Source organism: Paroedura picta, chromosome 1, assembly GCF_049243985.1.
Source record: "Paroedura picta isolate Pp20150507F chromosome 1, Ppicta_v3.0, whole genome shotgun sequence".
Taxonomy (NCBI): domain Eukaryota; kingdom Metazoa; phylum Chordata; class Lepidosauria; order Squamata; family Gekkonidae; genus Paroedura; species Paroedura picta.
Genome location: NC_135369.1, coordinates 37,852,787 through 37,994,212, shown reverse-complemented (window position 1 = coordinate 37,994,212; position 141,426 = coordinate 37,852,787). Strand labels below are relative to the sequence as shown.

Sequence of the window (141,426 nt, the reverse complement as noted above, 5' to 3'; positions counted from 1 at the left end):
TCTAACATTTGAAAGTCATTATGATACATTTGAGTTTGAAAACCTAGAGAGACATCCCTTCTCTCCCTTTTTCTCTCCCTGCCACACACACTTGAACATACCCTACAAATAATTATTTGCAGGTAGCACAGGCCTCTAGGAAAGCACAAGCTGTAAACACACTCACCCCAACTCCAGAGCTCTTGGAGCCACCCGTCTTTCACACTTTATTTTCACACAGATATCCCCTGCTGAGAACAAGGGGTGTGCTGTAACAGCAGCTGAAAAAAAAAAGAAATAAACATGCCATTTCTTGCAAACAAAGAAGGGAACACATTCATTAATAGCAGCACCTCCACACTTTGCTTCTCCTGTCTAGCTTGGATGGCAGAGCAAATTTTTGTTTTTAAAAGCCATCCACCCCAACCCCCTTCGCGGTTCAATGTTTCCTAATTGCTTCTATTCTCTGGCATGACGTGTTAACCCCCTCCACTGAGGCACAGAATATTACAGAACTATTTCGGTATCTATTTAGTGCACTGCCTGACAGTTACATGACCTAAGCAACACTTTTGTTTTCTCAAGAGCAAAAGGGAGCTGTCAGGGGCACAGTGCTTTTGTTCCATAGTTTCAGATGACGCCAGATAGATTTTATTTGTTTTTTTTGGGCTTCCGTTGCATTGGACTTTTCCATATTTCTTGATGCGTGCTGAGAAGCAGCATTCAGGGCAGTGTCAGACTGAAATTGCAACTGCGTCAAAAGTGTGAGTCCACTTGAAGTGTTGAATCATGGCAAGATTAAATAAACAATAAAAATGTTAATTTAATTGTGTATTAACATTAAATGGGTAATCTCTAGTCCAGGCTCCTTCCTTCCTTCCTTCCTTCCTTCCTTCCTTCCTTCCTTCCTTCCTTCCTTCCTTTTTGCCTGCCAACTCAGAGACAATCTATGGGGCCCCGTGAGGTTTTCAAGAAGAGAGATGTCCAGAGGTGGTTTACCATTGCCCCCTTGGACTTCCTTGGCAGCACAATCACAAACAGCTCCCTTGAGAAGAAAAAATGGGAGGAGCTAAAGAAGCTAGAGTGGCTCCATAAAAGATTTGAGTAATAAAATACTTAATAAAATCTTTCAAAAGATTTGAGTAATAAAAAAGACTCATTTAGGAAAGGGAAGCTAAAGCTCAGTATGAGCTTAGGCTAGTGAGAACACAATTAAAAAGGGCTCTTTAGTTATGTTCCACGTAAGAAAAAGAGTAAGGGCATGGTAAGACTGTTGCAGGGACAAGAAAGTAAAATTTTAGCAGATGATGAAGAGCGGGTTCTCTTTCTCTGGAAGTTTTTAAGCAGAGGCTAGTTAGTTATCTGACAGAAATGCTCATTCTATGAACTTAGGCAGATTGTGAGTAGGTGGGCAAAAGAGATTGTGATGATGCTTGCACATTTCTTGCATGCTCAGGAAAATGTCAATCAACACTTTGAGGTCCAGAGGCAAATTTCTTCCAGGCCAGATTGGTCAGGAATTCTCTTTTTTTTTTTGGAGGGGGGGGGGCTTCTGGGCATGGAATTAGAGTCACTGTAGAAGGCCAATTAATTGTGACTTTCCTGTATTCTGCAGGGGGTTGGACTGATGACCCTGGAGGTCCCTTCCAACTCTATGATTCTATGATACTTGACACAAGAGAGCTGCGATTAGGATCTCTCATATTTTAGGATCATATTTTAGGATCTCTCATATTTTCTTGAATTAGCACTCCTATGTGGTAATTCCCCAAATCAGAAAATCCTTGCTGGGCCAGAGAACATTTCACCCTTCCCTCTTTCTGTGAATAACATGCACCTCCACCTCCTCATGCCGCAATGTAATTCCATGGAAAGACAAAGTCTGATGCAGAGTTCCTGCATTTTTCCTCCTATCAAGCTAAGTGCAGTTTCCAGGGATGATTTAAATTGTTGAGGTATAGATTAAATACACAGATACCTCCAGAAAGCTTTCCCCAATCTGTAGACCATCACTTGGGGCTGCTGTTTAATTTTTTATGGATTGCTTGCTGGGTTTTACCCTGAAAGTGATTGGTCACCCAATAAATTTTGCTGTATGGGTTGCCCCCCATACACACATCTACAAGCTCTAGAGTGGCCTGTGGCAGGACCAACTACTGCCTTAGAGAAGAACATATCAATAGCTGGGATCTTTCCATTCTTTATCTCTCAGACAGTTGATCTTCTTTCCTCTTCTTCCTGACAAGCTGAGATAGCAAGGGAAGAAGGAGCGACCTAAGTCCTTGCTGATCAATAGGTATAGAAAGGTATAACTCAGCTTAGGATGGCGCTGCTAGTGTCCGGTGGCAACAGCAAAAAGGCAGCCCTTTGCGGGTCTTTCCTTGGTCCAGGCACATGCCAGCTGAGGAAGGAGGCTGGGGGCTGCGGGGGGGGCGCAGGGGGCAGGGGGCCCACCGCGGCGCATCCCGCCTTTCAGTTTGGTGATTCTGGTCACTTTACCACAGGGTGATGGCACTCCCTGACTGAGAGCCAATCAGAGGCTCTTCCTCCTCCTCCATTCTACCTCTCAGCACTTAACATGAAGAGAACGAGCCAGCAGGAGGTATACCAGGGATCTGGAGACAGCTGCCCAGCCACTCTGCTGTGGCTGCACCACACTTTGCCATGGCCATGTCATGCTCTGCAGCCTTTTGGCTACCCAAAGGGCAGGAAAGTCTGTCTAGCTGTGCTCTGTGGAGACCATGCTGTGTGCCCAAGCCTCCTGGCCACGGGGAGAGCTCGGGGGGTGTCTGGGCCAGCTTGCCACTTGGCCCTCTCTGTTCTGCAGGAGCAAGGGCAGAAGGGTGAAAGGTGAAAGGTGAAGAACATTAGGGCTCCTGCAAAGCATGGCACCCCAGCCGGCAAGCTTAACTGCCCTGTTCTGTGGGGCCCTCCCACCCTTCTATGGCTCATATTGAAAATGTGATTTGCTACTAATTCATAAACCTGTGCAAATAATATAATTGCTACTCTGATTCAATACAATGCAGCCTCATGTGTTCACATGAATGTATTCTGACCTGTGGGATATTTTTAACATCATTCTATTACAGTACAAGTAGAAATAGACAGTGCTGCCTTTGGCAATGGTCACCCTAGTCACCAGTTTTAGAGGACTTAATTGGACCATCATTCATTAAATTCCTCAGATTATTCCTTTTAATCCTCTCCATCTTCCAAGGAACTTGGGAAAACCTCTCCCAATTTTAACTTCTCAACAATCCTGTGATGAAGGCTAAGATAGGGTGAGTGGTTCAAAAATGTCCTGTAAGCTTCATGGCAACATGGGAATTTGTGGCTGTGTCCATCCATCACTCTAACCAATTTACTACACTAGCCCTCACTTCCCCTACCCTCAGTCTGAGCACAGGGCATGGGTCTAAGTAGACAGGTCACCAGTCCTACTATGAACCAGTGAGGGCTCTCAAAGGACAACAAGCTACCCAGGATCAGGATCTGTGGTGGCTTTAGCAACTTCTGCAAGGATAGCATTTTAGTTCTTCTCTATAGAAGTAAATTACAGAAGTTGATTGGAATGGGAGAAAGTAAAAATGTATTCTGAGACACTAAGGATAGGGTAAAGCAATCCCTTGCCTCCTGCCCAATCACACCAGGGTTTGGTGGAGGGAAATTCTGGCCATTGGCTGAGTCAGCCCATTCTTCTTGCTTTTTGAAATTTAATAAAATCTGCTTTATATCCAGTCAGCACCACCTCAGCCTGAGAGCCTGTCTGCTAAAGAACCCAGTAACTGGCTTTTATAAATATGAATTCTGAAAGCATCAGGTTGTTATATTTTGTCTATTTTTTTAAGTAATCCATTCATTGCTCTGTAGGCCAGTGGTTATGTTATGAATTCTTTTCTTCCAGGAGTATATTTAAGCACAGCTGGTTCTTTCAACAATAACCACAGACAGCTTACAAGAGGCTGCACAAGCTGGTATTTTCCAGAGCAGGGGGTCATAGCATCATGAACTAGTCTGTCTGGCCTGCATTGTAAATTCACTGGATAGTCTTAAATGCTAGAATTAAAAATATTTAAGAAGCAATTACATCAGAAGGACAAGCAACAGGACTGTCGGCGACACCTAATTATTTAGATTTGATCTAGAAACACATTTTAACAGAGCCTTTTACAGTGATTAGATGCATTCACACAAGTCCCAACCACATGCTCCTTGTAGCTAGACTTGTATCTGTGGTGGAAAGTTACACAGGGCGTATAGTTAAGAAAGAAGTAACTGTTGGAAAAGAGGCCATCTGCCTGTGGTGGTTACCTGGAAGAAGAAGCTGAGGTGTGGTTGTTAAGATGGCTGCTGCCATTGTTGCCCTTCGGATCTTTAGGCCTCAGTTGTATCACATATAAAAAAGCCTGTTCAGTTGAGAAGTTCTTTGTCGAACCTTAGAATCTTCCTAAATTCCCATCCATTGTAACAATACTGGCTCTTCTTGCCTTCAGGAGGTCTGCTTAGCATCTGCTTCACTGCCACTATGACCCATGATGGAACTGACATCCCTTTTCTTGATGCTCTGGGATGGAGAAAAAGCAGAGAAAGAGCAGAGGAGGATTGGGTCAAATTTCATGTGGGAATAGGACTGCCAGGAGACTTTAGGCTGTGGAGCATGGGGGGGGGGAGGACGTAGATAAAATTGAAGGGGAACAGAGGAGAGTGGCAAGGATGACCTGGGGCCAAGGGACCAAGCCCTATGTAGATAGGTTGAGGGGAATGTTCAGCCTGGAGAAAAGGAGGTTGAGAGGGGACATGATAAGTATTTGAAAGGTTGTCATTTGGAGGAGGGCAGGATGCTGTTCCCATTGGCTGCAGAGGAAAGGAGACGCAGTAATGGGTTTAAACTACAAGTACAACGATATAGGCTAGATATCAGGGGGAAAAATTTCACAGTCAGAGTAGTTCAGCAGTGGAATAGGCTGCCTAAGGAGGTGGTGAGCTCCCCGTCACTGGCAGTCTTCAAACAAAGGTTGGATACACACTTTTCTTGGATGCTTTAGGATGCTTTGGGCTGATCCTGCGTTGAGCAGGGGGTTGGACAAGATGGCCTGTATGGCCCCTTCCAACTCTGTGATTCTATGATTCTATGATTATCAACACCTCAACATCACTTCTGTATGAAATCTAGGATTTTGCTGAATTCGATGATATAATCATACAGATCTACAAACTCTTACTGTGATGTTACTGTGACAGTGACATCATTTCCAGAATATATCTTTCCCCTCATTCCTCCCACACACATTCATTTGAGCAGAGGTGGTGGCTCGGAAGCAGTGGTGAGAGACACCAGTTAAGTTGTCAGCTCGACTTGACAGGGAGTCCCAGAGACTGGGGAGTAACACATGTAGAAGAATGAGGTGGGGATGAGAGATGTTAAGTGGAAATGTGAACCATGCCATTTCAGCCAGTCCCAGTAGCCTGGCCTCCATAGTCATCACGATCATTTGGTCTCATTTATGTTTTTAGGCTAGTTCTACATAGAATCTCTCCCACCTTGGCTTTCAAATCATAGCGAGGCCTTTTTGGAGTACCCACATGACATAGTCCACTTTCCTAACTTATCCCTTTGTACCCACATCTTTTCTCAAATCTGGTTTGGCATGATCTTTACAGAAAGAACACCATGTAAGCATGTTGGCAAACCATCTGGATTGGAAGGTGCATATATTCGAAGGTCCTCCCCGCCACGTCAGCCCTATTTGCCTTCTGCAGTCCCTCATGGCTACCATTTTCTATGCCATGCCACCAGACAACTTTTAGAATGCTTTCAGAGGACTTTTTAATTAGAAGAATCAGTAATTGCTATCATACTATAGAAGTATGACATAACAATCAGATATGCAAACTGAGGATTCAGAGGAATTAGCTGATCACAATAGATTATTATAACTTTATCATGTTATGTCTCGATAACCATTACTTTATGTTATGTCGGTTGTGGGGGGAGGAAGGGAAGGTGATTGTAAACTGCTTTGAGATTCCTTTGGGTAGTGAAAAGGGGGATATAAAGACAAACTCTTCTTCTTCTCTGTTCTGCCATTTTATTTATCCAGTTGTGGGCAATTTCATTGGGCTTCTTCTGTTTGGGATTTGGCCAGCTTGAATAATTGAGTGTTATCTGCACCAGTAAACCCCACAATGGCTTAGCCTTGGTGCACTCCAATAGGGTCTATGGCTCCTTAATGACCATTTCAGTGCTATTCAAAAAGGCTGCCAGAGAGCTCCACCTAGTGCACACAAGTTTAAAAAAACCCTCCAGATATTGTTTATCAAACATAGTATTTCCTATGTTAACATTGCCACAGAAACAAAGATGCACACATGTGCATCTTGCTTGAAGTGTAAAATGCCCAAAGGTAGGAAACTAAAGGAAGTTAGATTTTCATATATTTTAGGAATAGCTGATAGATTATCTGGCTCCAAGAATTCCACAGTTCACCTAGATTTAGTATAGCGTAAGCCATAATTCCTGCCTTAAGTTCCCAAATTTTAGTTGAGATAGAGAACATCTCTTTTAGAAAATGGAATCCAGTATGGAATTGTTAAAAATTCCCAACAATGAAGACTGTGCTGTATTATCAGATAAATTGGCTAATGGTGACATGTTCCAGAGTTCAGCACTTGCCTTTAAGAACTGCCACCCAAGGTCAAACTAATCCTCAGTCAATAGGGAATGGGTTCATACTCCCTTATTGAAGGCAAAGTGGTCCAGAACTGAGGACTGAAATAACTAGTTTCTCTGTAGTAAGAAATTACTTTGTAGTAAGAAATTGCTTTTCCAAATCTATAGCCATTGGTCAATGGCAGGAGCAGCTTTGAGGCTTCCCATTTATTGGCTCTCCCATGCTACTGGCCTCCCAGGACATCTGCAAAGCCAGGCAAGAAATCTCATACTGTCCCAATGCATTTTCAGGAAAGCACATGTTTTTTGGTGCTCTCTTTAAGATGATGAAAGAGAGCGGATGGAATGGAGATCTTGACAAGCTCAAAGGAAAATGGAGAGTCCAGAGAAAATCTGAGGTCCAGAAGATCTCCAATGAGACAGATGGACCTTCAGCTGGACACCTCAGTGTGAACAAAACACCAGCAGTGGCTTGTTATAAAGAATCCTCATTAGCTGGACAGGCAACAAAACTGAACAATTTACTGATTTATCATATTTTATTGACTTCACTTATAGTCTGCCTTTCTCACTGAGATTCAAAGCAAATCACAAAAGATAAAAACTCAGATTAAACCAAAAGCAAGAGTCCTCCCCCCCCCACAAAAAAACCCCCAATGCAGTAGGATTACAGAACTGAGAAATAATGTCCCCAAAAACCCATCTAAGGCAATAAAAACTGTAGAAAGTGGGTTACAAAAGCAAGAGATGTTGTGGTAAAAGAAAGGTGAGACATACAATAGACACTGTAATAGTAGCCAACCTGGGTTATTTCTTTTCTTGGAGGCTTACTATGTCAGCAGGATCACATACTTTTAAGCCCAATGGTTTTCAATGGCTTATAAAAATGTAGTTATGCTTAAAACACCACTGTCAACGTCTGGCCTGCCTGGGACTAGAGCTCTGCTGTCTAAAATACATGGGAACATGTGGGGGGGGGGGGGAGGCTGTGATTGTATGAAAAACAGTTGTGATGCTATGGGCAGCTATTCTTCAGTGAACCAGTCTGGTGGCCTCTTGAAGTTTGAATCTTCATTCAGACCATGAAACTCTCCTCAAGCTCATTGCTCTCTGTCATACTAACCTGCCTTACCAGATAGATCTGAAGCATCAGAAACTACAATGTGGACAAGGGGAGTTACTGCAGATTAAATATATCCATACTGGCATCCCCAGCAGTTCTCATTTTAGATCTTCCTGTGGTTTCAGTCACAGCAGGATTTACCGTCAAAAGCCAACCCCAGGTCAGCCCAGAGTTGCAATCCCATTCATATTCCACAAGAAGTCTCCTGCTAACCTCTTTTGGAAGCATAAAGGTAAAGGTAAAGGTATCCCCTGTGCAAGCACCGAGTCATGTGTGACCCTTGGGGTGACGCCCTCTAGCGTTTTCATGGCAGACTCAATACGGGGTGGTTTGCCAGTGCCTTCCTCAGTCATTACCGTTTACCCCCCAGCAAGCTGGGTACTCATTTTACCGACCTCGGAAGGATGGAAGGCTGAGTCAACCTTGAGCCGGCTGCTGGGATTGAACTCCCAACCTTATGGGCAGAAAGCTTCAGACAGCATATCGCTGCCTTACCACTCTGCGCCACAAGAGACTCCTTTTTGGAAGCATAGCCCATTCTTTTCATATTTGAACCTGATGCCTGCTTATGTGAAGTCTCAGTACTTCACAGGTGACATGTAATGCCATGTAACATAACAATATTGGATAACTGGAATGTCACCTATATTTGCCCATTTTAATACATTGTGCTGTGTTCTGCCTGCTTCTTTCTCCTCCTCTAAGAAGATTGGAGCAGCATATATCAAGTTCTCTCACAAATCCTCACACCAAATCTGTGAGGGAGGTTAGGGTGAAAAAGAAGGTGAAAGGAAGCGAGGAAAAGCCCCAGCAGGGCAAGTCTTTGAATTCCAGTCTGCCTCATTGCTATGCCACAGAATTTAGCACTTGCCAGGTTGACATACAGATATGTTGTGGCAGCTTATGGCTGAAATCAAAGACCACAAGTTACTATGGCTTTCAAATGCGGAGATCAAATTTCACAGTCAAAATGTGACTTTCACCTTTCAGTTAAAAATCTCAGCTTTAACATTGGGATGAGTCAATTGGAAATGTGTTTGGAGATTTGCTTCAGCTCCCACTCTAACCACTGTTTCTTCAGCCTGCTGGCAATGAGGGAAAGTGCCCCAGAAAATATCTTTCTTTCTGGGCCTCTGGCAGCATCTCAACTCAGGAACTTTGAAGCTGAGCAGATAACAGAAATGCAGAAATGTAGGTTGCGGAATCCAGTGTCCTGGGGTCAATGGACACCAGAGATAAAGATAAAGATACCCTTTTGTTTTACAGCACAAAGTTTACAAGTACCAAGTAGGAAATGGTCTACTGGCCAGGAAAGGCCATTTGACATCTCAAGGGCAAAAAGACATCAGCACAGCCCGTTAGCAAATTAAATTTTTTTTTAACCTTTCATTTCTTACTCACAAATACAATTCCAGACAGAGCAATCTTCTGCCTGAAAGGGCCTTTCCCCCATCTCCAGGGCACCATCAAGCCATTAAGCTAAAGCATAACATAGTGGGCTACCTCAGGGCTCGGTGCTCGGCCCGGTACTTTTTAACATATTTATTAATGATCTAGATGAGGGGGTGGAGGGACTACTCATCAAGTTTGCAGATGACACCAAATTGGGAGGACTGCAAATACTCCGGAAGATAGAGACAGAGTTCAACGAGATCTGAACACAAAGGAAAAAAGGGCAAATGAGAACAAGATGCAATTTAATAAAGATAAGTGTAAAGTTCTGCATCTGGGTCAGAAAAATGAAAAGCATGCCTACTGGATGGGGGATACGTTTCTAGGTAGCACTGTGTGTGAACGAGACCTTGGGGTACTTGTGGATTGTAAACTAAACATGAGCAGGCAGTGTGATGCAGCGGTAAAAAAGGCAAATGCCATTTTGGGCTGTATCAACAGGGGCATCACATCAAAATCACAAGATGTCATAGTCCCATTGTATACGGCACTGGTCAGACCACATCTGGAGTACTGTGTGCAGTTCTGGAGGCCTCACTTCAAGAAGGACGTAGATAAAATTGAAAGGGTACAGAGGAGAGCGCCGAGGATGATCTGGGGCCAAGGGACCAAGCCCTATGAAGATAGGTTGAGGGACTTGGGTTATGTTCAGCCTAGAGAAAAGGAGGTTGAGAGGGGACATGATAGCCCTCTTGTCACTTGGAGGAGGGCAGGATGCTGTTCCCGTTGGCTGCAGAGGAAAGGACACGCAGTAATGGGTTTAAACTACAAGTACAACCATATAGGCTAGATATCAGGAAAAAAATTCACAGTCAGAGTAGTTCAGCAGTGGAATAGGCTGCCTAAAGAGGTTGTGAGCTCCCCCTCACTGGCAGTCTTCAAGCAAAGGTTGGATACACACTTTTCTTGGATGCTTTAGGATGCTTAGGGCTGATCCTGCGTTGAGCAGGGGGTTGGACTAGATGGCCTGTATGGCCCCTTCCAACTCTATGATTCTATGATTCTATAACACCTGCCTCATCAATATTCAGGTATCCCTGCCCTCCTTCATAGATCTGCATAATTAGCCACAATCTGGATTGTGACCCCCATACCATTAGGGTCTCAGATCATCCTTTGCACCACTTAGAGTGCAGCACTGAATCCACTAATGGGCATCCCAGTTTTATACCCTTGGACCTATGGGATTGCAACAGCTAATTTTGCCCCAATTTGACCAATAGCTAGGCTTCACCATTCAAGACCAGGGAAATGTACGTCCATAAGGAGAACACACCATGCCCCTTGAACTTTGTAAAAGGTTTCATTTTTTCATTTTTTTTTCTTTTTTTGCTACTACAACACTGCAACCATGGGTTGTCACATCTTCAGGACAGGCAGAGTATACCTTACTCTCTCCCATTTTGCTTCCATTCCCTATTTTAACCTATTGTGTATTATTGTTATTGTTGTTGTTGTTGTTATTATTATTATTATATTTAATTTATATCCCACCACTCCCACAAATTTCTTATGGCAGGTAACAAAGAGTATTCACTCAGGATGCTCTTAGCTTTTCCTTCCCCAGTTTGTGATTGATCTGGTTTCCAGCCATCCAGTCTTTCCCCATGCCTACCTGGTCAGGAAATCCCACAGCTCCATCCCATTTTCTCCTCCACACTATTTGGTCCCATCTTGGGCAACCTTTCTTCTCCCTCCTTTGCCTGAGCTGGACTTTCTGGACCAGCACAGGAGGAACTCAGTTTATTCACTAACACTGTGTGTTTTTTCTTGCATAAAAGATTTGCGGCGTGAATCTGAAAATTGTCCGGATGCTAGACTGGACAATTCCAAACTTTTGGCCTCAGTGTTTTGTGCTCTGATGTTACAAATGTAAGGGGATGCTCTAATGTGCAAAGCTTGGCTTAAAGACTGACTTGGTCAACATTATTACCAAAGGGGAAGACCTATGGCTGAGGTTAGGACTGCTTAATAGCATGTGGGCCTCCTGCCTCTCCTCTCCAGCAGGTTCCCACCAGGTTCCCCCCCCCCTTTTCTTCTGGGCAGGGCATATGTCCCCAGCCAACAGTCAACCTGTAGGCTAGACTGAAGGATGTCTTCAATTCCAATTATGAATGCCTTAATTATGTTTTAAGCCACCTTGAGTCCATTTGCAGCAAGGAGAAGTCTATAAATATATAAATATAAATGATGATGAAGAGCAGAGGAGAGGGGGGAGGAAAGGCAAGGAGAGAGAGCATTTGGCATATTCTGTCTCCTGACTCCCCTCTAAAAGATTCAAGGCCATCCTCTCATCACAGCAATTGGGGAGGATCTATCTCCACACATCTGTACACAGCCCGTGGCGCCACGGGTGCCACGGACTGAATAAAAGAGTAAGGGGTAGTGGGGAGGAGTTAGGGCGGGACCGGTCCGGGATAAAAACTCGGAGGGGCCAATCAGGAGCCGCGAAGCGGCTCCTGATTGGCCCCTCCAAGTGTCAATCCCGCCCCAAGCAGACAATGGGGAGCCGCGCTTCGCGCGGCTCCCCATTGCCTGCTTCACTCGCTCGGAAAATGGCGGGGCGGCTGGTGAGAGCCTCGGCTGGGGGGGGACGGGAAGCCTTCTGCCGGCCGGCGGAGCGGCCTCGCAGCGTCGTAGACCCTGCGAGGCCGCTCCGCCCGCCGGCAGAAGGCTCCAGAGAGCCTCGGGTGGGTGGGGGGGGGGGACGGGAAGCCTTCTGCCGGCGGGTGGAGCGGCCTCGCTGCGTCTACGACCGCCAGCAGAAGGCTCCAGAGAGCCTCGGGTGGGGGGGGGGACGGGAAGCCTTCTGTCGGCCGCCGGAGTATTTGAAAGGTTGTCACTTGGAGGAGGGCAGGATGCTGTTTCTGTTAGCTGCAGAGGAGAGAACACACAGTAACGGGTTTAAACTTCAAGAAGCTTTTTCCGAGATGGGGGGGCTTTCCAAACGGCGGCTTGGAGCGGAGGAAAATCCAGGCAATGGAGCGGGGCTGCCTGCTGGCTGCTGGCCGAGCTGGGATCTTCGTGCTCCGAGAGAGAGAGGAGGAGGAGGAGCAAGGGCCTGGCTGCTCCGCAGACTTTTGTTTTGTTGCTAATTTGCCGTGGGCCCTTTAAATCAGGGACCGAGGTGGGTTTTCCTCCCCCCTCCCGAGGTGAAAAAGGAGAAGGGAAGAAAGTCTGCAATTCCCTCCAGCTGGTCAGAGAGTCCTCGCTAATATTGTTGGTTGAAATCAAAGGTGGAAATCAAGCCTTTTTGCCCAGCGTGATCTGGAATTCAACCAATCCCAGCTGCCCTTTCCGCCCACAGGAGTTTAGCTGAACAGCCAGCCAAGCCACCGAGCGCTGCAATGCCCTTGCACAATGAATGGGAGCCACAGCAGCCAGCCGAGCAGCGCAGCGTGAGCTTGTGTGATCCAGCGGGCTGGTCCCGCACTTTTATTTCCTCAGCTCCTTTCCGCCACCCCCTTTTCCAAAAAGGCTCTTACGAGCTATCCCCTTCCTGAAGCTGACATGTAGATATGATAATTAACTCCACATTTTTCCCCAGAGAAAAGAAACAGGGAGAGAGAGAGAGAGAGAGAGAGAGAGAGAGAGGTTTCATGAAAAGCAAGCAAAAGAGCCCCCAGCGTTCAACCCTTCTCCCCGAGGGCACAGGCGCGTCCACACTCTGGTAAACCCCCACCTCCCCTCTCAATCTCCATTGGGGATTCAAATTTGCCTTTATTTCTGTTTTCTGCTCTCATTTAGGGATGGCCTGAATAGAGATCGGTTGCTTTTGATACAGAACAAAGTGTGAGTCCAGGGGTTCCCTTTAAAAGCTTGTGGCTTGAATAAAACTTTGTTGGTCCTAAAGGTGCCACTGGACTCTAATTTTGTTCTGCATAAAAACCTGCTTCAAACCAACAAGGCTACCCACTTGAATCTAGCATTTTATATAGCTTGCCCTCCATATGCAAGCAAAAGACCAGGACTCCAGCCAAAAGGCCAGGACTCCAGCCGAAACACCAGGACTCGCCAGCCGCTCGCCAGCCGCAAAGGTAGTCCCCCCCCCCCATACCCACTCTCACTCCTGGGGGCTGCTAGCACCCATTGCATTTTTGCGTGCAATGGGCTTTTTGGCCTCCCTTAGCTTCCTTCTTCCCTCCTTCCTCTCTTCCTTCACCCGCCTTCATCGCTCCCGTCCTTCTCCCTCCTTCTTCCCTTCCCTTCTTTCCATAGACCACTCCAGCCTCGCATCTTGCCATCCTCTGATACAAGCACCCCCCCCCCAAAACAAAACCCTTCTTTGCTTTTGCTATCTTTCTACTGGGTTGCTTTTCTGCTTCCCCCCTTCCGCTTCCCGAAAATCTTTGGAGGGACAGAGCCCTGAAAAGGAGGAGGCAGGGAGTGTGAAAGGGTCATCCAGCAACTATGCTCACCCCCCCCCTCCAAAAACAAAGTCTCCCCACATTTTTAATGACAAAACACCCCTCCAATATTGGAATGTTGTGCCAACTTTAAGAGCACGGCTCAGTTCTTTCTCTGCCCAAGAAAAACAAGAAAAAAGCTAACACCCCTATCTAATCAAAGCGGAGGTTCTCTAACTGCATTAAAAGTTTTGCTCCTCTTTAAGATCACTGCCACATTCCATTGTGCGAAGGATTTGCAAAATGCAATGCGACTCTTCTTGGTTGTCTCACAGTCTCTCTCTCTCACTTTGACTACAAAATAAATGACTACAGTCCCCCCCCCCCCCAGTGTGTGCGTGTGTGTTTTGCTTCGGCTACTGCCTCGGACAGAGAAAAAACACAGACTTTGACTGGCTGGGGCGACATTTTGATATTTTCCCTCCTGGGTTGCGAATGAAATCTGCCCTCACCCCCCCCCACCCCACCGGTTAGTTCTGCTCACACCTGGAAGGCTTCTCCAGTCCTTTATTTCTTTATCTCTCTCCAGTATGGAAATGAAGCGAACACCATGCCTAATCTTGGCCTCGCCATACTTGGCCAGGAGATGAAGAGGGCACCTTAATCCACTATTTTCCCTCCCTACTCCTACTTTTGGGGGATGGGAAGACACCCCCCTCCCCCCTGAACATCTTGCCTCCACCTGGATGGGATATTCTTATCCAGAGAGGAAATTTCTGTGTCACCCAACTTCCTGTGCCTTGGCTGTCTTCTTTCCTGAGGCACATCTGACAACTGTTTCAGCCGACAGGGAGAAGCACACCTTGCAGAGGGACAGAGGAGAGACGGTGGGACAAACAGAGCTCCCTGGGCTCTGCAAAGCCTCGCCTGCACAGGGGAGCTTTATATGTTGTGGACTTTCACCGAATTTGGGGGCTTTATGCCAGTGGGGGTTTTATGCCAGGGGTCCCTCCAGTATTCTGGCCACTGCATCTTTCTCCTCCCGCCCTTCAAGCCCAAGATGTCAACGCATTACACTCCACCCTCACACCATTCTAGCGCCCGTTGTATTTCTGCCTACAACGGGCTTAAGCTACTAGTTCAGTATAAATCGGAAGTGAAGTTTTCATCCTAGCCCATGAGATTACCTATTTCAGGAACCACCTTTGACCAGCACCAAATCTTGAACTGCAGACTTGTTACTCGCATCGTTGCCTAGCTGTCAGTGCAATATAAAGGCAGAGACCTATTCCAAGAATCTTGGTTCACAGCAGACTGTTTCAATTGGCTTTCGGGGATTTGGGGGGTGGAGGGGTGTAGATGCCAAAGCTCAAAGGTTGGTACATTTGCCAAGTTTTGGAACTGTGAGCTGGGTCAATATGTGTATTTGCTGCTGTTGAAAAATAAAATCAATGACAAGCCCCAAAAGCATTTTGCTTCCACTAATGAATTATCAGTGCAAAGCTCAGCAAACTCATCATCAGGACAATCAGCATCTCAAAAGTAGGATATTGCTTGCTGATTCCCAAGCAGTTCCCAAAGACTTGATATCAGTCTGAAAGTGCACACCTGATAATGCAACTATATTCAAGTCCAGTAGCACGTTAGCACAAGATTTCCAGGGGATGAGCTTTCAGGAATCAAAGTTCCCTTTGTCAGACACGAATTGGAAGGTTGATCTCCAAGTCCTTCTATCCAGGCCAAAAAGTGAGAGGGCTACTGCAGAACTACAATGCCCACAGCCATTGGCTTGATTAGAGCAGAGCGGAAATGCTTGGGGGCAGAAAATTAGCATCTATAGTGAGATAAGTCTCTTATGTCCCAGTTCAGCCATGGGAGGGTCCATTGTTCTAAATTTGTGTTGTGAGATTGCAGACCTTAACTTCATGTACAATTTGCATTTGACAAAAGGAGCTGTTCAAAAGCTTACACCCTGAAAATCTGGTTGGTCTCTAAGGTGCTGCTGGACTCATATCTGACTGTTCTGCAGACCCACAAGATGACCCCACTGAAGCTCTCTAAACCTGGCAGCAGTACAGGAAGAGCTTGGTTTAGGAAAGCACCACAGCCAAGCTCCATTTTGTTACGAAATGCATCTGCCACCATCATAGTGCATCCTGGGTTTGGCAACAGACTTCACTGCAATTGGCATGCACATGAACGAAAAGAGCCACAGCATATTTTGCATTAAAGAAAGGGAACTGATGAGTGCAAAAGACAGCAGTCGGGATTTGCAGAAGAAATGCAAATCATGTGAGTTGGAGCAGAGAGGCTGCATTGGGATCTAACATGGCAAATCAATGATGAGAATTTCATATCAGTCTCCTGCTTTGGAAGTGCAGGTCCAGTTTGCAGCTGGGAATGCAGGGTCGGCTCTATGACAAGGCAAGGTGAGGTAGCAGCCTCTGCCTCAACTTGTGAGGAGCATGAGCAGCTATAGATCTTATTCTCCTCTCTCCCCTACGTTTCTTTACATGTAGAATTGCAAGTGTTGTTAGAGTTTAAATAATCAAGAGAGCAGAGCACCAAGTTGCTTAAAAGAATAAAATAGTTTTATTTAGAAGAGAAACAAGCTTTGTATAGAAGAGGAGAGGGATGCATAATGCAAGTCTTAACTCTGTTGATCTGTCTTTATGCAATCTGGAGAGAGGACATGTACTCAACGGAGAAGGAAGTCTCCCACTGAGCCAACCAAACAAAATAGTGAAGTTCCTAAGCCAACTATGTTAAATACACATCTCCCATGCCCCCTGTAGAATATTCTCCTTTTACTGTTGTTTCCTGCACACTACAGATCTTGCATATTCCAACATGAAGTTGGTGACCCTAGACAGAAGCGTTGAGAAGTGGAGTGCCCAGCGCCCCTTGTTGGGCTGCCACTGTGACAATGCGGAAGGCAATCTGTTCAGTAATATCCTGCCCCAACCTGGCCAGACTGAATGTTAAAACTTTCAGTGCATTTGTTCAAGCCTCGCCTGTAACCAATGAGGTCCGGAGCAGGGTTCTCACTCATATTTGAAAGATGCTCAAACCCAGCAAGGGCCAAGGAAACCTGTGACATTTCAATTTGGCAGAAATTCAGAATATTTCTTCATTCAGCCCCGAGGAATGCAAGTCATTTTCCCAGAAGCCAGAGAAAATTACCAAAGGTTTTAAAGAAGAATGCCAGTCTTTGGTCTATTACTTAGATTATTACCTTGGGCAAGGCATTTTCACAGCCTGCAATTTCAAAGGTTGCTGGGCAGCTAAAGAAAGAAGATAAGTCTTCATAAAGCTGATTGGCATGCCAAACCCGATGCCTGAAAGCGAAGTGGTACAATGGATTTCATAATAGAAAGCAGACCGTTGTACCCTAAAATCAGAGCTCACCTCTTCACATGGGCTTTTCCTTTTGCAATAAAAATCTTTAAAAGCTGACACTTCAGTAGCTTTCAAGGCAAGAGAAAAGAATACGTATTGGCAAAGGAATCTCATGTTGGTAAAACTCCACAAGCATCGTCTTGGTGTCAAAAGGACGGAGTGGCAGCTCTTAGTAACTGCTTTTTTCCTCTCTTGCTCCAAATCATGTGTGTGCATTCTATGTTAAGGAAAAATCTAGAATCTTTCCCAGGAAACATACTCGAGAAACAGAATGCATGATTCAAGTGAAATTGTTCTTCACATTATACTGAATATTCCATCATTTGTAGCGATGGACAACAACCAGTCCCCAGAGGCTTTTCATCCTTCTCCCAAATTCTCTGAAATCCTGGGTGACTTCCCACATCTCCCTTCCAATTGCACCAGAATTCTGCAGCAACACTAAAGAAGGACTGAGACATCCCGAGCTCCAGAGCTGTGGCTTGTTGGCCTGCAAGGGTGACCTTCTTAGTTTAAGATGTTTCCACAGAGTCTTTGAAAATAAATAGTAAAGTAGACAAGAGGGCGAGAGATGAAAGGTCCATTTTAAAAAGCAGTGGGCAAATTAGGGTTTCAAATCCCAGATAAAATTATACAACAGGGATTTTTTCTACAGGCTATTTGGTCCCTAATACAGTTTTTGCAGCTCTCTCTCTCAGCTATGGAAACTGAATGGGAAGAGTTGGGTTTTGGGAAAGATGGAGTTGATCAACTTCAATATCCAGCTGGGATAGGGTATTTCTATTAAAACAGCCTTTTGAGACCCTCTTCCCTCTCCTCCACATTACACTGTTTCCTCCTCAGTCTTGACTTATTTGAAGTATTTATTTTGCATCGTTCTGACCGATTATGCACGGGCTGGAACACCCGCATTGGCAGTGGCAGGGAATCGGGGAAAATCCCTGATTATGCCTGCCACCGCCGCCAAACAGGGCCTGGCCTGGCCCAGGCCCTTGGAAGACCTGTGTTAATGGAACGCGGGTTCTTCTGGAGTCCTGGGACTCCTGAGGGCGCAGGCGAGGGCCAGTCCAACCAAGCCCCGTGCATAATCAGAGGAGCCGGGCTTTAGGCCTTGCTCCTGCTGACCTACGGCATCCCTGCAGGGATGCCTCTTGCTCCTGCTGGCTCCACGGAGCCAACAGGGGTGACCCCTCCACCCCTGCCATGGTGGGAAAGCAGCATGCTGCTCCCCACCATCCTGCATCGGGGGGCCCTGCCCCCCACCCCCCCACCCCCGAGCCACTGCCTCAGCTTACCTACACTCCCGGCCCTGTATTTTGTGTGCACGGGGCCGTTGTGCCACGGGAACCAGAGTGCGCCCGGGATGCCCTGCCCCCGTGCGTACTCGGGGAACGGCAGGGCTTTTTACCCCAGCGCACTGGAACAGTGGCAGCCCGGCACAGCTGCTGCCGTGCATAATCAGTCTCTGATAGTTATAGGATTACAATTCAGAGGGAGCTGAGCACACATCCTTTGTTTTATGTATGTATGTATGTATGTATGTATGTTTTATTTATTTATTTATTATTTATTTATTTGTTTGTTTGTTTATTTATTTATTTATTAAGTTATAACCTCCACTTCCAAACCTGGCTCGTGGTGGGTAACAACAGAAGTGACTCAAAAATAAAAAGCACATAAAACAAAAGCGACTCAGAACACTAAAAATTGACAAGCAATTAAAAACCCCATCCCATCCCCACTCACACTTCAGGGACTTGATAGGGAGCAGCAAGATCTTATTTGTTCAGGAGGGGGGGCCACCTTAAAAGTGTGACCTCAACTAAAGACCTGGTGGAAGAGCTCTGTCTTACAGGCCCTGCAATACTGCATAAGCTCCATCAAGGCACTCAGCTCTCATGGGAGCTCATTCCACCACGCAAGGGCATCCTCTCTCTCTAGCCACCATGGGGTCAGTGGTTCTAAAGGCAGCACTCAAGGGTCAAGCTCTGCTCTTTTCAGTCCCCCTCCTTCCCAGAAATAAGAGACTGTCCCTCTATGACTGTTTATGCACTGGAGGTTTCATGCCAGGATGTAGACTAGAGTTTTAGTCATGGCATGTTGGCCTACCTCTTCCTGCACCCACACAGAGGAGTATTTGGCCTGGTGCACCTCATCTGCCCCCAATTTATACTCCTGCATGGGAGCTGGGGCAGTGAAGTTCCCAGTGCATAAACGGTCTAGATCCATTCTCTCTCTCTCTCTCTCTCTCTCTCTCTCTCTCTCTCTCTCTCTCTCTCTCTCTCTCTCTCTCTCTCTCTCTCTCTCTCTCTCTCTCTTTCTCCCTCTCTTGTATAGGAGTACCTTTTCCCCTGTACCACATGGTCTAAGTCTCTTCTTTTCCAAAGGGAACCAACCTAGGAAATGCTTCTCCTGGAACTTCTTGACACATGGAGAAGTGGGAAGCACATAACGTGATCATATTTGGAGCAGCCAGAACACTTAAAATTTTACATCCAGTGCTATGAACATTCATAAACATGAGTATCTTCACTCATCTGGAATATTTGCATACACACAAAAAAATAGACTTGCTTTAAATGCTTACAGGATACAGCCTCTATGAATAAGGAGGGTGAGATGTCAGTGCTGAGAAAACTATTTGAATAATATGCAAACTTAAACCAGACATGGAGTATAGGTATTCAATAATAAAAATAGTTCCATAAGCAAAGCCTTATGAAAGTTTAATCTCTCTCTTTTTAAAAAAAAACTCAACTTTTTTTTAAATATAGGAAACAATAAATATTCATAGGACATAAAATTTTGATGACACAGTAACTTAATAGCTTCAGATGCAGACTTGAGGAAAGGTATAAACACATTTTAAAAGACTGAATAATTTGATTGCCACAAATATAGCTCATGTCCATAAATACATTTCAGTTTGGCTTACCATTTCCTAACAACTGCAAAACGAAGACACAGGAATGGCAAAATAGAGACTTCCTCTGAAGAGGAAGGATTATGTACCCAGAAATTTCCAGACGAAAAATACACCCAAATACCTTGGTGTTTTTCATATATATTCTGATCAGTCAAAATTTGCACTTAGGATTCCAGAATAATATTGACTCCTGGAAAATCCAGGAAATATTCAGTCCTTTCCTGGCTGATACAGATAGCATCAATGACACATACCTTGCCAGAAAAGAATCATTGACTTGAGGACAAAGGAAATGATGCAACATGAATTCAAGTTGAAGAGTCTTGGGGTATTCTGCCATTCCTTGGTACAAGCATCTGGCAAAGCAGAATATAGGAAATCAGATTCTGTTTGCTGATACATCCCTTTGTGAGTCAGTGCTATCTAAACAAAATGCTGAAATCCATTGGATGTCAAAGATGACAAGCATGTGGCCATGTCAAACACCACACCACGATTTCAAGTTCTTATTCAAGCCCAAACAACCTTCTCATTTACTTCAGGGCAGAACTAAAGTTTAACTTTGTTTTATTTGCACAATTTGGATGTGTTTCATTGTTTCCAGAAAATGTCTATTAATTAGGATTAATTGTATGCAGACTGTTGTATATGCATTTTTATGTGTTTACATACATTTTTCTGGGGAGAGGGTCTATAACTTTCATCAGATTCTCACCGGAATCACCCAAAGCTGGAAGAGACCACAAAGGATTATCTAGTCCGGCCCCCAACCTTCTCAAGGACTTAAAACACACTCCTGACAGGTGCTCATCCAAACTCCTGCTAAAGGAATGAAGGATCAGGCACTCAAAAAAGGTTTGAGAGAGCCTTACACTATCTGCCCAATCATGATGACTGTCACATTCCTCCATGAGGGCCAACTAGACCTTTGGGTTTTTAACAAGACAGCTATTAGGTTCCCTACCAGAAGTGGTTTAAGGATTCTCGGGGCCCTAGCAGAGTACAATTGTAGTGGAAACAGCCAGACTGGGAGAGGAAGGATCCCCCCATAGTGGAAAGGGGCATTACTCCAAGTCTCCTTAAAGATGGAAAAGGGAGAGGAGAGAGGCTACAGCCCTGATCCCAGGGGGGAAGACATTATGTGGGGCCCCTGGAAGCACAGGGCCGTAGCACATCCTGCATGTGCTACACAGATAAACCAGCCCTGGTTCCTGTCTTTGCACAGGAGCTGTGAGGAATGGCTTTTTGAAAATAAAGGAGAGCCCGGTTGGGTTCAGAACACCACTGCAGAGGAGGGGATATGGGAATACCAGAGCATCTTATCTGTCTCTTGAGAAGCCTATATACAGGTCAAGAAGCAACAGTGAGAACCAGGCATGGAATCACTGATTGGTTCAAAACTGGGAAAGGAGTTCAGCGAGTCTGTATACTGTCACCTTGCCTATTTAACTTGTATGCGGAGCACATCATGAGAAAAGCGGGGTTAGATGAGTCACAAATTGGGATCAAGATTGCAGAGAAAATTTCAACAGCATCAGATATGCAGATGATACTACTCTAATGGCAGAAAGCGAAGAGGAACTAAAGAGCCTGTTGATGCGGGTGAAGGAGGAAAGTGCAAAAGTTGGCTTGAAACGCAACATCAAGAAAACTAAGATCATGGCATCCTGGCAAATAGATGGGGAAGAAATGGAGGTAGTGACAGATTTTATTTTCCTGGGCTCCAAAGATCACTGCAGATGGGGTCTGCAGCAAAGAAATTAAAAGACGCTTGCTCCTGAGGAGGAAAGCTATGGCAAATCTAGACAGCATCCTAAAAATCAGAGGCATCACCCTGCCAATGAAAGTGCATCTAGTCAAGGCTATGATCTTCCCAGTTGCAATGTATGGCTGTGAAAGTTGGACCATAAGGAAGGCCAAGCGTCAAAGAATTGAGGATTTTGGTGCTGGAGAAGACTCCTGTGAGTCCCTTGGACTGCAAGGCAAACAAACTGTCAGTGCTAGAGGAGATCAGCCCTGACTGCTCTTTAGAAGGCCAGATCCTGAAGATGAAACTCAAATACTTTGGCCACCTCATGAGAAGAAAGAGGATTGAGGGCAAAAGAAGAATTGGACGACAGAGAATGAGGTGGCTGGATGGAGTCACTGAAGCAGTCGGTGCAAACTTAAATGTACTCTGGGGAATGGTAGAGGACAGGAAGGCCTGGGGGATCATTGTCCATGGGGTCGCGATGGGTCAGACATGACTTTGCAACTACCAACAACAAGCAACCAAACAACCCTAAACAGTTGTGTTTGGTTTGATTTTGCAGATTCAATGGAAATCAAGTAAAGGACATGTATTACTGATTTCATCACCATCTCATAGGTTTTCATAAATATCCTATAAGATGTTCTTGATGCTTCGTCGCGAGTTTTCATCCAAAGTCCTTCTAGTTGTCTCAGCTCACGTAGCTCCTCTATATACTAGGGCCCCTTTTTGGGACGGGGATAGAAAGGGCATTGGGGAGTGATCTCTTCAATTGCAGTCAGCATCCAATCATGCCAGTCACTGACCAGCTTATTTTGAGAAGCGCCGGGAGTCATTGTTTCCCACAGAGCATTCAGGAATCTATTGGGATCCATACATTTACTTGGACAAGCCAAAACTTGCTCAGGACCCAACTGAGGTGAGAGTGGCAACCAAAGTGTGCAGTGGTCCGACCATGATATGGCATTTCTCACTATCAGCTTTACTTCTGAAAATAAGATCCACGGTGTGACCTGCCTGATGAGTGGGGCCAGTAGCAAATTGTTAAGAGTTCTAAGGTCACCATGGCTGACATCGGGTCCAGCCAATTTCCAGAGAACAGCAGCTCAGCATGGACATTAAAATCTACCAGGATCAGTAATCTGGTGAACTGCAATGTCTAGGCCGCCACCCCCTCCAGAGCTTACCTTTAATAATTTTTTTAAATCATTGAATATTTAGGAATCTATTTTCTCCCATGTTCCATTCTGAGAGCTGATGTCACACTGTCACATAGCAGATGAACATACCATCTGCCTAACCTAATTAATTCTAGAACAGAAATGTGACAATCAAAGAAGCAGCAAGGTGACCTTTTCGATGCATTTGAAGGTGTCACCAAACAGCTCAGAACTGTACTGGGACTTTTGGGCCATATCCAAGATTACCTGCCAGGAAATGTTACAGGAAACATGAAAACAAATACAGAAGCCCATTCCCAATTTTCTGTCACATTCTAGTGTGAATGATAAACAGAATCCAGGGGAAGCCTATGCAGATGATCTGCAGGCAGAGACTGGCTCTTTAACTTACTGAGAAATATAAAAGAGTCCAGTAGCACCTTGAAGACTAACAAAATTTGTCACTGTTCACTTCTTCAGATACAGCTAGACTGGATGTCCATCTGTCCTATATAGTGGAAAGTGGAGTGATTTCAAATGTATTGTAGCTGTATATGAAAACATGAGCAGGATTCAGGATTCAAGAAAGTTCATACCATGCCACAAATGATATTTTAAGTGTATTGAGGGGTTTTGGGTTTGAAAGGTCATCTAAAAACCTGCTAAATAAATAAATAGACATGGGCTGAGATCAAGAGGGGTAGGGAACAGTTTTACCCTAGTAGTGTCTCTGGTTCATATTTTCACTGTTTTCTGTCCACAAATGGCTGTCAATCACTCCTGCAGAGAAAAGTGAATGCTGCCCTCTGGGACAAAGTTACAGGGAGGGCAAATCAAATTGTGACACTGAGCAGCCTGCCCTTCCTTGAAGAGAATCCCATGGCCTACATGTCCTCCATCTTCAAGGAAGCCTAGCATCCCAGAGATTGGTTCCATCTAATGTCACTTCCTCCTCTCCCCTTTCACCTCTTGTCCTTGGGGGTTTTTCTCCCTGTTCCTCATTTCTGGGCTTCATGCTTGACATGGGCTAGTTCTGCATTTACATTTTTTTCCATTGTCAATCCTGCTGAAATCAGATCGATCTGAACCCGGGTCTTCCACTTTCATTTTTCCCTGAATTAAAACAGACGTTGACTTCTACATTTAATTGTGTGGCTGCTCTCTCCCTCCTGTTTGATTGGCGAAGCTAAAAGGAGGGAGTGGAGCAGTGGTTGTAAGGCCAGTATTGAAGGAGCAAAAGGCTGGAGATGGGTTTATTTCCTGCTGTTTGTCTCCTCTACAGCCAAAGCAAGCGAGGGTGGGGGAGAATGGAGCACGAGGCTGCTTGTTTATTTTTCTTTTATGAATGAGCAGGGGGGAGGGAACAAGAGGGGAAAGACAATCTAAAAGGCAAATCTCGGCACATAGAAGTATGGGCTTGGAGCACAGTCACTTTAGAAATGAGAAGAAAATAAGTCATGAGAGGGAATGGCAATTGGGAACCACAATTTTCCTGCAGTCTTTGTACTGACACCCTGACCAATCAGTGACAGACTGCTTCACTACGTCAGCATTGGAGGTGGAGAGGAAGTTAATCCAGCAACACAGAGGCATCTATACTTGAAATACTGGGAGCAGATTTCTCAAATGTAGCAAGTTATATCCACTCCTAGATACCGCGGGGGAAAGGTAGTGTCGCCATGGATCAATCACAGATGTTGCAGAGGGAAAATTTAAAGTGCTAAATACCAAAATGGAGATCAAATGAGGTGAAGATGAGTTTTTTTTTACTTGAGGTCACAGGGAATAGAAAGCCTAGTGCTGATAATAAATTATAGTTTAGCATTTATTTTAAGCTCTAAATGTTGCAGACCTCTATAGTTAAGGATTTAATAAGCAACACACAAGTAAATGAAGAACTGCACAGGCAAATTGGGAGCTATGTGCCTACAGTGCCATTTTCCTGACCTAACAAGAAAACAACAACAGTCTTTATGTCTGTAGAGGTAAGGAAGAAACTACCTGTTGATAGAATAGGTAGGGTTCGAGGTGAGTTAGGAAGGAGGGGGAGAGAGTTTGTTCACAGAATGAGTGCTCGGCAAGTTCCCTCTTCAGCACAGCTGGTAAGTACATTTCAGAGAGTGTGATTTAAAAAGAAAACCCTGAGAAATACAGCATTTGTAAACAGCCTTAAAGGAAACAAATCTGCAAATGTCAGATGTTTGCTTCCTTTCCCTAAAGATCCCTGTCGTTCAGATCTTTCTCAGCTGCTATAAATGCAAACTTTTCCCAAATGTACGCAAAAGCAGATGGTGGAAAGTGAGTCATAGGTAATATGATAAACAGCTTCTCACCTTGCCATCTTCAAAGTTCCTCCTTCTCTTCTGGGGCTTCACCGGAGGCCACAACAAAAGCAGCAGTCCAAATAGTTCTCTGGTTAACAAGGAACTGGAGCATTTCCTGTGGTTTCCTCTGACTCACCCAGTCTAGTGCATTTTAATTTGAGTTTACATGTTTGGTTGTTTAACAGAATAAACTGGGCATAGTAACACACTTCACACTATGAAACCATAAGCCCTTGATGTACTTCATCCACCAAATAGGTTTTAATTCAAGATCCTGTATGAATAAAACCAAAGTAATGTGGCAGGGAGGGTTTTCACACACACACACACACACACACTTCCTTTCTCTAACACACAATCTTATTTGGAAAGAAGCTTAAGTGGAGGTAATGGGAGAAAGAAGCTGAAGCCAAACAAGATTGGTTTGGGGTTTTTTTTTGGGGGGGGGGATTAAAGTGCATTTGAAATTCATTTTCTATGTTTGTAGAAAGCCAGCCCTTTTACAATTAGCCTTGATTGCAATCTAATTTTGAATGCAAATCACTTTTAAATTTTTGTTTTGAGTTTCTTTGGGACTTTTATAAGAGGACTAAATGGGAAATTTAAAACAAAAATAGTTAAAGGCACAAAGCTGTCTCTGTAACCATACAACTTCAGTTATACAGACACATTGTTTTGGAATAAAAAGCAACTTACTCCTTCAGTCTCCACCTGGTTCCTAGGAATCTAGGTCTGCATATAGAACTAATTTTTTTTTGGAGGGGGGGCATTTCTGCCCCTCCAATACTTCAGCACCAATTATTGGTGCACCAGTATAATCTCTTATGCCCACAAGGGCTTATCCATTTACTTCAAACAAGGAATGAAATTGATTGACCCAGAAGCTGCTTTGGTTCTGGCCTAGTCAATTTCAACATTCTACTGACCTGCACAGTTTTAAAGAGCTACTCCTCGACATCTTTAAGAACTCATATTTCATCTCGACTGGAAACACAAGACCAATTTAAAATTATTTACTATATATGCCTTTCTTTCTCATTTTCACTCCAAGGGCCGAACTAGATTTTATGGCCATCTCGGGTCCAGCCCGTGGCTAACACTGCAGTGATCTTGTTTCCCTCATATGCACCTTTTCAAGAGGTGAATCAGCCACAGAGAGGCAGCTTTGGCATGTGGGGGGGGGGAGAAGACCATGGTCTTCCTGAACTATGGTACAGCATTTCTCAAAGACCGAAACCTTCTCTAAAAGAGAACCAGTCTCCACAAATCAAGCCCATAACATGTAGTCTGGCTTTAGGTTAGTTAGATTCAAAAGCATGCAGGGCTCTTGCAGTGTTAACAGCTGAGCTGAAGAGAGAATGTGGAGTGGTGCCTTTGCCATGCAGGGGTGAATCACCTCTCCCACCACTTCTGATGGACAACTCTTAGACCGTTTATGCACTGGAGGTTTCATGCTCGGTTGCAGGCTGGAGTTTTAGTTGTGGCAGGTTGCCCCACCTCTTCCTGCATCCACGCAAGGGAGCATTTGGCCTGGTGCTCCTCATCCACCCCCGATTTGTGCTCCTGCACGGGAGTTGGGGCAGTGAAGTTCCCAGTGCGTAAACGGTCTTAGAGGCACAGGTTTTATCTTCCTTCACATTTGGTAATTCACTAAGAGAATGGATGCAGTGCTGCTGGTGTTGCCCAGCTAAGTTTGGAAGTGGCTCATCGGTGTGTCCTAGCTCAGCAATTGAGGACCAGTGTTTGAGGGAGGAAATGGCCTGCGATTACAATTATCTCAAACAGAAACGATTTGTGACCCTGATCAAACATACCTTTTCCAATGGTCAAACAATGCTGAATATCTTTAAATACTTTTTAAGGTAAACAACTGAATTATTATTCAACCTTAGGTCACTGATATTGATTGGAAGTAATTCTTCTTGTCATATTCATAACAATATAATAATTTTAATAATGAATATTTCTTTCATTTTTTTCTCTTTCTCCTCCAGAAAAAAATTAAGGAAATAATTATATTATTATTGTAATGTCTGGAGCCATGGCATAACAACATTGTTTTCACTCTAACCCCATACACTAACCTTTCATTTAGATGGCTCTTATCAGAATATCACGATGCCAACGTCTGCTTTATTGACTACAAGAAAGCTTTTGATTGTGTAGATCACAACAAATTGTGGGAAGCCAGTGCATTTGATCAAAGTGATAGTCACTCTATGCAAACCAAGAAGCCAATGTACATACACCATTTGGTGGCACTAACCAGTTAAAAATAGAGAAAGGAGTGCACCAAGATTGTGGGCCATTTCGCACGGCTTCAAAATAGCACAATGGTTGCTATTTGGAAACGCTACTAATTTGCCATAACCCACGACGTCGTAGACAATCTGCAACAATCCTGAAACCGACCCGCAAAAAGCGCTTCGTTGTAGCGCTTTCAGGGGAATCCAGAAAAGTGGATTCACCCTCCGGATAGCGATACACTCCTGCAACCAGTAGCGCTAAAGACCTGTGCGTTACCATTGTTGCTGGTTCTTCAAAGTCCCTCCCCCTGGCTCTCTCCTCCAAACTTCCGGCGAAGCGATCGCCATTTTTTTTTCTCCGAGCGAGCGGGGATAAACGCACCAGCGAGCCTCTTTCTGTTTGGAGGCTTCCCTGGCTTCAGTCCTTCACCTTTAGTCACTAAGCACAAACCACATAAAAGCCCGTTTGCTGAAATAAAGTCCCTTTATTTTTTACACATAAATTCAGCCGAAAATCGGGCCCGTGAGAGGGGGGGGGGGATTTTTTTTTTATCACTCGAGGCAGCGTGCAAACGATCATACAATCAAACGACAGCTCACATTAGGCAGCTGGATGGGTCTCTCCGTAGCAACGAATCTACCTAGATTCGTTGCTATGGGTCGTTTTTTTTTTTTTTTAAACCTTTCTTAAAGGGAAAGGGGCTGTTTGGGAGCATGCTAACGGCTGCCCATTGGCTGCTTGACGGCCAGGGGCGGGACGAGCTTGGCAATAGCACTTCCTTTCTAGCGATTTCTGCCGAGACCGGAAGCCTGTGGGAAACGCTAAAAAACGCAACTGATTCCACTACAAAGGCAGGTATGCATAACGACGAATTCCACTATTTTAAATGGCGATTTTTCATTCCGCAAACAATTTGCAACAAAGATCCCTGTGCGAAAAGGCCCTGTATTTTCCCCCTTCCTGTATGCTGAGATCATTATGAGAGAGACTGAACTAAAAAAATCAAACATTGGAATTAAGATTGGAGGAAGGAATATAAATAATCTTTGGTATGCTGCTGACACTACCCTTCTATCAGAAACTAAGGAAGATTTACAACAGTTGATAACAAAGGTCAACACTGTTTCATGTTAAGATGATCTCACAGATGCTCTATGGGTTCTTGCTGGGCCCACCCTCTTTGTGTTTTCAGCCACTAGAATGGGTTCAGTCTAAATTTCTTAGAATGGTACTCCAGCCACCAAAATGTATCTCCAGTTCATGAATCTGATAAAAAAAATGGTTCAATGAAGATAGAGGCTAGAGTTGCCCTTGCATCAATCAACCTTTGGCTAGAAGTGCATTGGGTTATTGATGGGTTATTGCCCCTACTCCTGTGTGACAATTTTAAATCTAAATGGTTACTTGCCACAGGGAAAAAAATGGCAAGCCTTGGCTTTTCCCCTTCATCCCTACTTCATTCCAGCATAGCCCAAGCAAGATCTACCATCAAGCAAAAATTGGAGGACACAGAGTGTCAGTTAGACTACTCGAGTTCTTCAAACTTTCACCACCCCGCCCCCCAGTTCTAGATTTATTTAAGATCCTGAAGAATATTTATTTATAAAGTGATGGAATCAGTAGGTATTATGAAGCAATGGACTTGCAAGCCCTTCTCTATTTCTTCAGACTGACCCTAAGAGGTAAAAAGAAACATTTGACCACCTTAATATGACTATTCCCCTTGATTCCCAATTACAAGCTGGGTAACCACCACCAGTGACTCTTACAAGTATCTCCTGCCGGGCAGAGTCGATCATCTAACCTTCTGAACCTACATTGCCATTTAGAGAACCTGTCTAGTTGTTGCTCCTCCCACTATGCTTCTATAAGCATATGTAGGGGAACTCTATTGCGACTTCACAATTTTGAGCTATCATGCTTCAGGGATAGTGAGCTTCTCTGCTGCCCTTCCCCATTATGACATTTCAGACAGCAAAACTGAAAAGGTGTGCTGAGCATCCACAGACCAGAGGGTTCAAAATATAAGAAAGTTCAATAAATTCATAGGAGAATTCACTCAGTCTGTTCATGCTTTCAGGTTTAGCAAGGGAACAAAGAAAAGGTGAAGGCACAAAGTCCTTTCCTTCCTTACTAGATGCTTCCTAAAAGATGTTTAATTTATAACAGGATAGATTTACTTGAAGGTGCAGAAGCTTAGAGTTCATCTTTACCTTAGATCATCAGGTTGCGATTTCGCTTCATTATCTCCTGCTTTGTGGACAAGATGGAGTTCCCAAGTGAAAGCTTAGTCCATCATGGCTTGTGCCTATCCAAAGAGTTGCCCAACACAGAAGAGAGCTCGTTCCTCGTGTACTGAAGTCTGTCTGAGCTGGGAGTCATTTGGATCTTTCTGCCCCCCAAAGAGTTTACTTCCTAGTCCTTGCCCCTTGGAGTGTAACCAGCAGGCTGAAGGGTATAAAGGAGTAGCCACTGCCCTACTTTGGCTGGTGTCATTAGCATAACTAGGTAATGGATCCTTCCTCCACTGCCACCTTCTTTCTACCAGCTAGAAGTTTAGTTTTGACCTCATGTTCTTAGACAGAGTGTAGTCACAATGAATGCAATATTGGGGTGAAGGGCATGTCTCCACACCCAGCAATGTTAATGGAATTTCCTGATAAAAAGAGATTGATACCAGAAAATAATACTCCTAACCTTCTCTTACTGACCTTCGGTTAATGAAAATCTACCTTTTTGAGTCCAGAAATGGACATCTGTGTTCTCGTGATCAAGCAGTAAAATATAAATTCACAAGACCTATGTTGAGAGCAATCATCTCTTTTTTATGTTTTTATATTTCTTGATAGCGTAAGATGCCGGTTCAAAGAGTCACACTTTTTAAAGTCTTTTCCAGGTCTGGGAATATATTTCCATCCTCCTTTCCCTTGCTTGAGAGGCAATGATTGGTCTAAATTAAGTTGAAAAGCTACATGGCAGAAGAAGGATTTGAACCCAGGACTTTTTAGTGACCAGGGCCAACTTAAGACATGCTGAGGCCTTACACTATGTCAAGTTCAAGGGGCCCCATAGCATTATCCCCCAAAATGGTAATTTAGAAGTTCTTAACTGTATAGATATAGATACATATACACACACACCAGCCCCTTGTAATCCGAGACCCAAAATTGTAGCTAGCTTAGCTTGTGCATGAATTCAGCTCTGACACTCTGTTGTATGACAGTGGCCTTTGATCAGTGATGGTTACTCTCAGTGGACTGTGTCATACCCATCTGCTGGGAGGGGATAGGTAGAAACAAGTTTGCAAGTCCAACTAGGTCAGAGAGATATCCCTGTATCTTTATATCCACATCAGAAGGTGGGAAGGGTATTGTAAGGAAGGAACTTGGGATGCAAAGGTACGATGCACATCGTAATCAGCTTGATGAGACCAAAAGGGAAATTCTTGGGAGAAGACGATTAGCATCTATAGTGAGATAAGAAACTTATGTCCCTATTCAGCCCTGGAGTGTTTATTGTTCAGAACTGTGAATGAACTCCAGTTCAGCACACTCCATTTGAGGACTGCCACACTCGGGTCAGCAATGTAACAACTTGGAAGATTTAAAATGTTCCCCTATAGGTTTTAGAGTTGTGACTAAATGTCTGTCTTGTTTTACCAGTCTTGCCTCCACTCTCAGAGACTGAAGACGAACCTGTGACCTAGTGGAGAGCGGGAGCCTCACCATGGGCAGTCAAAAAGTTTGAGGCAGCAAGTGGCTACAAGGGGAAAGGCTACAAGAGAAATGAATACGTCATAATTTAGAAGTGCTGGTATTAGCTGGAGCATGAGACAGATGAAAGAAAATTCCTAGAGGCTTCAACATTTATGCACCAGTCTTATTACCAGATAAATGAGGTGGAAGGGCCATTGCTAGAAGCAAAAATAACAGCGAGTGCTGCCAAATTATAACATAGTAAATACGTTTGCTGTAGCCAAGCGTTCCCAGCTGCTGACAGGTTCAAGAGGCCAGTCAACCCCTATTAATTCAGAACTTTGCAGGTTCATTCCCTGAGGTTAGTATACAAGCACAGTTAAGGATGTGGGGGGGGGGGAGGGAGGGAAGGATGACTGTGAAAAACAATTACATGTCTACAAGTTGTTAGGAATGAGTGAAAAATTGCCAGCAATGCAACAGAGCCTGATCTGCAGCCCTCAGTAGTTCCAGAAGGCCATCCAAGTACCCACCTCCTTGTAGAGCCAACTTTAAGGTGGAGTAGGACTTCCAGGCTTTTCACAGCCGTGGAGCAGCAGAAACCTCCAGGAAATGTTGAGCCGGAAGGACTATTCATAGGATAACAAACCACTGAGGAAGAGAACATCCTTGAAAACGGGCCATTGAAAAATTTTAAAAATGTTGTGTTTCTCCGGAACCCGTCTTGGTTCATGTTTGCACATTAAATATCTACAAAATAAATTGGAATAAGTATAACCAAAAAGATTACATTTTTGTACCAGCCAATTTGTTTGAATTTTTTCAGTTTGGAGGCCTCCTGACATGGTAGAAAGCTCCTGCTGGCAGCCCTTGGTGCCCACCAGCAGCAGAAGAAAAAATTAAAAGCAGCGACTTGTACACCACAATGTCATTTTCAGAGAACACCTCACCTTTTTTCATCAATTCCTGGAGCTATCTGATTCCACATCTGCCTTTTTCTGGAAGTCATGTCATGGAGCATACACCGCAGTACACCCGCTCTCAAGTCACCCCCCCCCAAACTCTTGCTGTTTGCCATGGAGGAAGTTCTTCCAATCTCCTTGAGGCAGCCTTCCTTCAACATAGGGATACTCCTTAGGCTGGAAGAAGTGTTCAAACTCTTCTCAGAAGAGAGAAAGGATCCTTGTCAAGATTTTGGAACACTGCTCTCACTGCTTAACTCCTATTTCTCCTTGGTCTTCTCCTGTGAGGGAAATAGTGATCAATGTGGCAAAAACGTAACACAAGATGGGGGACGGGAATGGTGGCCTAGGATCACTGTTGGCACACCTAGTTTCTTTAAATGAAACAAAGTCTTCTGGGCCAGATGAACTGTATCCAAGGGTACTAAAAGGACTTGCAGATGTCATCTCTGAAACTCTGTCCATTATTTTTGACACATCTTGGAGAACAGGTGAGGTGCCAGACGATTGGAGGCGGGCAAATGTTGTCCCCATCTTCAAGAAAGGGAAAAAGGAGGATCCAGGTAATTATCGACCCGTCAGCTTGACATCTGTAGCTGGCAAAACTTTGAAACAAATAATCAAACACTCGCTCCTTGAGCAGCTGGAACTGAGAGCTGTGATTTCTAAGACTCAGCATGGGTTTCGCAAGAACAAGTCATGTCAGACCAACCTTATCTCTTTTTTGGATCAGGGGAATGCCGTGGACATAGTTTATCTGGATTTCAGTAAAGCTTTTGATAAGGTTACACATGATATTCTTGTTCACAAGTTAGTAAAATGCGGTATGGATCCAAATTCTGTCAGGTGGATCAATAACTGGTTGACCAATCGTACCCAGAGGGTACTTGTTAATGGTTCAACATCTTCTTGGAAAAGAGTGACAAGTGGAGTACCCAAAGTATCTCTCCTGGGGCCAAGCCGGCTGTGTGGCCAGTGGGAAAGGAGCAGGGCCGCCACATCTTTCCCCAGTGCAAAGGGACCCCAGCCGGCAGACTTACCTGCAGGGAAGCCTCTTTCCTTGGTGCGGCGACTCCCCGGCCAGGCCAGCCAAGGATGGGCTTCGCACGACTCCCAATTGGCCGCTTTGCCCTGGAGTGACACTCAGAGGGGTCAATCAGGAGCCGCTTTGCGGCTCCTGATTGGCCCCTCCTAGTTTTTATAATGGACTCAACCCGCCCCTTCTCCTTCACTTTACCCCTTAGCTTTTTATTTATACCTCTCCGCAAGAGCGGTTTAAAGATTCTATGATTCTATGATTCTGTGATTAATTTGTGTGGCCTGCTCTTGTAAGCATTTCACTGAATTTGATGGGGGGGCAGTTTCTCTCCTCTCAATTGACAGGTATCTTGAATTCTTCTTTGTTCCTTGCTTTTCATACTTTTCTTCCCCATTCTGTTTAATTTTTTACCATTTGAATGCAACTGATTTTCATTTTTTTACTATCATTTTACTATCATTTCTCTGCAGATAACAGAGAAGGACAATATAAACTTATTTTAAAAACAAAAATTATTGTCTTCACTGTCGGAGGGGAGGGCAGGGGATGTCAGGCACCTTAGGCACCAAATCTGGTAAAGAAAGTGGGATATAGATGCTTTTAAGCACATTGGTAGCTCAAGGCAATTTGCTACAACATAAATATGTTGCCATATGCCAATTTTGATAAGCAAAGCATCAATGTGGGGATATGGAACTGAAAAGAAATACCCCCCCACACACACACACCATCATGCTATCCAAACTGAGCTACAATGCAGCAAAACAGTGGGTTGGGGCTGCAGGTGGAGGAGGAAGGGTTGTTACATGTACATCAAAGACCCCCGAGATGTTACATATGTTTATGCTTTGTGCCTGCCTTCACAGCGATGTTATCAGGATCTCTTGATGTTCTTATCGTCTTTCTTGCTCTCCCTATGTGAAGCTTCTTTCTTGGTTTCCTTAGTGGCTAAGATACTGTGAAACTGAATATATTTCCACATATAAATGTTTCATGTCATATATAATGCACTCAACCTCAAAGTGAAGCCAGAGAGAGAGAAGAAGAAGAAATGTTTTGAGGTATGGAGGTTTCCCGGTATCATGGGGGGGGGGGCTCTTAAATCAGACTACATATTGTTTGATCTCAAAGGATATGTGTACACAAGGTCAAAGGGGAACATGATGGCTAGTACTAGCAGTAACAACACAGATCACATAATTTCTATGCATCTTTCATAAAGATTAAAAGATAACTTCCACAGCTCAAGGTGGGAGATATACTCACTTCCTCTGTCAACTAGAATCTCCACTTAGATGTACCTTCCTTGTCACAAGCTGAGCATGACACAGCAAAGGTCTTTCATCTCCATCTCTGTCCCTTGTGTCTGTGTTACTATTGATCCTTGGAGAGGCGATCATCTATCCCTTTCAAAGGTAAGGAGCCCTGAAGCAAAAATGGGTTGCCACTTTTCCGACTAAAATGCTGAACACCTTTATGGTCAATCCAGACTAAAGAGTTAGTTGGCATTTTTGGTACACAAACTCTAGGGAGTATGGAGTCTAAAATGAATGCACCAGAAAAGGTACCCCAATCCAGAAAAAAACATTCTGGATAATAAAGAGTTCATCATCTTCAAATCCTTTTCCTCCTTCAATTCTCCAGGTGGTCTCAATTACTATTGTGAAAGGGATTGTGGCAAATCTTGGGAGGGCCCACATCCAGCTTGTGCTGAGACAACTGCATTGGTTGCCAGTTGCAGTCTGGATCCGGTTCAAGGTTTTGGTTTTGACCTTTAAGGCCTTTCACAGTCTGGGACCCACATATCTGCGGGAACACTTGTTGCTCTATGCCCCCCGCAGGAGGCAATGGAGCTGCAGACAAACCAGGGCTTAGATTCCAAAGTACTGCAGGAGCTCCTCATTCCTCTGCCCAGCCTCCAGCTGCTCAGCCTCTGCCTTGTAAGTGCACCTGGCTCACCTGAGCCAATTAAGCAATACCAGCTATGTGCTATGTGCATTCTGCTTTTGAAATACTGATTCTCTCTTCCTTCCTGGCAGCTTTTCTGTGTTTCCTTCCAGCAAAGAGTGGAAACTGAAACCAACACAGGAGGCAAAAGAAGAAGCTGACTTCCCGTCCCTTCCCTGGGGGCAATGGAGGATGGGAAGAGGGTAAGGATGGGGCAACGTACCAGCAGCAGTGCCTTTCAGAGACCAGCATCTCTTCCACCCAGCAAGCAAGCAGGAAGAAGAGGATGAATAAGCCCCACAATTAGCCCTAATTGTAAGAGTGGTCTCTTCCTATTGGCAGCATGCTCTCAGGGAGGGCCAATCAGGTTGGAGTGAATTGTCTGCATGCAATTTGAACTGTTTGGGCCTCATTGGTAGAATGAAAGTTGAACTGATTGGTCTCATTGGCAGAGTGCTCTCTCCTTCTTGGTGGCATACCCCCATGGAGGGCCAATCAGGCAGGGAGTAAGTTGTCTGCATGCAATTTAAACAGATTGCCCTCATTGGCAGAGTGCTGTCTTCCTATTGACGACACAACCCAAGAGAGGGCCAATCAGGTAGGTAGTGAGATGTCTGCACGCAATGTGAACAGATTGGCCCTTATAGGCAGAGTGCTCTCTCCATATTGATGGCACACACCCCAGGTAGGGCCAATCAGGTAGGTAGTGAGTTAACTGCATACAACTTCAACTTTATAATGTTTGGTGATTATATTATAAAGATAAATGGTAGCCTGAACTAGGACATAAGAAATCACTGGGAGCAAAATCCAGAGACAACGTGTTGGGATTGTGAATTGAGACAGAAACTCAAGGGAGAGCCATCTTGGTGTAGTGGTTAGGAGTGCGGACCTCTGATCTGGCCAGTTGGGTTTGATTCCCCACTCCTCCTCTACATGCAGCCAGCTGGGTGACCTTGGGCTCCCCACAGCACTGATAAAGCTGTTCTGACTGGGCAGTGATATCAGGGCGCTCTCAGCCTCACCTACCTCACAGGGTGTCTGTTGTGGGGAGAGGAAAGGGAAGGCGACTGTAAGCCACTTTGAGACTCCTTTGGGTAGAGAAAAGCCTGAACTGGGAACCAACTCTTCTTCTTCTTCTTCTTACCCCCTGGTCAATTTCCTATATGTCTATTGTGTCCACATAAGAAACTGCATATAACTGCCATGTACAGCAACACATATGATGAATGCATGTGGCTATTTTTCCACATCTTGGAGCCCAGGTGGCATGACCCAATCAATCACAAAAAATGACAAAAAATTCTTTTACAGATAGAACTTACTCTTGGGGGGGGGGGATCTTTGCATATCCTTTTGCATGTGATGAATATATGTGTGGGTAGCATAGTGCTATGTGGGAACCCCTACCTGGAGGAAGAGAAATAGCTATGTCAATATCACACCCATATTCTAGTGTAATTAGACTTGACCCACAGGCTCTTAGCTGAAGATGCGGGAATTACACTGTAGATATTGTTTTAAAAAACCACTTCAAAAATCTAGAATTACAAGGAGAATCTGCAACTCCAGCTGAAAACTTTGTCCAGCATGCAGTTTTTCCTACTTTCCAACTGAGAAAGTAATCAGATTAATCCAGCTATCTAATTTGCTCTTTGCACTTTAATTGTGCAGCAACAGTTAAGCTTCATCTGTGCCTCTTAGAAGTATGTGCTCTTTCTATGCCAGAGACATCTTAGCTCTACAACAAGAGACTGTGAAAGAATGGAGGGGGGGAGAAGAAGAAGAGGAGTTGGTTTTTATAACCTGTTTTTCACTACCCAAAGGAGTCTTTAAGTGGCTTGCACTCGCCTTCCCTTCCTCTTCCCACAATAGACACCCTGTGAGGCAGGTGAAGCTGAGAGAGCTCTGACAAAACTGCTTCATGAGAGCAGCGCTAACAGAACTGTGACTAGACCAAAGTCACCAGTGGGTTGTATGTGGAGAAGGAGTGGGGAATCAAACCTAGCTCTCCAGGTTAGAAGCCACCGCTTTTAACCACTACACCATGGTGCTCATTCATTGGAACAATAAGAATATAATAGCCATGGTGGAGATAATCATGGCAGCCACTAACAAACCATAGGCACCCATAGGCTCATATGACATTTGGATTTTGATACAATTACTAGAGAAAGGGGATCAAGTGTTCCTATGATCAGGATGTAGCTGATAGCTTTCACCTTGGTGTTTATTTTTACAGTCTATCTGCAGTTCTCAGAAGGCAAGAGTTACTGGAAAAGACAGCAATGCTAGGAAAAGTTGAAGGCAGCAGGAAAAGAGGAAGACCCAAAATTAGATGGACAGTCTCATGCAAGGAAGCCTTGGCCTTCAGTTTGCAAGACCTGTGGATGACAATTAACGACAGGATGTTTTGGAGATCCTTAATTCATAAGGTCAGCCTCAGTTAGAAGTGACTTGACAGCACTTAATGCACTACCTGCAGCATACTTTGGATGAAGGCTGGCTCCTACATGACACTTAACAGGACACTGAAAGGACACCTTGACCAGGGGCTGCCTTTGAAACATTAGAGGCCTCACATAGTTTTATCCGGCCTTCAGGAATACAGAATTGACTAAAGGACTATGGACTAAGGTCCATAGTGTCCTGTGTATAGAATATCATGTTATCTAAACGAGCTAACTGTATGTAACATTTCTTGTGTTATTTTTATTTTATGTAAGCTATTTTAATTTTATATCTGACTATTGATAAAGGCAATAACAACTAAACACATCTGGTCAGTGGAGGCCATGGTAGGCATGTATGTAGTGATTTTATTGAGGCTATGCTATACGCCTTGGGTTTTTAACTTCAATAAATATCAGTACTAAATTTTTTAATTGTGTTCTACCCCACAGAGGCTTTAGCGCATTTCCCTTATTTTGACCTTTTTAGGTTCTTGGCAATTGTTGGTATGCCAATGCTTTGAGGAAGGATCGTATTTTTTCCTATTTTGTTTATAATCTCCTGTTAATAGCTGGCACAATGTGACGAGATGCTTGCCTGAGGTAAGGCCTCACCCTTTCTTCCAAGCATTTGGTTAATGTTATTCAAGGTGCAGCTTGGAAGGAGGGAGCTTTTTATTTGTCGTGTGTCCTGCTGTTCTGCCTTTGTTGCAGAAAAAGGTAACAGAGCACTTGCACATATCCAAAGCAGGAAATGTGGATTCTTGACAGATCAAAGGATTCTGCCAATTGTTTATCATAACCCAGGAGTGCTACTAGAATACAAAAGATAATTTACTCCAGGAAAATACATTCTGCATGGTGGACAAGAAGCATGTTAGGGAAAGTTTGGAAGTCCCTACACTCTCTGCTCCTGCTGAGCCATTGCCAATTGGACAGCTGCTCCCTCCTTCTAGAGTTTAACTCTGTGGTCTCAGGACAAGATAGTTGCCAGCACAGCTTGTCACTTGCAGGGAAGTTTCCATGCTTGGATGGAGATGGATGGGGCCAGCAAGAACTGGGAAAGTGTCTACCATTAATTACTAGTGTGGACAGTTTTATTTCTACAATGTTTTTGTGAACTACAACTGAACTCTAAAGGACTGATTAGCTGTTTTAGCAAATAATTATCACATGGCATCATATGGCTTAATTTGGATATTATGACACAGTTTATTAATTTACCACAATTTGCTTTTTGCCTTACATCTCCACAGTTATGATGGTTGTTCATGTAGCCTGAGGAAGATTGCATGCACCCAAAAGCTCACGCCTTAAATAAATCTTTGATCTTAAGGGTGCCATTGGACTCTGTATTAGTTGTGCTGCTTCAGACCAACACGGCTACCCACTTGAATCTAGAATTCCTCTTGGTCTTAGCTCTCCTTCACAGTGATCAAACTCTACACAAACCAGCCATGCTGACTCCAAGACTCAACCCCATCCCAGAAAGCTTTGTGATCAGACTGAGTTTCCACTCTTCTCCACAAGCCACCAAGTGAAGGCAGCTCTTCCAACAGAATGACATGGCCTTGCCAAAGTTCACTGTGCCAAGATAAAGATCTTTGCAGCAAGACCTAGCCAGGCCCACTATAAAAGTAGTTATGATATAACCTGATGCAAATGGAGCAGAAGTATAGGTGGGACACTATGGGGCAGTGATGCCCTGTGTTTTTGGTGCTTGGGGGGCAACAGTGGAAGAGCTTCTGGAGTACTGACCCTGCTGGTGGACCTCCAGATGGTACCTGAGTTTTGGCCAGTATGTGACACAGAGTATTGGCCTGATCTACCATGGCTTCCCCTATGTTCTTAAATGCTTGGGAATTATTCTCACTCCAGAAGAAAAAGCATGCAATGCCTTTTATGAAGACCAACCTAATGCCAGATTGTGTGCAGACTTTTAAGTTCTTTGGAATTCTTCATCAGGCTAGATGTTCAATAACAAAAGGAAAGTGGGGGGGGGAGGTGGAATCTGCCAGATCATGAACTTAAGGATCACATAAGAGCGATCCTAAGCAGTGAAACAATGACATCCTAAAACCACTTTCCTGGGAGTAAACCACGCTGAACAGTGGTGTTCTAAGCAGATCTACACAGAATGCTACTGAGGTCTATTTACTCCCCAAAAAGTGTTCTTAGGATGGCATTGTTGTATGCATCTTGGGTGGAATGCTCAGCTGACTCCAGGCACAACTGGAGACAAAATAAACTGTTGAATTTCCGAGATGTCTAGTTTTCCCCCCACAAGTTCATAGTAACAGGAAATGAAAAGCTATTTATTTGCCATTATAAATAATTATCACAGCCTTGATCTAGCAAGAGAGATCTGCATGAATAAGCAAAGAAAATTCCATGGGCACAGACATTCAGACACATTTACAAACTGCATTGTGCATGCTCTCTTTATATAAAAAGATGTATGTGTGTATGTATATATACATACACACGCACATATTATATATATATAATGGATCAAGTTAAAAGGGTTGCTGGTACCTGTAATAGTTGTTCATCCATGTCTTCGATGCAGATGCACATTGGCACTGTGCTTGCGCAAGTCAGCCATAGAGAATTATTTTACTAGTTCAAAAGCTCCAAAAGATCCCTGGGGCTGCACAGCAAGACAGAAGATGATCATAGGATTCCCAAGCAATCTTTAAAGCCAGTGTGATACAGTGATTTGTTAGACTAGGACTGGAGAGACAAGGTTTTAAAGCCTCACTCAGCCATGAAGGGCACCTGGTGCCTGTAAGCCATCCATTCACTCAACCTAACCTGCCTTGCAAGGCTGTTGTGAGGCTAAAATGGTCACAAGGAAAGCCATAGATTGTATCCAGTTTTAACCCAGCAAGAGCCTAGATTGTTAGACTGGCACTATGTCCTCCTGCATCGAGCTGCAACACATACCCACATTAGTTGAGGCAAGGAAAGCCAGACCACCATAACAAGACACTCTGGGAGTACCAGTAGCCATGTTTGGACCAAATGACTCAGCTCCTGAAATTTGCTTTCAGATGAAAAACTGGGTGTCACTCACACATCTTCATCAAGACAGAGAGCATCTGCCCTCCCTAACGTTTTCCCCCATTTTATTGCTAAATAGTGGCCAGCAGACTTCTTTCTCAATCTCTTCCTGAGGCTAAAACCCTTTGAGCCAGTTTGGTGTAGCGGTTAGGAGTGCGGACTTCTAATCTGGCATGCCGGGTTCGATTCTGCACTCCCCCACATGCAGCCAGCTGGGTGACCTTGGGCTCGCCACGGCACTGATAAAACTGTTCTGACCGGGCAGTGATATCAGGGCTCTCTCAGCCACATCCACCTCACAGGGTGTCTGTTGTGGGGAGAGGAAAGGGAAGGCGACTGTAAGCCGCTTTGAGCCTCCTTCGGGAAGGAGGGGAAAGCGGCATATAAGAACCAACTCTTCTTCTTCTTTGTTTACTTCCCCAAAGCCCACCCAGCCTAGGTGCATTCCTACTACATTCATGGTTGGAAAAGGGACCCCAAAGTGCCTCTGTGGTGACCAGCTTTCCTGGTACAGATCCTGCCAGACACCCAGTTTGAGTGCAGGTTCATTCACATTACTCTGCTTCTTTCCAACAAACCACACATCCAGACTGTTAATTATCATTCTTGCTGGCCCTTATTTCCCCAGATCTAGTTTCTTTCCTTCTTTGTTGTTCCTGGTGTGAGTATCTTGGCCTAATTAACAGCATATGTGTCTGCTAGTCTAATTTCTTGTTCATCTCGTGTATGTGTCCCAATAAAAATTATTTTATTTTAATATCTGTTTTCTGCCTTGGATACCTAAAGGAGATAATCACCTTGTAAACATTGGCAACAGATCTTGCTAGTTACCACTCCCCTCTTGCTCAGTTAATTCCCACTGCCATGTGTTTATTAACACACATTTCAGATAACATCAGCCAGTGTTTAAACTCAATAACAAATAAAGCTTCTTTATACTGCATCAGACCATTGGTCAACCAAGATGAATCTTGTCTACTCAGAGTGGCAGCAGCTCTCCAGGGTCTTGGATGGAGATCTTTCATGCCACCTGGTCCTTTCAACTAAAGATGCCAGGGATTGAACCTAAGACCTTCTGAATTCAAAGCAGATGCTCCACCACAGAGCCACAGCCCCTCCCCAGAATGCTCAGTTCCCCTCCTTACTACAGCCCATGTCTCACAACCTTTGCCCACCCAGCACCTGTGCTCTGCAGCACAGCCCTTTTGCGTAGTCACAATGGAGACCATCTTCCTTTTTCACCAGTAGAAAACCAGTTTAGACCCAGTTCCCTGTCCCCTGAATCCTGTGGACGGATGATGGAATAAAGCTGAGAAAGCATCTCTTTGTCTGGGCATTGACCTCCTCCAGATCTGCCACCGCATCCCAATCTTTGAGGATTTTCCTCAGTCTAGAGCATTATTCCATCTGATTGCTCTTTTCCTTCTCACCCTGATTTTATCTTTTACTCTCTCTCTCTCTCTTTCTAGGAACCTCCCTTTTCTTTCCATTTAATCTCCTTCTTTGATTTTATCTTCCACTATTCTTTTTCTGCCTGTTATTTTTTCCCCCGGCTGAAAGTTAATCAGGCCATTAAAAGTCTCTTTCCCTTTCCTTTCACACACACAGAGTATATTGTTTTATTAAATCAATATTGCAAAAGGGTGGTATTTCCATTACATTAAGAAACATTAGGCTGCACGTAAAGATATATGTACACATCCCAAACCTCGCTGCCCTGTACTGCTGTAGCCTAGGCAACCTGCCTTTATGTGAGTGTGTGTGAGTGAATATCACACACCGATGCCAGCTTGTGTTTTGGAAAAGGGACTGTCTGCGCATTCTTTAAAAAAAAAAGTAACCTTTGAGCATCACTTGAGAATCTCACAAAGCACGAAACCTGCTTATGCCTAAAGTAGATGAATTATTCATTGAGCTTCAAGTGAGAGAGATCAGATTTAATTACATTCCAAGGGGCAACTCCTATAGAATTAAAAAACAGTAAAAAAAATTCCTCCTTGGTCTAATACGGTTGTTTTAAGAAGTGGTGTACAGGGAACCTGAAACATATCCATACATATGCATGGCAGAATAGAAAATAAGTGTTAGTTCACAAGCCAAACAGAGGGACATAATTAAGAACATGTCAATGCCTTGGTGGGATACCCATCTATTTAGAGGATGCTTTGATGTGAAATCTGAGGAAAAGGTTGCCTGGTGAGCAGAAATGGGGGAAACCTCATGCAACAGCCTTAGCAAAAGGTGGTCGGGGGAAGGAGTGTTGGATAGCTATAAAATGCATTTACTTTGTTATCTTAAATTCACAATTGCCCGAAGCGACATACACTTGAAATGTTGCAGGAGAAATCACTGCACAACAGCAATACAATGGCTGAAGATCTCAGGTTAGGCCCTGGCACTAAAGCGTCTCAGATATCTGAGGGACCGCCTGTTGCACTATGCCCCTCGCAGGGCCCTGTGCTCTGTGGACACTAACTTGTTTACTTATTTGTTTATTATATTTCTGTACCGTCCTCCCATAAGGCTCAGGGCGGTTTACCCAAAACAAAGTAAAGTCGCTGTATAAACATCTTTAATCCAAAGCTGTCACTGTATAAACATAAAAGGCTAAGGCCTAAGTGGGCGGAGAATGGCGGGGCGGGGCCGGCATCAGTCCTGTGAGTCTGGAAAGTGCAGGAAGATCTAAATAAATATTTAAACTGTGTCACCCATCCAAATACAGCCATATGATAATTTTTTGCTAAAACAGCCAATCAGTCCCAGTTTACTAATTTAACAGAATTAATTTTTGCTATATATTCCCACTGTCATTAAGGGAGTTCATAGTCTGAGGAAGAGTGCTTGCACTCAAAAGCTCACGCCTTGAATAAATCTTTGTTGGTCTTAAAAGTGCCACTGGACTCTGATTTTGTTGGACATAGATGCTTGTAACACTGGAGATCCTATATATGTGATGGACAGAGACCACAAGGAATTTTGGTTTCAAAAAGGACAGTAGTCCTTGGTTTTGGAGCCTATACTGAGGGAAGGACATTAATGTGGTTTGAGATTAGCTTTCCATAATCTATAGAAAATATAGAGCGTTTATAAGGCTATATATGTAGTTTTTTGCCATCGAATCACAGCTGATTGTGGTGACTCTGTAGGGTTACCCGAACTGGGCATGTCAGGAGACATGTGCCAAGTGTGGAGAATGACTTATAAGAGGCCAGGTAATTTTAAAAGATCAAAAAGCCTATGTATTCCAGTTAATTGCACCATAGGAACTTGAAGCAGACAACAGATATATGATAGAATATCATATAAATATAGATAGATAGATAAAGCAGTCTTTATTTAATAGAAAATAAACAGATGTAGCCAAGCATATAACAAGCACACTGTCCATCTAGCAGATGGGGAAATAAATGAATGAAAGGAAAAGAGTCCAGGAAATCAGGTCAAAGGAAGGATAATTACCGGTTCCTGAAGAGGCGGAGACAGAGATGGCACAGAGTCCACTTAACATGTCGGGCTCTCTGGATGGATCCAAGGTTCCAGAGTTGGCAAAGTGGCTTGCCAGAACAGGAACTCTCGTTGGTGTGTTCTAGAGAGTTCAGGGTTGAGACAATGGGTAAAATGTGTGCTAATGGCTTAGGAGATGGGTGCAGGTGGGGCTTGATGGCTCTGAAGAAAGGAAACCATCGTAGTACAATGGGAAGGTTCCAGGGGTCCCCAGGGACTAGCTATCTGGGTGAAAAGAATTCCCTCCTGGCAGAGTGACTTAGGTTGAGCCACAGGTGTGAAGAGAAAGAGGTTGGGCAAGAGCCCTCAGGTGCAACGGACTCTGATGGAATGAGCAAAACAATGGAATTGGGGAGGAATGAATGCAGAGCAGGAGGGTTGCAGCTGTCAGGTCAGACGGTGGTTTTGGTCAAGCTGAAAATGGAGCCTGGCCAGGCCTGAGTCCTGGCTGACTAGAGAACCTGGACTCTGGCTTTGGCATAAGCCTAGACTGGTAGAGGATGCCATGGGTCGTTGGGCATTGTGTACCAGTCCAGCGATGAGGGGTTCCATCATACATAACACAAGAGACATTAAAAGGTGGGTTTTGTCATTGCCTGCCTCCATGTCATCATGACCTTCATATTCTTTGGTTGTTTCCCATCCAAATTCTAACCAAGGTTGACTCTGCTTAGCTTCTAAGATCTGACAGAATCAGGCTAGCGTGGGCTATCCAGCTAAGGGCTAAGGTTAAATTATACACTGCAAATTCCCTAGCCAGCTTTAAATATGAGGAGGACAGATTTTAAGGGGAAGATAGATATATAATGTACATAAAGGCTGAGGTAGGGTGTACCTGGTGCTACTAGCTGCAAGTTGGAAAACTCCTGGAGATTTTGGGATAGAGCAAGGAGAAGGTGGAGTTTGGGATGGGGACGAAGCTCAGGGTCTTAGAGTCTACCCTCCAAAGAAAACTTGATTTTTATGGTAATTGAGCTCTTTAATCTGGAGATCTGTTGTAATTTGGAGGCTGGCAAGCCTAGATATATCACTGTGCATCTTCTGAGCAGTATACTTAAGGAGCATTTTCCTACCCTTTGTCAGAGTTTAGGGATGAAGTGATAATTCTAAACTGAATGAATGGCTGGAAATACAAGAAGTAGAACATGAGGCATATTCTGGATTAGTTAATAGACTGGGGTGGGGAGCCTCTTATGAAGATAAAATTTCCCAAGCTTGAAAAGTCTAAAATAGTTCCTTGTACTCTCTCAGAATTCAGAACATCATAATTACATAAAATATATGGGCAATTTAATCATCCATGTCCTACTGGCAAAGGTATCTTTCTTTGTTACAAGAGGATGGAGGGGGGAGAGAGAAATGTTGTTACCACACAGACTTGCAATATCCTTCCTAAATTAATTACTCTTCATTTAAAATAATCAACTTTCAGTGCATTTCAAACAGCTATCGCTTGTAGGGGGGGGGAGGAAGGATTATTGCTCAATCCTTTTACTGTGATGTATTTATTAACAATAGCGTATCAACTGGCTCCCTCTAGTGGCTGTTTAGTGCATTTCCTCACCCTGTACCAGTTTGAATTCATGATTTATTATTTATTATTATTTATTGAATTTATATACCGCCCTCCCCAAAGGCTCAGGTTTACATGAAACAAGAAATGATACAAGTAACTCCATCTGTAGTAATAATAAGGTGATAACAACAATAACATTAGCATAATAACAACAGTAACATTAAAGAACGGTGGAAACTGCAAAGAGCATCCGTTCAACTCATACCGAGGCCCAGTGGGTTGGGTGAATTTGTAGTGGTCATCGTAGGAGGGAGGCTTGGGGGCCAATGGGAATAAAGGATGTCCATTTATTTGGACTTCATTGATCCACGTAGTGCTAAATAATATTCTTGAATGGCTGCATATTCAGTAATTAAATGGCGGTAGTACCTTACAATTCTCACTTCATGTTTAAAAACCAAACCAGAGATGATCACCCTTCCAAAATCCAGTCCAAACCAATCTCTGTTCCAATCTGACAGCTATAAATGAAGGGCCAGTCATGATAAATCAGGGTTTTAAGCTTAATAAAAGCTTCTGCACTCTGGAAAAGCATTATTCTCTGGACCAGTTCAGGTAAATAGTACCTCACCAATTACTAGTTGTATATATGTGTGCGTGAGACACTGCAGATGGAATTTCTAGAACATCTCCAACAGAGTTCTGTTAAGGGACTCTGTTCACACATTCACGGGCAAGGCACTGGGCATGATCCAGGAACTTCAAGCATAAACCAGCCCTTAAGACACCTGGAAATATAAGGCATTGCTGGTACAGTGGTTGGAATTCTAGATCAGAATCTAGACCCAGGTAGGGCTGCCAATCTCCAGGTGTAATCTGGAGTTCTCCTGGGATTACAAATTATCTCCAAACTACAGGAATCAATTCCTGTACAGGAAAATGCAGATTTGGGAGGTGGACTCTGGCATCACATCCCTGCTGCGTTCCCAACCTCCTTAAGCTCCGTCTCCAAAGCTTCATGAATTTCACAACCTGGAGCTGGGAACCCTACCCAGGTTTAAAGCCCCACTCTGCAATAAAAGCTTGCAGCGTGACTATTGGGCTAGTCACTCTCTCTCAGAGCAAGTGACCTCACAGGGTGGTTTGTGAAGATAAAATAGAGGAGAGTGTCAGCTGCTTTGGCTTCCTACTGGGGGAAAGAGTGGAGTAAAAAGCTCATGAAGTTTTTACAGAGAAGCTTCACTAACAACCTATATTTAAACATCAGCATCGTTCATTTCCATACTAAAAAAAATTCTGTACATAATCAAGCAGAAATAGGGCCGATTTCTAAAAGGATACAATATAACCTTTCAAAGAATGAGGGGATGTTTGACTGCAAGCACTAGAATCAGTGGCAGGAGATATCTAGTAGGGATGTGAGTCCCCAGGTGGGGTTCTATGAGTCCCCAGATTTACAGCTCTTCTTCAGGGTAGAGTCTGCACTTACTTTGTTTATTCCATTGTCAATCCTGTTGAATTCAGATCGCTTTGAACTCAGATCTTCCTCTTCCCCCCCCCCTTCCCCATTGAAACAGGAAAGTCTTCTGCATGTGGTTAGGGAGGTTCAGAAGGTGGGGGGGAGCCAAGCCTCTTTCTTTCTTTTCTTGAAGGGGGGGGGGGAGAGGAGCCAGGCAGGGAGCCTCTTTCTTTTCTTGGAGGGGAGGGGGAGAGGATCAAAAAAGGCAGAGGAGGGAGGAAAAATCCAGGACCGACAGAAGTTGAGAGAAATTAAGGGCTTTTCCTTTTAGGCAAGTTTGTCACATGACCACCTGTGGCCAATCACTTGTCATCTACCACACCCAGTTTCAAAACAGCCTTTAAATATTGAGTGTTAAAAGTACTCTAAAATATCGCACAATAAAGGTAGGGTCACTCCAGATCAATCCTTCTTGCTGCAGAAGGAAATTTTAAATCGCCCCAAATCCAAATGGAAATCGCATTCTGTGTAGAGGGCAGGGACTGAATTGATCTGGGGTTGGAATAAAAGCTCCATGCAGTTTACACCCAGGTGATGGAGATCAGTTCCCCTGGAGAAAATGGCTGCTTCGGGGGTGGACTCCAGAATATTATGCTCCACTACCCCAAAGTCTCCAACCTAGAAGTGGCAACCCTAGAAATCTAGGGCTACTGGGCCTCCTGCTATGGAAAGCAATGGCTGGGGGAGGGATGAGGAAGAAAGCACATGGTGTTCTGATGCCATATTGTCACTTCTGACCTGGCATCCAGAAATCACATCATCACATCAGCATGACACTCTAGGACTCTGGAGACCTGAGAGTTTCACACTAATCTGTTAACATAATTTCTGGAGTCGTGTTGAAAGAGATGTAGCTGTACAAAACAGGGGAAACCACTGTATACTGACAACACTTCTTAGTAAGAATTTACACAGGACAGAGAATGTTTATCCAATACTTTAAAAGAACCAACATAACATTACAATTCTACAGTATGGTTGTACCATGGTAGGAATGCCACTGGAAATCCAAAATACAAACAAGGAACCAGTATAATCTGTGTTTTGCTCACAATTACTTCCTCAGTGGACCCCAGCCAAAACTTTTGTACTGCACAAGTCCCTAGAGGCTGCTAGATAACAGTCCTGTCCTAATAGTAATCTTCATGGTTTTATTACAGAGTAACATCTCCTAAAACCTGTAAAGGACTGTGAAGTAGGTGATGTAGCACAACTGAACTACGAGGTATATACATTCAAACGAGTAGCCGTGTTGGTCTGAAGTAGCACAATAAAATCAGAGTCCAGTAGCACCTTTAAGACCAACAAAGATTTATTCAAGGCATGAGACGCTTAGTCTGAGGAAGAGTGCTTGCACTCGAACACTCATGCCTTGAATAAATCTGTGTTGGTCTTAAAAGTGCTACTGGACTCTGATTTTATTAGATATATACATGTCCCCAGCCCCATTCATCTCTTGCCGGTTGCCACCTTCTGCAATTTTGCCATTCACATTTGGAACAATGCAACACAGTTCACGTGTACAAGGGCCTTTGATAGACTGGAAAGTGCACTTAAAGAAAGAATTATACATAGAGCTAGGGCTAAGGCAGAGACCCCTGACAGACAGGAATTGTTGCACAATAAAATCAGAGTCCAGTAGCACCTTTAAGACCAACAAAGGTTTATTCAAGGCACAAGCTTTTGAGTGCAAGCACTCTTCAGATTAAAACAACTGAGGAGACTTGTTCATTTGAATATTCTTATTTTGCTCATTCTATACAACAAATTCTATTCAAGCATTGGCATTTGGTTCAACACCTACAAGATTGTCCCAATGGTTTGGGAGTGGCATGGAGAAGGAGCCACAATATAGGAGAACTAACTAGGAGGGGTCGTTTCATGGAGGATGTTTCTTTAAGATCCTTGCCTAAGGGGAATCACAGGTGTGGTGTGTGCTGTGTTTGTGCTAATTTGTTGACTGTGAAGGAATTCATACACCCTGTCAGTGGTTTCCATATCACAGTGAAGAGGTATATAAACTGTTCTACAAAAAAAAACCTGTGTATATTGTCTTGTATGTCCTTGTGGGAAATATTGCATTGGCATCAGTGCTAGGTCCATTAGGGTTAGATTTCAAGAGTGCATGTCCAGAGTCAGACTCTCTAACCCAGGGGTAGTCAGTAATTACGGTCCTCCAGATGTCCATGGACTACAATTCCCATGAGCCCCTGCCAGCACTGGACATCCATGGACATCTGGAGGACCGCAGTTTGACTACCCCTGCTCTAACCTGAATGCTCTGATGGTTAGCCACTGCCTAGAGTTACAGCACAGGGTGGATGATCTGCATTTCTTCGGCACTGAACACATCATGTCAACAAGTATTCAAAGAATGGACAGACAGAAAAAACTACTTCAAAGAGAAGCCTTTTACATCTACGCTATGGATACTCTACAACCATGGGGGGGGGGGCTCAACACATTGGGAACTATCCTGTTTTTTATGACATGTATAAGAATTTAAGACATTATTGTTACATCCTGCTAAGTGTTTGGGAGGATCAGTCATGAAATGTAACAGGGTCTTAATGTTTCACACCTGGGTATCTGTTTGATTGTATAAATTGCAATAGCTAACTGAGTGGGTTGGGAACGTAGTAATTTACATGTTCTGCCACACTGTCAAGAGCTGTTGGCCATTTGTATACGATTACTAAGAAGGTATAGTATGATTAGGATTTTTTAGTTCAACATAGAAGTTTCTCTGTTGACATTTATTGATAGTCTATGTTGCTCCTTTTTAAGAGCCTCTTGTGGCGCAGAGTGGTAAGGCAGCGATATGCTGTCTGAATCTGTCTGCCCATGAGGTTGGGAGTTCAATCCCAGCAGCCGGCTCGAGGTTGACTCTGCCTTCCATCCTTCCGAGGTCGGTAAAATGAGTACCCAGCTTGCTGGGGGGTAAACGGTAATGACTGGGGAAGGCACTGGCAAACCACCCCGTATTGAGTCTGCCAAGAAAACGCTAGAGGGCGTCACCCCAAGGGTCAGACATGACTCGGTGCTTGCACAGGGGATACCTTTACCTTTACCTTTATGTTGCTCCTTTAGGTTATAAAAAAGATGTTGGATAGTGATCCTTAAGACAATTGGAGGTACTGTGCTTTAATTTTATATTCAATACCACATTTCTGTAAGCATTTAAGCAATATATTATGAGATTTATTTTGTATTCATGTCTAGGACTTCCCACTGAGGAAAGTTGTTTTCCATTGAAGAACAAGTAAAGAAAGCAAAGAAAGAATACACAAGAAGAGACTGCTCTCATTTTTTATTTCATAAGGTTTATTGTTTGCCTCAGGATAGTATTCACTTTGAAACTGTCCTGTTTTGCTCTTGTTATATATTCAAATAAACTAAGGCAAAAATGCCAGTCCAATCAGATAGGGCTCATTAGGCTAGGGATCCCTAGCATGGCACCCGCTGATGTGCTTCCAGGCTTTTCTGCACTTCACTGGCACAGGAGGGGCTTCTAAATGCAGTAGACATCATCTTCATGGTTGGAGGGAGCACCTATTTGGAAACAGCTGCCTCTAACATAGGAAGATTCCTGGATGTGGAACATTTTGTGGAAATTCCCATTGTTTGGTGACAGGACCCGCCCTGCATGGCAGCCATTTTGTTGTGCAACCACTTCCTTTCCTCAACATCCCAAAACTGCCCACAGTTTCAACAAGACTGAGGATCATTACGTAGTGGACTGCTACAATCTTTGCCTGTGATTTTTCTTCTTCCATGATGTTGTATATTCTGCCAGGTTGAGTGCAGAATCTGTGCTTCAAAAACAGCAGATCATCTGAAGAATTTACTTAGTTCAAAATGAATCTTGACTGGGCAGCGTACACTCTAAACTGTGACCTTTGCAAGACTTCGACTGCCAACTGATATGTGAATACTTAAGGTGGGAGGGGTGTTGTGACTGTGGACATTCAGACTAAGAGCTTGAAAGCTGAGCCTGATACCCAAAACTGTTGTTAGACATTAGCCAGTTCCTGGGGCACAACCAATTGGTGCAGAGACTTAAGGACAAACCACTGGTCTCTGTTATAGGACAATCACATGTATGGGCTGGAGCCACAAATGTGTGTATAAATTCAACAATTCTGATTGCTGGTGTTCAGTACTTCTGCTTCCAGTAAAATTGTTGATTGCTGGAGCTGATGCCTGTGTCTTACTGAACCCACGGATTTAATAGTTCTACTCATGGTATGAATACCATGGCCTTTTCAGAGGTCCCAGAACCCCCTGCAGAAATTTTCAACATTAATCTATTGACATTGGATTATTTCCAGATTGGATTGGGGTGTGCTCATCATATTCCTACCCTACATCCAAGACAGTGGATGTTGTAGAGTGGCTAGAATGTTGGGCTTGAATAGGGAGCTAAGGTTGCCAACTCCAGGCCAGGAAATTCCTGAAGATTGGGGTGGGGGGAGCTCAGCTGGTGACAAAGCCTCAGAGACCCCCAAGTGCCATTTTCTCCAGGGAAACTGTCTCCATCATCTGCCCCAGGAGGTTTCCAGTCACGTATCTGGAGGCTGGCAACCCTAGAGAAGACCCACATTTACCCTTGAACATGTAAAGGTAAAGGTAAAGGTATCCCCTGTGCAAGCACCGAGTCATGTCTGACCCTTGGGGTGACGCCCTCCTGCGTTTTCATGGCAGACTCAATACGGGGTGATTTGCCAATGCCTTCCCCTGTCATTACCGTTTACCCCCCAGCAAGCTGGGTACTCATTTTACCGACCTCGGAAGGATGGAAGGCTGAGTCAACCTTGAGCCGGCTGCTGGGATTGAACTCCCAACCTCATGGGCAAAGCTTTCAGACGGCTGCCTTACCACTCTGCGCCACAAGAGGCTCTTGAATATGTACAGATGCCTTAATTTAAATCAAACCTTTGGTCTATCAAAGGAAATATTACCTGTTCAGTCTGGCAGCATCTCTCAAGGGTTGCAAGCCGAGATAAAGTTGGGGTGAGATTTCTCTTGAAATTAAAATAATGACAATAATAATAATATTATTTTGTTTTTATAGCCCTCTCTTCCCAGTTGGCTTAGGGTGGGTAAATAGCTCTCCAGGCTACAGGGATCCATTCCCCTGGAGGAAAATGGCCACTTGGGAGGGTGGACTCTGCAGCATCATGTTCTTGCTGAGCTCCCTCTGCAAGCTCTGCCCTCCACTGGCTCCTCCCCTAGATCTCCAGGAATTTCCCAATTTGAGGTTTGTAATTGTAAGTCAAGGTCTTTTATGTCCCCAAATTCCTGATCACATTTTAGCAGGAAACATCAGGAACGGAAAGCTTATACACACAAGGTTGATCACCCTACCCCTAAACTACAGCCTCCTCAACAACTTCTTTAAATTCCTATCCATCCATAAATTCTGCAATAACTTTGGACCAGTCATTTCGGTCTCAGCATACCCTACCTCACAAGGGTATTGTGATAATACAGAAGTGGGAGTGGAAGGATCGCAAAATAACCTCCCACCTTCTTTGGAAGGAAAAGCAAATCAAGAATGTAATATAAAGGAACATATAAACAAATACCCATCTGCTTATATTTAAATGTAGCATGTGTGCCCCTCTGCTTCTGTGACAAAAATAAGACCCTGAAAGCATGTGACAATAACAAATAGCTTGAAAAGTTACCCTGTTGGTAAGCAACAGTGATTTTAAGGCTAATTATGTCATTAATTTTCAGTCATTTCCCAACTGGCTTTCAATGATATTACCGCATCTGATAGCCGGTGTCAGCTAGCTTCAGTCTCTCTCCTTCCCATGATAAAACAACGCCATGCTGTAAATCTTCCACTGGAGTACAGAATTAATATGAGGAATGGAGAGAGAAGCAGAGAAGTTTATTGACTCAAAATAAATAGCTTGTAAGGTTTATTCCCTAGCCAAATGTTGAACATTTCTCTGCTGCAAGAACGCAGTTTAACTGTCCTGCACTCCAGCATGTGAAACGGATTTATCACCAGTCAATAAGAAGCTCGAGTTCTGCCATGAGGTATTTTTTCAAAGTCACTAGGCCATTAAACAATTTCTCCAAATGCAAAAGATATGTGTTTGGGGAAGGAAGGAAGCCAATAGGAAAACACTCCTTCCATCCTTTAAAGCTCAAACTCCTTCAAAGCCCTCCTCAGCTTTACCTCACACTATTTTTCTGTCTCCATTTCCCAATACACCCCTAACCTATAACTGTTATTCATCCAGCTGCCTAAAGACCTCCTCCTCTGTTAAATGACTCCACCCTTCCTTCACTGCTTTCATACAGACCTGCTACTCCCTCTCAGAACACATGCATGGTATCCCCTCGCTCTCTCCCATCCTTCTCCGAGAGCCATTGTTATCAGCTGGAGTGGAACCCATGGCTGTGAGTGTGTTTGCTTGCATGAATCCCTACAAAGGGCCACCGCTCATTTGGATGACAGCCACTGAGCCATGGTCCTTTAAAAGGCCACCTAAACAGCTGGTTGTGGTGTCCCAGGATGGCTCAGCAAAACATAAGGCCAGGGCTCAACTCAAGAAGAAGAAGAGTTGGTTCTTATATGCCGCTTTTCCCTACCCGAAGGAGGCTCAAAGCGGCTTACAGTCGCCTTCCCTTTCCTCTCCCCACAACAGACACCCTGTGGGGTGGGTGAGGCTGAGAGAGTGCTGATATCACTGCTCGATCAGAGCAGCCCAAGGCCACCCAGCTGGCAGCATGTGGGGGAGTGCAGAATCGAACCTGGCATGCCAGATTAGAAGTCCGTACTCCTAACCACTACACCAAACTGGCTCTCTAGAGTCAGTTTGGTGTAGAGTGGTTAAGAGCAGTGGCCTGTAATCTGGACAACTGGGCTTGATTTCCCACTTCTCCTCCACATGCCGCCAGCTGGGTGACCTTGGACCATTCAGCTCTATCAGAACTGTCTCAGCCTCACCTTCCTCACAGGGTGCCTGTTGTGGGGAGGGGAGGGGAAAGTGTTTGCAAGCTGCTTTGAGACTCCTTTGGGTAGTGAAAAGTGGAATACAAAAAAACTAGCTCTTCTTCAATTACAGCATCAGTCACTGCTATTTCCCTCTCTTGTAAGACCCTTCTGAACAGTGGGGGAGGCCTTGTGTAGCTGGTGTGGATGCTTTATAAGAACTTAGGCTTCTACTGCAGCTGCTGCTTATTTCTACAGGCTGTGGAGCAGAGAAGGGGAAGAGGGAAAAGGAGTGAGAGCCAAGCCTCTTCTTTTTGTCTATATGGCCTCGCAGGCTTCCACAGAGTGACTAAGGCCAATATTGGAGGGGTCAGACGCAGACACCTCCAATCCCCACAGGTGCCAATCTATCCTCCAGCATTCAAAAGCTTGGGGCTTCAAAAGAGGATCTGGGAGAGTTCAAGGGAAATCAATAAGACCCTCAAGTAGAAATTGTTTTATTTATTTGGAAATGATTCATTTCAATGGAAGCTGGCACACAGGGTAGGCTATAGAAGGGAATGCCAGCAGCTTTTGCCTAGATTACAGCCAAGGATACTTGATTTGAGCAACATATATAGTGAGACAGCAGTTGTGATTTTACCCCGCTGCCCTGGGCTTGCTCCACAGGACTTTAATTCCTCTCTGATGAGCTTGTCCCAGAGTGGCTCGTTTCAGCATCACATTTATTCTGCCAGTCCCACTGCCCTTATTGCACAGATTTTAGTAAAATCCAAAATTGGCAAATTTGAATTATGTGGTAACCAAAATAGTCTCTGTGTTAAATGTGTGATATATTGACAAGAATGCCAGTCCCCAGGTAGGACCTGGGGATACTCTGGAATTATAGTTCATTTCCAGGTCACAGAGATCAGTTCCCCTGGAGAAAATGGCTCCTTTGAAGGGTGGATTCTATAGCATTATACTCCACTGAGGTCCTGCCCTGCCCCAAATTCTGCCCACCCCCAGCTCCATTCCTAAAGTTTCCAGGTATTTCCCAACCCAGAGCTGGAAACCCTATATATGCAGGCTTTCCAGCCTCCATGTGGGGGCTGGAGATCTCCTGGGATTACAGTTGATCACCAGTCCACAGATCTATTTCCCTGGAGAAAATGGTTGCTTTAGGGTAGACTCTGAGGTATTATTCCCTGCTGAAGTCTCTCCCTTCTCCTAACCCTACCATCTCGAGGCTCCACCACACCCCAACTCTCCAAGTAAGATCTCTAAGCAGGAGTAGGCAATATATATTGCCTACATATGCATTCGTCAAGAGAGTCTAGTGGTGTGCGCAGTTCACCACTAGAGAAAGAAGGGAAGATGTGCAGGCCTTCCTTTAAAGCAAAATCAAAATGGGGGTATCTGGTTTTGCTAAAGTTTGTGACCTGCTGGTGTAACAGCACATTCAGGGTTCAAAGCCCAGCTTATACATGATCTCAAATGCCGTTATAAGAACTCTGCACCAGCAAGGCGATTATTTTGACGTTCCTCTTGCAGATCGTGGGGATGAGGCTAAGAGTGAACATCTCTTTCATGGCCAAAAGTGAGATTCAAACTGGCAGCAACCTAAGCCAATATATCAGACTTCTGCAGCACACATCTACAACTCTATGCATTCCCATCTGGGGGAAGATAAAAAGAAAGTTCTCCATAATTGAAACCAAAACCAATCATGATGGGACAGTCACAACATGATGTGAATATGTTTGGTCAGAGTTATTCTGACCTGAGGCACACTCTCCGGAAAACAGAACTAAGGAGGGCAACTTGTACTTCTCTGGGGCCTCCAATCCACAGAACCCTTCCAAGATGGAGATCCTGTGGATAGGCAGGAGGAGGACAGATCAGGAAGCGCTCTTACCCAGCCTGGCTGGCGCAAATTTCCATCGTACCATCCACCCAGAATTTTGGTGTGACCTTGGATGCCTCCTTATCGATGGAGGCCCAGGTCACAAAAGTAGCTCAACAGGCGTTTATCCATCTACTAGGCCAATTGAACCTAACCAGTCCTCTGAACACCTGATCACAGTGATCCATGCAACTGTCACCTCCAGCCTTCACTTCAGTAACTCATTCTACGCATGCCTACCCTTGACCAGGAAATTACAGCTGGTGCAGAATGCTCTCCTCCCATTCCATCTTTTCTCCTGAGGTGTCAGATGGGGGTTTTGCCAAACAGCGGGGTGGGGAGAGAATCATAGAATCATAGAGTTGGAAGGGGCCATACAGGTCACATAGTCCAACCCCCTGCTCAACGCAGGATCAGCCCAAAGCATCCTAAAGCATCCAAGAAAAGTGTGTATCCAACCTTTGCTTGAAGACTTTTCATTGAACTAAATGAGTTTAGACTGAAGTAACTCTGCATAGGGTGGCACTAAAAATAAGTTTATGGGCAATTTGGCATGATATACCCTGGTGAGTACAGCAGTGTGAATCTTTGGAGAGACACTGGAAAGATAATGCTCCTGGTTTGGGTCATGCTTAAGTATAACCAAGGGACAGAAACTTCCCAAGTTCAGGGTGGTGAATCTTGCTTCTCCCGGCCTGCATTTTATTCTTAAAGCCCATTGATTAGTTTAGGCTGGCAGAGAACAGTTATCCTGAAGCCACCTGAACTTTATGGCTGAGTGGCTATGTTAAACCAATTATTTCCCTCTACTATTGATTTAGCAAATTTTATTCCCCTTCAGATGTTTGCTAAGAGTTCACATCACTACACATATCTATTTTGGTAATCTGGATAGCTTTCCCATGGAAGCTGTCTTCCCTACAGGGAGAAACCATCAGATACCTATACAGTAGCCAGTGGCTCTCCAATATGCAGAATCTGGGCTTTTTTCCAGCCTTGCTCCCAATACATTAAGAGATGTCAATTTGACTGCATTAAAAAATTAAGGTAATTGTGGCAATATCCCAATTAACATCTGCTTTGGTTGTGCTTGTGAACAAAGGCAACAGCGTGGACACGTCTGTAAAGAATTGGTCTTTCTTTTGCAATGATAAAAGATAATATTTAAGAAACTATTCCCAGTAATCGGAATATTGGGCTGTTGTGAACAAAAAAAAAAGCTGCAACCATGTAAATATGCATAGTTATTAATGAGCCGTCATAGACTGCTTCTACTGCAGAAGCCACTTCCATACAGAGCCAGGCCCAAAACATAGATAAGTAGAGAGTATGGTTTCCACATACAGAGGTTATTGCAACTCCTGCCTCAAGACCTACGAACATCCCCTCTGGATCTGACCACTGATCCATCTAATCCAGCATCATGTTGCCCACAGCACCCAAAACCAAATGGGGGGGGGGGGGAGGCGGTTACTGGAACTGGAGCCATGAAAACCCAACTGATGACAGTTAGGAATGTCTGTATTAAAGTTAAAAATATATAACTTTTATTGTGCACAATTTTAAAAATTGTTTAGGAATTAAAAACATATATACAGCCCCTAGGCTATTGCAAAACAGTGTGCTATGCACTATGTGAACCAATGGACCGACACGTTTCGGCCCTTATAGGGCCTTCTTCAGAGGTCTGGTTTTAACACACACCAGTTCGTAACACATATGAAATATGTACAGCAGCCAATAAAAGCTCCAAAGTAAGAGCTGTAAAGTACCAGAGTCACTTAATAAATGAAGATGTCTATTTATCAGCCATAAGCTCTCTTCCAAAGGCTGCCAAAAATTTCAGTGGTGTGTTCTGTTATTAGTGCATGCCTAGCTTGTTGACGGCTTTTGGAGGCTAAGGAAGATCGACCCTGGCTAGCAGTTGAAATCCCAGGAACGTGACACAGGGGCAGGCAATGGGAAACCACTTCCCAACGTTTCTTGCCTGGCAGCCAGACATTAGGATCTCCTGGCTAAACTACACACATGCCATATGAAAAGTAACTAAATAACCCCAAGTGGTATTCAGAGGTACGCTGCCCCTGAAAATGAACGTGTATCCTGGTTAGCACATGTCTAGTCCCGTTTCGGCACCATCTAAATAAGGTAAAGGTATCCCTTGTGCAAGCACCGAGTCATGTCTGACCCTTGGGGTGACGCCCTCTAGCGTTTTCATGGCAGACTCAATACAGGGTGGTTTACCAGTGCCTTCCCCAGTCATTACCGGTTACCCCCCAGCAAGCTAGGTACTCATTTTACCGACCTCGGAAGGATGAGCCAACCTTGAGCCGGCTGCTGGGATTGAACTCCCAGCCTCGTGGGCAAAGTTTTCAGACAGCCGCCTTACCACTCTGCGCCACAAGAGACTCATTTGGCACCATCTATCCTTAGGTAAACTAGGTGACAAATCTCCTGTGTTTCAGTGACACTGTTTGGTGACAGGCATAATGCACAACAAAACTTACAAAGATGCCTTTGCATAAACACTGTTAGCTCAAGCTGTCCCTCTTGCTGGGGAGAGAGGAGGAAGTAAGCCATGGGTCACTAGCCATTTTCCAGTGGATGGTCTCGTTTCTGCAGGACTCTTGCAAAGAGTGCTGGGTGAGAGATGTGATCCTGCAAGGCCCTTCTTATAGTCTTACATTAAACTCTGAATCACGGAACACTGATTCATTATGTCTTACTTGGGGCTTTTTTTTGGGGGGGGGGGGGGTTGACACTATGCACTGGTACCGAACACCAGCACTTTTTCCAGGACTGTCCCAAATCCTGATCCTCAGGCGCTGGCCTGAGCCTCGTCCCACTCAGCCACAGAAAGAAAGAGTGGACCCTCAAGAACTGCTTAGTGCAGCCTGCAGAGGGAGAGTCAAATGGATGGATATCAGCAGAGCCTTATATTTGAGTCCTGGAAGGTTGGGGGTTTTGTATTTTTAAGCACTGGTTTTACCTGTTCAAAGCTACCTAACTCTTGCTTTGCAAATCTGAAGTGGTTTGCTTAAGGGAGGAGCAGAGATGACAACCCCTGACAAAACCGGAATCAATCCATTTTGTGTTAGGTAGCATCATGTTTAACCTTGCAGTACTAGGGCTGTTTATCTTTCAAGAAGAAGTAAGGGCTTGGATCATGCTGAGAAGTGCAACAGATAGAAGAAGCATTTCTGTCAGCAAAGCATGACTGTCTGGTCACCCTCCTTCTATGGCGGCTCAAAATTCCCCCCCCCCCAAAAAAATACTGCTCCATGGGATCCCCTAAGGATCAGCACGAGGAGGGGAGTTGTGTGTCTGCAGTGAAAGGAGAAAATTGATTAAAATCCCCCCCTTCTGCCCCCAGAGTTGTTATATGGGATCCAACCCAAAGAAAATGCTTGTAGACAGGCTGATTGACACTGAGAGAAGAGATTAATTAAACAAATATTCAGGTTCAGCCAGCTCTGTATGTTTGCTGACCTTGTACACCGGAGAGAAGAGACATTTTCTGATCAGAGCCAAGCCTAACCTTTCCATTATTAAAAACTGGTATTTCATTCTCCTGGGGCTGTAGTAAGAAACTGATTACCACATTCTGTATCTGTACTCTTCTCTCCCCCGCCCCCCCTTCCCGACAGGTGGTCCGAAGTTTTGCCATTGCCAGGGATAATTGGATGACCTTTATATCTGGCGCAGGATCAAGCAGAGCCACAAGATTGCTTTTTTTTTTTTTTGTTTAAGTAACGGCACACAGATTTCAGGGACCTAACTGAAAATGCCAAGTTGTACAGGTGTTTCTTGCATGTCATCCGAAATATGTTGCAAGAGACCCTAGGTTCATTTCTCCTTGGTAAAAGATCATAGGAAGCTGGTGTGGGGAAAAAAAACTTTTGTAGGGGGTGGGGCTTGGCTTGGTGGCAAACCACTTGCTTTGCATGCAGGATGTCTGAGGTTCAGTCTCTGGCATCTCCATTTAAAAGGATCAAGCAGAAGACAATGTGAAAATCCTCTGCCTAAGACACTGGTGACTCATTGCCTGCCTGACTAAACGATCTTGATATATCCATGGTTTGGCTCAAATGAGGGTACCCGGATGACTCAGAGGTGCTTTCACACACACACACTTTCGATCCACTTGGCAAAGGGGTTTTGCTGTGTGAAACGGCAAACTCCCTTTGCAAATGATTGCTACAGTGGATTCAAAGGGCACTATTCAGCATGGGCAAAAGTGCAGATCGTGTAAAGAGCTTCATATGAACATATAGGGGCTTTTCGCACACCTTCAAAATCGCACAATGGTTGCCAATTGAAAACGCTACTGATTTGCCATTATGCACAACGTCGTTGACAATCTGCCACACACCTGAAACCGATCCGCAAAAAGCGCTTCCTTGTAGCGCTTTCAGGGAAATCCCCCAAAGTGGATTCACCCTCCGGAAAGCGCTACACTCCTGCAACCAATCTGCAACACTAGCGGGAAAGTTCTGTGCATTGCCATTGTTGTGGTTTCTACAAAGTCCCTCCCCCTGGCTCTCTCCTCTGATCTTCCGGCGAAGCGATCGCCATTTTTTTTCTCCGAGCGAGCGAAGTTCAACCCACCAGCAAGCCTGTTTAGAGGCTTCCCCGGCTTCAGTCCCTCCCCAGAGCGGTTTAGTCACTAAGCACAAACAACATTTGCTGATGTATTTTCCCTTTATTTTTACACTGTTTTTGGCCGAAAATCGGGCCCATGAGGGGGGGGGGTTCACTTGGGGGGAGCGTGGCAACGATGAAACGACAGCTCAAACACACCTGCCAGCTGATGGGTCTCTCCTTTGCAACGAATCAACACATATTCGTTGCAATGGGTGTTTTTTTTTTTTTTTAAACCTTTCTTAAAGGGAAAGGGGCTGTTTGGGAGCATGCTAACGGCTGCCCATTGGCTGCTTGACGGCCAGGGGCGGGACGAGCTTGGCAATAGCGCTTCCTGTCTAGCGATTTTTGCTGAGACCGGAAGCTTGTGGGAAACGATAGAAACGCAACTGGATTCCACTACAAAGTCAGGTGTGCATAATGACGAATTGCACTATTTTAAATGGCGATTTTTCGTTCAGCAAACAATTTGCTACAAGGATCCCGGTGCGGAAAGCCCCATAGAGTTGCTTTATACTGAATCAGATCTTTGGCCCATCATAATCAGTACGGTCCAGACTGGCAGCTCTCCAGAATCCTCTGAAATGTATTTCACCTCCGTTATGACACCTGGTCCTTCTACCTGGAGATGCCAAGAACTGAATGGGGGACCTTCTGCATTCCAAGCACCGCCCGCCCCCGCCTCCCCTAATGTGTTCATGTGTTGTGCCAGGCACTGCTCTTTGTGCATAAAACGGAGGACAGGGAGAACCCAGGCTCAGATGGACAGAACTGAGGGGAGCTTGAAGTTGTAGGGACTGAAAGTGCTTGTCCACTCTAGGAGAGCCTCAGTTCAGGATCCCAGTCTCCCAGAAATGAACACATTCTTCCAAAACCACCAGAAAAGACATTGCTGGCTAAACTCCTGGGGGGGGGGGGCTGTAGTTCAGTAGAAGAACTTCTTTGCATGTAAAAGGCTCCGGCCGCTTCATTTAAAAGGACAAGCTAGTAATTGATGTGACAAACTTTTATCTGCGACACCAACGATACAGGGTAGATAGTACAACAATATAGGCTAGATATCAGGAAAAAGTTTTTCACAGTCAGAGTAGTTCAGCAGTGGAATAGGCTGCCTAAGGAGGTGGTGAGCTCCCCTTCACTGGCAGTCTTCAAGCAAAGGTTGGATACACACTTTTCTTGGATGCTTTAGGATGCTTAGGGCTAATCCTGCGTTGAGCAGGGGGTTGGACTAGATGGCCTGTATGGCCCCTTCCAACTCTATGATTTTGTGATTCTACCAAAGAGCCACTGCCAGTCTGTGCAGACAGTGCTGAGCCTGATGGACCAATGGTCTGAGGTAATGTTAGACAACTTCATACATGTCCATACAGTTGCCCCTAGTAGCTTGGCAAGGTAAAACAATGCCTGTCAATCTGGCACCAAAAGGGACCACTGGGGTTCCTTGGACAATGAATTAGTCCTGAGGAGAGAGGGTGCTATGCACAGCAGTCTAGGGCAGGGTTAGTCAACCTGTGGTCCTCCAGATGTTCATGGACTACAATTTCCATTGCCAGCGAACTGGCAGCGGCTCGTGGGAATTGTAATCCATGAACATCTGGAGGACCACAGGTTGACTACCCCTGGTCTAGGGCCTCGGGCCTCTTCAGAACACAGCAAAAAGAGCCGCTAAAGGCATCCCATGAACATTCACCCATGCTTTCAGGCAGAGAGAACAGATACCAAAAGTCCAGGGAAGACAAGTAGCATGGATCACAAAGGAACCAGTAGTCAACTAAAACGAGGTCAAATGTAAAGCGAGACACCTTTTCCCACTGTAATTCATCCTAAAAGGAAACACTCTTGACTTTTCAGATTCCAGCCACATAAACATTGGTGAGTGAGTGTGACAACAGAGGCTAAATACTACAGAAGGCTTAAAGGGCTTCTTAAGACAATGTCTAACACATCGAAAGCAACTATAAGGTCTCCTCCCTGAGTTAATTATAAGGGTAAAACCTCATATCCTGGACCCGAGCCTCAATACATCTATAAGCAGATATTCATTCAGTCTGTGTTATTATCAGGCCCCTGTAGCTATTACAGCACTCCCAGAAAACAAGGGAATTGAGGTATATAATGATGTGGATTGTAGCCATTAAACAAGTTTCATTTCTCTTACAGACTGACCTCCGCTGCCACACTGGCACAAGGACAATAGAATCAGGCAAAGTATGATTTAAGATCTCTCCCTCTCTTTCCCTGTGCCCTTTCTCTCTCCCCTCACGGTTGTTCTCTCCCTGCAAGCTTCCCCTCGCTCTCATTCCCTGCAATGTCCTGCAGCACAGCTCACTGGATTGAGTCCCAGGTGCTTTTTTTGTTTGTTTGTTATTAACCACCACCACCCCCAATCTATTCTCTCTCTCCTCAGCAGCTTCTTTCTCTTGCCCCTCCTGGCAACTTGCACAGAATGAGAGGAAGGTAGAAAATTAATGTAAAAAGAATAATTACATTGGGCTTGAGATTGTCACTAATTGCCACTAATCTGCCACTAATTGATTTGACTTCCCTTTCCTTCTTTGATGTCCACTTCCTGGTCAGTAAAATGTATCATTGCTTCCTGTTTCTGGAAAGCCCATGCCAGGGCAATCCAGTGTACATGCAAACTCAGTGACCTCTAGACTGTGGGGATGCACACTTGTGCCAGGATGGTGCAGTGGCTAAGAGTGGCAAACTCTAATCTGAGAAGAAGTAGAAGAGCTTTTCACTATCCAAAGGAGTCTCAAAGCAGTTTACAGTCACCTTCCCTTCCTTTACCCATACCATACAAGGTAGGTCGAGCTGAGAAAGCTCTGAGAGAACTGCAACTTGCGCAAGGCCACTATGCAGGCTGCATATGGAGGAGTGGGCAATCCAGATCTCCAGATTAAAGGCTTCTGTTTTTAACCACTATGCCAAACTGGCTCTCACCAAACAGGAGAACCAGGGTTGGCTCCCCACTCTTCCTTCACATGCAGCCAGCTGAGTGGACCTTGGGCTAGTTATAAGTTTCTTAGAGCTCTCTCAGCTCCACCTACTCACAGCATGTCTATTGTGGAGAGAGGAAGGGAAAGGTGGTAGTAAACTGTTAAAAGGGGGTATAAAAACCATTTCTCTGTTATTGGGGGATACCTACATGCGTCAGCCTCGGATTTGGAGTGACAGGGGAAAGTGTGTTTGTGTCAATGTTACTTTCTTATCGTATTGCTTATTGTCTCCTTATGCTCCCTGCCAGGCTCTTCGCTCAGAGGGTTAAGCTGTTAGAGGTCCCTGACCCCAGAGAAGTTCACCTGGCCTAGACTAGGGCCTTTTCAGTCCTGGCCCCAACCTGGTGAAATGAGCTCCCAAGAGAGCTAAGGGCCCTGACAGATATGTCACAGTTCCACAGAGCCTGTAAAATGAAGCTTTTCTGCCAGGTCTTCGGTTGAGGCCGGGTTAAGATCAGTGGGCCCTGCTCAGGCTCCACTATACCAGCGGGGAACCCCTTGATGGATGGCTGTGGTAGGTAGGAGGGGTTTTGCCATCTTGGTATGTTAGTGATACGTAGTTTGAGGAGACGGGGGGGGGAGGTTATGGGGATTGTTTTATGTGAACCACCTTGAGTCCTTGGAGAAAGGCAGCCTATAAATCTAATAAATAACAATCATGATAGTTAATGCAATGTGTGGAGGAAGGCAGCTGTGGGAAGCAGCTACTGCTGTTCAAACAATAATACCCCAAGCAACGAGGCCGTCAAATGATATGGTGGGCCCGCTACTGCTAGCCAGCTGATGTGGTTACCTTGCAGAGATGAGCTTTCAGATGCCATTTAATCTGCAGAGAAACAGCCCGGTGCAAGGCAGGTAGTTCCACAAAGGCAAGCACGTTTTGACGTGACATTGTTGCACTTAGGATGTATAGGGGAATGAAAACTGGATTTCTGCCTCTCTTGTGGCAACAATGCTGGAGATGCATAGATTTTGCATCCTGGAAAGGAACATTCGGTTATTAAATGTGTGTTTGGCCCCAATGGCTCTAGCACCGCACCTTGCAAAGAATCCTAAGGGTGAGTTCATAGAAACATTCAGGTGAATTTTTCATTATAAGAGCATGTCCCTGCAAGGTGAAAAGATGCCTTGCAAGTCCTCTGGAGTTATTTGTTTCTGCAAATGCATTTCCCACATGGGTGCAACCATATTAAAGCATTGGAAACGAATGCCTCATCCACGGTGGTTGGTCTATGTCTTCATATAAAAAATATATAAAGGAATTGTAGCAACGTTTCCACTCAGAAAGCTTTTGTGCGAACGTATCCAAGGATTTCTTACTTCGGCAATGAATGCTGGGTGGAGTGATTGGTATTGCACAGAACTTGTGCTGTTTTAATAAACCATGAGACTGCAGCATTATTGAAAAGTATTCAAAGACATCTGGGAGCGTTTGAAACTGGCTTTTGCCGAGAGTTAGAGCCTAACTCAGTACTACCTGCTCTGATTAGCAGTTGCTCCCCAGAGTCTCAGGCACTTGCTCTAGACTTCCACAGACCCACCTGACTAATCTGGATCTTGGTGGCACCACATGGCAAATTCCCAAATGATCTTTCCACGTGGTTCAGTGTAGATGTTAAACAGCAAGGAGGTCAGGAGAGAACCCTGCAAGGTTTATGGTATTTATTTTATTTACATTTATATGCTGCCTTTCCCCAGGGGGCTCAGGATGGCTCACAACAATCCTATCATAAATAACATATATACAATTAATAAAACTCTCAGGAGATGGTATGATAAACGACACAGGGCAGGAGCCTGGTGAAAAAAGCCTCAAGGTCAGAAGGCACTTCTTTATTTATTGTTCCTTGTCAGAAAGTTCAAACAAAGAAAACACTTGGAAGCCCTTGTGTTATAATGTGATTGGAATTTCTAGCTGCCATGCCATATATGGCGAATCTAAGAAAACTGTGAGGTGATTGGAAGACGTTTGGTGCAGAAGTGTGGTTTAGGGAGGGCTGGAGGCAGAGGTAGCTTATGGGGGTGTGGTTTGCCAACACCTACGTAGCGTGGTTTGCCAACACTTACGTAACCAAATCTCTACCTAAAACAATATAAAACCTAAAATTTTTAGCATTAAAATTGTTCAGTCTCAAGCAGAATTAAAATTCAGGCAGGCTGCTTCTTTCTCTTTAGAGAGAGAGGAGCACGCAAAGTGCATCCTTTGATCATCGGTGGTGGCGTTAGCCGGTAAATTGGGCATTTTAAGTAGGGAGACCATTTCTTGGCCTCAACCATAGACCTGGCAGAACAGCTGTTTTACAGGTCCTGTGGCACTGTTTAAGGTGCAACAGGGCCCTGATTTCATTCTTTCTACCAGGCCAAATTCCATAGCATAAGTGCCAAGGGGCTAAGCAACAGTTCCCCAACAACACCTTATAGAATTGGCCACTTAAGTAAGAACAGATCCACTGAAACCTGGAAGCCCACCACCACTACCACCAACTTGATCAGTTTTTCCAGAAGGATACTGTGGCTGATGGCATCAAATCCCACATAAGGGTCTAAGGCAGCACTTCTCAACCTTTTTACCATAGAGAAACCCCTGAAACATTCTTCAGGCTTCAAGAAACTCCAGAAGTGGCATGATCATGCAGGATATAGTTGGGAAGTATAGCTGAGTACATACTCATCTAGGGCCCCTCCCCTTCTCATCCTCTCTAGGCTCATCATTGGCCATTTTGGGAGGGAGGCATGGTCAACATGACTGTAATATGTTCATATCAACTGATAAATGTTTAACTTTTAAAAATATATTTAAAAATTAATTAACTCCCTCCCATTCAGGAAAGCCTTTCAGGCCATCAAGAAACCCTGGTTGAGAAAGCCTGGTCTAAGATCATCCATCAGGGTGACAAGGAGATTTGCATTCCAAACCCAGGCCTTAATCTGGGTTGAAATAAATATAGATAATCCATCTCCTCCCAAACCCCGAAAGCTGTGCAGCCAGCATGTGCTCAGGCACCTTGCCCTAAAATGGAATGTTGACCCCTTGTTCAGGTAAGTGGGGTCCAGGGATGCCATCTTCATGCTTCTTTCAGGCACATTAATTTTGAGGGTTTTTCTACTTGAACTCCAATTGTTTTATTTTATTTATTTATTTTTAAATTTGTACCCGGCCCCACCTGCCCCCTCCCCCCTAGAGCTCCCAGCTTCAGCGCGGGGCTTGGAGCAGGCCCACTGCCTGACCTGGCCTGGCCGCCCCCCTCCCCACCGAGTCTGGGATGGGCCAAGGGGCCAATTGGGAGCTGCTCGCTGCGCGGCTCCCGATTGGCCCCTTAGAGTTTTTATCCCGGACTCGTCCCACCCCTTTCTCCACCCACAATGCCCTTACAGCTTTATTTTTACCACTCCCACGCGAGCGGTTTACAGATGTTAACTTTTCAGACATGGGACTATTAGTATTTATATCTTTTTTTACCTGTGAGCATATTACTGTAAGGTACAGTGTCCATGCAGTTCATCTTCCCATCTCAGTAGCATGCTGATTTAGCAAATCCAAAAGCTCCTCTCATTGCCATTATAACTACTGCTCCACCTACTTGAATACAGTGTGATCCAATTAACAGCAGCTCTGCAGGGTCTTGGGCAAGGTGAGGCCTTTCCCTATGCCTGCTGCCTGAGCTCCGTTTCAGATGAAGGCACCAGTGATTCAGTCAGCGAGCTTTTGCAGGCAGATCACGTATGCTTCCACCGGGCTGTGGAACCTTTGGGTTAAATCTATAAAGAAATCCCTTTATTAAACCTCAGCCGCAAATACCTTGTTGAAATAGATTTAAAGTAGCTAACATTGACTGTGAAAAACAAATGGTATGTTTTAATGGCTTGTTGCTTTTGTGTTGTTAACTTATTATTTTAATTGTAAGCCACCTCAAGCAGAGCTCTGATGGTGTGGCAGAGAAATCTAAATAGATGAGGCGCGATTCCCTCTACTCCCACAGGATCAAAAATGGTTTAAAACTATGACTGATATTTAGTTTACAGTAGCATATGCTTAGGCTGCAAAATATTATGTGATTGGCATGATTTACTAGTCTTATATTGAATCAGACAACTACTCCTTCAAAGTCAGGCCTACTCAGCCTGACAAGGTCCCCCACAGGGATCTTTCACATTGCCTGCTACCTGAGCCAGCCTTTTTTAACCTTCTGACTGTGGAGGCACACCTGAAATGTTTTTCAGGCTTCAAGGTACCACAGAAGTTATGTCAGCTGGCCATGCCCCATCACACCCCATCACACCCCCATATGCAAATAAAAAATTAAAATATGAAAATAAACATAAAAACAGCCCCCATCTCCTTACCCCCGCCACACTTTGCCTGCAATGCCCCACATGCAAGTAAAAATAAAGTTAAAATATGCCTCCCACCACTCAAGCCAGCCCCGAAACCCAACAGAAGACCCACCTGGCCAACTTATCCCAGCCACAGGGGAAGAAGCAGTACTACTAGGATGGTAGCTGCTGGCTCTGTGTGGCTGCCATCTTGGAATCCCCCATGCTGGAGTACATCTGAGGGGCTCTTGAGGTACATTGCTGTGCACTGGTATGCTGGCTGGGAAGCCCTGACATGATCCTTCAAAAGGGTAATACCAGGCTCTAATCTGGGACCTTTTTCATGCAATCCTGATGCTCTATCACTGACTCACAGCCCTGTTCCTCCGCTTCTCGCTCCACCGGAAACTTTGATAGTAACACAGCTTGCACATCCTCAGTAGTTTGTACTTGCTGTTACTGACTGGCTTTGTACCAGAGCCAAAAGCAAACCATCCCGTTTGGGAGAAGGGGACAGTCATTTAGCTTGCTTGAAACACTTCAAGAAGGGTATTCCAATTCCCAAATGCCAAAGCTGCAGATCATCCTTCTTTCTGGCTTTCATTACACGGTATGTATACTGCTTGTATCCATTAAGGAATGAAAGCACGGTGGAGAGGGGGGAGAGAGTGAGCAAAAGAGCAGTGACTTGGGCCCTGCCTGAGGGACTGCTTGCCTCCTTATGCCCCTGCAAGGCACTTCACTCTGTGGGTGCTAATCTACTGGAGGTCTCTGGCCCCAAAGAAGCATGCCTGGCCTTTTCAGTCCTGGCCCTGACTTCGTGGAATGAGCTCCCAGGAGACCTGAGGGTCCTAATAGAGCTATCAGAGTTCCAGCATACCTCACCCTGCAGGGCTGGGGGGAAGGATTATACCGCCAACCTTGTTTTATCCTCTTTATCTTTGTTTTGTTATTTGTTATGGGGGAGTTATATTGTACCTCGCCACAAGTCCCCGGAGAGTGGCAGGCTAAAAATGGAAGGAAGGAAGGAAGGAAGGAAGGAAGGAAGGAAGGAAGGAAGGAAGGAAGGAAGGAAGGAAGGAAGGAAGGAAGGAAGGAAGGAAGGAAATCTCGCTGATGTCAGTGATTTTACAAACTACCAGCAATGATAATTCTCCTAAGTAGCCCCCCCCTCAGTACATTCCTGTGTGCACGGTCTCTAATTCTAAGAAAAGGTTCAGGGCTGCACAGTCAGTTTACATGAAACATTGGTCAGACCTATTTGTCTCCACTATGGCCTTGAACAGAATGAGGGATGCATCCTAGAACATATCCAATACAACAGGACCCTGAAGGGGAGAGGGGAAGAGAGGGGAAGCTGTCTTTCATGGGAGCTTGTCTCTCGTTTTTAACTATCTTACCTAGGAAGATTTCAAAGATACCTGGTGCTCTCCAGAATCCAACTCTAAAACTCTTGGCCTGTATAAATAGTGCTTAAGGATACAGAAAAAATGGCGGAAGAAGGTAGCAGAAGTTTTGACTATAGATCCTTTCTCAGAGGTCCGTAGTGTTATATGGGCCTGTCAACATATCTGCAGATTTGCTATCAAATGGATGAGTTGGAGAGTAGAAGTTGGCCCCTATGAGAAAGTTGGACAGCTTCATCCTTTCTTCCTGGTACTTTAATCAAGGTTCCCTATTTCCTGGATTGGGGGGGGGGGAGTAGGTCCAAAATGGGATGGACCCGAAATCATTAAATACCGTGCAAATGTGCCTCTGATCATTGGGGATCATACTTGCAGAGAGGAGTTAACATTGATTTGCTTTCACACTCTCAAGCCACTGAGAAAACAGTGAGCTCTTTTATTATGTATCCGAGTTCTGGGTCATGTCCAGGCACTAAAGAACCTTGTCAAAATCTCCCTAGGGAAGCTCTTCTCTTTGAAGCAGAAGCTTGTAGAACATACATTTGGTCTAATTTCCTCGCTTTCAAAGGAGCTTATCAGCAATCTCTGTCTCCTGAGAACTTGACATGATCTTGTAATTGAATAAGTATATTCTTAATTAGCATAGTTCATTTTCCACAACCTCCTTCTACCTCAAATTGATGTTGTCATCCTTCCTCGTCTCAATCTTTGGCTTTCTTCTTTTAAAAAATAAAAACTGTCTGCTGTAAAATGGAGTCTGCTATGGTGAAAATGATCTTTTTTATTTTGCTGATGATAGGGCTGCCATCCAGAGGTTTTAAAAAAATCTAATTTAAGTTTTTAAAAGAAATCTAAGTTAAGATCTATTTGCATAGTCATTTAGATTAATCTTTCAGCAGTCATTAGCACCTATCTGTTTTGACGTTTGTTCTAATGGCTAACTAGTCAGATTTTTGTACTTGCTATACCTCATTCATGAATATTCAGGATGGAATGGTCTACAGACTTAGCCATTTTAGCAGAAGATATAGGGAGAAAAAAAACTTACCCAAAATCATGGGCGTGAAGGATATCTGATCTTAAACTGATTGTATGCACTAAGATCTGATATCTAGATTATTAGAAAATATATATAGCAATCCACACAATTCAAAATTAAAGTCAAACAAGAATAGCAATGGAATTTGCTCAGACCTGGACCAGGCTCAAAACTGCAAAAAATTAGATTCAGTGGTCTTCAGAGATCCTCTAGAATAACACAGATATTGCTGTTATTTAGGCTAGCAATTATGGGTCTGCCGAAGCTTCCTGGGCCAAGGAATCCTGGAGCCAGAAGTCCACTGCTGGAAAAACTCTCTTCCACATAGTACCCATCTTGCTTCACTTTCTGCAAGTACATTGAGAAGGGCTGCTCTAGTGGATTTTAACACACAGGCCAGTTCATATGGGCAGAGCTCCCCACATCCCCCTTCTCAGGGCTCTGTCAGTCCATAGTACATGCTTTGCACTTATGCTGTTCTGTCTCCTTTAGATGCATTTAACTGAGACAATGGTTTTCCTTAAAGCCCTGCACCTGCCAGTTAGTACTTAGTGTGGAATGAATGCTGCAGGGGATTTCCACCATCTCAGGTGAGTGGCTTGTAATAAGTGGAAATGCATATTTAAGCTGTACTTCTTCTCTACTCTGGGAAATGTGCCAGAGCAAAATAAGAGAGAAAATAGGGACTTTTCCCCTCTTGAATATGAATGCAACTTCTAAGTCTTGGTATATATATTAATGCTAACTACCTTACCTTATATGAGCCTCTTGTGGCGCAGAGTGGTAAGGCAGCGACATGATGTCTGAAGCTGTCTGCCCATGAGGTTGGGAGTTCGATCCCAGCAGCTGGCTCAAGGTTGACTCATCCTTCCGAGGTCGGTAAAATGAGTACCCAGCTTGCTGGGGGGTAAATGGTAATGACTGGGGAAGGTACTGGCAAGCCACCCTGTATTGAGTCTGCCATGAAAACGCTGGAGGGCGTCACCCCAAGGGTCAGACATGACCTGGTGCTTGCACAGGGGATACCTTTACCTTTACCTTTTACCTTACCTTATCATTACATCCTCATGAAGAGCATCTTACCTTCAGAGAGGCAGAAGAGCAATGTGAGAGAAGTGAAAACCACTTTGAGACTCCTTTGGGTGGTAAAAAGTGGGGTATAAAATACAACTCTTCTTATGATAGTTTCTTAAAATACGTGCAGTATTTTTCACACCTAACATTCTCAGCCTACAGTGCAGCTTTAACCATATTCAGAATGATCATTTACATTTAGATGGACTTCTCTGTGCTAGCCTGTCATAAATCAGAAAGGAAGGAATAAGCAGGTAAAGACTCTGCCAAGCTGTCATTCGAGACAGTACATTCCTTGTAGGGAAATGAAATTATGGTTTTATAAATTGCCCAATAACAAGTGTTGAAAAAAATGGCAGGTGTGGGTGGCACGGGGAAGTAGAAGTCTTACCACATCAACATATCCTCCTTCAACAGCTGCAAACCAAGAGCTGAATATCATTATTTGCATTAAATACGCCAACATACAATCAACTCAATCACCATCACTGTGAAAATAGTTTCTCATCCACCACGGAAGTTAGAACTAGCTCTGCAATTGGTCAGGCAGATTTATACTGCAATAAACTTGACAAAACCCTTAATACACTGGGCATAATTGCCTCCCTGTATGAATACAACAACCTAGTTGTTTCCTAAGTCCTGCACACTTTGGAAGGAAGAAAAACTCCTAAGACCCAAGCTATTAGTAACACCAGACAGATAATGTAGCACAGCGGTCCCCAATCCCCGGTCCAGAGACCAGGACCAGTCGGTAGCGGGCCGTGGCTCCTCCTCGTCCTCCTCCCTGGCTGCTGCCTCGGGGGCTGCCCTGCCACTCTGCCGCCAGCTAACCTTTGGTGCTCTCCAGCGGCCACCATGGCTGGGGCTCCCCTTCGCCATGGCACTGCGCAGTTGCTGCTGGCAGCGTTCCCCAGAGGGCGGTGGGAAGTTGGGCGCTGGCGGGAAAGCAAGTGGAGCAGGGGCTCAGGCAGTGGCGACATCCCTTGGCAAAAGACTACCCCCCCCCCCCGGGGCTCAGTAAAATTGTCAAGCGTTGACCGGTCCCTGGTGATAAAAAAGTTGGAGACTACGTTACAGACAGTGCTTGAAGTCATTTGATGTGGCTTCTGAAGGAAATAGATGTCAGAATAGAATTGTCAACTCTAGCCTGGAGAACTGGGGGCAGAGCTTGAGACAGGAGATTGGGAAGAGAGCTCAGTCGGGAGGGGATGCCATAGAGTATTTTTGAAAAGTCAGGTTCACAGCTTGAGAGTGATTCTTGACACAGCAGTCATCTTCAAAACCTAGGCAGCTGCAGTGGCTCAGAGTGCTTTTGGCCAGCTTCAGTCAGCAAATCAGCTTCCTTTGCTCCTGGTTCAGTCAGATCTAGTCACAGTTATCCATGGCTTTATTACATCAAAACTGAACTACTGCAATGAACTCTATTCGGGACAATCCTTGAAGACTGTTTAGAAGTTGCAGCTAGTGCAGAATGCTTTGGCTAGATGGCTGGCCAAGCTACCTAACGAGACACTGGCTAGAAATCTGCTCCCAAGCCCAATTCAAGGTGTTGTTTTTGTCTTTTAAAGCCCTATATGGTTTGGGACTGGGGCATCTGAAAGATTATCTCCTTCCATATGTTACTGCCTGTGATTTAAGATTGCTAGAAGAGGCCATCCTGACTGTCCCACCAAAAAAAAAAGTTAATCCGGTGGGTAAGTGAGAGGCGACCTTTTCAGTGGTGGCCCCACAATTACAGAACAACTTTGCCAGGGAGGTCTGCCTGGCCCCCTCACCCTTGATCTTTAGGAAGGAGCTGAAGATGTTTTGTTAGACACCTTAACAAGGTAGAAAGGTGGCTAATAAACATTTTAAGTAAGTAAACTAGACACCATGTATGGCATGTTCTCAAGAACTATGAAGCTGAGTTCTGCAAGTGAGCAGCGTGGGGGAAGAAGAGGATTTGACCTTTCCTCTTACACTAGATTCCTCTCCACAGTGATTATAGGCCACCCAGAGCAATCCCAATTCCTGTTTTCCCCTGCCTTGATCCCCAATACACTAACTCAAAATATGTACTTGATTGCACTGAATAATTCAGGTCACTGCAGTAATATCAAAATCAACACCTAGATGGGTTATATTTCTGACTGCAAAGAAAGACAACAATGTTGACAAAATCATTAAAAAGCCAGTGTTTATTTTGGAATGATCATTGGTAGTATTTATTCCTATCTGTGTTGCCTGCAATACTGAAATGTGTGAAGAAAAACTGAATTTTAAAGGTTGTAATCATCTGAAGTGTGTTACAATGCAGCCCTAATCCCTAACCATGGAAGCCACTTCCGCTCAGAGACAGGATACAGTCTTCGTAATTACCAAAAGTCCATCAGCTCTAAGTTCCTCTTCTCTCTGTAGTTCCTGAAACACCTAGAATTGGTGGAGCGTCTCCTTCATGCACTTCTCCCAAGGTCAGTGAAGATCGAGCAACACCATAAGTTGTTAAAATGTCCGAAAACAATAAGTAGTTCTGCAGACCAGCAGGCAATGGCAGCTGGCAGATAAACTGGTCTGATCGTAAACGATCGCTTGTTAAAAGTGATCGGATCTCCAGGCGGCAAAGGTGAGACAAGGGAGGGATGAACTCTGTCGCAATAAAGAAACAAATGAAAACGTGAGGAGCACAATACTGAGGTTTCCACCTCCGTCTCACCCAGAATAGTGATCCTCCCCCACCCCCTTAAAAGGTAAACCAAGGAAGTGGCTTCTATGGGGGAAGCAGAGGTTATTGCAGTCCACCGACCCAAGTATTCCAAGTGCCAAAAAGTGATGGCCTTTAAGTTAGGGGTAGTCAAACTGTGGCCCTTCAGATGTCCATGGACTACAATTCCCAGGAGCCCCTGCCAGCATTCGCTGGCAGGGGCTCCTGGGAATTGTAGTCCATGGACATCTGGAGGGCCGCAATTTGACTACCCCTGCTTTAAGTGATGGAAGGCTAGTCTGATCTGAGTGAAGTATATAAAAGGGAAGATTTCTATGAATCACGTATTACTTACTTCCCTATTGAGTCAAGCTACAGACCAAAATGCCCCGCTCATGTGGCTCTTGGGGGCAGGGGGGGGGAAATCTTTCCAGCTTAAAAAAAAAACTCCCCCCCCCTAGTTTTAGAGTATCTACCCTAGATTTTTGAAAAGCTTATTTTATTTTATTTTATTATTTGATCATTGTGATTTTATTCAAAGTTACTTGCTCTGAGTCTATTGAGAAAAGTAGGCTATAAGAATAAATGTAATATTATTAATTTACGAATGCAATGCTCCTGTGAGCCACTTTCAGCTGGTTACTGGCTAACTGCATATCATGCCAACAAGCCAATTCTCAACAAATTTATGGATAATTAAATCTACATACTGGAGCCATGAACAGACAAGACAGAGCTTACTACAAATCCTTAAAGACATCCCAGCATCCTAGGAGGGTTAACCTAACAAAAATAACAGAAGCAGTGCCTGTAGCATTAAGAAATAAACACCCGCTCAGTAGCCATTGTGGGGATTGTTAGGCAATCAAAGTAATATTGCCAGACTCCAAACCTCGACTTTTGTCGATAAAAGGCAAGGAGATAGAGCTGAGCTCTTTCAAGGTTTTTTTGTTGTTTAGTTTTGTTTTTTGTTTTTGGCTTCTGAGCAGAGGCTAGGGCCAGGCCCAGCAGGAACCACTGAACTCACTACCATGTGACATGCATGACATCCATGTCCAGTTGTTTCCTACTGCTCAACAGCAGCCATCTCGTTAAATGTAGTGTGGTGCAGTGCTAAGGGTTTCGGACTGCTGTGGAAGCTCAATGGGTAACTTTGGGCCGGCCATACATTTTCAACCTAAACTACCTCACAGGGAGAGAAAGGCAGAGTATAAGTGAATTAAACTATAAATATAGATGGAGGTAGACAGATAAAAGGCAAGTTAGTTGGTATGTGAGAAAAACAGTAGGATAGACTGAAAGACAAGGATACAAGGGCTGCCAGGAGGAACAAAACAGGGAACATTGTGCCTCCTTGCAGGTTTTTCATCATGTAGCTTGGCCTTGTGGTCAGAATTTTTCCTAGGTAGAGAGAGGGGAATAGAAGAAGGGAAAGCTAGAGGCCAGGGGAATTGGGTAAAATATAAATGCAGATTAGCTGATGGGTAGGAAGCCTTCAGTGGCTGCAATCTTTTCTCCGAAGTCAGGGTTAGAGGGTGTTGCTACCCACCAATTCTTTAGCTTCCAAAACTTGCATCCAGGAAAAAAAGAACCCTAAATAAATTCCCCAAAAAATGTCTGCTTTCCTTTGAATTAGCCAGTTGTTTGCTTACCAAAGTGACTACAGGGTACCCACGCAGAGGGTCTTTTGTGCTCAGAAAGGATCTGCTCCAAATCCCAAGGAAGCCTCTTCCAGTCAGTAAATTCTAACAGAAAATTCAGGGCATCATGGTTTGCAGAGTAAATCCTAGCAGCAAGAAAAGAAAACACACTAAGGTTTTTGTAGAAAGGTATCAATAACATTTGTAAGATCAATGCTTTTACTGGGGACTGGGGATTTGGGGTTTTATTAATTATGCATTGTAAGCCACCCTGAGTCACTGGGAAAGAATGGGTATAAATTTAAGATCGGACATGAGGAAAGGCTGAGGAACTTGGGAATATTCCACTTGGAGAAGAGGACAGTGAGAGGGACATGATTGCTCTCTTTAAGTACTTGAGGGCAGTGAGTAGTTCCTGTTGGCAGCAGAGGATGGGACCTGTTGTAATGACTTTAAACTACATATAAGTATTGGCTAGGTATCAGGGGGGGGAAATGTTCAGAGAGTGAAATTGGCTGCCTAAGGAGGTAATGAGCTCTCCCTCACTGGCAGTCTTTAAGCAGAGGCTGGACAGATATCATGCATGCTTTAGGCTGATCCTGCATTGAGCAGGAGGTGAGACTAGATGGCCTGTATGGCTCCTTCCAACTCTATGATTCTAAGAATTCTTCACCATATATATATAGACCAGATATAGCATGAGTACACCAAAAGATTAGCCCTGAACATGTTCTTCATTTATCTGTTAATCATAGAAACCCCCTACACAACGCAGGAAATTCTCAGCTTTCTTCCCCAAGCCCTTCACCAGTTTCCCCTATTCCACATCCAAAGGAAAACAAAAGCCCTCCATGGCCATTGGGCCAATCTGGCCTGGAGGAAAATTCCTTCCTGACTCCAAAGTGGTAATCATTCCCTTGAGCATATAAGAAAGGACCAAAAGAGCCCTTCTGTCCTCCCTCTCACACTCTGCCTAAATTCACAGAATCATGCTGTACATCTAACATGCTGATTTTGTCATAGTAGACAAGGTACTGGTTCCAGGTAGCAAATGGGTTTCTGGAGTAACATGTCTGGTAAAAGGGTTGCCTCCAGAGAAGTTCCACTGATATTTCACACAGGGCTGAGAACCGCAGCCTGCAAGGCCAAAAAGTAGTCACTAAGGCACATTCTGCACACATTGGATAATGCATTTTCAATGCACTTTAGAATTAGATTATCCAATTCTGCACAGGAAAATCCAACTGCCAAAGTGCATTGAAATTGCATTATCCAACGCCTAGGTAATTGACTGACATCTCTGTGACAACCCTAAAGTGCTCCAGTTGTAGAGGAATCAGAAGGTTCTTCTGTATATTCATGATGAATCCATGGTTCTGATAGTATTGGATGGTCATCAGCATATCCTTCAGGAATGGATAGATACTTATCCTGGATGCTTTAGGCTGATCCTGCATTGAGCAGTGGTTTAGACTAGATGGCCTGTTTGGCCCCTTCTAACTATATGAATTTGTCTCTCAAACTAGACCTGATTAACAAGATGTCTAAGTATGTGAAATCCCTGTTCTCTTAACTTGCTGACTGGGCTTATTAAGACCTCTGATAAGAATCTCAGTGCTTTTGACAACCTGAACAGAAGCACTGTGAACTGAAGATAGTACCAGTTCCGAAGATAGTACCAGTTCAATGGCTTGGATGGAGAAGAGGTGTTGAATTGCCTGCAAAGTTCTGAGACATTTGTCAATTCCCTTGGAGGATTGGGTAGGGGAACAAATCATTCCAGTGGGAGGCTGGAAAACTAACAGTCCAGAGATTGGTTTAGGACAGTATTCATACCTCTGTGAAGCAGAGCAGCCTTCTTCCCACAAACCAAGGAGATATCATGCCTTGAGATATTTCTCGCCATAATCAATCTTGTCTGATCTGTTGTTGGGTTGTCTGGAGAATCTGGATCCAAAAGCTCCTCTTCTGAAGAAGAATCTGGAGGGATTCTAGGTTTGATCTTCTTTGATTGAGTTTGAATCTCGGCAGGGTGTGTTGTGAAAGAAAGGAAGAACCTCCATAAAACCACCTGGCTAGATGTCTCAGCATTTTGGGGAGCATATTCTTTTTATCCTTAGCTTTCACCAGAGTCCAGTCTAGGCAGTCCTCAAATAATCTATCTCCCTGGAATGGGTGTGCCATCACTATAGCCTTGGGGTGAAAGTCATCTTACCATGCCCTGAGCTATAGGTATCTTCTTGTTGCCACAAAGCATGGCTGTAGGTAAAAAAACTAAGTGAATCTAGTGTTGCGTCCACTGTGAAAGAGGTTAGAATCATAGAATCATAGAGTTGGAAGGGGCCATACAGGCCATCTAGTCCAACCCCCTGCTCAATGCAGGATCAGCCCAAATTCTGAAGGTTGCCTTCAGAATTCTATTAGCCTGGGACATCCAATGGATTCAGGAAGTAGCTGAAGTAGTTTCCTAGTCCATACAATGGGTGCTCTGGAAATGACAGATAGAGTTGAGGCTGCTTTAACTGCACCGTCATCTTAGTTTTTTATTTCCTCCAGCTATTTGGCCCCCATGGCAATAACTGAGAATTTCCTCCGTCATAGTTTGTCTAATTAAAGAAAAGAACTCAGAAGCAAGGTAAAAGGCCCCAGGTTTCTGTACATTACCCATCCACCTGCACATTAATGCTGCTGTCCTTGGACTGTGAGCCTTGATCTTCCAGAACTGAAGTTTGATCTCTCTTTCCAACAAGGCTCTGTGTAGATACAGCACCACTAGATTCAGCACACTATGGACCAGTTGGAGAACCATCTCTGATGGATGAGTGGGGCTGCATAAAATGACTGCCAATACTGGTCATGAGATTCGAGTTGGCAGATGGCCCCAGCATGATTTTCACTGTGTGACGTTTTCCTCTGCGCTTCCCATCAATGCCGTGCTGCAAGGGGACAGCCACGGCCGCTACAACAAGTCAGCTGTGGGCTACGCTGAATGATCTACCACCCTCCTCCAGTCCCAACATGAGGTAGAGATCATCCTCTCCCTCTGATAAAAATCCATTGCTGCCTTCTACATGCACCATTAAATGAGTGGCCAACAGGACTTGGTCCTTGAAATCAGAACTTTTTCCCCACCTTCTCAAGAGCTGAATTGGGGCGGGGGTGATAGTAAGGATCATAAAGATAAAGATCTAGAAGAGTAATAGATAAGACTTTTCAGAGAACTAAGACACTGGAAGATGAAATAACAGCGAGAATTAGAAAAAATTCTGACAGAAAAAAGTCAAAGCCTATTCTGATAAGGAAAAAAATAAAACCAGAGAGGGTGACTCCCACTCCAGTGACAGGAAGTTGGGAAAAAGTTGCTCCTGCTTCCTTGACATGGTGGTGGATATTACCCTGAAGATGTCCTCTACTTCAGACAGAGAAGAGCAGGATTTAGAATCATGGAAGGGAGTTGGAAGGGATCCCTGGGTCATCTAGTCCAACCTCCTGCACTATGCAGGACACTCACAATTTAAATACAGTGCATAAATCAAGGCAAGTGTTATATAACAGTTCCGCAGGGCCTGCAAAAAGGAGCTCCTCCACCAGGCATTTGGCCGAGACCAGATGTAATCTACAGCGACCAAGGGCCCCTGCTCCCCCCCACCCCCCCCCCTCGGAATTCAATCAATAAGCCACCCCCCTCAGAATCCCATCAACAAGCCCTGGACCTGTTTGTGTTATGATTGTTTATTGTTATACTGTGTTGTGTTTGGTTGCAATTGTTGGTTATTGGTGTACATGTTCTACAGACTGTTTTATGTATGGTTCTCTGTTATAATGTAAACCGCCCTGAGCCTCCGGGGAGGGCGGTATAAAAGTATGATAAATAAATAAATATTTACATGCCTGTACACACATCATCCTTCTTACCACGATTTGCAAAGGAGACTAACAGGATTAAATCCAGCAAGCAGAAGAGATGGCAGCCACTCTTTGTACTGGCTTTGTACATCAGCGGCACAAAATTCTTCCACATCTTGGTTACTGGGAAGCTTGCAGCCCCTCTTTAAGAAATACTGGAATAAAGAATACTTTTCATGGAACAAACAGAGGCCTAGATCAGCTTCATGCAGAGTAATCCCATATTTCAGAAGCATCAGGATAAATCCCAACCTGCAATAATATACATAGAGAAGATGTGTGAATTTCATACAGCATCCATAAAATGATTTTCCAGGAAGGGAGCCTCTTCTACACCAGCTACTTTGCCAAGGGATGCTTGCAGGCTGTGATGTGCTGAAGTGCAAATGCTCACTTCACGTTGGACAGATCATGGGAAAAGATTACTAAGCTTCAAAAGGAGGAGGAAGAGGAAGAGTTGGTTCTTATATGCCATTTTTCTCAACACAAAGGAGGCTCAAAGCGGCTTACAGTCACCTTCCTTTTCCTCTCTCCACAACAGACACCCTGTAGGGTAGGTGAGGATGAGAGAGCCCTGATATCACTGCTCGGTCAGAACAGCTTTATCAGTGTTGTGGTGAGCCCAAGGTCACCCAGCTGGCTGCATGTGGGGGAGCACAGAATCAAACCCAGCTCACCAGACTAGAAGTCCCCATTCCTAACCACTACACCAAAGTGGCTCTCTCTTTAAGGAGCAGGGTGTCTATAAACCAGGGATCCCCAACACAGTACCCATGGGGGCCACTGGCACCTGTTTGCCAACTTTCCTGGTGCCCACCTAGTGATTTTAGAAAGTGAGCGGGGCCAGGTAGGCTTCTGCCCAACAAAGCTTCTGACTGTCCACCCTTGCCTGAAGGTTGAAAGCTTGTAAATTCATGGACCGAGTAATAGTATCCCATACTCTTATCCACTCTTTCCCTCCTTCTCATAGCACTCTAACTCTATAACAGACACAAGCAATATATATACATACCCCTTTGTAAAAGCCAGAGACATGGGTGACCTGCAGCCAAAGACTGGACATGCTTGGGCATCAGGGCTGTAACCTTCCTCAAGCAAGAGTTCCAAGCAATCTTCGTGTCCACCATATATGGCTGAGTAGACAGGGCTCAATTTGCCTTCAGCAGTGTCACAAAGTCGATCTGTAACTGGTATGAGGAAGCGCAGGATGCTGTGGATACACAGAAGAAGAGTTGGTTCTTATACGTCACTTTTCTCTACCCAAAGGAGTCTCAAAACAGTTTACAATCTCCTTCCCTTTCCTCTCCCCACAACAGACACCCCCTGAGGGTCAGAACAGCTTTATCAGTGTTGTGGCAAGCCCAAGATCATCCATCTGGCTGCATGTGAGGGAGCGCAGAATCAAACCCAGCTCGCCAGATTAGGTGTCCACACTCCTAAACCACTACACCAAAGTGTTCTATGTACAAACAAGGTCTTTCCTACAGAGCTTTAGAGATTAACAAAGATCATATAATACGTATTTAAAGAAATGTGCATCCATACAAAAGCTTATACCTTGAATAAAACTTTGTTGATCTTAAAGGTGCTACTGGACTCAAAACTTTGTTCTTATCGATTACACCAGTCAGTTAAAATTTCACCACCTCTTAATAATGTATGTTACAGTCAAGTAAACAGCAGCCATGATTCTAAAATATTTTGATCCTTAAGAAGTGAGTTCTCTGTTGACTATTTTATCATTTGTTTTATACTCTATTTGCACTTTAACAAGATTTATACTTTAACAAGATTTATACTTACTAAAGGTTTTAACAGAAATATTTTCCTTTTGCTCCATAAACTGTTTTGACCTACTGCATCCTTCCATTCCAACAAAATGAGAGGAAACACAGCTCAGCAGTAGAGTATATGATTTCCCCAGTCTTTTCCCCTCAGATATCCCCCATGCTTGCCAGTCCACAAATAGCTATCAGCAGTTTCTTCAAGCCTACCTGCGGTGCCCCATTTGTGCTGCAGCATGCATAGGTAACTGCCATTCGTCTTCATTGCAATAGAGGTTCGGGTCTGCTCCCTTTGACAGCAACAATTCCACACACATGCCATGGCCCTCTTGCGCAGCAATAAATAACGGTGTGGCTCGATCTTTGGCTCGGCAGTTGACATTTGCTCCTGATGAAAGAATTTCAAACACTATAAGGAAGCCAGCTTCCCCCAATTATGTCCACGTGCCACTTTAATAAGTTATTGAAAGGTGGGTTCAGCCAGTTCCCCATACAACCCTTTCATTTGGTGACAGAACAATAGCATTATGATGCTGGAAGTTCTGTAAACAGAGTTCCCCACGGGTTATGTGCACAAGGCCTCAGTTCCAGTAAAGGCAGCAGCACTGAAGGATTTAGGGTTCCGTTCCCAGGACTGTCCAAATGACTGAGTATTTCCCCCATTAAGGAAAATATACAGGTTCTCATCTGTGGCATCTCAGGTACTTCAGCCCTAAGAATCAGAAGTATCCTGTCTCAAGATACTGAAATTGCATTTAGCCATGAAGAAGGAAAAGGTGAGTGGAGAATGAGCCATAGTGTAGCCGTGGCTGTGAAGATCAAGTGAAGAACTGAGGGGAATGGTTGACCCAGTAACGAGGCAGCGCTATTAGTTATTTTTAGTAGAAATCTCCAAAAGTCTGCATTCCTTCCCTCATAGGACAAAATAATCTGAACTAACCTTTCATATAGATCCCGGTTCGTAAACTATAGTAGTCAGCAGTTCATGCTGTGTTTCTAGCGTGCCATAGATACAGTAGCAGTATTCTTAAATTATGTCATAAAATATAGATTGCTTTTCTATTGGTTTAGTGTTGAACAGGCATGCATTGACTGCTTGGATGTTATTGCCTTCTTGTGATGTAAAACCTGCTATAGAAGCCATGATGAACAATGAAGAAGTATCAGCAGCCTGGCCTTTCTTAGGAGGAAAGAGATGCTTTTCTTGGTAATGGTCAATCAATAGAGAAAACACTTTCTACTCCAGTTGCTAGTGGTAATTTTGACCCCTTTTTTGAACTCAGCTAAAAGGTGTAATTTCCCTGTCAGCCATAAGTAGACCAATTCTATACTCATGTCTGATTTTTTTTAAGTACGCCTATAGACTATCATTATGTTTTGCAGTAATTATCTTCAAATGTTAATCACAGCACTGCAGAAAGTACTCCCTTTTGTCAGTCTAACATCTTCCATCAACCCATTTAATGGTTTTTCACTGAACAAAGAAAGATGTGAGTGTTAGTTATTAAGCAAAACGTCAGCCATTTTAAGTTAGAGGTGGCAAAAGAAGACTCTCTGTTGTAAAAAGTTAGCAGAACATTGGTGCTTGCCCGTTTTTTACTTGGCAGTCTGGGAAATCAATTATAGCCCTATTCATAGCTACATAGATCATCTATCTACCAAGATAGAGATAAACACTTCTGGAAACTCTGAAGCACATTTAGCAAATTCAGTTTTTTTTTAATTCAGGTTTTTTTTTTCAGTGATCCTGTATATTTCCCCAGTTTTCCCATTGGAAAAGCAGAGTAAAACTTAAGGAGGCGTTTTATTTATTAGAAGTTATAGGGTTTTCACTGCCTTGCCAAAATCTCCCAATTTTTTCCACTGGACAAACTGAGATGGAATCCCGAGGGAGGGGGGAGGCATGGTTTTCTCCCTGAAATTTTTCCTTCTTCCCCTGACCGTCACATCTCAACCCAAGCAAATGGGCAGGAATGCCATTCCATAGTAAGGATCTCAAAACATTCCAAGGGTTGGCTGTCCACAGGCACAGAAGCCGTCTGAGGGGGAAAGACCCCGCAAAATTAAAATAACAGACACTTCGGAAAACTTCACCTGTGAATCATTTTAGCTACAGGAAAGACTCCTTCAAGTCAATTAAAAAAATTAAGTTGTCCCAGATTGTCTCAATATATTAAAACAGAGCCACCACTTCCCTCTAGCATTTTATAACTGTAATTAACACATTTATTACACTCTAATAGTATTCAAGCCCGCTGTATTCTGAATACAGCGGGCGCTAGGCAAGGGAGCCCCCGGCAGCCGGGCGCAGGGCGGTTGGCGGGGGCTTGTTGGGCTGCGGCCTGACGCACCGGGAGGCGCGGCTCGCAGTTGCTCCAGGGCGGAAATTGGAGGGACCAATCGGCAGGTGATTCGCTGATTGGTCCCTCTGATGGTCTGTCCGGAGGAAGGGTCCAATCCAGACCCTTCCTCATCCCGGACACATCCCGCCCCTAAAGCCCTTACTCTTTTATTTAGTCCGCGGTGCCCGCGGCGCCGCGGGCGGTGTTCAGATTTTACTTAGCACGTGCAACATATTTTGCAAAAGGCTGTCAGCAACAACAAAAATGAATCTGCTGGAGAAGGGCTAAGATTTATTATTTTTTAATTTTTATTTATTTATTTGGATTAGGTATTTAGCAACATGCTATGTTTCTTTCCCCCCATACTGAGCTGGAAATGCACAGCTTTAGAGCTGTGCATGTGACTGGTCCAAAATTAACTTTTTTTTTTTTAATAGCCAGTAAGTTTCACTCACTCATACTGATCTGCATGTTTTGCTAAAGGAGAGAACACCTACAAGATCAGCATAATCATGAGTAGGATTTTTTTATTTCCAAGATATTTTTTATTTTAAATGCACACAACTGTTTGAAGCCAGATTATATGAATGTCAATGGATAAAATCCTGTGCTCAGATACAGACCTTTAGTTCTGCTGCCACATGCTTCCTCCTCCCTCACACACAGACGGACACACGTTTCCCAGGGCAGCTAAAAGCTCCTGGAAAACAGAGTCTGGATGAGAGGGCACTGCGTGATTTTGTGACATCTGCTTTATTTACAAATAAACTACAGCTCAGGCCACAGGCAGAGAGTCCCCAGTTCAACGACGCCACATTAAATAACCAGGGAGTCTCCCCTCCTCAATTTAAGTTTCCATGGCTACCACTCAAATTGATTCTAATCTGAATTAATGTCCCCACACACCTCTTTTGTGCTTCCTTTTAAACATCTAAGGGATTTAATTGCTTGCAAAGTCAGGAATCAAGTTACCTGGGAATGTCATGGGTGGAAACCCAAACAAGGCAGAAATTTTCCATGTACTACGCCATCTTAGCTATAAACAGACAGAGATGGTAATGGTGGTGAAAGGCTAGCTACCGATGTAAGATTTCAATAGAAATTGACAATTGGCCTGAATAGTCAAGTTCCCCATACCAGCCTAAGCCTGTTTACCCTGCCTTCAGCAGCTGCTGATATTTCTATTTATTTATAAATTTTATTTATATACCACCCTCCCCGAAGGCTCAGGGCGGTTTACATGAAACGGGAACAATACAATTCAGTTTATAGTGATGTGGTAACAACAGTAACAGTTACAACAAGATAATGATAGTAGTAGACATTGTAGAACAGTAGAATACCAGAACATTGATTAACTCATACTGAGGCCCAGTGGTTTGACCGGATCTGTAATGATTGTTGGAGGGAGGCTTGGGGGGCCAGTGGGAAGTGGTGGTTCTGGTCGACCTCAACCAAATGCCTGGTGGAAGAGCTCCCTTTTGCAGGCCCTGCAGAACTGAGTTCCATCAGGGCTCTGATCTCCTCTGAGAGCTCGTTCCACCAGGTGGGGGCCAGGATGGAGAATGTTCTGGCCCTGGTTGAGGTCAAGGGGGCTTCCTTGGGGCTAGGGATCACCAGGAGGTTGGAGGTGGTAGAGCGCAAGGCTCTTTGAGGGGTGTAGACAGAGAGGCGATCTCTTAGGTATATTGAGCCCAGACCAGATGTGGGCTTAAAGGTGATAACCAAAACCTTAAGCCTGATCCGGAATTCAACAGGAATCCAGCACAACTGTTGGAAGATGGGCTGGATGTGGGACCTTCAAGGTGTTGCTGTGAGGACCCTAGCTGCTGCATTCTGGACCAGTTGTAGTTTCCGGGTCAAGGATAAGGGCAGGCCAGCATAGAGCGAATTGCAGAAGTCCAATCTAGAGGTGACTGTCATGTGGATCACTGTGGCTAGGTGTTCTGGGGCCAAGTAGGGCACTAGTAGTTTGGCTTGGCGAAGGTAGTAGAATGCCAGCTGTGCTACCAATGTGATCTGAGCTTCCACAGAAAGGGAGGCATCAAGAATCACCCCCAGGTTCCTGGCAGAGTGAGCCACTGAGAGGTGCACTCAAGGCTGGGGAGGCGTGTTTCCTCACTTGGACCTTTCCTGCCCAGCCACAGGACCTCCGTCTTTGAAGGGTTGAACTTCAGACAACTCTGCCTGAGCCACCCCATCACTGCTTCCAGGCAGCTGGCTAATGTTTCTGGGGAGAGTCAGGGTGGCCATCCATCAGGAGGAGCTGGGTGTCATCAGCATATTGGTGGCAACCCAGCCCAAATCTCCACACCAGTTGAGCAAGAGGACACATAAAGATGTTGGTCTGCACTCAAAGAAAAATGCTCCCAGCTCCTAACCCCTTAACTGAGAGTTACCATGTGATATAAGTATCCTTAAGCATTCCAGTTTTCCATATTGTGCAGCAATGAATAAAGGTGTGATCCCAAAGTCATCCTCTGACTCTGTGTTGCCCCCTTTCTCAAGGAGTAACTTCAGTATTGCAGGATAATTCTGAAGAGGAAGAAAAAGGTAAATTATTGCCAGAGTAGCAGAATTAGCACCCATATGCATATTCATTGCTGAAACACCCACAGTCCTTTTCATTCAGGAGAGCATTCAGAGACAGCTATTCTTTTTGGCTTCCTCTGGCCCTTATCAAACGTTTTCAAACATCTGATCCAACTTGCAAAAAAAAGTAAAAGTAACCTGTATGAAAGCTTAGCCTTGGAACTAAGACTTGATTTATCCTAGCTGAAAAACACCAGGTGGTTACCAAACAGCAACTAGTTGAGTTTTAAAATCAGAAGACTTGATACAGAGATGGGACAAATAAAAACCAGTTAGCAGATGACATAGAGGCAGAAAGCCACTAAGTTATTATAATGGTTAGCTACGTTATTACAATGGTGGCACAAAAGCCATATGCTACAGTTCCCTCCTCCATCACCAGGCTATCACAAGACTCAAGCACAAGGGAGAACCTATGCTGTGGCTCTTCTCTATGGATAATCCCAGCAAAAAAAACTTCCAGAAAACTACCATATGGAGAAGCCCTGCTACTTTTATGCCATTATCTTAAGAAACCATAAGATACAGGCTACCTTGGTTTAATTTGCTGTAGATTAAAGCAGGGGTTTTCAATGAGTGTACTATAGTACCGAGGTGTACCCGTAGAGAGTCTCAGGGGTACTATGGCATGGGAGAGTCCAAGATGGCAGCCACACAGAGCCAGAAATCATTGCCCTATCCATTCTACCGCCTGCCAACACTTTCCCACCCAACATGTTTCAACAGTGATTCCTTCTCCAAGAGGAGGAGGAGGAGTTGGTTCTTATATGCCACTTTTCTCTATGCGAAGAAGTCTCAAATCAGCTTACAGTTACCTTCCCATTCCTTTCCTCTCCTAACAACAGACACTTTGTGAGGTAGGTGAGGCTGAGAGCCCTGATATTACTGCTCAGTCAGAACACCTTTTATCAGTGCTGTGGCGAGCACAAGGTATCAAACCCAGCTCACCAGATTAGAAGTCCGAACTCCTAACCACTACACCAAGTTGGCTTACCCCCAAGAGGGGGTGCAGGTAGCTGGGAGAGAGGCACATTGATGGCAGCAGCAGCTGCACACAAAGGGAGCACCCAGGCTTCCTTCCCTCATTTTTTCCTCAGCCTGGGCATGCTTTTCCAAGGGGTGTGTGATGGGGGCGAGAGGCACAGCAGCAGCATACAAAGGGACTTGCCTTCTTCCTTCCTTCCCTCCCCTGTCCTCCCTAGAGAATCCTCCAAGAATGGGTGGAGGCAGATGAACGAGAAGTGCATCAGTGGTGGCAGCAGGTGCTGATGGGCTTATTTTAAAAATATTTTTATTTTTTATTTATTTTATTTTTAATCTTTATTTGCATATTCTAGTCATGCTGTGGTAAGGTGAGGAGATGGGGGGCTGGTTTTTATTTTAATTTGCTTATTTTTATTTCATTTTTGTTTGCATATGTAGCATGGCAGGGGATGTGGCCAGCTGACATCGCTTCTGCAGCCCCTCAAAGCCTGAAAAATAGTTCATATATACATGGTCAAAAAATGCTGGTTTAAGGCATTACTTCTATAGCAACTCACATACTATTAATCTGCATCTCTCATCCCACTTGCTTTTTATCTGTTCCGATCCTATGATTCCTAGCAGAGTCTGTTTTTTATGGTCAAAGTGGGTACCTCCTTTCCTTTTTCATCAGCATCAAAGCAGGTTGGATCTACCTGTGGTCTGATTTCCATTCAACAAAAAATGGAGGACACCCAATAATGTCCAAGATTTCCCACCCTTGTTCTGATGGTCTTCTCTTTGAATCCTTAAATTAGATAGTCGCCTCTCAAGAGTGCAGGTGGAGGATTGCACACTGAAGTGTCCTGTTCCCACCCCACCCCAAAGTATGTCCCAGCATATTGAAAAGCAGCAGAAAGGCAAGATCTCCTTCCAAACTCAATATTCTGCCACAAAAAAGGGAATTTTCTACATGGGAAAGTATTCTTATCATTCTCCCAGATTATAGAAGGACTCCAGCTACATACTGTAAATTCTTTGAATCAGCTCTGAGCTGGGACATTTTCTGAATACTGTATGAACCCTCATATAAGCAAGCAGATCAAGAATAAATACATAATTATTTTGGTTTAGTGCTTTATAGTTTGATTTGAGTTCAAATGTAATTTTGGGTCCCATTTACTCCATTTGCCACTTTAAAGACTGTCAGAAAGTTAGTTGCATCGTGTTTAGCATTTCCATCTAAAATAAGCCTTTTAAAATGCATGAAACATTTAATTGCTCTCACCAGCTTAAATTCTAAATAAATGAATAGGTAAAAATCTTAACATTTCAGGATTGAATTATCCAATAAGTTCTTATTTAAAAACATATTCAATTAATTTAAAGGAGACTTCTCACAAATGCATTTTTCTTGGCATAAAAGTCTACGTCAAGTGTTGTTCAAAACACAACATTCCAACAGAATTCCTGCACTGCTTCCATTATTTAAGTGGAAAGCCACAGTGTGGCTTTTAGGACACAGCTTTGATAATTGGACACCATCAGCTTATTTTAAAGGTCAAGAATTTTAAATGGATCTTGACTACTTTTTAACCAAAACTCTTCTTCCACTGATTAAACCTAACCAAGATTCCAGAAGGCCTTGATTACAAGATTACACTGAAGGAGCAGGACATACAGTACTCTAATGAAGTTCAAAGGGAATAAGCAGGCCTGTATTCATACAAAGAGCTACAAATATTAAAGTTTCATTCAGAAGTAGCAAGCTGTGGTTAGTTATAACCTCTCAACACAGACAGTTCAACAAGCTAAGATTGGTTGGCAGGCACAAAACAAATTCAAAACAAGAGTCTGAGGCTGGTTTGCTAGCCACAGATTGCATGAACTGTAATTTACTCTGACATCTGAATTCATCTATTCTACAGTTTGTTAAGTAGCACTTTCCCTTGTTCCTGCCAAAACAGCACTGTATGTGTAGACTAACCAGAGTTTGCTACTTAAGCCATGGTTTACTAGTGTCTGGGTGCAGCCTAACATTTTAAAAGGCAAACATACCAGCAGAAGCTTGTCTTGGAATTGTTCTGGAGGATTCCCATGCAGGAGCAGAAAAGCGAACAAATTATTTCAAGTAAATTAACGCCTGCAATACCGTTATGACTGATATACTGCACAATTTAAGAAACTATTTTTAATATTTTAAATCCTCACTGTTCAAATTGCACTGCAGCTCCCGCCATATTCAGAATGATCATTTGCATTTAGATGGACTTCTCTGCACTAGCCTGCCATAAATCAGAAAAAAGGAATAGCAAGCAGAGACTATGCAAAGCTGTTGTTTTTTTTTAAAAGGAGAGAACAAAGCATTCTTTATAAATTACCAGAAAACAAGCCTGATGCAACGAGTTCCATTCAGACCAACAGTGGGGCCCATTAACGTTTGCTCCGTGGTGAAGTAGAAGCCTCATCACATCAATATGTCCATGTTCAACAGCTTGAAACAGAGGGGAAAACTATTATTGTCATCAAGTGTGTCACATGTATTAAGCTTCATCACCAACATTTTCAATGTACAGTTTTCCACTCACCACAGAAGTCAGAATGAATTCTAGGACTGTTCACAGAGACTTACACAGCAGTAAAGCTGATCAAAATTCAAAATTTATAAAGCCACAGAGCTGGAAGAGGCCACACTGACCATCTGTAGTCAAGCCCCCTGCTCAATGCAGCATCTGCATAAATCATCCCTAAGAAGTGTTTGTCTGGCCACAGCTTGAAGACTGCTAGTGAAGGGATGCTCACCACTTCCTTAGGCAGCCAAATTCTACTGCTCAACTATTCTGATATCTACCCAGTATCTTTCTGCCTGTAACCTAAACCCATTACTGCAAGTCCTATCCTCTGCTGCCAACAGGAATAGCTTCCTGCCCCCCTCTAAGTGACAACTTTTCAAATACTTCATGAGAGCAAGCAAGCCCCCAGGCTGAACATTCCCAAGTCCCTCACAGTCTTTCTCTGTAGGGATCGGTCTGCAAGCCCCCTGATCATCTTAGTTGCTCTCCTCTGCACCCGCTCCATTCTGTCCACATGCTTTATTGAAGTGAGGCACACAGTCCTCCAAGTGTGGCCTGACCAACATGGAGTGCAGTGGGACTACGATACCTTGTGATTTCCAACTTATGCCTCTGTCGCCCTGAGCCCGCATTAGCTTTTTTTGCCACCATCAGACTGACAGCAGATTTTTAACCTTCAATCCATCAATATCCCCAAGACCTTGTTCACACACACTGCTACTCAGAAGTGTGTCCCTCTGTCCAGTATGCAGTTTTAGCAACTGAAGACGTCACACAACTTGGTTAAAGGAAGGGGATGCAGTTTCATCTCCAAAACAACTGTGGGGACAAATGCAGCATTTGCTGTTAGTTGGACTCCTTTTACATTTTTTGCAATTGTATTGCTTTACTAGATTGTTTCACACTGAATGTCTTACACTGGCAATTGTTTTATGTTAGGGCTACAACTAATGCAGTGAGTCTTTGATGATGAATTTTGGAAAGAGATGGAACATCTAAATACAGGAAGATGTGCTTTATTTGATAATTATTAAATATCAGAATCAGTTAAACATACCTAAAAACAATGGTGTGGTCGCATCATTAGTAACCTCATTGGGATCAGCTCCGGATTTCAAAAGAATGCTAACACATTCCAGGCTCCCCTGACTTGCAGAAAGGTGCAGTGGGCAAGTGCCTTCAAAAGTCTTTGCTCTGATGTAGTCATCTGAGCGTGCTGGGGATAATGAAAGGAAAATTATGCTGCAAGATTTTCATCTACTGGTTTTGAAAAGGAAGCAAAGAGAGAAAGGCATTTGTACAGAACATAGCTCAGTTAAGGCTGGTTCTAGATTGCGTGGAAAAAAACTATATCATTCTCTGGCTGAAGAGGGCAGCTCACTGATTGCTTTGCACTTTCATCAGCAACAGCAGGATCAAGCCATCAGCAAATATAGGGGGGGGGGGGCACTAAGAAAATAGGTTTCAGAGCTTAATGCATTTACAGCCTTCTGTAACTGGAGACCTAAGGGGTCTTAGAGCTGGATCCAGTGATCCATCAGTGGGAGATGCTGCTTGTCAGGGACCATGGCTACACTGTGCTTCCCCTATCAGTCTGCTCTGACCACGGTAAAGTTTATTCCCAGAGTCCCACACAGATAACCAAAACATTAGGCTACAGCTAGGAGGGAAAGTTTAGAAGAGGGAAGGACACTTTATACAATTTATTCTCATGGGAAACCTGCTTCTCCCTTGCCCCTGTCTATTATCCTGTAGCCACAGTCCCCTTCCTAAGGGGTTCTGCAAGCCCACAAAAGGTTATAAGTTGAATAAAATGTTATTGGTCTTAAAGGGGCCAATAGGCTCAAACTTCGTTCTGCTGCTTCAGACCAACACGGCTACCCATCTGAGACCACCGAAGAGATTCACATATATTATCTTGGTGCAATCCTTTGGACACAAAAGGCTACTGTTATCATCAACCTATTTTGGATAAAAGGTTGGGAGAAAGAGTCTTGCTTCATACTACCTAGAAATTACATTATAAAGTTTTTACCTGGGAATTTCCTAGATTGTAGCTTACCATCTTGTTGTTACATCAACTGGTACATACTTTACACACTGATTGCCTCCTAAGGCAGGGCTAGTCAAACTGCGGCCCTCCACATGTCCATGGACTACAATTCCCATGAGCCCCTGCCAGCAAATTGTAGTCCATGGACATCTGGAGGGCCACAGTTTGACTACCCCTGTCCTAAGGGATTCTGTTTCTGTCTCACACACACACCCAACTGATGACCTCATACCATCTGAGTACAAGCACACCTCACGACTGAAACATTAATTGTCAAGAAGTTCCAACTTTATTACACACCGACCAATATTTTTAGGAAACCCAAGAACTAGAAAGCTGAGAGGCCCCCACAAACATAAAATCTGGACTCTTCTGCTTCACAATAGCATTTTCAGACAAAACCCAATTTTTCCTTACCAGCATGAAGCAAGAGCTTCAGACAGTCACTTTTGTTATAAAAGGCTGCTTCATGAATTGCCATCCAACCCCTGTTATCAGGAACATCAACACTGTATCCCTGCTTGATTAGCTTCTTCAAATGTTTCACATTCCCTTCTCTAGCTGCAAGCCCAACCGCTGAACATCTGTCCGAATAGGCTTCAGTAAAATCCATTGCGACAGACCTAGGGAGAGGAAAAACAAAGGCACAAGTTATGATTGATCAGGAAGACAGCAATGTTACCTTACAGCACGGGTCACCCAAAAGGTTACTCAACCTTTTGGCACATGGCGGCTGCATTAGCGTGTCCAGTGTCTAAAGATGGCCACATCCTAAATAAAAATGTAACAAAATTATTAACCTATTTATTTAGATCAAAAGTAAACATTCTTTTTAAATGTCTCTGAGATGATAACTGGCTTGCAATTCAGTTAGTTACTGAGTTACTTGCATCTTCTGGTGCTACTTCATCAAATGGATTCTGAAACATTCTTGTTAACCTTTCCAAGCTTATGGCAATCAGTAAATTTGTTCTGAAATTTTACCTGCAATAGGTTCAGTGCTTTGATGTGTCTTTCAACAATGAATTGTAAAGGGCAACATTGAGATCAGGGCAGTGGCAAACCAACTGACGGAATACCTGGAAGAAGCTTCGGTCTTAGATCCATCCCAGTCTGGCTTCCGGCCTGGCCATGGGGTAGAGACAGCGCTAGTCGCCCTGACGGATGACTTCCGTCGCCAGTTGGACCGAGGCGGGTCGGCACTGCTGATATTACTAGACCTCTCAGCAGCGTTCGACACAGTCGATCATGAGCTTCTAGCTCGCCGCCTCATCAATGCCAGAATACAAGGGACAGCCCTTCAATGGCAGATCTCCTTCCTCCGGGATCGTGGACAGAGGGTTGCAATAGGAGAGAAAACATCAGACCGCCGGCAACTTACTTGTGGAGTCCCACAAGGAGCGGTCCTCTCTCCTATCCTATTCAACATCTTCATGCACCCTCTCGCACAACTGGTACGGAAGTTTGGGCTGGATTGCCATCAATATGCAGATGACACCCAGCTCTTCCTCCTGATGGATGGCTGCCCTGACTCTCCCCCAGAAGCATTAGCCAGCTGCCTGGAAGCAGTGACGAGATGGCTCAAACAGAGTCGTCTGAAGCTCAATCCTTCAAAGACGGAGGTCCTGTGGCTGGGTAGGAAGGGCCTATGCGAGGAAGCGCATCTGCCTGCCCTGGATGGTGTGCAGCTCTTTACGGCTTGCTCCACCAGGAATCTAGGTATGATTCTGGATGCTTCCCTCACAATGGAAGCCCAGATCACAAAGGTAGCGCGGCTGGCATTCTACCATCTCCGCCAAGCCAAACTACTAGCGCCCTACCTGGCCCCGGAACACCTAGCCACAGTGATCCATGCGACAGTCACCTCTAGACTGGACTTTTGTAACTCGCTCTACGCAGGCCTGCCCTTAGCCTTGACCCAGAAACTACTTCCGAGTCAAGACTAACTACTCAGAAAGTGCTTCTTGACCTTTTCCTTTCTCCTTAAGATAGACATCAATTTCATGATGAAAACTGAAAAAACATTTGAGGACTTTGCCTCTGCTAAGCCACCTGACTTCTGCATGGTACAATACATCCCCATATTTTGCATCTACCTCTGATAGAAAAGTTGTAAACTGACAATGAGAAAGGCCATGATACCTGATGTAATTAATGCTGGAAACAACAATACGCATGATTTCCCACTGAAGAATCTTACTACACAAGGCTTGCTGATGGATGATGCAGTGAAATTGCACGGGAAGTGTACTGTTTAATTTCATTATCTCTTCATTGATTTTTGCAGCTACACCAGTTTTACTTCCTACCATATTTCTTGCACCATGAATTGTGATACTTTTCAATTTATCCCAACTCAGACCAAGATATTCTATTGATTTACACATCTACAAGAATATGTTTTCTGCAGCTGTGGTGCCTTTCAAACTCTGCAGTACATGTGAAGTTGGTATCTATCCCCCTAATAAAAATTAGTGGTTGAACAGTGTCTATAATTCTTTGGCTGTCATCTAATGCCAAAGGGAAAAAATCAAAACTTTTTGCCTTGACAACCAGTAACATATGCAACACACCTGGTGATTGTAGACACAGATAAACTGACACAACTAACACAAGATACCTTCTCAGGACACAATTCTTCCACTACTTTAACCATGCACTTTTAAATAAATTCACCATCAGAGAATGGTCTACCACTCATATTGATAGCTGGCCCTCACAGTAGACAGATTCTCTTCAACATTCTTTCTAAAACTATTTTGCTGCAAAAACATTGATTTTTAAGTTTTATCTTGTTCACTGACACCTCTCCTTGATATATTGAGAAGCTCTTGTGACAGAATTCAAAGTGCCTTTTAATATTGTACTCTTTTAATGCTGAGACAGTTTCAAGACATATGAGGCAAACTGCTTTATTCTTGCTTAAAATAAAGAAGTACTCAGTAGTCCATTTGTCATTAGAGACACGGTGCACATCTGTAATTTCTCATTTGTTTGAAACAGAACTTCTTTTTTCAGACATCTTACAGGGTTTTTAGCAGAACAGCAGTTGCAGAGTTTCAACGTTATCCTTGAATAAATTAAAATATGAGTATTATAATTTTAGGGGCCTCTTGAGGTAGGAAGAACAGTATGGGTCTGAGGGAAAATGCCCTGAGGGTGATAGCATCAGACAAGCAGATTGGAGGACCACACAGAAAGAGATCAAGGGCTGCATGCAGCCTGCGGCCCTCAGGTTGGGAACCCCTGTCTTAGAGCATAAATCTGCTCATTTGATAGGATGATCCTAGAGATTAATTTGAAGTGTCCTCTTAAGGATGTATGATAATAAATACAAGGATGCACTTGCATTTTATGGACAGATGAGATGAGATATCTTCAGTTTTCTCTGATGCCTGAAAAACTAGATAATCCCGGGGGTGATGACAGCCAACAGATAGATGAATTTCAGCTGGATTTGAAATGGAGAGGGAAAAGGTCTGCCCCCAATGGCTTCCAGGAGGCAGCTTACAATTTGGGAAGAGGAGCAGAGCAAGTGGCAGCAGCTCTGGTATTGATGGAAACACTGATGCTTAGGATACTGTCTCCCAGATCTTTGGTCTTCTGACTTGCTGTTTTTTAAAAAATAATCAGTACTATATTCATTATACAATGTGACCTATTGGGTTGAATCTTGGTATCTGTTGAGCTTTTACTCTGTTTGTCTAATAAAATACCATCATTTCAGTTTGTGATTACAATGTCTTAAATGCTCTGCTGTAAGAGCAAGGGTAAACAGAGCACGAGATAAAAGGTAGGCAGAGTGGTGGCTAACAAGCCAGATATGCCAATAGGGAGAGATCGAGGAGGAGGAGGAGGAGAAGAGGCTCAAAACAGCTTACAATCACCTTTCCATTCCTCTCCCCACAACAGACACCCTGTGGGGTGAGTGAGGCTGAGAGAGCCCTGATATTCCTGCTCGGTCAGAACAGCTTTATCAGCACCATGGCGAGCCCAAGGTCACCCAGCTGGCTGCATGTGGGGGAGCGCAGAATCGAACCTGGCATGCCAGATTAGAAGTCTGCACTCCTAACCACTACACCAAACTGGGTCTCCAGTTTGGAACATAATATCTCCTCCCCTCCATTATGGAGGATGCTCTAGAGCAGGATTGAGTTTAAATGTTCTAAGGCACCGAGGAAACACCTGATAAATGGGAGACCAGACCAAATTTGAGAGCTGATCAAGGGTACAAAATTCAAGCATTGCCTAGAGGAGAGCAAATAAATGTCCCGGAAGCAATTAGGGTTGAAAAGCAACTCCCATGTACAAAGAAGTTTCAAAGCAGTAGAGCTCTTGTAAATTCAGTGCTGGGAAGTGACAGCCTTTTGGGTTTGTGGAGACAAAGCCAACCTCATACAGTTTTTGAGGCAAGAGACAATCAGAGGTTGTTTGCCATTGCTTGCCTCTGCAGAGCCTCTTGCCCAGCAACAAATCCTAATTTCCCACAGCAGCACACGCTCCCGAGGAAATCCACTGCCAAACCTAGCTGTCCGAGGTGTTCAGCACAACATGCTTGTTTTTAAATACACATTGTGTTATATTTCCATCGACACAGCACTTGAAGGGTCTAATTACACATTAAATGCCAACTAGACCGAGGACCGCTCTCGTAAACAGAGTGGGGAGGAACCTTCAGGGGGACCAAGCTAAATATTGTCGGAGGCACCGGGCACTTTCTCCACTCACATCACATAAGGGGGAGGGGAGCTTGACGGACACACTCGCTCACCTGCACAACAACTTTTGCAACGGAAAGGGAGGCAACCACGGGCATCTCCCGTTGCCTTCTCAGGAGATCCCCGACCAGCCGCCTAACGGGCTTACATCAACAAGTTCCGCAAGCTCTTTCACCGGCATCTTGCCGCTGCCCAATGCTGGGTCCGAAGCCCCGCCCCTCCTTCCTAGAACCGAAAGGGACGCTGGGAGTCGTAGTTTGGCGTGCCGGTGTAGCGGGAGCCCGGCGTGGCCTCTGACCCGCGAGTCACCTCCGTCCACCGTGCAGCGCCCACGTGCGAGCGGGAGACCGGGCCGAGGCGAGACGCGCACTACAAGCCCCGGCGTGCCTTGCTGAGCCGAGCCCGGGAGCATGCAGAGCAGCGGCAGCCCCCGGGGCCACCCCCAGGCGCCCCACTCCAAGGAGAGCGCCGCAGAGAGCGGCGGGGCGGAGAACATGTGGGTGTTTGGCTACGGCTCCCTCATCTGGAAGGTGGATTTCCCTTACCAGGACAAGATGGTCGGGTACATCACCGGCTACAGCAGGCGCTTCTGGCAAGGCAGCACGGACCATCGCGGGGTGCCAGGCAAGGTGAGCGGCGGCGGGCCGGAGGGCTTTGCGGACCCCAGTGCAAGGCGGGTGGCCGGCGTGCTCTGCTTTGGCGTGGGGGAGCCAGAGCCCCCGGGTTAGGGAGGGGGTTAGATCGCGGGGCAAATGTGCGCCATCGGGAACGCAGAGAAGCCCCCAGAATCCAGGCGGACTTTCCTGCACACCGCTCGCTCGCTCTCTGCCATTGTCCTAGTCGCGCCGGTAGTCTTCCTCGCGAGCAAGCCCCCGCTAGCTAACCGAGCGCTTCCCTGATTTCGCATTTTGCGGGTTCTCTTGCGCAGAGAGAAACAAATGCTTGACGCTTTCTCTCCCTGTAGCCCCTGCAATAACCATGAATGCAGGTAAGCAAGGGAGGCAAAAATATTTCCCCGTCTGATCTGATGCGGAGGCGGTGACGTTGATGCTGCAGGGGGTTCCGTTTCTTAAAGCAAAGCCCCCGCGGACAGCTGTGCAGTGTCTCTATTAGTAAAGGGCATTCTAGGAGACTGGTAAAAGCTCCAAAATGAGCTTGTATGACTTCTCTAAAAGTCTTGGATCATCTCTTATGTAAACTCAGACATCCTGCTGCGGTTAGTAAAGCCAGGCACAGAGGCTACTAATGGAAAACAAACTTCAACAATTAAAGCTTTAAAAAAAAAACACTTGAATGGCCTTGACAATTAAGCAAGCTTCCTTAAAATTTCCCCCCAAAACTACAATAATGCTCAGGCCTGAAATTTGTATCAGGATCAACAGAACAAGTATGGCAAATTATCCTTTATGAAACAGGTGTCAGATATGCCAGTTCAGCATCTGTTGAGCAAGCTGTCTAAAGCAGGCTCTTTATTTTTTTTTATTATCTTTTGAATATGTGTGTGGGGGGGGAGGGAAATAAGTCTACTCTTTAGTCTGGCTGTAAATTTTAGCCAGTTCAATTTCTGATGTAAGGCAATTGAGAGATTTATGCCCCACTACTGAAACATATAGGCTCAAATTCCATGGAGTACAATGAGGATCTTTCCTGCCAATATACCATGTGGATTCTGAAGGCAGATCAACACAATCAGAAGAATTTTGAGTGGGAAGTCACATGTTGATTTCTCCAGATAATAATACAAAATCCATATCTGCTCAGTCAGAGTACAGACAGCCTAGTCCTCTGTCCAAAGCTTTCTCAGTACAGAGCTGAAACTGACCTGGAGCAATCTATCATGAGATCCCCTACTAGCATTCTGAAGCAGCTCAGGTACAGTAGTAAACCTGAAACGTTTTGCATACTTACTGAGTCCTTGTTATAATGATGCCAGTTCCAACGTGGTTGTTGCCCTCCCCCCCAGCTCCCACACAATACAATAAGTATTTGAACAAAGTTTGAGTCCAGTGGCACCTTTAAGACCAACAGTTGTATTCAAGAACATGCTACTGGACTCAAATTTGTTCTGCTGCTTCAGACCAACACAGCTAGCTACCCACTGAAATCTTAAGTATTAATTGCCTGGACTAAAGAATTTGGTTGGGAAACAGAACTAATCAATAGTTCTTGCCTCCAAAGCTCTCTCTTCAGGATCCATAAAATACATCCTGTCCTCTCCCTTTCCCATCCTTCTGCCTGTACAAAAATTCTTGTCTCAGTTATCTCAAATCATTACAAGATAACAATCTGAGACAGCCTAACTGAAACTGAAAAGTAGAGATGCTTCCTGTGATTAAGCCTGAGAGATTCTGATCAGTTTGTGTATAAACCTCGAAGAGCTTGCCCAAACAGGTGAGCTAAATTGTTCATTTGACCAAATAATCATAAACATTGTTACCAAAGAGTATTATGCACCAAACTGTATTTTTTCCACTTAGAGTGAACATAGTGCCGGTAATGAATTCTATACGTTACAGTTTGTGTGCGGAACCTATTCCTAACCACTGTTATTGGATGATCCTCAGTTCCAATAGGGAGAGAAATAACTTGCTTGTACTATTGCCCCAAGGTTTATTAAAGTTTTCCTTCTTCTTGGCCACTTTTTGTGAAAAGGGGGGGGAACTAAGTCTCCCCTCTTTAGTCCAAAGTTAAACCCTAGCATCTTAAGTTTATTCCAGCCTAAGCTTTAAGAGCCTCTTGTGGCGCAGAGTGGTAAGGCAGCCGTCTGAAAGCTTTGCCCATGAGGTTGGGAGTTCAATCCCAGCAGCCGGCTCAAGGTTGACTCAGCCTTCCATCCTTTCGAGGTCGGTAAAATGAGTACCCAGCTTGCTGGGGGGTAAACAGTCATGACTGGGGAAGGCACTGGCAAACCACCCCGTATTGAGTCTGCCATGAAAACGCTAGAGGGCTTCACCCCAAGGGTCAGACATGACTCGGTGCTTGCACAGGGGATACCTTTACCTTTAAGCTTTAAGATCTTCTCCATAATAAGGAAAAAACAAAAAAGCATCCCTATTTTAGGCACTTTTCTCACAAATCTATAGATTACATTCTTCCACCCCCAAAAAATCAGGGATTAGCTAAATCTAATATCATAGGATGCATTTTTTAAAAACTACCTGCATTAAAATAACCAACCTTACAGTACTTTGCAACCTTATGTGCCTCATGCAATGCAAGGGGTAGAGAGCTTATATAATTCTAAATAGCATTTGTTGAGCGAAGAAAACAATGGAGTTCAGAAACATCCAGCAATCTGGGAGAATGGCACTGAGGGAGCAGGGCTAGGTTATTTACAGCTGCATGTGCGGCAAATCAGTCAGTCATCAAAAGCCCTTAGCTGACTGCCAACATACATGAAGCAAAACTTAGAAATAAATGACATTCTTCTGTGAATGCAATAATCCTGCCGCTGCTTATCATCGCTTGTAATTCAGAGTATGAACAGTTTGCCACCCATATATCAACTGGGCCTCAGTGTTTTTTAAAACTGATTTGTTCCAGGATTCATATTTATTATTTATTTATTATTTAGACTTGTATTCGGTCCTGTCTCAGCCGACTCAGGACAGATGATAACCTATGTAAGATAATGTGAAATATTACAATACAATCTAAAAACGATTTACATTAAACATTTAAGAATAAATTCATCTTAATATTGCCTATAAAAATCTGTCCTGGGATTGGGGAGGACAAGGTGCAATTTCCCCCAATAGAGTTGTTTGGCAGATACAATTGCAGGCGGGGATGTCTATGAGATCAGATGGTAGCTCTTACTGGCCTCATCCATAGGCCTGGTGGAACAGCTCTGCCGGGTGAGCCCTGTGGAACTGCCATAGGTCCTGCAGGGCTCTGGTCTCATTTGGCAGAGTGTTCCATCAGGCCAGAGCTAGGGTTGAAAAAGCGCTGGCTCTGGTTGAAGCCAGTTTGATCTCTTTGAAGCTGGGTAAGAATCATGTGTTGCTCTTAACAATGTAACATGAAAAAAATTTGAGTTACTGGCAATAGCCATAAAGTAAGGAAACAAATATTTTATAGGAGGGCTTTCTGTAAGGTTCTAGTCCGCAAGATGGAAGGCCCTGCTCTGTAGCCTTGTGGCTCTTACCAGAGTAAAAGAAAGAAGAGCCTCTTCAAATGAACTCAGGGAATGTATAAGTAGATCTTCAGGCCTTTAAAGGCAAGAACCTAGCACCTGTAACTGAACTCCACAAGGAACGTGTCTTGCACTAGCAGAAAGTTTTATGCAATCATTAATAAAGCACTGTAAACAAAAGCCACTGAAGCTTGCTGAGTAGTTGCAGAATGATGCAATACCTAGTACATGGCTGGCAGTAAAAAAAAAAAAAAAAAGGATGTTTTAACAAAAGCCACAGGCTTTCTGAACAAGATTCTGTCAGGCACTGTGAAAACCTGACTCATGCTTGACTGAGCACTTCCAAAGCTCAGCCAACATATTGTTGTCACTTTGAGCATATCTTCACAACCATAAGGACTAGAAACTTTTCAAAGAGAAAAGGAAGTTGATCCTCTTGGTGAGCTGGAGTCTGAACTCACAAGTACTATATAAAGGGAAGTAATATTTGTAACTAATCTGCGCAGAGGAAATATACATGGAACCTGTGCTTCTTTCAGACATACTTTTGCACATTGCTTAGAACACACTGAATTTTTATGAAAAACCACTGCATTTTTCATATATATTAGAAATAAAATTGGCATTACATTTATTCAGAAACACCAGTTCCATTAATCCCCTTTGTAAATGTGGGGACATCATCACTTTAGACATTAAGATAATCTAAACATGCTTCAATGCTCAGAGGAAATACGTCTGTTCACACACTCCATAAAACCTCAGTATTTTTGCGCAGTATCACATCTTGCGCAGTTTTGCGCAGTATCAGGTCTTTATTAAAATGTGATGAACTAGATCTACGTATCAGACATATGTAAAGTAATAGAGAAAATGGAATTACAAAAGTAGAGAACAATTCAATTGTTATAATCAATATATATAATTCTCAACATGGATACTTAAATCCAACCTGAGGATACTTAAATCTAGAGACTAGGAACATGAATAGACAAGAAGAAGAATATAATCTGCTTTGGGTCTTCACAGGGGAGAAAGGCAGGGGAGAAATTAATTAAATACATCTGAAAGCTAGTGGGGCAGGGGAGTACCTTTGTTTTTGACATTTTAAAGATAGGGGAGGAATCATAACAAGTAAAACTAGCAGTACATTTAGAGGGCGGGAAGGAGAGAAGTGAAAAATAACATTCGCCAGGCATATGGTTCTTCCAAAGATATAATTTGTTAGTACTTTTTCAAAGAAACAGAGAAGTGGCCCTAATATTATTCCTGATGAAAATACAATTCCATCAATTGTAATTTTTAAAAAGCACAAATTGTCAAGCACGATAGAAATGTAGAATGTTCTATATAGCTACAGCAATACATTTCCAAAAATTTTGAAGCCACAACAAAAACACTTTTGCTCATTTGTATTTAGGGGGGAAAAAGGGCATTGTATAGAATAGAAAACTATACATAATACTTGACATTTCTATTTAAACTCAACTTACTGATGTAACATCAAGAAAACTAAGATCATGACATCCGGCCCTCTCAATTCCTGGCAAATAGATGGGGAAGAAATGGAGGTAGTGACAGATTTTATTTTCCTGGGCTCCAAAGATCACGGCTGATGGGAACTGCAACAAATAAATTAAAAGACACTTGCTCCTGGGGAGGAAAGCTATGGCAAATCTAGACAGCATCCTAAAAAGCAGAGACATCACCCTGCCAAGAAAAGTGTGTCTAGTCAAGACTATGGTCTTCCCAGTTGCAATGTATAGTTGTGAAAGTTGGACCATAAGGAAGGCCGAGCGTCAAATAATTGAGGCTTTTGAACTCTGGTGCTGGAGAAGACTCTTGCAGGTCCCTTGGAATGCAAGGCCAACAAACCAGTCAGTCCTAGAGGAGATCCGCCCTGACTGCTTTTTAGATGGCCAGATCCTAAAGATGAAACTCAAATACTTTGGCCACCTCATGAGAAGGAAGGACGCCCTGTAGAAGAACCTAATGCTGGGAGCGATTGAGGGGAAAAGAAGATGGGGACGACAGAGAATGAGGTGGCTGGATGGAGTCATTGAAGCAATAGGTGCAAACTTAAATGGACTCCGGGGAATGGTAGAGGACAGGAAGGCCTGGAGGATCGTTTCCATGGGATTGTGATGGGTCGGACATGACTTCACACCTAACAACAACTGATGTAACAACTTAAAATGTGTAATGTATAATTTACTGTATAAAAGTATATTATCTGCATATTTATGGAATATATATATATATGAGAGAGAGAGAGAGAGAGAGAGAGAGAGAGACAAATATACCCAGTACTTGAGTGTGTGTTGCATTCTGCTGCACACTGTGCTTTCATTGCACATGCATAATTGTTTTTGACATCTGAGAGGTGAGGGGGATCATAATAGGTAAAATGATTCAAGTTTACAGTTTGAGTGAGAAGAACCTTGTCCTAAGAAGCATTTCACTTGTTCCAAAAGAAAAACTATGTCAAAGGGGCTTTTTCTTCACCCCAAGATTTTCAACGTTTTCTACTGGAAAAACTGAAATGCCAATGGGGAGGGGGGGAACCCCCTGCTTTTCAGATTTCTCTCTCTCTGTATATGTGTGTGTGTGTGTGTGTGTGTGTGTGTATACACATACACACACACACACACACACACACACACACCACTAAGATTCCTTACAAAATTTGAGAAGGGTTTCTGGAAATAAATAGAACATTTTTGTGAACTCTTGACAATCATTACCTGCCTAATCTACAAACCCATTGAGCTGAAGAGTTTGAATTTAAGACTTTAGTTCCACAGAAGGAAATAGGATGTATTAAATATCAGCTGTAAGCTTGGCTCTAAAGCATGTTTCTCTCCCACTCATTCCATCCTGTCACTATTTAACAGGTACTTACACTGAAGGGAGAGAATGGAAAGAGTATAGTAATAGGAGGGCAAAAAAGTGGAAGATAAAAGCAGGTAAAGGTGCCTTAGTATTCGTTTATCTAGGTCAGTTTTGTCTACTCTGACTGGCAACAGCTCCCTGGGGTCACAGAGCTGCCCTATCCTTTCAACTTAAACTGTCAGGGAGTAAACCTGGCTGAGAACTCTTGCATGTAAAGCAGTTCTTCCATTGAGTTCCCCTAAGGAACTTTATGTAGGGACCAAAAGAAGAAATGACATTGATGCTTGTGACCTGCCATTGGGCAAACAATGGGACTAAAAGCCTCCCATTTCACCTTACACTCTTCCACTTTACCACCATGATTCACGGTTAGGCTTGACAATTAGCATTAGATCAGAGGACAAGGACACTCCTAAACCACAGTTGACAAAACTATTGTCAGCCTGACGAGGCATAAGGGAGATGGGAGTGGGCAGTTCCTCAACAGTTGCTACACAATTGCAACGCTAAAATTAGCCTTTGGGTTGCATTATGGCTATACCAGCTTCAAGTTTCTATTTTACATAGTACTTTTATAGAATGAGGTAATAAGCATTCAGTGAGGTCATGCAGTTAACCAAATTTGTCACATATGTTGTCCTTTGACCCAACTTGTGACTTTTACACCTCTGCAGCCATCCCTCTGAATCTTGATCAAACATTACATTTCCCTTACAGCAAATGATACTATGTTGTAGTCTGAGGCCCCATACTCCCCATGGATTGAGTTTATTTGTATGAATTGTTTCTGGTTTTTGCCACTGACTATTTGACAGTATTATCTCTTTTTAAAATTTTAGCCTGGAAGAGTTGTGACGCTTATCGAAGACCCTGAGGTACAGTAGCCACCTTTTATACCTACACAGTCTTGGATGACTTAAATAAATAGATATTTTTCTATCCCGCCCTTCCCATAAGGCTCAGGGTAGGTTCCATTAAAGTATAAAATACAATATTTAAATTATGTTTTATAAAACAATTTAATCTGATCCATCTGCTGGCTGTCGTATTAGACATTTTTGGGGAGATTCTTATTTTAGTGATGTATTTTGCCTAGTTTTTATAGCAGATGTTTCCTCAAGGGAGGCCAGCCAATTAGATGTCATAGGTTATATTACTGGCCCCAACCAAAGGCCTGGCAGAATGGCTCTGCCTTGCAGGCCCTGCAGAACTGGTTAACATTCTGCCGGGCCCTGGTTTCAGTTGGCAGAGCATTCTTCACTTCCTTGAATGCGTATTTGATACTACAATTGTAGACAATTCCTCTGGACTGTACATGCTTCCTGCATGGCCTTATACCCACAAGAGTTCCTCACTTACCCTTAGCATCAGTGCAGGAAAGAGCTACAGCTGGATGCTGCAAGAAGATGGGGGAGGTCTGTCTTCCCAAGCTCCTTGTGCTCAGAGCATGTTGTACTAAACTCAGTCACCCTACTGTTTCTATTGTGTTGTTTTACATTTTATAATCCACTGTGAGTTTATTATTTGTTTTCATACATCAAAGAGGACATAGGAGAGAGAGATGTATTATTGTGGTAAACCTGGGTTCTTCAACATGTTTACCAAGATAACAGTAGTGGGTAGAAAGGGCATCTGTGGCTGTGAAAAAACCTATAACCCACCCTCATTTTATATGATTACTGGTGTAGCCACATGAATAAATTGCAAGTGGTTGTCCCATCTTATCACTTCTGGCCTTTAGCTGCTAGCCTGCACAAAACCTCTCTCTCATGGTTTCCATGTAAATAACATGTCCACATACATACATATAAACTAGGCAAGCACATACGGAATCATGCAAGCCAGGACGTTTGCCGTTCTTTTCCCCAAACCTAAATTCAGACCAGAGTTCACAGGGTGGTTTTTGGCAAATCCTTGGTTCCAGGTTCCTCCCTCCCTTGGCATCTGACAGGGGGTAGGATGATGGAGCCTCAAGTTATATGAAGCACTGCAAACATTCAAAAAATGTTATCAATGTTAAATAGTATTACTAACTCTTCAGCATATAATTCAGTCATATCCTCTTCTTTGCCAGATTAGAACCTCAGTTAATAGGAAAGGTGTTGCATAACACCAATCTTGTTTGACTCTGGCCCTCTTCCAGTTTTTCTGATACCACGGGCTTTATTTGTAATCCTTAAGTGCAACGTAGCACATCAAGTTCCTTGTGCTTTCAGGATATATTTGGTCAAGGCAAACTTCTTGAAACAATATAGTTATTTTTTTTCCTGAAATGCTAACAGCAAATGGAGATAAATTTAATAGCAGCCATAGACTAACAACCTTTGTAGTTGACAAAACAAGCAAGCAAAATGCAGCACAGTGTCTGTCATTGTGACTTTTCTGTACCTTTCTGGTAAGTGTTTTTCACACCACTGTGCAGTTAGGCCCCATTATGTTAACAGATGTTTCTGTAAGCTCAGAATAATAAGACTTTCCCCCCTGCTACAGTTGTAAAAGCCAAAACCTAGATTGAGGAAAATAATCTGTACTCCATGATACCTAATAATATCATGGAGTATTTACCTAATAATATTGTATAAGCGGGGTGGGGTGGGGTGAGGAAGTAAATTGGCATATTTTTTAATCTTGAGATTGCCATGCCACTTCAGTTTGGCCCATACCATGCAAGATAGATGCAACATGGGTAGCCAGAAGGGCCCTGTCAGAGGTTTCCCAGTTCCGCAGGGCCTGCAAGATGGAACTCTTTCACCAGGTCTTTGGGTGAGGCCAGGGCAATTAGACTGAGTCCCCCCCCCCTCCCAAATCAGTTAGAACATCTGCTACTCCCTGATTACCATGTTACCATCTATCCCCTGAGTCAGGGGGTGTGGGAAGTTGCAGAGTGGCTGAAGGAGGTTATTTTCACCACCAGGGAGGGATAAATTATTTTTCTGGGGTTTTATTGTGTGGAGATTGCCTGGGACTGATGGGCTATGTACTCAGACAGGCATTCCCGGAGGGACAGACCAAAACCAGACCAGCTGAACAAGAGGAGGCATAAAGACGTTTAATAATGTCAGGGAGAGAGTCGTACTTTGTGGAGCCCCACATTTTAGGCCAGAACCACACACTATGAGGCAGACAGTTATCTATTTAATTTCACTTTTATCCCTAAACTAAGTGCAGAGTAAAATCTCATTATCTTTAACCGCTCCTGTGGAGCGGTAGTAATAATTGAGTAAGGGCAATGTGGGAGGAGAAAGGGCGGGCCCTGTCCGGGATAAAAACTCAGAGGGCCCTCCGAGTGTCCATCCAGGGCCAAGTGGCCAATGGGGAGCCACGCAAAGCATGACTCCCCATTGGCCGCTTGGCCCGGCTGGGGAGTCACCACTTGGAGGAAGAAGCCTTCCCCGACAGTAAGTTCACCGGCCAGCTTTCCCTCGCCCTGGGGAAAAGAGCAGGGACGCCACGTCTGCAACGTAGTGTCCCTGGTCCTTTTCTGCCCTGAGGTCCCAGGTCGCTACTGGGTGGGTGGGTGGGCGACAGCCTTCTCCCGGCCCTGGGAACAGCCTCGCCGCATCACCAACGCAGCCAGGCTGATCCTGTGCACCCCACTAGCACCTGCTGTATTACGCTTACAGCGGGCTTAAATTCTAGCTATTAATAATAATAACAATTTCATTTCTTTACTGTCCCTCTCTATAGTGGGCTTGGGGCATTTCATTTCGCAACAATAAAAACACATATCCAATAAAATACCCAATAATAAAATAGAATAATAAAAATACAATACTAAAAGTTAAAAACTCAATCTTCCCCCTGCCCCCATGCCCTCCACTGGCTACCCAGACTGGGGATAGTATAAGTAGTAAAAAGGTAGGAGGGAGCCAAGGAACAGTTCACAGGTATAGTGCTGTTCTGTGCTGTGAGACATGCTTGACAGCTCTATGCACTTGAGCTTCTCTTTCAATGCAGCCCAAAGCACCTAGTCACAACAATTCACTCCACAGCACAGGAATTCCTCCCCTACAGAAAAAGAACTGTGGAAGAAAGATATAGGATCAAGAAGGGAGAATTTGTAACCCTTCCTTTGCCTACCAGTCTTTTCCTCATAATCCTATTATTATTATTAGATTTATTTCCCGCCTCTCCCCACAGGCTCGAGGCGGGTAACTATAATCTCAACCCCATTAAAACCCCCATTAAAACTAATACCAACGTGGCGGCAAAAAATTTTCATCTGCAAATCTCCTCCCCACCCCAATATCTGCTAATGGGAGCCTGCATGTGCAGAAGCATTGTAGTATCCTAATATGCTTCCTTATCCACAGAGTTGTTTGCATGTATCATTGATGGGAAGGGATGCAGAAAAGAGAATTTTTTTTATTTTAAATATATATGTCTGAAGACTTTCACTACAACTTGTTTTAAAAACATGGACAAATTTAACTTTTCTGATTGTATTCTTTGACAGGGCTGTGTATGGGGCGTGGCATACAAACTGCCATTCGGACAAGAAGGCGAGGTAAAAGCGTATCTGGACTTCCGAGAGAAAGGTGGCTACAGGACTACAACTGTCATTTTCTATCCAAAAGATCCCTCCGTGGAGCCCTTTGATGTGCTGCTATATATCGGAACCTGTGAAAACCCTAACTACCTCGGGCCAGCACCTTTAGAAGAGATTGCCAAACAGATTTTTAATGCGGTTGGGCCCAGTGGAAGAAACACTGAATACTTGTTTGAACTCTGCAACTCCCTCAGGGATCTTGTGCCGGAAGATGTAGATGAACATCTTTTTACTTTAGAGAAACTAGTAAAGAAACTTTTGGAACAGGAACAAACCCAATGTCTTAACTGCATATAAAAATCACTTAATGGTTTCAAATACTGTCTTCATCAGCGTAACACGTTCATTGATAGCAGACCGAGGACTCGGAGATGTTCCACATGGACTTTAGGATATTCATTTCAATGTTTCATTCAGGGTACTTTTGTTATCGGTCACTTTAAAGCTATGTTTTCAGGCATTTACTGGGGGGAGTTTTGAATTTTGATAAATTTAAAAAGTGCTTTTCTCTCCATTTCTCAAATATGAGGAAATACTTTAGGCTTTTAAGTATGAGGGAAAGCGTTCTTGATTTTAAATTATTTAGATATTTTTTTAATGTAGCCTGGGACTAAATCCTGCACTTGGATGGATTGTGACAACGTGGCACAACCCTCAAAGCACACTTACTCAAAAGCAGACCTAATGGGGCCAGTTTATAATGCCTTTTGGGTTACAACACTATGCAGTTCTGTACATACTAACTCAGGAGTGAGTTTCCCTGAGTAAAACAAGACTTGCTTCTGAGTAAACATGCATAGGATTAGGCATGTATTGATTTGGAGCAAAATCCTCTATTTACACTTACTCATCCCAATAGGGCCAGTTTGCAGATTAGAGCACTATGACAGTTATTCCTATGCAAGGACCAAGATCCTTCATACAATTACTCTAGAAACACTTTAGTAAGTGCACATTGTATTATAGGATATTTATCACCGAGTTCAACTCCATGGACTTAATAGCTCTATCATTTATAAATTATTTGCCATTTGATAAAAATGGGCAAATCGTTACACGTGAAAGAAATGGTGTTTTCATTTTAGGATTCTCGTAGTGTCAAGATCTTTGAAAACTTATACTTATGGGTGCCTTATTTATTTAAATCGCAAGACTTTTTGATTAAAATTGAAAGTAAGTGGGGATACAACTTTAATCTACAATAGCAGGAATGTTCAGAAATTTCCATCCTTAATCATTAGGCATAACATCTTTGGAAATATTTAAACATGCTGACAAAAGACAACCAGTCCTGAAATCTACACTGGAGCAATTTCAGTGACGGGAGCTCCGGGAATTAAGCCAGTCCTTATGACTCTTTATAGCCAATGTAGTTCTGAAGTAAATTACTCCGTGTGACAGATTAAATCCAGTGCCCAGCATGAAGGCCACACTGCTGATCTCTTACCCATGCTTAAGAAATTGGAAGCAAGATGTGAACAAGGGACCTTCTTGGCATGAATTCTTACCAGTCTTTCCTTGTTGGTTTTAACTATGGATGACAATTGTATCAGTGCTAACTATGCCATTAACTGTGCAGTCCTCTAGTCCAGTGGTCCCCAACCTTTTTATCACCGGGGACCAGTCAACGCTTGACGATTTGGTCCGGGGGGGTTGTCTTTTGCCGAGGGATGTCGCCACCGCTGCCTGAGCCCCTGCTCCGATTGCTTTCCCACCGGCACCCCTGACTTCCCGCTGCCCACCGGGCGGCGCTGCTAGCAGCAGCTGCGCAGTGCCACGCCAAGGGGGAGCCTCAGCGATGGTGGCCATTGGAGAGCACCAAAGCTGAGCTGGTGGCAGAGTAGCAGGGCAGCCCCTGAGGCAGGAGCCAGGAAGGAGGATGAGAAGGAGCCACGGCCCAGTACCGACTGATCAACAGACCGGTACTGGTCCCCGGACCAGGGGTTGGGGACCACAACTCTAGTCTATATCCATTGATTTCAAGAGTCTTAGACTAGAATAACTCTACAGCAGGAGTAGTCAACCTGTGGTCCTCCAGATGTCCATGGACTACAATTCCCATGAGCCCCTGCCAGCATTTGCTGGCAGGGGCTCATGGGAATTGTAGTCCATGGACATCTGGAGGACCACAGGTTGACTACCCCTGCTCTACAGGATAGTACTCTAACTGTAGGAACCCTTTATAGTATTTACACAGGTGTAGGGATCTGATTAAATATGAACGGCTAAGGAAAGAAGGAATTTGTGAGAGAATGAGGAGAAGGAAATGCATCAGCCTGCAGCCAACTCGGGATCACATAACAATGGATAAGAGTTCAGCAGCATGAGAAATGCATAAGGCCAATGATTTCCATCAGAACACTACAAAGTGAACTTGTTAATGGATAATGCTTGAATGGCTCGTCTAAAATAAAATTGACTTAATAATAAATGGTATTACCCTTTAAGACCTATTTAGTTTGGGGAAGCATGACTAAGTGGTAGAACACTTGCTTGGCATGCAGGAGGGGCCAGGTTTAAACCCTCGCATCTCTGGGTGAAAGTACTAGATGACACCTCAGCCTGAGAACCTGGAGAGCCACTGCAAGTCAGAGTAGATGAGACTGACCTTGGTGGCCCAATGGTCTGACTCAGTATAAGGCAGCTTCAGGTGTTAGTTCTCTGCACACAAGTGTGCCCTGGAATTCTGCTTTTTGTTTTATTTTTGAAGAAAACCCCACCTATTCCCATGTTACATGACAAAATACTTAAGAAACTATGAAAAGTTGCCAAGGCAGTTTATAATGTTATGGGGAGGTCTGAGCTTAAAGTCAGAATTCCCACAAGGTGAGCCTAAAGTAGCTCTTTCCATCCAAAAGACTGCATTAGAATAGAGGTACAGGCCACACACAAAATTAGAGACTTCAGTAATAATTCACTAACAAATGTTCTATTCCATTTGGCTTCCTTTGTTTGCACAATTTCCAACCAAAATTGATGAACTCTGTGCTAACGTCTCTGGAAATAGACTTGGGCCTCATTCTTGCAATAGACTAGCATAAGGAGTTTCCGTCCCAATTGTGAATTTCTTGGCTTCTTGGTTTCAGTTATTTTCTTTAAGCCTTCAACAAAGCATGTTTTTGTATTTTAATATATAAAAAGGTTTTTTCCAAATGTCAAGTGCTTTCATATTCTATCAAAAATTTATCTGTATATGTCCACTGTTCATAATGAAGCCTATGATTTAACATCAGGAATAGCACAATCATAATTTAAACTTGTGTCCATAAGTCTCTCTCTCTCAGCACCTGTACAAACTTCACATCTCTCTTTTTGGAAAAGAAGATGCCTGTATTCAGTAAACTCAGAAAAAAGTTGAGGGGATCATATTTTTTGTTGTCAGCCACTCAGTCGAGTCCGACTCTTAGCGATCCCATGGCTCAGCTGTTGCCACAATCTTTTTTGCCAAGAAGATTCTATGGTACAGCTCTGAAACAAGGATCATATACTAGACAGCATTTAAAATGCGAAGATTCCACAAAAGGTGAACTATAAATAGTTTTTCTGAGTTACTTGGAAAATGCAATTATGAATGAGGCAAGGGTTGCACCGGAGAATTACTCCAAATAATAATATTGGTTATGTAGTAAAATCATTTATATAAGAGCTTATAGATCTCTACTGGGAAAAATAATGCTCTGTTAAAATAATGGAGATTTTTCCTATTGATTTCTCTAAATCTAGAATTTTACCCTAATTCACTTTCATTGGCCAGAAACCAGTTCACCTATGCATATAAGGGAATTTTTTGTGTGTTGACCAACAGTTACCTTCCTCAGATACTAAGGAAGATACAAGAACAATAAGACTCTTGCTACTCAAGACAAAGGCAAGCAAGCCCTCAAGAATCCCATGCAGCATCCCCAGAAAAGCATGACTTCTTGACATGAACTCCAAAACCCACTCTCCACGTCTATATCTTCTATATAAAAAATAACTATATACATAGCTCTTTGCTATTAAGTTTTTTATTTCTGCCAGCAACTAAAATGTAAGTCAAAGCTGTTTTGAAAAGATCTCTTAAATCCACAGGAGATTTGATTTCAGACCTTCTCTGCTATTGACTGTGTCTTTCTGAGCTGCTTTCATCAAAGGGATGGTGCTGCTGCAAGTGAACAAATACACAGAGTCCAACCTACCTATTTTAGGCTTAGTGGCAAATTCTAAAACAAGTATCCACTTTTCTACAGAAAACAGTCTTCCCCAAAAACAGTGAGAAAACTGAGCACTCCCCAAATGGATATATAGTCTTTATAAAAAAAACACAAGGGCTAGAACAAGAGATTTCTTTCTGTGACGGGTAAGCTAATTGTAGGTATAGACAGTATCAATGAAGTCACACACCTGCATCTTCATGCAGCCTTGAACATTAAACCACAAAGGTTAGCATAATAGGGGGAAATATGAAACAAAATTCTCCATCAATACCAAATCCTATTACATTAAGAACTTTCCTTTGTTAACAGAAAGGCACCAACTTTATTGAGCTTACTAGAAGCAAAGCCCGGTGCACCCAAGAAAGTACCGGGCGCTAGGAGGCACATCTGGATTGTGGCCTTCATGGGTGCTGGCCATAAGGCAAAAGGATAAATCATGGTTTTGACAGCCTCCTCCTCCCCCATCACTTCAGGACTCCTGGAATCATGGTGCCTGTAGCATGTGCTACTAGGATAAATCACTCACCAAACCAAATTCCAACTTATCTTGGGTTAGAAAGACTCCCAGAAAATGAGAACTCATTTTGTTTCATTTTTCTTTCAAAATGAGGGTGGCTGTGGGGGATGAGCTGTCACTTTCCTATCAAGTCCCTTGTGGAGTTACTCAGGGTGTGATGCCCTCCCCCATGCTCTTTAACATCTTTATGTGCCCGCAGCTAGTGCAAAGTTTCGGGCTGGGCTGTCACCAATATGCCAATGACACCCAGCTCCAGCTCCTCATGGACGGCCGCCCTGACTCCCCCCCCCCAAACCATTTGCCAGATGTTTGGAAGTAGTGGCTGAATGGCTTGAGCACAGTTGTCTTAAATTTAAACCCCTCTAAAACAGAAGTCCTGTGGCTGGGAAGTAGGAGGGCAGGTCAGGAAGTGCACTTACCCGTCCTTGCTGGGATGCAACTAATGACTGCCCCCCAGGCCAGGAATTTGGGAATGACCATAGATTCCTCACTAACTCTGGAGACACACGTCAAGAGGGTAGCCTGCCAGCCGTTCTTCCACCTTCACCAGGCTCAGCTACTAGCGCCCTACCTGCCTTCTGATCACCTGGCCATGGTGATCCATGTGACAGTCACCTCCAGAATAGATTTCTGTAACTTGCCCTATGTGGGCCTCCCCTTGTCCTTGATTCAGAAACTGCAACTGGTGCATAATGCAGCTGCTAGGATCCTCATGGGGACACCTTGGAGGGCCCTCATCCAGCCTGTACTGAGACAGCTGCACTGATTGCTGGTTGCAGCCCGGATCTGGTCCCAGGTTTTGATCTTAAAGGCCCTTCTCAGTCTGGGACTCACATATCTGAGGGACTGTTGTCCTATGCCTCCCGCAGGGCTTTGCACTCTGCAGGTACTAACTTGTTGGTTGTTCCCGTCCCTAAAGAAGCTCACCTGGCCTCAACCAAGGGCCTTTTTGGTCTTGGCCCCCACCTGGTGGAATGAGTTCCCAGGAGAGCTGTGGGCCCTGTGGGAGCTTTCTGCATTCTGCAGGGATTGCAAGGCAGAGCTCTTTCACCCAGTTTATGGTTGAGGCTACGGGCCGAGAGGAAGATCTGGTGCCTCCCCCCTTGGTGTCAAAGGCAGCAATACGCCAGGGTCACCTATTGGTGCCAGGTTATGGCTCCCTCTCGACACTCCCCCATTGCATGCTATTATGGGGAGGTTGAATAGTTGATTTATAATGCCATATTTCCTACTCATGTGTTCTAATTTCTTTTATGTCCTGCTTTAATTTTTAATGGAGTTCTATTGAAGTTTTTTTATGGACTGCTGTGACCTGCCACAAGCAAGAATGTAAACTATCAGACAGCTAACAAGATTTTCACAAATGAGAGGAAACAGAGCTATAAGTTAAAGTGGTATGGATTTACTTACTTAAACAATGTCTTACTCTAGAAAATACAGCTGAATCACATACTGATGTATCTCAGTTATCAACAAGTCTCTGCTTTTTGTGGTATCCCATAGAATCTTTCACCAAGAGACTAACACAAATTGAGACAAAAGGAGCAGGTCACAGGTACCAGCTAACTTGTTTGCTGTGCCCTGACAAGGAAGAGGAAAAGAAGTCACCACTACTAACCATGTACACATCACCCCATCCTCTTTTTAGCCAATATCCACAACAATTTCTTAGCTTTTGGAGAAGTAAGCTAAGTCAAGGCATGTTTGGCATTGGAAGTAATCACTCCACTAAAGTAAACAGACTTTGCTCCAGATACCTTGGCATTCTGCTAAGGTAGGGATAGAATATTTTGTGCACGAACATCAAATAAGTTAACTGTACCTCTGAGCTGGTTCTTCCCTCTTCACTTGTTCATGAATCTTGGGGGAAGAGAGAATCTTCCCATCAACAAGCATTCAAAAAAAGCATCTGGAACACTTATAAGCTCTCTGTATATCCATGGTTCTGCCATAGAAAATAAATATCAGTAATGAGAAAAGGAAGACAAAGTAATTTGAATAAAATTAAGCATACTTGCAAGGGAGTAAATCCCACTGAACTCAGTGGGATTAATTCTGAGTAAATTGTTTTAGCACTGGGCAATGATACTATTGTTTCATTTTAATTCATTTCTACCTCTGTTACTGAGTATGCCATCTTAACAATATTATTCATGTACAAAGCAGAATCGCAGGGACTGCAGTTCTCCAGTGTCCACCAAATCTTTGTCTGAACATTTTTCAAAGGGTTTCAAGATCTGTTAATTTGGAGACCAGCTAGCCAGTTTTTCTGTTGTAAGATTAAAGTTTTAGCATAAAACATACCATATGAGTATCATAGGGATTTACTGCACAGAAAACATTTTGCACATTCTAAAGACCTACTAAAATGTATTATTTATTTATTATATTTGTATACCGCCCTCCCCGAAGGTTCAGGGCAGTTCACATGAAACAGAACAGAAACAGTACAAATAACTTAGATCAGTGGTCCCCAACCTTTATTAGGCTGGGGACCGGCAGGGCATCGGGCCATGACCGCGGGGACTGCGCCCGCGCGGGCCACGGCCACACATCGGGCCGCGCCCGCGAGCCGCACCCGTGGATCGGGCCGCGCCTGCGGATCGGGCCGCGCCCGCGGATCGGGCCATGCGGGCGCGCCCTGCACGGGCGCAGCCCGGCCCTGATTCCCTCTCCTCGCCCTCCCGCAGTAAGAAGCTTCCCGGGCCGCAAGCTTGCGGCCTGGGAAGTTTTTTACTGCGGAGGGGGGGGCGGGGAGAGGGAGCCGCAGCCCGGCGCCATGGCCTTTGCGGCCCGACTGCAGGTTGGGGACCACTGACTTAGATTAACAATGATGAATGAAATGAAACAACAAGCAACATGGAACCCTAGAAAAATTAAACATTAAAGTAACTCATACTGATAGCTCAGTGGGTTGTGCGGAACTGCAGTGGGTGCTGTAGGAGGGAGCTTAGGAGGAGGGCCCTTGGGAAGTGATGGTACAGGATGACATCAACCAAATGCCTGGTGGAGGAGCTCCCTTTTGCAGGCCCTGCAAAGTGCCACAATTACAATTAGTTCTTTTAAAATAATTTGACCTTTAAGTTGACGTGTACTGAGCTGCTGTTATTCACACCAAGCCTTCAGAAGACGAAGAAGAGGAAGAAGAAGAGTTGGTTCTTATATGCCGCTTTTCTCTTCCCGAAGGAGTCTCAAAGCTGCTTGCAGTCACCTTCCCTTTCCTCTCCCCACAACAGACTCCCTGTGAGGTGGGTGAGGCTGAGAGAGCCCTGATATCACTGCTTGGTCAGAAAAACCTCATCAGCACAAGGAAGTCCAAGGTCACCCAGCTGGCTGCATACAGGGGAATGCAGAATCAAACCCGGCTTGCCAGATTAGAAGTCTGCACACCTAACCATTACACCAAACACTCGATGCACATTCTTCTCTATGTAAACAATGTGACAAAGTGAGGAAAATATTTCAGATAAAAGTCCCATATTTTATAGCATATTAAAGTCCTTAATAGAGCCTCTTGTGGCGCAGAGTGGTAAGGCAGCCGTCTGAAAGCTCTGCCCATGAGGCTGGGAGTTCGATCCCAGCAGCCGGCTCAAGGTTGACTCAGCCTTCCATCCTTCCGAGGTCGGTAATATGAGTACCCAGCTTGCTGGGGGGTAAGCGGTAATGACTGGGGAAGGCACTGGTATTGAGTCTGCCATGAAAACGCTGGAGGGCGTCACCCCAAGGGTCAGACATGACTCGGTGCTTGCACAGGGGATACCTTTACCTTAATAGAATCATAGAATCATAGAGTTGGAAGGGGCCATTCAGGCCATCTAGTCCAACCCCCTGCTCAACGCAGGATTAACCCTAATCATCCTAAAGCAATAGCCTAATAGCCTAACGAACTTGCACCATGCTACCTCTGCAATTTTTCTGAAAAGCCTCATGACACGAACATTTCTCATATTTATTGTCGAGTCTCCTAAAATCTTAAACATTACTAGTTCCACAGTTTAATCCCATACATAGTGAAGCCTAATGATATGAAATCAATAAACAGGGGCATGGCTCAACAGAAGAATACAAACTTGGCAAACCCCACGATATCTGAGCCTAAAACTATCAGTAACTACATTAACTGATCAGGAACAATTATTAGACGCCTACATTTTGCCAGCTTGGCTTTATAGGAACGAGACAGTTTGGGCATGCGCAGCCCCACAGTCCATTCAAGCCGAAACCTCTTAGACGAGGGCAGGATCCATCACCCTCTCTTGCTAGCGAGCGCAGATAAACGAATCGTGTTGGAGTTACTCAAAGCGGGCATAGGGTGGGAAAAGAGCGACCACTCAGACGGCCTTCAACGCCCACGGACCTCTGGTCCTTACCTCCATCTGTCTCCCTAGGCAACAGGCATATCCCCCGGATGTTGACAACCGTCCGCTCCTTCGTCCCCTGTGGTGCCCCCCCCCGAGCGGGAACTCAGTGCGAAGACACCATAGAGAGTGAAACGCAGAGCGGCTCTTCTTGCAGGCGGAAGCCGCGGCCTTGCGCACCCTTTAGTTCATTTCGCAGAGGGGGGGGGGATTTTGTTTTGAGCGCGCAGGAAATGATGTCGGGGTTCCCTCCGGAAGCAGACGTGGCCGGCGTTTGGGCGTGAGGTTACTGCTGGGAGCCGGAGGAGTGCCCCCCCCCGCCGCCGCCGCCGCCGCCCCGGCCGGGCTCGCCGACATGACGCGGCGGCAGCAGCAGCAGCAGCGGCCCCTCCGGCGGGAAGCGGCAGCGTGGCGGATGCTGCTGCTCTGGGGGCTTCTGGAGGCGACGGCCGCTGGGGGAGGCAGGTCGCTCCCCCAGTTCAGGGACGACGTCCTTTTCCGAGTGAATTGGCCGGGCAGCGAACTCAGCAGGGTGGGTGGACGGACGGAGAGAGGCTGGAGGGCTGCGCGGGCAGCGGCTCCGTGCCTTTGCTTTCTACGCAGGGGACGCCTAAGGCATCTTGGGGCACCTCGGGTTTAAAGGTGGTGTGAAAAAATGGTCAGCCCCGGTAGGGCTGCTGCCAGTCTGCGAACATGACCGACCTTGGTCGGCCCCTGGTCTGAGTCAGGACGAGCGGCTTCTGGTGGACCCTCCCTGAGCCGAGGCAGCATAGCTGAGAATGCTTCGGAAAAGCAAGACAATCTCGAGGCTAGCTGCCTCTCCTGTTTATGGCGGCTCGCAGTGGGGATGGATGGACCGCTTGTTTTTCCGTGCAGGGACTGCATTGTTGCTTTACAAAAGCACATATGGGAACAATGGGCAGCCTGGTTTTTAAAAGGGCGAGATTTAAGTTTGCCAGTCTTTGGTTTTAAGCATTAGTATTAGTTCCACAATCAGAATGTGTCTCGAGCTGCGTTTTGCAGGACAGTGTGGAGTTGTGGGGGTAAACTTCCTAGATAGGAATGGACGTAGTTCAAGCATTCTTTGTAGGTGGGATTGATGGACTCTATCTTCTGTAGGAAATGTATATAGAATGGATGACATTTACCTTAGCAGTGAAATCATAAACTGGGATCTCAGTTAAGTTCGGAATCTGATTTATGGTTCTGATGCTAACCTTCAAGGCCACTGTGCGTCTGAGAGACCACCTTTCTGAATCTGTTCCCCAAAGAGCACTGCTATTAGCCAACACCAACCTGCTGAGGGTCCCTGGCCGCAAAGAACTATGCCTGACCTCAACTGAGAAGGCCCTGGCTCATACCTGGTGGAATGAGCTCCCAGGAGAGATCAGGACCTGCAAGACAGAGCTCTTCCACCAGACTTAAAGATAAGGCCAGAGGAAAGTACACCTAAAACAGCTGATTAAATCTCCCTCTCCCCGCGTCCTTCCACCACCTCATACTATTGTACCACCAATTGTCTAGAATCTATCGGTGTTTATATTTTTATCTACTTTTAATTTGTTCATTTTAAGCTATTATTGTTGATGTATTTTACTGTTTTATTCTTGTAACCAGTGTTTAAATTCCTGTAGTACACTGCCCCGAGACAGCTAGTCCAAGAGGGGTGGTATAAAAGCTGAAATGATAATATTGATATATTTGTTTGCTTTTTGTAATGAGAAGGGAGAGAATATAGTTTTAAAACAGATATTTATAGATCCCAAAGAATGAAGGCACAAATTAAAAGGCTATTACAAGTAATGTTTGTTCCTTCTGAAGTGATAAACTTTAAAATCAGTCTGGTTGATGCAGATGATTGGGCAGGATGTATTTTTTGTCTAGCGGTTGTTGACCCAGTAAGCCAGAGTCCTTAATCTTTCCAGCAGACAAATATTTATGTACAAATCCAATGAAGGAGAAACTTAGTATAGTATAAGCCACTTTCCCCTTAAAAGTCATCATGCCAGCTTGATGGTAGTAGAAAGTTCTGTCAAGTCACAGCTGACCTATGGTGACTCTGTGGGATTTTCAAGACAAGAGACATTCAGAGGTAGTTAGCCTGCCTCTGCATAGTGATCCTGAACTTTTTCGGTGGTCTCCCATCCAAATACTAACTAGGCTCAACCATGCTTAGCTTACAATATATGATGAGATTGGGCTCAGCTGAGCCATTTTTTTAAAGACCTGGCATTCCCTAAGATCTGGTGGCTGCTGATTTTGCTGAGTGAAGTAAAAGAATAACCTGTTGTACCAGATTGCATCATAACTTAGAGCAGTCAGGGATTGCTTGGGGAGCATATAATGCAGGCCTCTGGCTCAAGTCTAGTTAGTGCGCATATGAAGTTGCCTTCTACTGAGTCAGGACCATTGCTTTATCAAGGGAAGCCTAAGAGATCTCCTGGGAACCTTGTATAGTGGTGCCTCCCTGAATTCCTTGATGAAAGAGAGGTGGAGTATGAATGCGATAAATAATAAAGCATGGTGCACCCAGGCTCAGGCACACTTGGCCAAAAAAAACCCTAAGCCTACCTACCTATACAGTCTTGTGGCTTATTTGTCAGAATGTTGGATTCCTGAAGATTGCTGAAGATTTAAAGAGGCAGGCTTTTCTAATAATGGACAGGAAGAATAATTTGTAACTCTCATTTTGCAATGCCATAATGTGCCTGGCAAGGAGGAGACCACTTGTGTAAAGCAGTCATGCTGGATCAGAGATTGGCCTCAACACTGCAGTATTTTCCCTAGAGGTTACCACTCTGCAGATCTGTTTTACCTTGTCTAGCACTATTAATCCACTTTTAAAAGATATTTGTTGACATCTAATACAGCTACCTCCCATCTGTTTTCCTTATTTGTATTTTAGCCTGCTGCTGGGGTTCTGTACAGAGAAGATCATTATGTCATTATGACAACAACAGACAAAGAAAAATACAAGTGTGTTCTTCCAGCAGTAGCCAGTGGAGATGAGGCAAGTTTGGGTTCCTTTTTTAAAGCCAGTATTTCTGCATCAACTATTGTATATATTTAAAATATTGACGTATTTTTTCTGCATCTCCCCGTGTCCTCCAAAAAGCCCCTTCTGAAGGCTATCAGTTACAGGATAAGATGCGGCCCAGGGTGCTGCAATGGAACAAATTCACCGGACACAATCATCTCTACTTTTGTGCAAACTCCTGTTCCCTTCCTGCATCCCACCCTATCTGTAGTTTCCTCCCAAACTTCAGGGCAGCTTTTGAAGGGACTGTACAAAGAAGGGAAAAAATGGTAACAATCTTTTCTGCAGCTTCTGCTAAAGTCACAGTATTTTGGATTCCATTACTGATTCCCTAGATTGTTGCCATTTTCAACCCACTCTTAGCCCATAACCATTAAGAAAGTTAGTGGCATATTTCATCATGTGGAAGGATAAGAAGAAGTACTGACTGAGCAATTTTTAAAAATCAGAAGATCTATAGAGTGTTCCAATTTTAAATTTGTTTTACAATTAGAAAAAAATTTCTGTGCTTGCTTTCAGTGACATGTTGAGCTACACAAATGTGTCTCTTCTATGTGGGCCTCCGTCATGGAGACATGACCGCAGGCCTGGACATGCTTGCTCCTCTTCTAACCTGCGTCCCATCCCCAGATGTGTGAGGGTGGAAGCTAGGGAGGATCCGACTTTTGTGCTTGGCAATGCAAGGTCAATTAACAACAAGGCCTCGACTCTACAGGATTATTTTGCAGAGTCTAGGACAGACCTTGCTTGCGTGACCAAGACCTGGGTGCAAGAGGGCGAAACGGTGGCCCTGAAAGAACTGGTCTGGGTTCTTGGTCCTGCATCAATCTTGCATCCATATGGTAGGGGGTGGTGATGTTTCTTGTCCAGGAGGTTTTCTCCGACAGGGCTCTTCCAGCACCTGTGATCTCTGGAGTGGAGTGTGTCATTATTGGATGGGACTCTTTTGAGGGCTTGGCCAACAGGCTGGTGTATCACCTGCCCAATGCCCTGTCGAGTCTGCTGGAGGTGGTGGCCACCTGGATGTTGCCGTTTCCCAGGCTTATAGTCCTGGAGGACTTCAGTGTCCATGTGGATGCACCGTCCCCGGGGCATGGCTTAGACCTGCTGTCAACCATGGTGATATTGGAGCTCTCTCAATTTGTTACTGGTCCTACCCATCAGGCTGGCCACACCCTCGATTTGATCTTTGGTGCTGGGATAGAGGTGGATCTGGTGGTGAAGTCTGTCATTCCATACTATGCCCTGCAGGCCGGGCTCAAAATGCCATCCCTTCTCTGTTTGGTCAAGGGGCATATTTTAGCCTTCCCACAGAGACTTGTGAATCCAAGTGGATTCCGGAATGCTCTACAGGATCTGATGCTTCCTGGTGAATCGTTGATGGTACTGGTGGAGGACTGGCTGTCCCGCCTGTTGTTGGCCATAGACAAAATTGCCCCTAGCCGTCCTCTCCTTCCTCGCCTCAGACAGGCTCTGTGGTAAACCAGGGAGCTTTGGGAGAGCAAGAGGGAAGTGAGACAACTAAAGTGAGTGTGGCGGAAAACTCACAACTAAGTGACAAGAACACACTTATGAGGGCATATGAGTTGACAGTGAAAATGGCAAAGCAGGATTTCTTTTGCCATGAAAATTGTGTCCGTAAGCTCACGCCTGGCACAGTTATTTAAGGTAGTTTGGTCTCTTACCACCCTCGAGGAGAGGGGCCAAAATGTTAGCAAATTGGATCCTAATCGTGAGGCACTAGCAAGCTTTTTCACAGATAAAGTCTTGTCGCTCTGCCAGGGCCTTCCCACCATGGTTGATACAAATAGGGAATTGGAGGCCTGTTGGCCATTCTCGGGAATAATGTTTCATGGCTTCAGACGACTCTCACTATCTGAAGTGATCAAGTCGCTGGGGTCAATGAGAACAACCGCTTTTCCCCTTGATCCCTGTCTGTCTTGGCTGCTCATAGAGGGTGCCTAACAGATAGGAGGCCTGCTCAGGGATATTATTAATTTCACCCTGTCTACTGGGTAGTTCCCTGAGCTGCTGAAGGAGGCAGTGGTTCGCTCTCCTTAAGAAAACAACTCTGGATCCACGGGACCACCTACTGCCATGTCTCACAACTTGCATTTCTAGGCAAGGTGGTTGAAAGGGCTGCTGCAGAGCAGCTCCTGGCTTTCTTGGAGGAAACTTCAGCACTCGACCCATACCAGTCGGGCTTCTGTCATGGACACAGGGTGGATATAGTGTTGTGGTCACCCTTACAAATTATCTCTGTCACCAGCTAGATTGGGGCAGTTCGGCCACCCTCATAATGTTAGACCAGATGGCTGACCACAAGTTGTTGGCTCACCACCTCACTAGGACAGAGATATGTGGGACAGCCCTTCAATGGCTGCGCTCCTTCCTGCAGAACCAGATACAGAGGGTGGCAGTGGGGGATGAGTTGTCACGCCATTGTCAACTCCCTTCCGGGGGCTCACAGGGAGTGGTGATTTCCCCCACACTTTTAAACATCTTTATGGACCCTTTGGCTCAGGTGGTGTGGAGATATGGGCTGGGTTGTAATCAGTATGCCAATGACACCCAGCTCTATCTGCTCATGGACGGACGGGCAGACTCCCCCCAGGAATCATTTGTCAGATGTTTGGAAGCCATATCTGGATGGCTCGAGCAGAGTCCCCTGAAACTCAACCCCTCCAAGACAGAGGTCCTATGGCTGGGAAGGAAGACAGCAAGCGAGTTTACCCACTCTGACCAGGACACAACTGAACACCACATGCCTGGCCAGAAATTTGGGGGATGACTATCTGTGGAGGCACAGGTCATGAAGGTAGCCTGCCAGGCATTTTACCACCTACATCAGGCAAGGCTACTAGCGTATTCAGAGCACCTAGCCATGGTGATCCATGTGATGGTCACCTCCAGAATTGGCTTCTGTAACTTGCTCTAGGCAGGCCTGACCTTGTATCTTGTTAGAAATTGCAGCTGGTACAGAATGCGGCTGCTAGGGTCCTCATGGGAACACCTTGGAGGGCCCACATCCAGCCAGCGCTGAGACTGTATTGGTTGCCAGTTGCAGCCCAGGTCAGGTTCAAGGTTTTGGTTTTGACCTTTAAGGCCCTTTGCAGTCTGGGACCCACATATCTGAGGGACCACCTGTTGCCCTATGCCCCCTCAGGGCTTTATGCTCTATGAGTACTAACAGTGGTCTCTGGCACATGGGAAGTTTGCCTCGCTCAACCAGGGCCAGTGCTCTTTTAGTCCTGGCCCCAACCTGATGGAATGAGCTCCCGGAAGAGATGAGGGTCCTGTGGGAACATCTGGCCTTCCACAGGGCTTATAAGCCGGAGCTCTTCTGCCAGGTCTATGGTTGAAGTTGTGGCATAGAAGATCAGATGTTTTTGTTAGGGTACATGATTTTAACAGGGATGTCATAATTTTAATGGGGTGTTATAGTTGTGTTTTATGTGGGGTTTTAATGTGTAACCCGCCATGAGACAGCTTGCCGACAGCGGCGGGAAACAAATCCAATAATAGAATAATAATAAATAGTGTTCCATAAATTCTTTGTGTCACTTTATGACTGTGCTGACATGCATTCTTAATTCTTCTTGTCCTAGGAGGAAGAAAAGGATTACAAAGGGCCAAGCCCTGCCGAATTGTTGGAACCTCTTTTTAAACAAAGCAGCTGTTCTTACCGAGTACGTCCACTTTGGTTTGAGATAAAAGTGCCCAGCTTATGCCTATGTTAGTAACCAAGAACAAAAAGCTTTTTGCAAACCTTTACTGCTTTTACTTTTTCATTTTGTCTGCTGGACTGTGGCCTTTAAACGTAATGTTTACTCTCGAATAACATGTATTGCTAAATGATAATGTGTCTGATTAATTACAGGTGGAAAATGGGCCTTGGTTTGTTATCTTAGTTGAAAAGGAACATTTGCATCATGTGCTAGATAGATGGGCCACTGGCTGAGACCATGGTGGTGTTGAGTAGATCTTATACAGTTGCAATGTTCTTTTTCCCCTTCCCCATCACAAGCACCTCTGTGGTGACCCTTAGGGATACTGGAGACGTTTGTCTCTAAAGCTCAACATCCCTGTTATTTTCATATTTATTTATCTCCCTCTTAGATGGCCCAGTGTAGAAAATATAATGCTGATTCTGGCAGATCTTTTCCTCTAAAAATGGCATTCTTCCCTAGTGCAGAGGGCCTTTTCTCTGATGCATGGATGCCTGGCATCAGAGGAGTTATTTTTGCATCATGAGAACATGCTGCTTTTGGAGGAAGGATCCAACCCACAGAATTTTTTCCCATGTCCTGAGGGTTTTGGGGAATAGACAAGCTATACAACCAAAAAACGGATCAGATTTTCACATCCCTTGGGACACTAGGGTAGAGTCAAGTTGTACAACCCACCTCTGACGCTGGGGATATGCAACACTAGGTCAGTACACAACAAAATCTCTACCCTGCAAACTTATTTTGCAAACCATGAATGAAGCCTCGAGAACATCTTATAGAATGCTGATAAAGGCCTATGAGATGGTAGTGAAGTCAATAAAACACAATTTTTACTCAACAACAATCACGTCTGCACACTCACGGCTGGCACAGTTGTATAGGATAGTTCAATCTGTCACTGCCCTGTCAGAAGGGCACCAAAACAGCTATGAGGCATTTGTAAGTAATTTTGCAGACAAAATCTCGACACTCCGCCGCAACCTCCCTCCAACAGACACAGAAAGTGAACTAGGGGCCCTTGGCTGTCTCTAGAAAGAACATTAACTTCAGATGACTCAAACTTACTGAAGTGGACAGGATGCTAACAGCAGCAAGGCCAACCACATGCCCACTAGACCCCTGCCCATTGTGGCTCCTAAAAACATCCGATGTAAGAATAAAGGCCCCCCTCCAGGAGATAATCAACCTTTCTCTCTCAACGGGAGAATTCCTGGTGGGATTTAAAGAGAAAGTGGTATGCCTGTTACTGAAAAAAAAATCTTTAGACCTGCAAAAGCCCAACAATCATCAACCCGTCTTGCACTTATCGTTTCTGGGGAAAATGGTGGAAAGGGCTGTCGCAGATCAAATATCAACATTCGTGGAAGAAGCTTCAATCCTAGACCCATCTCAGTCAGGTTTCTGGCCTGGCCATGGGGTAGAGACAGCTCTGACGGACGACTTCCATCGCTAGCTGGACCAAGGTGGGACAGCACTGCTGGTACAACTAGATCTCTCAGCATTGTTTGACATAGCCAACCATAAGCTTTTAGCTCACCGCCTCACCGATGCTGGAATACGAGAGACAGCCATTCAGTGGCTGATCTCCTTCTGAGATTGCGAACAGAGGATGTTGATAGGAGAGAGATTATCAAGTTGCCGACAACTCACTTGCAGAGTACCCCAAGGAGAGATCCTCTCTCAAGTGTTATTCAATATCTTCATGTGCCCTCTTGCCCAACTTGTATGGAAATTCAGGCTGGGATGTCATCAATATGCAGATGACACTTCCTCCTAATGGATGACTGCCCTGACTGTGCTCCAGAAGCATTAGCCAGCTGCCTAGACACAGTGATGAGATGGCTCAAGCAGAGTCGTATGAAGCTCAGTCCTTCGCAGACAGAGTTCCTATGGCTAGGCAAGGACTGTGTGAGGAAGTGCATCCACGCACCCTGGATGGTGTGCAGCTATCAGTGACTCGCTCTACCAGGAACGTGGGCATTGTCCTGGGTGCTTCCCTCTTAGTGGGAAGCTCAGGTCACTTGAGTAGCATGGCTGGCATTCTACCAAGCCAAACTACTAGTGCCCTACTTGGCCCCAGAACACCTAGCCACTGTGATCCATGCAATGGTCACCTCTAGACTAGACTTCTGCAACTCGCTCTATGCAGGCCTGCCCTTAACCTTGATATGGAAACTACAGATGGTCCAAAACTCAGTGGCCAGGGTCCTCAGAGCAACACCATGGAGGTCCCACATCTGGTCCATCCTCCATCAATCGCAGTGACTATCAGCCAAATTCTAGATCAGTCTAAAGGTTCTCGTAATCACCTCAAGGCCATATGTTGTCAGGGTCCAGTGTAGCTGAGGAACCGCCTTTCTGCCTACACCCCTCAAAGAGCTTTGCGCTCTGCAACTTCCAACTGGCTAGGGATCCCTTGCCCAAAACAAGACCTCTTGACCTCAGCCAGGCCTTCTCTGTCTTAGCCCCCACCTGTTGGAATGAGCTACTGGAGAAGATCAGGGCCCTAATGGGACTAAAACAGTTCACAGAGCTTGCAAAAGGGAGCTCTTCCGCCAGGCGTTTGGTTAAGGTCAACCGGAACCGCTGGGCCCTGAACCCAACTCCCAGGAATACATGTACCTGAACTGAACCATGGACCTGTTTGATTGTACTGTCAAATAGTTATTCTCTGTTGTTGTTGTTGTTGTTGTTACTATTGCTGTATTTTACTTGACACAAAATCGAGTTATTGTTCTTTATGTTCCAAGTGAACCTCCCTGTGCCTCAGGGGAGGGCGGTACACAAATGCAATAGATAAATAAATAAATGGTCATTAGCACTGCACATGATTAAAGTCCCTGGCTACTTAGTAGCTACACAGGATCATGGATTCACTCCTCTTTACATTTTTCCTCTGTGCACGTCGAGGGAGAGAGTCTGATAATGCAAAAGGCTGGAATATTAGGATATAGAGTTACACAGTTGGACCTACATATGTATGTAGGGCATCTGGCAGGGAGTTGAAGCTGTCTTCATGCCCCAAGAATTGTAGTAGAGGATGGTAAGAACATTAATGTTTTGACATTCTTAATGTGTTTTTGCTACCTGAGTTCTAGAGGACTTCCAAGGTTTTGCCCAGACTGATGCTTTGCTGTTTAAAAATAGACTTTACAGTTATATATATCAATTTCAATGCATTTTTAGATTGAATCCTATTGGACTTATGAAATCTGCCATGGCAAACACATTCGCCAGTATCATGAAGAGAAGGAAACTGGGAAGGTATGTCTCATTAAAACTTTCATTCTAAAGGTCAAAAATAAAACTTAAGCCTGAATTTTCATTGCTGAACTTTCTTCGGGTTTGGTTTCCAGTAAAATATCAACATATTAAAGATTAAAGCACAAAAAATAAAAACACCTTCTTTTGTTTATAGAAAACCAACATTCAAGAATATTATCTTGGGAACATGCTGCGGAAGAGTCTGCTACTAGACCCAGGTTTGTCATTTTGACTTCTAAGTGGAGATGCTCTTCTAAGTGGAGAAATCAGTTTTAAACTGCATAGTTTTAAACTGCAGGAATGTAGACATGCATTAATTATTCAACTGCTTTTCTGTTCCACTCTGCCCCTGTGTTTTAAATAATAGTCTCTCAATCTGTAATCCCTGAGGTAGTTTATAAATAGAGACAGCAAATCCTGTAGCCTACGATAAAAACAAAACAAATTTTGACTGATGCCAAAATCTTTCAGTTAATGGGCAGGCTGCAATGGGAGAAGGAAGTCATAATAATACTTTGGATTGCACCCAGAACTAGAGAGATATTTTCTATAACCTATGTGACATATCTTTATTTTAGTGGCTACATCTGATGCCTAGTGCTTTTCTTAATCTTTTCCAGAACAAGAGGAAAATGACATCAAAAAAGACAGTGGAAAAGAGGCAAGTAGGAAATCTTTCTCTCTTGTGCAAACAGTTCTATTCAAGCATTCAGCTCTGTGGTGTATCTCATGGATTCTTTCTGCCAACTGTGCCACTTTTCTCTTGCACATTAAGCTTTTCCTTGATGTAAGCCTCTTGCACTGAGGGAAAGATCCACAGAATCCAATTCTGCAGATTATTGCAGTTCCCTTTTCCATCTTTGGCTAATGTTACACATATATGTATATTTGCCTACTTGTCTTGTATGTAAAATACTGTAGCAAGAGCACTTACATTAGGCATTAACGACAGGCCCGGTTATTTATTCAGACCTATTAGTTCTTCCACTAGATGCCCACCATTCAATTTCATGTGCAAAGAAGTTGGGGGAAATGAGCTTAGAGTTCACTCACCAGAACATATGTGATACTTTGCAAACCAATGCTTTTTTCTTTTGACTTGCAAATCTAGATTCCTTCAAAAAATATAGAAGGGCAAATGACTCCATATTATCCTGTTGAAATGGGAAATGGCACACCTTGCAGCTTGATACAAAACCAGCCCAGATCAAGCACAGTCATGTATGTGTGCGATCCTGAATCAAAGCATGAGATCCAGTCAGTCTCAGAGATTACTACATGTGAATATGAAGCGGTCATTTTAACCCCCCTGTTATGCAGCCATCCTAAATATAGGTAAGATTTTCAGTTAAAACATCACCTGAGGTCCTATGGTTAGCAAAATCAGTTTCCACCTGCAGATAAGAAAACCAGCTTTCAATTTTCTTTTATGTAGATTTAATGTGATTCAGTTATGCAGATTTGTTTTGTTGATTGCCTTGAGCTTGCCAGCAGAAAGGTATGTTAAGAACCTAATCAATTAGATTCTGCGGTCCAGTGTCTGCCTACAGTATTTTCTTAGAAGTTCGTTCTTAGGAACTACTCCCAATAAAATTAAAACTGGAGGGAACAGTGCTTTATCAGTGCTATAGCTGTTCTGAACGAGCAGTAATATCGGGGCTCTCTCAGCCTCACCTACCTCACAGGGCTGTCCCCCATATTCCTTTTGCAGGCCCCGCGGAATTGTTTTAGTTCTGGCAGGGCCCTGATTTCTTCTGGGAGCTCATTCCACCAAGTGGGGACCAGCATGGAGAAGGCTTTCCTGGGGCCAGGGATCACCAGCTTCTTGGTGTTATTCATTAAAAAATGTTAAATGTTATATGTTTACAGTTACAATGGTTTTCCTTTGTATGAGATCACAAGTGACATTTCCTGAATCTTATAACAAGTTCAAATGTAAACCACCCTGAGCCACAAGGAAGGGCAGCATTATAAATATACTAATTAAATAATACTCTGGAATTATATTAAAAGTAGTAACAGATTACAAAACTACCAGAATTTAGAAGTGTGCTTACACATTACCTCACAGGGTTCAGATGAGGCTTAAAGATAATTGTGTTTGTAAGTCATGGATCTGAAAGGGAAAAAAATGTAACTAACTACACATATAATTTGGCTGCCCTTGTTTTATGATGAAATATCAGGAGGTGTTCCCCTTTTCTAATACCTCATTCCTTTGCACATATTGTAGGAAGAGAAGGCTGGTCACATTTCTGAAGTATATAGGTGCAGATGTACTTGCCATTTTGAAGATCATATATTAAGTTCTGGGCCTGTGCTTGTTCTTTTTTGGGGGGGGGGTCATAGTTGGTGATCTGGGGCATTTTGATCCAGGTTTTATTAACAGCTTACCTTGCCCTACCTCTGTCATCCTGTTCCTGGAAACCCACTTGCCCTTGAAGAAGTTTAGGTGCACACACAGTACACGCATAAGTGCTTTCACTTTTATTGAGGCGATGATGGGATCATCGTAACACATCTGAAGAGGTTTGGGTCAGATTCCCTGGGCATAATGAGGAAAGGTTCAGTGTGCTTAAGTCTAGTGTCATTAAGTGAGCCTTAAATTTGTTAATTTTCTTTAAATTGCCACCCTACCACCCCCCATGATTCAGAAGTTGAGGCTCATGCAGAATAACAGGCTTTCCCGGGAGTGGAAAGAAAAGCTTTGCCTTTCCTCAGATAATGAGTTCAAGGCACACATTCCTCTGCAGCCCGGCTGACGGTGCATAGTCAAGACCTCTGAAGCTTGTACTGGGTTTGCAGCAGTTGACTTGGAAATCATTCGCTCCATTGATTTCAGTGGGACTTGCTTCAAAGCAATTCTGCTTAGGATTTCAGTGCTAAAAGGCAATTTAACCTGCAAGGTCTATTCTCCTCTTAATCATCTTGCTCTTGTGTTTTGCTAAGGCATTCATAGCCTGCTAAAAGTTGGCCCAGACAATCTTGCTAATACTGTCTGTGAGCTGTGTGACATTGGAGGGAGGATCTTGTGGCAGATCACAACAGCTTCCCTGAAAAGCTATTTGTACATCTTTAATTTTGTGAGAAGGGAACTAGGAAGTGTAGCACAATAACAGAACATGGCATGCAGTGCAGACTAACTCCCCCTGGCATGAATATTAGTGGCGATTGCCTCAACATTTAGTGTTTGTTATTGAGAATGGGACTCATTAATGTTAGTACAGATGGTGCAAACTAGGGTTGGCCACCCTGGTATTCCATGACTCCCCCAAAGCCCATACTATTGGGAGCACATTTCCTTGGGTTGGTTGTTGTAGGGAAGTAAAAGCTGTTAAAGGCTCTGGACCAAAGGTCCTTCCCCCAAAACTCCTCCCCAGTCATGCATGCAAGGAAGTAGTGGGAATGCTTTGGTGAAATCAGTCTCAGCCCCCAGCTCATCTATAGCCCTGTACAGGGCTGTTGGTTACAAAGGGGACTGGGAAGATGTGCCCAGAGTGTTGATATAGTATTGACACGGTCATTGATATTTTCTGGACAGGTTCAGATCTTCCCCTGTGAATGACATATTTTGTCAGTCACTGCCAGGATCCCCGCTGAAGCCTCATAACTTGGAGCAGCTAGAGAAGCAGCAAGAAATGCTGAAGATGCCTTTGAGAAAGGCCAAGGAGGTAGGAATACTGAAGCTCTAAGGTGACACCACAAATGTGAAGTGTAGATTGTGTCTGATAATCTGCATCTGCTGCGCTTTGAAAATCTGGGTCCTAATTTCCTCTGCTTAAAGGACAAGCATGCACATCACATCCAGTTAGTGAAACCATTTTTTTTCCATCACTGAACAAGGAAAAAATTGTGCCTTTAACCAAGCAAGTTCCTGCTTCTGTTCACTTAGACACACAATACATCACAAAGAAGTTTTCACAGAGTCTTTCATACAAACATTCTCTTTTTCTACCTACAATAAAAAAGCTTCCGTTGTTTGAATTTAGGTGCACAGGACTTAGCCATAAATTTAAATGAGAATTGTAAGCATGCTTTGTATGATGTCGGCATATGTCTAGAATAGCCCTGCAGTCGGGAAAAGGCTTCTTCAAAACTATGTCATGCTTTGCAGTTTTTACATGCTGCTAATTGTTCGGGGCAGCCCCTCCTATTCTCAGAAGAAGTAATAGACTTCCCTGTTTTTCTGTGATTTATATTTATTCATCCAGTTTGAGAGAGGGGGACCCGTCCAGCGTGGCTGGTGTCTTCCAAGAAAGCTTCCAGAGTCTCAATTACTGTCCCATTCTAATCACCCAGCACAGGAATGTGGCAGGCTATTCAGTTTATCGTAAAAATTAACAGGTTGTCCAAACAAGTTGTCCAAACAAGTTGTCCAGCTCAACTCTGAAATATACTGTACCTGGCAAGTGTTCAGTGCCTTCTGAAACTGATTTTTCCTCCCTCTTCATTTCAGGAAGAAACTAGTTCAACAAAGGAAGATAAGTTTTCGTCTGTCCACAAACCAGTTGCTGTTGGAAGCAACCAGCTATTGACGGTTGGCACAACACACATTTCCAAACTGACAGATGATCAACTCATAAAGGAATTCCTTAGTGGGTCTTATTGTTTCCACGGGGTGAGCTGATTTGCATCCAAGACTGTGTGCCTTTTGCAGTTGTTGTATAGATGACTTGTACTTCTTTGACTCAAACCTGTTTTCCTGGTACAAGAAAGACTGCTCAAGGGAGGGGAATAGGTGAGGAAGGAAATTTTTTAATTTTTAATAAATGAAATTAGGATTTTAGATGTTATTGTACTATGTTATCTTTATTATTGTTGTGAGCCACCATGAGCCCCCAGGGGAAAGGTGGTATATTTTAAAATTGTTGGGGGAAACAGCAGATGTACCAAAACAACCTTGCTTAAAATGGTTTCAAATGTTTCATATGGTTTCAAATATGGTCTGATACACCTGTGTGGGGGTCTGGGCCCTTTAAGGAGTCTCTTTGTGCAGGTCAGCTGGTCTGGAGACTAGCTGGATGATGCTCACGATACGCCGGGTATTGTGGATGTCTCCACCATGCTGTAATTGTGTCCCTGCTTAAAATATACAAGCTATAGTGGTAAGTGCCTGGTAAATAACTTCTAAAGAAGATGCTTGATGTTACATTACTTTTTTCTCATGCTTTTTGTAGGGGGTTGGCTGGTGGAAATATGAATTTTGCTATGGCAAATACGTGCATCAATATCACGAGGTATGTACAAATGACATTTGAAAGGTTCTGCCACTAGATGGCCACATGAGGCTTTTTGGCTGCTCAGGCAAGCTCTTGAAAGCAGAGTGTGAACCTGAAAGGAAGTAAAATTCAGTGGTAAAGATGCTGTCCCCTTTCACCTGTGATGTTGGCTCCTTTTGGTGACATGATGTTGGGTGAAATGGTCCCAAATTCTGGCACTGCAGAGGAGTTGAGTTCAGCAATTTAGGAATTTTATTAATATAGTTTGAGTCCAGGGGCATCTTTAAGATCAACAACGTTCTATTCAAGTTACAAGCTTTCCTGTGCATGCTCACTTCTTCAGATATTTTATTTATAGCCTTGCCTTTGTCACAGAGGCTTGAGATGGTGGCAGAAAGTGCCGTCAAGTCACAGCCACCATGACCTCACAGGGTTTTCAAGGCAAAAGGCTTTCAGAGGTAGTTTGCCACTGCCTATTTCCATGTAGCAACACTGTGTTTCCTTGGTAGTATCCTATCTAAATACTAACAAGGGCTGACCCTGCATAATTTCCAGGATCTGACGAGCAGAATGTCGGGAAATTAGAAATCCAGTTAGCATCAGTCTGGAATGGCCGAGACTAGTCAGTGCTTGCATGTAACTCAGACACATCAACATTACTGCATTTGTTCTGGGATAGCTAAACAATGCTGGCCTAATATCCCCCAGAGTAGTATGCGTGCTGGGGCAGATATGTGATGTTATGCAGCTCACATTCATTTGAATGGGATTTGTGCATGAGAACTGTTCCCCTGTGTTTAATATATTTGATTTCACACTCCATGGTGTTCCCAACATCTGCAGTACACAGAAAGCACACAATTGGTTTGTTCAGTGGGCGAGTCACCACAACGTGACTTTATTCTTTTGAATCGTGGTTTGTGAAAGCACACCATCTTTATTAAAATCCTGTTATTTTCCCTGAAAAATTTCTAGTCTCTAACACTTTTCAGGGTGTGGTGGTGGATGGTCTTTTTACACTGGGGCCCTTTCACAAGAATGGTTCTTCTGAGCTTCAATATGATGGTGCTTGTAACTGGGTGAGAAGCTGTTGTTACTAACTTACACGTGGACATGCTGTCAAGTCGAAGCTGACTTATGGAGGCCACTGTATGGAGTTTTCAAGGCAAGTGAGAAATGGCTGGCCCTTTTGCCTTTCTCTGCAGTCTTTCTTGGTGGCCCTCCATCCACATATTTGACCCAGCTTAACTTCTGAGAACTGACACGCTCAGGCTGTACTATACTATTCCACAACCCTTGTTGTTGACTTACCCTTGTTTATCTTTTGTTTTTGTTTTTTTAAGGATAAGGAAAAAGGCAAAACAACAGTAGTTGTGGGAACCTGGAATAAGGCAGAACATACTCACTGGGCACAGAACAACGAGGCCAGAGCATATCAGCTCAGAGATGACGGCCTGAAAACAGTAAAGTACGTTTGCTTCAGTTTTCATATAGAACCCCGAAAAAGGAGATTGTCAGTTTATTCTAACACCTGCCTTAAAACCAACACAGCAGAGACCATCTTTCCCCTGTCCGTCTGTTGCATTTCATTCCCCCCTTCTTCCAAGTCAAGGTGACTTCCCTTCTCTCTTATATTCTCCCATCCACCCTGTAGGTCAAGGTCCCTCAGTGAGTTTCACAGCATATTTGAACCCAGATTCTAATCTGCCTTTCTGAGCACTATATTGCACTGGCTCTGTTCAGGCTCCATGGAGAAAAGAAAAATCACACAACTTATTTCCACTCAGGACATCTTAAAAGTTCAGATTTCTAATTGCTACACCTTTCAGCTGCTTATTAAGGCCGATTTGCCTATGAGTCTACAGAAGTTAGTTGCACACTAAACTAGGGTGGCTTGAGAGGAAACAAAGAGCCAGCTGTCTTCCACTTTATAGAGGCTTTCTTGCCGTGTCACTAGGGTGAGATTGTATTTTGCCACAAATGAGTGGCTGCTTCCAAGCCTGTGCATTAAAGTAGCTTGAAGTCAGCCTTTGTGCTGGTGATTTCATGGGCACCTGGGGTTAGACTGAGTAATCTGGATACAAGGATCACAGAATTTCCCCACCTATTCCCCTCCTCTGAGCAGTCTTTCCTGTCCCAGGAAAACAGGTTCAAGACGAAGAAGTACAAGTCATCTATACGGTACATTTTTATTTCCCCCATCCTCTGAGGAGCTTGGGGCAGCATACATTGTTCTCTCCTCCTCCCTTTTGTCCTCTCAGCAGCTTCAAATGCGAGTGAGTGACCAGCCCTAGATTACTCAGCCAGCTTTCACAGCAGAATGGGGCTTTGAACGTCATTTGCCCTAGTCCGTCCCCTTAGCCACCAAACCGCATCAGCTCTGTGGTTAGAAGTGCTTTTGTACACTTTGGAGGTCTCTTGAAATGCGTGTGTCTCATAGTAAAGTTGGGTGAGGCCTACAAGTCTATCTACCATATTGCCATGCTTTATGCACAGTTAGTACTCGTAGCAACTTGCTTTGCTGCACCCTAGTAGTTGTGGGAAGGCTAGGGGCTTTTGCCTTCTGTTACTTAAGGAGCAAGTTGAAATGGAACATTGTGATAAAACTCTTAACACTTTTTCCTGGCAGAACAGTGTCTCACTACTATGGAAATGGAGATCTGTGTGACTCAACCGGCAAGCCCCGACAGGTGACTGTGAAGTTGAAGTGAGTGGCATGCTTAACAAAATATTCAGTTCAGGACTGGACCAACTTACACATTGGAATTTGACCCTGATGACAAGTGTTTGTGGTAGTGCTATGGCATCTTAAAAGCACACATTTCTTTAAGGGACATTTTTATGTCTTTACTAACCCTGAGCGCAAGCTGAAGAGCTCCAGTGGCTTGTGTGTGCTTTGTAGAGGCTCCTTTTCTTTTAACAGCATTCTTTTTCTCCAGTTCTGACATGCAGTGTCCAGGGTGCTAAAACTCAAAAGCACCATGAGAGCTTAAGAGGGGGGTTGTTTTGTTTTTTCCTGGATTATGACCCAAAGTTACAACTCATTTATTTTTTAATACATGTCTCTGTTTTCCTTTTTTTGTGACCGTAACAATGTGTCTATGATTGCACTGCTTGATTCATGATTTGCAGCCCAATCTGATAGCTTCTGCATCAACATTCCCATGCTTAACTTGGGACATAGCAGTACCTAAACCAGGGCAATACCATTGGGTAAACTCCCACCCCCACGGTGGTTGCTGTCTGACAAACCAGGGGGGAGGGTTAATACCAGCCATCAGTTATCTTGTATTGGATACAGGTTTTATGTGGGGTTTTATTGGGGGTTTTGAAAGAATTGTTGTAACCCGCCATGAGCCGTTCTGGGAGTTGCAGGCTAAAAATCTAACAAACCAATCAATCAAAATTCCTGCCACCCCGCCCCCCTTCCCAATTTGTTTGAAAGGCTGGACAATATTGTTGAGGTTGCCTAGCAACCCACAAAATGGTCCAGAACTAGATTCAGGTGGGTAGCTGTGTTGGTCTGAGGTAGCACAACAAAAATAGAGTCCTTTAAGCACCTTTAAGACCTTTAAGCACCTTTAAGACCAACTCAAAAGCAGACACCTTGAATAAATCTTTGTCGGTCTTAAAGGTGCTATTGGACTCTATTTTTGTTTTCTTAAAGCTGTAGGTGTTTTGATTTAGAGGGATTTCAGCCCCCCAGTGTTTTTACCTGCAAACCTGGGCCTTTATTCAGGTTTGCAGAGAAATCTTCCCATCCATCCCTGGCACTGCTCTTTTATTTATTTATTTTTTTAATCCATGCTCTATGACCTGGTTTGCAGTACGTTGCTTGATGCTAGTATCCTTTTAAACCAATAGAGCCACAGTAGAATTAGATACAATAAATTACAAGCACAAAGCAACTACTATGGATAAATTTCTCAGTACAATGCTACACACTTAGCATTTGCGTTAATATTGTAAACATGTATTTCTAAACAGTGGTATCTTGTTTCCTAAGCAATAGTATAAATTGAATATTGATAAAACAGGCACAATATCAAACAAGCCACCAGATGTCGCTGTGTTTCAAAGTGGTTTTTATCAGCAATAGAAAATTTCCAAATGCAAAATACAGAGCTCTTCACAGTCAGAAAAACTTCAAATGGCTCCCAAATTTATCTGTGCAACCAGACTCTCTATAATGCAGTCTGCACGGTTGAAGGTTGACCTTCAGCACAGAGAAATCTCCCCATCTATCTCTGGCATTGCTTTTGATGCAAACAATAACAACCAGTGGCTTTTTTTTTGATATTGTACCTCTTATCAACATTCAGTTTGTACTATTGCTTAGCAAACAAGATACCACTGTTTAGAAATACATGTTTACAATATTAAAGCAAATGCATAGTTCGTAGCACTGTACTGAGAAATTTATGCACAGTAGTTGCTTAGTAATTGCAATTTATTGATGCCAGTATCCTGGCACTACTCCACAGACATAAAAATTGATTGTAAGCCTGCAAAATAATCATCAGAGTCCTGTAGATTTCAGAGGGCCTGCTAATGATAATTTCTGTCTTAAGGTGTAAAGAATCAGATTCACCTCATGCAGTAACTGTGTATATGCTGGAGCCCCAGATCTGTCTATACATCCTTGGGGTATGTACAGCTGTTCCTGTGAACTTGCTTTGAACTTAGCTAGTTTCTGAGAAAGAGTTCTTCATGAAGATGCATTTAACCTACAGAAAACATGAGTGTTCATGTACAGAGTTTTGCATTCTCCATCATTTTGCGACTGATTGTGTATTGTCTCTGTCCAGGATAAATTTTTCTTTGCCCACTGGTGGTTTGCCCATTCTGAATACATTTATCTGGAATACAGTTGGGTGGTGGACAAATTGCTTGCAGAATTATGACACATTTTTCAAGAGCCTTGATTTAAGGCTAATGGTGATAATAATGCAAAATTGATTGTAAGAGCTCATTAAAAACCTTTTAGGCACCCTTCTTCACGCAAAGTGTTCAAATGTTGGGTGAAGTAGTTCCAAACCATTTTGCATTTTAAAAATTGGAATAGGCCAGCAAAGAGGCTGCTGTTTCATTTAACTGGAAAGATACTAAGCATGTTAAGAGGTTGGATACAGTGTTTGTACTCAAATTTGTGTCAGGGTCGCATTTGAAAATTAGTTCTAATATGAGAATTAACTTGGAACTTTGTCAAAGAGAAAAACTTTTGAATGGAAAAAAAAATACTGGGCACCATCTAGGCAAAAGTTGCACTCTTTAAATCCCACTCATTTAATTAATTGAAATCAGCCATTGAAATCAATGGAATTTTTGCTTATGTTTTTCTTATAAAATATATCCAAGCCCCTGGGCCCTTTGGTTACCCAGATAACAAATTCTTCACTACTTGGTATCAAAAAGGAAAACAGTTCTATGCTGAGTTAGTATTCCGAAATAGATGTTCTCAATTAGAACTGAACATACACAAAATCTTGGATATGTATGGATATGTGTGTGATACAGACATTCAGTATTGGCAAACTACCTTTCATGGCAAGTGGGTTATGTGCGGGGGGAAGAATCAAGAATTATGCAAGAATGTAGTGGGGGGGGGGCGGTGGAGATAGGGATTGCATCTCCATAAGGGGTCCATGTTTGGATCAAGCCACTCCATGTTGTGGGCTAGAAACATTTTATATACTCTCCACTCCATCCATCCATTATACAATTAATTATAGGAAAAGGTGCCCACTCTCCCCTAATGAGATATCAGCCACAAGAATAAAGGCTGTTTTTCTCAACAGCCTCCTAGTTCTATTCTCTGAAATGTGACTTGTACATAACATGAGAGGAGCCCTGGTGGATCAGACCACTGGTCCCTCTAGTCCAGCATCCTAACCAGTTCCTCAGGATGCCGAATAACAGGGCATTAAGGCAGAGGCCTTCCCCTGATGTTGCTTCCTGACTCTGGGATTCAAAGGTTTAGTGCTTCTAAATGTGTAGCGGCTTCCCTCAATCACCATGACCATTGGTAGATCTCTTCCATGAATCTGTCTAATCCCCTTTTAAAGCTGTTTATTCCTGTGACCATCACTACATCCGACAGTGAATTGTCACTCAGTCACCAGTTTTGTGGAGGACTTTGGAGCTTGTGACAGTAAGCCTTGATTTTCACCATCCTGAATGTCATTGTGGCCACTACATTATGCACTCCTAGTTCCAGATCATTGATAAATAATATCAGCCACAATACCAATCATTGTGAGACTCCATCGTGAGAACTGTCCATTGATTCCTACTCTTTGCTTGCTGTTATTTAACCTGTTATTTAAACATGTGAACCCATTTTATCCCATGACTCCTAAGTTGACTCAGGAGTCTTTGTCAAAGTACCTTGTCAAAAGCCTTTTAAAAGTTCAGGTATATGTTGGCTGCTGGTCACTATTATCTACATGCTTGTTCACTTTCTCAAAGAACTTCAAAAGGTTGGTGAGGCAGGACCTCCCTTTGCAGAAGCCATGCTGATTTTCCATCAGCAAGCTTTGTCCCTCTGCATGCCTAATGGTTATATCTGTGATTAATTTGCAGGGGACAAAAGTTAGGATGACTGACCTGTAATTTCTTGGCTTCCCCCTGGATCCTTTTTTTTTAATGTTGTCTCTATTGGTTCTGGTAAAGCAGCTTAATTTAGTGATCTGGGGTAGTAGATCAACAGTACCACATCTGAGTTCCTTAAGAATTCTGGAGTAAATGCCATCATTTTCCCTTGACTTGCATTGTTAACCACACAGGCCTTCTTTTAGGCTTGGTTGTGCCTTTCCTAACCTATGGAATCCATTCTTGGTCATGTCAGGTATGAACAGAGCAATGTTCACAAAAACCAGCCTTCCTGCTGCTCTTTTCCACTGTATCCTGCTATGTCCTTTAAGATTTTGCCCGGGGGTCAATAATCTCTTGGGAAAAGCATAGGAGGGGAGAATCATCACATTTGCCCTGCCCCTTTCCACCAGTGGAAAGTATGATTAGGATCTAAATCATTAAAGTTAACAAATGTGTAAGAAAGCTGCAGAATACATGAATGAAGGTTCACAGGTTTAAAATGCAACTGATATCCAGGAATCTTAAAAGAATTTGGAACCCTCAGCTGGTACACATTATTTGCTGGTTCACTGAATATTTTTGTGACTTTTTTCAGGTGGAGTCACCGGTTATCTGTAAAATTTTGGATACTGCAAATGAGTATGGACTGCTTTCAGTGCCCAGTTAATGGAGCACAGAAAATAGAAAAGTTCAGAGCCTTAAAAGCTGCCGGAGGAGAAATACACTGAGGATTCTCCATGTGAGCCAACAGCGGAGAGAAGAGCTGAGCCAGAAAGACCACACCAGCAGACCCATATAAAAAGCAAAGAATTATCATGACCACTTTGTGAATATTATATGTATATAAGAGGCTATTGACAAACTTTTAAAAAGTAAAATCTTATATTGAACATTTTTACTGGTCCCATGTCATTGTGGAGACGGAAGGCGCTGCAATGTCAGCGTAATCGAAATAACTGCCCGTTTAAAAGATTCAACGGTTTCCTTTGAACACAGATGAGAATGAGGCTTGGAACATCTTCTGCCCTTAGAATTTGGAGACACAAGCAAGCAATAATGAGGGGATTGTTTCTCCAGTTGCTGTGCCTGTCTGGCCATTTTTTTCCTCTCATGAATTCTTTGGAGCTGGTTATCTTAAAATGGTGCTTGTTGTTATTCAAGTGATGTTCCTGTTAATATTATATTTGGTCCATCCTGCCTTGAGCTACACTCCTTTTGGATGATTAGTTGCTTAATTATTCTGAATAGATAGATTGGGGAGCAAAATCTCAAATGACTATCCGTTTTAGATACTCTTAAGAATTAATTATCCTTCAGGCTGCAGTCAGGTTTCTCTGGCCAAGTACCACAGACTTTCCAACCCCAGCACATTTTTAGAGCATTAGATCTCTTCCCCCCCCCCCATCAAGAAAAAAATGCAGGAGAGGAATAGAGAGCCAGTTCAAATATTCTGGGTAACCTACCCAACAGGCTTGTGAGAATAAATGGAGGAGTGGAAGACAACCACTTTAGGCTCCTAGTGTAGAGAAACTGGGGTAAAACCAGCAACCTTGAGAGGGAGCGGTATATAAATCAATAAATGAATAAGACACTTCCAGTTACCCTCTCTCCACCACCACTCTCCTGGTTCTGAGAACAGTTAATGTATGTGAGGCAAGAAGGACTCAGCTGTAGTGTATTTATGGCACTCCTAGAGATTGCTACTCATGCAGCATCAAGAGATGTATCAGGCCTGTAATTTGGGAATGCCCAACATTTCTTCATAAACTGTAGCTGTATGTCCCCAGTCTGCCTTCCTGTCATCTGGCTTTCTTATGTCATTTTTCTATATCTCATCCAAACATCTTACAATTGATAAGTGAATGAAACAGCTGTAGTCTAACTTTGCTGAGTGATTCTTGGTTGCAGCATCATATGACCTGCTTTTTAAAAACCTACTTCCTGCTTGCTCCCTACAGATGATTACTTAACTGAATGGCTGGAACTACTCTCCACTTCCTTGTGGGTGAGGTAGCCACCCTGCATGAAAATGTATCAGTCACAATGAGTTGTTTTTTTGCTGTTCTTGAGATAATTCAGCAACAGTAGCTGCTTCCGCATTTGGATTTGTATGATCTCAGATTTCAAACGATAATCTGCTGGCAGGGGCTCATGGGAATTGTAGTCCATGAACATTTGGAGGGCCACAGTTTGACTACCCCTGGTTTAATCCAAGTTTATGGGGAGGAAACAATCTGTAGTTGGCTCAGGCACCTGCTTTTGAAAGCCAGTGGTAGCAGTCACCACGCAATGG

At 44.1% G+C, this 141,426-nt stretch overlaps 3 protein-coding genes and 1 long non-coding RNA gene across 11 annotated transcripts; 2 read left to right on the top strand and 2 right to left on the bottom strand.

The window, feature by feature from the left end:
- Positions 1-52,733: 52,733 nt before the first annotated feature.
- Positions 52,734-68,093, bottom strand: LOC143835565 (uncharacterized). The gene is made up of 3 exons (XR_013230227.1): positions 68,002-68,093; positions 67,015-67,313; positions 52,734-52,926 (listed from the first exon to the last, which is right to left on the bottom strand). It is a non-coding gene; the product is annotated as an uncharacterized LOC143835565 (long non-coding RNA).
- Positions 68,094-73,549: 5,456 nt separating this feature from the next.
- ASB3 (ankyrin repeat and SOCS box containing 3) lies at positions 73,550-117,457 on the bottom strand. Of its 8 annotated transcripts, none has more exons than XM_077334374.1 (12): positions 117,301-117,433; positions 115,830-115,961; positions 114,753-114,875; positions 92,341-92,546; positions 90,928-91,086; positions 89,679-89,791; positions 86,142-86,277; positions 81,611-81,788; positions 80,629-80,826; positions 79,626-79,868; positions 75,723-75,856; positions 73,550-74,015 (listed from the first exon to the last, which is right to left on the bottom strand). In XM_077334374.1, the coding sequence occupies exons 3-12, from the start codon at positions 114,824-114,826 to the stop codon at positions 73,765-73,767; spliced, it is 1,692 nt and encodes a 563-aa protein (XP_077190489.1). In that variant the 5' UTR covers positions 114,827-114,875; positions 115,830-115,961; positions 117,301-117,433; the 3' UTR covers positions 73,550-73,764. The 8 variants fall into 8 exon arrangements, with proteins under 8 accessions (XP_077190489.1, XP_077190506.1, XP_077190478.1 ...); XM_077334391.1 differs by lacking the exon at positions 117,301-117,433 and adding an exon at positions 117,080-117,281; XM_077334363.1 differs by lacking the exon at positions 115,830-115,961 and having other exon boundaries at positions 117,301-117,457.
- Positions 96,903-108,538, top strand: CHAC2 (ChaC glutathione specific gamma-glutamylcyclotransferase 2). The gene is made up of 3 exons (XM_077334450.1): positions 96,903-97,270; positions 104,508-104,543; positions 108,125-108,538. The coding sequence occupies exons 1-3, from the start codon at positions 97,052-97,054 to the stop codon at positions 108,512-108,514; spliced, it is 645 nt and encodes a 214-aa protein (XP_077190565.1). The 5' UTR covers positions 96,903-97,051; the 3' UTR covers positions 108,515-108,538.
- Positions 117,458-117,501: 44 nt separating the features above from the next.
- Positions 117,502-140,028, top strand: ERLEC1 (endoplasmic reticulum lectin 1). Its single transcript, XM_077334437.1, has 14 exons — positions 117,502-117,820; positions 120,194-120,298; positions 123,934-124,014; positions 127,243-127,320; positions 127,475-127,538; positions 127,941-127,981; positions 128,432-128,655; positions 130,862-130,991; positions 131,777-131,938; positions 132,498-132,557; positions 133,883-134,007; positions 135,169-135,246; positions 137,111-137,186; positions 139,729-140,028. The coding sequence occupies exons 1-14, from the start codon at positions 117,644-117,646 to the stop codon at positions 139,798-139,800; spliced, it is 1,473 nt and encodes a 490-aa protein (XP_077190552.1). The 5' UTR covers positions 117,502-117,643; the 3' UTR covers positions 139,801-140,028.
- The last annotated feature ends 1,398 nt before the right edge of the window (positions 140,029-141,426 follow it).

Coding starts and splice junctions, on each gene's coding strand:
- CHAC2 (XM_077334450.1), top strand. CDS start 97,052: ATGCAGAGCAGCGGCAGCCCCCGGGGCCACCCCCAGGCGCCCCACTCC. Junction 97,271..104,507: donor ATCGCGGGGTGCCAGGCAAG/GTGAGCGGCGGC, acceptor TTAAAATTTTAG/CCTGGAAGAGTTGTGACGCT. Junction 104,544..108,124: donor CGCTTATCGAAGACCCTGAG/GTACAGTAGCCA, acceptor ATTCTTTGACAG/GGCTGTGTATGGGGCGTGGC.
- ASB3 (XM_077334363.1), bottom strand. CDS start 114,826: ATGCTTGTTGATGGGAAGATTCTCTCTTCCCCCAAGATTCATGAACAA. Junction 79,869..80,628: donor TCTCTGGCTTTTACAAAGGG/GTATGTATATAT, acceptor ATATTATTGCAG/GTTGGGATTTATCCTGATGC. Junction 74,016..75,722: donor GGTACCCTGTAGTCACTTTG/GTAAGCAAACAA, acceptor TTATTGCGACAG/AGTTCATCCCTCCCTTGTCT.
- ERLEC1 (XM_077334437.1), top strand. CDS start 117,644: ATGACGCGGCGGCAGCAGCAGCAGCAGCGGCCCCTCCGGCGGGAAGCG. Junction 127,321..127,474: donor AAGAGAAGGAAACTGGGAAG/GTATGTCTCATT, acceptor TTTTGTTTATAG/AAAACCAACATTCAAGAATA. Junction 135,247..137,110: donor CAGGTGACTGTGAAGTTGAA/GTGAGTGGCATG, acceptor TTCTGTCTTAAG/GTGTAAAGAATCAGATTCAC.